The following is a 144179-nucleotide window of genomic DNA, read 5'->3' on the forward strand; positions in this document are numbered from 1 at the left end:
AACGATAAGTAGGCAATTTTAAAAATTACTTTACCATAAAGAAGTAGAATGTATTTTATAAAACAGAGAGAAAGGAAAATCGGTTATATTATGCTTGAAAGCATATAACTTCGAAAACACAACTCAACATTACAAAAACAAGAAACTGCATATATACGCTCAGCTGTCTAAAAATGATCAGCTGTTTATATATCTGTCTCGATTCTGCCAACAAACGCTCAGCTGTCCAACAATGCACAGCTTCTTATGCATCTATCTCGATTCTTTCTAGAATAAGGGATTACTGATACAAAAAAAAACACTAAGTTTGAGATGTTATCATAATAATAACGTACCTACGCTACAGTCTTAAATTAATGACAGAATGACAAGATGAAAATAAAGTAAAAAAAAAAAAAAAACTCTTTCAATGAAATAAAGTCGAATGACGGATGCACGTTAGAGAGTCCTACGGGATTATACCCATTGAGAATGAATGATATTTGCCCAATAATATAATTTAGATGATCCTGGAACCGTATAAAACACATTTGGCAGAAGTATCAAATGAACGGAAGTTGAAGTTCTGACAGGAAAGTGAGGTCGCCTAATTTGAGCAGAGCCGTATGTGCTGAGGAGCCTTCATTTAAGAATGTAAGGATTATGATTAATATACGGATGAAATGGCTCATAATTTAAACAATGATCAATAACTACTGTGCACTAGTTTTACTGTGCTAAGGGAATTGTTTGCTAATGGACAATGAGAGTTGTTTTTTCAGAGACTGGTTCCAAAATCACACGGTAGAAAAATGGCATTCTTGAGTGATTAACATAAAAAAATAAGTCATGCGACCCAACTGAGAAAGATCCGAAATTCTAGCATTACAGGTTGTGTATTCATAAATCATGTCACAACTTGAAGTTACAACTTATGTAAATGCTGTAAATAATTACATGTTTATCTTCAACTAAGGAGCGGCGTAGCTTTGAAAGTCGTTCACTAGGTTAACATATCAAATTCTTATGTCGTAGTTAGATATTAATTCCAGTCAATTTAGCTTACATTGTAATTGGGCGTTTTTGTACAACCCCTATACATGTGAGAGATCTGAAGCCCTCTTAAAAACTGACTACAGACAGTACACAGGAAAACGTTTTGTGTAACGTAGTTCTCTGTGTAATTGAGAACAGTTACTTTAAATGAGCTCGACTCAGTTCGGGGAAACCATTCTGGCGGATGTGCTGAGTGGGATATGAGTACCTGCACACCACCTGTAGATAAAACTCTCAGAGTTTGTGCTTGACGGAAAGTGTTATCTTTACAGTCTTTCTTGCTACGCTCTTTCTCTAGCTATGAATGACCTTTCTCGATAGATCCAAGTCAGATACTTCACTATCTGATCTGATAGAATAGATTCGTCACTCTTTTCTAGGATATATTTCATAATCGTCAAATCATCCTCTCGACTTTTTCGAGATGAGTCCGTCCAGAACCTTTAAACACCAAGGGTCCCAGGAGGGCCTTGACCCTCGTAGGGCAAGGCTCATACTTTTTGACGCGAGTTAGTGTAACATGCAATGTTTTCTGACAGTAGTACCATATGCCATCAGAAGACTGTTAAGAAATAGCCGGTTACGAGAAAACATACGTTAGCCAAGTAATGATCAGTAGCACATATTTATATTTGGCACACTCTACACTTAAAACCTGAAGATTGTTTAAAAACAATCCTCTTTATGTAATGTATTTCGGTTCCACTTCTGTTATTTAAAACTAATCTTGCTCCAGTTGTAGGTTAAAATACATCTTTTCTGAACCATTCTCTGTTTGTGTGCTATGTTTTTTCAAATTTTTTTTAAATAGGGGTTTGATACTTCGTAGAGTTTTCATTATTTACTTTTTAAATTTAAGAAAGTTTCAAAATGGTTCTATAACTTTCATTGTATATAAATAGAAGAATAAAAATTCCTTTCACACAAACATACAATAACGAGTTTTTTATCAATTATTTTATGAAAGCTATTAGGAAAGTATAACTATCTTTTCATTAGATAAACAATGGGTCATTTAAAAATTATTTATAGACTACAGCTTTTGCTTCCTTGTAAAAAGTTTTTTAATTATAATATTTTAAAACTAGAAGAAATTTCATGCAGATTTCATATAAAACGTTTCTCTACTCATAAGAGAGCAGTGACAGTTTTCAAAATGCACCAAATATTTTTAAGCACAGCAAGTGAACGACGTAACCAATACTTATCTTGTCCACATTACTTTGTTGATCTTGTTATTACGCACAACTATATCCATTTTTATCTTTGCTTTATCTCTTTTTTTTGCAAGATTCCACTATATATAGAGTTTTTATTCATTTTTTGATGTCTTCTAAAATTTCTTATAAGAATATATAGATCTGCTTAAATCCTGTAAAATGCAGAATTCATATGTAAATTTTTTATGGCTTGAAAGTATCGTAGGAATCTAATATTCTATTAATTGCTTCCACCATGACTCAAACCTGGTCTCTCTATAGCCGGGTGAGTATGCTGCCTCTACACCACAGAGCTCATACTTTTTTCGATAAACTATTTTGCATTTAAAATTTTCTGTCACATTTGTGTTTAAAAAACAAATTAACACAGTCACTGTACAATAGAACTGTATCACACATTCAAAGTAACAGTCGGTGTTCTATGCAATGAAATGTTGCCGACACTTCAAACGAATGTTTGACCGTAAAATCCCCCCACATGCAAGGAGTGACTAAGACACAAGATTCAATTTCACAGATTGTCTTCACAAGAACATTTCCTCCGTTACCTCACGGACCGACTTATTGAGCGTGGTACAGCGATCTTTGTACATGGAAGTGAAATGGCCATTATAAAAATTTCAATTCAAATGAAACTGGATACTTTGGTATCCTCTACAACTTGTATTTCGTTTAGAGGAACAAGAAGTAATATTATTTGCAAATAGCTATCTAAAACTGTAATTAAATAACATGTGCCTTTCACATGTATTGTTGTAGAAATTCTTGTTGAGGTTAAGTTGTTATAATAATTAAGTATATGGATCTTGAATGTAAAAATGGAGAGTATGTCCTTGGAAATAAAATAAATAAATAACTATTTGTAGAAAAAACTACAACTTTATTTTATATAAAACCAACATGCCATGTAATAGCTATTTCAGTTTATTAATTAGGTTTAGTTGACTCATGTATCAAGTGATTAGTGAGTGAGTGAGGTACACAGAAGCAAGGTGGAGGAGAGTGGCCTGTGTTCTGCGGCCCGTCACACTCAAAGGTGGCGCTGAATTTTACGCCCCGATAAATCGTACGCTGACGGTAACGGGACAAATTTTACTTTTCAGACATTTTCAGAAGCGTTACTTTGGTAACACTGTTACCTGACCATTTCACATTTTACTGAACACTCGAACTCCGATGAAACTTATGCATTCTTATATTCGTGAAGTCTTTAATAGAAATTATGAGCAACGGTGTTGAAATGATCTCATGATATTAATTAACATCAGTAAGACTTTGGTGTCCAGTTAATTTAAAAGCATAAAGTGAAATAATATAAAATATATGTGTTAGTAATAATACATTGTATATTTGTTATAATTTAAAATTTAGTATATTTTACCCATCAAAAATATTCCATTCCAATATTCGGAGAAAGATGAAAATAAATATGCTTTACTTTGACAGTAGGAATGTACTAGACATCATCATGAAAATTTGGTACTTTGGTATTATCAGGAGGGCATTGGTTTTAGAAGATATTTCTAACCAGAGGTCTAAAAAAGCTATACTATTAAAAAAGAACAGACTTTAATTTTTACTTTCAGTAAAATTTGCATGTCATAATGACAATCGGTTCTTGTTTCCTTCCTGCCTCCAAAAAGAAAGCGATGTCGGCAAGAAGTAGAACACTGTCCATATATACTATTTCTTATTAGGATACATAATTATGTAAATATATACGTAAGAATTACAAATCTAAAAAGTTAAAGAGTGCTCACGTGATCTGAGGTCGGTCGGAAAGTACCGATCGGAAATGCCCGTGGCCATCAGTGCCACCCCGTACTTCTGGGGAGAAAAGAAAAAAACACCCTCGAAATAGTACTCAAATTCAAGCTCAGATAACGTGAGTGCTCGTAGAAGTTGTAATACATTTATAAAAACCTAATCTAAATCCACGAATTATATAGCCTGTAACAAATAGTAGATAGGAACAGAGTGGCTTCCTCTCGCCGATATCGCATCCTTTTGGGAGGCAGAAAACATAACATGTCATTTTCACTGCAAGTCAAATAAAGCCTCTTCCTTTTTAATAATGTAGTATTTGTAGGCCTCTGGTAAGAAGTCTCTTCCAATAACAGTGGCTTCCGGATAATACCAAAGTACCAGGTGTTTTACTGAAAATATATTAAATAAAATTAAGTTGCTGCAATTATCAGTATTTAGTGATAGATGTGCTGATATAACATTTGAAAAACATTTATACCCATCACCTTGGTATCTCAATATCAACACTCCTAATATGAGGACATATATCAAAGCGAGGGCATACTTCGTGAAGAGCTTTCTGCCATCTGTAAAAGGCCTTTGACTGTTTGTGTGAGCTCAGCAGTGTAAAAATTAACCACTTTATGTTGAAACCTAGTTTTTAACATTCGTAGTTGTTGTGATATTGTTTCAAGTATGTATTTTGTGATTTTTAGCTGGGTAAACACTTGTTGATGTATATAGAAAACATGTATGTTCTATCGAAGAAATAAATGAAACTATGTAAAGATTTTCAAACATACCTGTTACCTATATGGGAATAACAACCTAGTTAAAAGTCTAAAAACCGACAATTTCAAAACACTTAATCTAGTAATTAGTATTATGAAAAAAATGAGAAGAAATATGTCTAAGAATAGATGACGATTATGAATTCAAAACTTAATACAAGTTTTTAAACTTCCTTTCTGTTAGACTGTATTGTGCTAGGAAAGATCCCTATTCACTCCGAATAGTGTGTATTATTTTATTTAATAGACATAACCTTACTTAAAAAAAAAAATAGTTAAAATAATCAATTATTACAAAAAATGTAGGGATATATTCTCATTTTTGAACATTGAGGTCACATATTAGAATTTTTAAAATCTATAGTGGCCTACTCAATTCTTTAACAGTTTATTACTTGCCCTTCTCGATCACCGATCTCAACTTTTAAAATTAAATTATGAAAACTGAATATTTTTGGGACCACAGGAACTTATAAACTAAAAAAACCTCAGTATATAAATAAGATAAATATAAATTTGCAAACCAAATAGTAATTAGAATTTTCAAAAATATTCCTTCATTTCACATCCCTTTGCTTAGAACATGTTTTCATTTAAAATCTCCTTCAATTGTGTTTACATAGCCAGTTTTTATTACCGATAACTATCCCGTTGGAGTTTGACTAAATTTATATCTTTACATTTTCTTTGTCCTCTGTCTTTTAATTAACCTAAAACTCAAAATCATGGAGGAAAATAAAAACTATAAAGGTAGCGTGAAATATTTAAGACATAATTTTATACCTGTAAAATGAAACTTAGAGGCTTGTTCGTTTCCAATAATTTTGTATCAAAATAACAAGTATAGAAGTGATATCTGTAGTGGGTTTTACAATCTTATCATCCATTTTTGAAAGATACAAAAAGACAGAATTCGTGAATTATCCTACAATTATAATTAATACACTGTTGTATTAGGTCTTAGATTTGATTTGTAACGCACTATTATTATTTTTTTAAATTTTCCATATAATATAGCCCTGAACTGCGGATTGCCTAATAACAATAACTACGTACCTTCGTCAAATAGTTCAAACTGTAGTCATACACTGCTGTAGTTTCGACTACTAATAAGTCATATTCTGGTGTCACTGTCAATAAATAATAAAAGCGAGAATTATCCATCTGGAGGCGTCAGTTAAAATTTGTTGAACACAATAAGATAAAACAAATAAATAAATAATAATAACGAGAAACACAGCATTTGATAGGAGTATCACACACGAATATTAAACATGATATCAAGTCACGGCCGGCAGATTACAGGACAACTGACACTCCGTGATTCAATGCGACCTTAATTTAATTCTTGAAAAATAAGAATTTGTAGAGTCCGGTATAACAACCAATGGCTTTATTTGTGCCCATCTTAGTTGCAGATATTTATTAAAATACAACCAAAGGTGGGCTGCAATGTAAATTTGTCAATACGACAAAGCCCCGTCACAAACCAATTTGCATGATAAATTTAAAATTCAGATTCGAACTGTGTGGGAAGTTTCATGCATTTCAAAAAGAAGATCAAATATTTCAACGAGTGATCTACCATTCTTAACGATCTCTTCGACTTCTGACATAATGATTATGCCTTGATATGGGTATGGCGTAGTTTTACCTTAGCGGTTTCCTTGTGAGGAGAACTTTTAAAAGTAGGAATTATGACTAGCATAAAGATTTTCCAGTTCAATCCTTGTCAAAATTGAATGTTGGTCTAACATTCGTTTACTGAAGATGGCTCATGGCACAAACCTGGGCCATGTTAACAGTTTCCCAGATGTTCAACTCCACTAATTTATAATAAGGTTATATTAATTATTCATAAAATTCTTTGAACTATTTTCCAAGAATTGTCCAACTTAGTCTTGGCAGCATTATATGGTCAGACATAGAGAAATATTTCGCTTTAATTTCTTGTGTGTACATTATTATGTCTGTTTAGTAAAGACGAAATGGACGAACTAAGATATTTAAATATGCAGTATAAAATGTGAAACATAATTGTAAAAACTTAATAAAAGGGTCCTAAAATACATAGTACTAAGGCCGGGAATTATATGCGTTCCTGCTGCAGAAGGAAAACGCACTATCGTGCGCAACGAAAGGGACCAACAATTCCCGCTGAGATGCTTGTTTCCTCCTATTAAACAATATAAGAGCTTCCATTTTAGTCTATAAACGAAAGCTAATGTAGATAACGTGGTATTTCTTAAAATCGATAAAGCATTTTCCCTTAGGAAAGTAATTGATCACCAGCCGCGTTAGTTTTGGTGGAGGTCGGAATGAAAAGTCATCGAATGGATATGAAAAGAAAAATGTCTCTTTAGCATGCTTTTCTTAGCTTAGGGCACTTAATTGAACTAATAGACACACAAATAAATGTGAAATCAGCATCAGTTAATCACATTCAAACGCTATATGTGGCGACTTAAATTCTTTGTTTATAGTTGCCTTATGAATATGACTATTATTTATCCTAATCCTAATGATATTATAAATGCGACAGTGTCTTTGTTTTGTTGTTTTGTTTTCACGTGTAAACTATTCAACCTATTGTACTGAAATTTTACACGGGCATTCTTACTGCCCCTGGTATGCATAAGGTCCTATTCTTATTTCGAAAATCCCTTCGGGCAACGCCCCACTAATCTTTAAAGTGGCTAAAAATCCCATCTTGGTCTCTAAAGTTAGACTCTAAGAAATAGTTAAAAATGCATGTCATACGTAACTAATTGTTCTGTGTCAACATTGTTTATTATTTTCAATTTGATTACATTTATAGTGAGTACATTTTCTAAGGAGTAGCCATTGTTTTTCACGCCGTTTGAAATTTCAGCGATTAGGTAAGTACACATCTACCTTAGAGAAATGTCCTGAATTTAAGATGATTAGCATTTAACTCCAAAAACCTCAGTTGAAACAGTCGGCAAGAACTATGATAGATGAAAGTTCGCTGAACTGTGATTCTGAACTAATATACCAATTCCATCTCAAAATGTTCTAAGAAACAAACGCGTAGTGTCATTTTTAATGTACTTTTAACTGTTCATTGTTATCAAATTTTAGTATTAGATATAAAAGACAAAGTTATCCAAGACTCATATAAAAACCCATCTTAGTTCTCTTTTCACAGAAGTAGGCTTCTTTTATCTGTAATATATATTTTCTTTATCGGAAAATAGGAAAATTCAGCTATGAAAAAATATTAACATCGAAGCAAATTACAATGGATATAAATATACACTTTTCAAAATGTTTTCTTCTTCCTGGAAAGAAGGTAAAGTTCTATTTCAAATTAGAAGTGCGAAACCTTCGAAATAGCGTGCAAAGCCGCGGGTAACTGCTAGTGTGTGTGTGTCCGTTTTTAAGAATATCGAACTAGCAAAACAATAATGCGTGAACAATATCGTTTCATATATTTAACCCTTTAAATACCCTCCAATTTCGACCCCTACCAAAATTAAATCAGCTGCTTTGCTTATATTGGCACATTGGACCAAATTAGCCCTCGGCTCCTACACAGATAGGACAATTTTTGAGTTGGGAACCTCCACTTATTCAGAATCTTATGTACGTGATAAGTAGGTTAAGTCAGTTATTCAAAAACTAGTTCAGGTGATTTGTTCCTTAGATCATTCTGATGCAATGGAGGTTTTTAGGGGAGTTTTAAGGATCCCCACATTTTAAAAATTGTATTTTTAGGCCAATGTTATGCAAAACCACCAAAAAGAGAAACGAATACTTCATAACCAAACGGATACTGCCTACCCAGCCTTTGTTTATTAAATATTTAAATTAATCTTAGTTCAGCCACTGACGTGACCTACATTAGGTGACATATTTGTCAGTCCATCACTCTATAAGTGTAGGTGTTTATAATTAGCTACTGTCATGTACGCCTCACAAGTGCACTTTCCGCGAATATTACGACGTAAACACCCTGTTCCTCGTAATGTGTACATATAATCGCACAAAATCTTGACGTCTCTATTTACCAATTAGCGTTAATTCTTCTCCTTATTACCTCGGGCTGCACAAGTGTGCGGTCCCATCAGTTGTCGATCGAATTAGTCCCATTGTCTGCTACAGATATATTAACACCCGCCCTACGATCTAGTCTCAGGACCTTGTCTCCAGCCACGATGCTAGCGACTCATGCCGTTCGTTCGGCGATCGCGATCCTCTTGCTGGTAAGTCGTTCGCTCAACGGATATTTCATCTTTAAAACCCGTACCTCAGTAAAAAAAGAAAATTATACTTTCACATTCTATTTATGATTACTATTTCTTATTTGAGAATAGTTAGTACTAAAAAACATTAACATTTTGTGTACCAATTGCTAATTGGCATCTGAGAATATCAAACCTTTTAAGGAAAACCAACCCTTTAAATTAGATACTACTGGATCAACTCTAACATTAAATTTGGAGTTGCTTCTTCTCCTTATATTTCTATGTCCCAGTATAGTGTAAACGGGTTCTAGACTAGTTTCTCAGAAGATTTAATCTGTAAATTTGATTTAGGTTCTGCCAAAATTATTTAAGTTTATGTTTTGCTAAACTCACACCACTTTATATTTCTTAAAAGACCGTATAAGTTGGGGAACCATATTGGTTCCGTTAATCTCTTAACGTTTTGAAGTAGAATTTCCAATTGTAGTAAATTCTAGTTCTTAAAAAACTGTAAATTAAATGTATACAGTTTTTAAAGTAAGCCTCTCTTTTTGAAAAAGCCAAGGTGTAACTCAAAAATTATATATACAATAATTTACCTTTTAACACTTTTTTATATATTTCATTTGTACAAGGTACATTTAGAATTTAGCGAATTCATCATCAAGTACTTGTAGGTTCATGATTTTTAAAAGGTTTATTATTTTATTTATTATGAAAGGTTTATACCAAACACTTTTCGAGGCTAGATTTATAATATCAAAAATTAGTTTTACCTAATGACTTTGATCAAAAGCAGTCCATCGTCACATTACTACTATTCCATTTTACAAAAAGAATATATTAATTCTTTTACAATATTACTACTAAGAATTTTACAATAATTGAACATCAGTTAATTCTAATAAACATAAAGAATAGGGTGTAATTAACGAAAATAATTAATTATTTTCTTAATACAAATTGTTAACTTAAAAAATGTTTTTTAGGTCACTACACATACGTGGGAGTGTTCTTACGCATCGTATTTTCTAAGTAAAATACTTATTTCCTTATCAAAATATTGAATTGTTCAATCATTTTTACGAAAAACCAAAATGAAATCAGGGATATTACTATTTCTCAACAGCATGTTAAGTCATTGTATTATTGTTTGTGTTTCAGGCGATCCTACCCACCCTGGGAAGTTACTCCTATCGGCAGGTCAGTATTTTGTACTTTGATGTTGTATTTATTTAATTGTGTTTTTTTAAATGCTACGGTTTTTTCTTTGTGTAGTTATGTGGGTATTTGATTGAGAAATTCCAAGCCTATATATTTTCTAGTTGTAATCAAATTGACTTTGACTAATCGACATGATGACATTGAATATAGTTTTTTATTGTACTATAAATATTTACTACTAACATTATTATTGTAACAATTATTTCGATATTACTTGAAATTCTATATTTTAAAATGTATATAATGTTATTTTAAATGGTTATAATTATACACTTATTTACTTAGTCAATTAATTACAACATAGTGGCATCTTATAACGAAGAAACTGAAGTTATACTTAATGAAGTTGCTATTAGTTTTAGCTCACACAGTATAGTAAATTCATTTATTAATATAAACGAGTTTTAAATGTTTCTGCTTATCGTTAACGCTAAATTATAAATAAATGTACTCATCTCAATTTACTTCAAGAACCCTTAAATTTAAAACTCTAATTTAATACATAGTAAGTGTGGTAAATATTTTAATTATTTGATTAATTTTTTTTTAATACCTATTTATTTAAATTTTTATACTTTTAACCCAATAAACTATTATTCTATAAATATAATATTATAGGTACTTTAAAATATTAATAATGCTTTGGTCCATATAAATATTTAATTGGAATATATATGGTTTAAAATGATTTAGATAAACATTATTTACAATGTATATGGTTATAAAAATATATGGAAACGCCATTTTACCTTTTTAACTGATTTAATAAGTGAAATAAAACTCAGCATATCTGAATAGGGTATGAGAATGTACTTAATGGTGACATTCGAAATCTCGTTTTTAAAATGGAGTATTTTTGGGGGTAAACATAAACTTTCTTGTAAAAAATCTTATTAAATGAAAGGTTAGGTGAATAATATTTTTAAAATTTTTAAATGCCACCATTTTTTAAAAATAGTGGTAAAAGAGTATGAATATTGAAATCTAGAGGTCTCTATCTCATTCCTTTGTGAAATGCGTTTCCATTGTGTATACATAACGTATTATTACACAATAGTGTGGAAACAACGCCCTTACATAGTTTTAAACTCTTATATTGTTTCATTAGTTAAAGCAGTTAAAATATGTAACGGTGTTTGCTAACGTTTGCCTAACCATGTATGTATACTTCAAGTGGCTAAATTATATGAAACTTTCAAATTTAGTTCTATGGAGAAGATCAATGAAAAACGTTTAGTTGTATTTATACTTATAAAATAAAGGGATTATTTAAAAACCAAATCTTTTTAAATATTTTAATCAATTTCATGATGTTTGTGATGAAATTTGTTGAAATGAAATGAAATTAGATGTTTCACAATGTTCAACCTGAAGCTTTTATCTTCAGTATGTATTTGGCCATGGACACTCTTCCCAGTGCCTAGCAGAAGGGGTCAACCCATTAAACTCTCGAACTCCTTTTGGCCAGCAATTCTATGTATTTGGCCATGGTCACTCTTCCCAGTGCCTAGCAGAAGGGATCAACCCATTAAACTCTCGAACTCATTTTGGCCAGCAATTCTATGTATTTGGCCATGGACATTCCTCCCAGTGCCTTAGCGGAAGGGATTAACCCATTAAACTCTCGAACGCCTTGTGGCCAGCAATTCTACATAAAATGTATTTTGCCGTAGACACTCTTCCCAGTAATAAAATATACTGAATGTCTCAAAATTACCATCCGTGCTTAAAGGCATTTCAGTATTTAATTCAGTTGACTTGGAACGCGGAACGATATCCCGCTTCCTTCTGCACTACATAAAAGTGGTTTAGCCACGAAATATTGAATGAGGAGCAATTGAATCTTATCCTCAATGGCAGAGATTGGCTGGCGCTCTGGAAATTTATGTTGGAAGCAATGTTGTACAGTGAATTTAATTAGTAGTGTACAACATTGTAAAAGTTACGATGTGTTTGTTTTGAAATTACACCTATTTTAAAGGCGGGGAAGAGGGTTAGTAGATTTATAATCGAAACATGCTACAATATACATTGTAAACTCGAACAGTTCTGTTTTGCGGTATTATTTGCAACATATTTTATTGCACTATTTATTTACAGTGTACTTCATCTTCTATTTACTACATTCTGCATTTATATTTACATTATTGAGTATACCAACCATTTCTGTTCCATTTACTTATATTATAATAAATATACGACTTACTAAATTATAATTATAGTTATTTTTACTGTTGACTATACCTGTCACTTTTACGTACTCTCTATTTAATTAAATTACACCAAACTTTATGCTAATACTTATATTATTTCCTTTATGTATGGTAACAAATGTAGTATTCATTTGTGCCAACCTACACAGACGGTCAATAAACCATGTTGTCTATAGAAGTACATGTCAAAAAGCATACTTCCTTACAACAGTAGGGTGATACAGCTAGAGTATTATTACAATATTTACTTTCGCTTTTCGATATTTTACTGTTTAAAATGAGATGTTGTTCAACAGGGAGGGTCAAGTAGCAATGGGGGTGGCGGAGAGGTGCGATATATAAAGAAATCATCTTCCTCATCGGTAAGAATACTCTTCTGGTTTCGAGTGCTCATTAGAATTCTAATACTTGTATAGAAAGTAAACTAGATATGTATTCCGAGTCGGTCATTCTTTGAACATCATTTTTCATTTTTATTTTACGCGTATTTGTGTTATTTCTTGAACAATTTATATTGTATAGTTTGTGTCGTAACACATTTTATAATTATAATATTGCTCATGTAAGAAAGAGTAAGACCGCATATTTTGCGAAATGTATAAAAGGTGGACTCTGATATTCAAATTTTTATTTCTGTATTGCTACAGTAGCCTTCATAACTGGTTAAGGAAGGTTAGTATTTGTCATAAATTTAAATTGTAAAAACTGTATGACGTTGTGATGGAATAATTCATTATTTTGTTTTCATCAGTTAAAACAAAAATAATCTACTCAATCTGTATATTTTACGATTTTAATACATTTTAAATGCTAGTACACATATGCATAGTAATTTAAATATTATATACAGCGTCTACAACTATTATAAATAAACGATCATTTATATTAAATTGTGCACTTATTTTACAGTATTATCAGTTAACTGTGGACTTGCTCTGCCTTGGTTTTGAACAGCAGTACATTTCAATCAGTTGATAGGAAGAGCCAGTTTTAACATTTCTATTATGAACTCTTAATTAACGTTTTTGCCTATTTACATATATTTACCTATTTTCATTTTTCACAGGGCTCGCAAAGTTATCCAGCAAACACTGTTTTTATGCAACAGGTAAGTAAATTATTCGTTTTATTTTATAAACAACTAAATGGTTATTTATATTTATTGGTGAAGTATAGGTACCAAAGTTTCGGTTCACTTTTTGGCTGATAATAGAACATAACTTATTTTGTAATTTTTAGGTTTAAATAAAGAATGATACAAACTAATGGATAATAAATAATCTCTATTTACAGCAGCAGAGAACAAGGCCTGGTGGTGTACAGTATATACGGCAGACTTCGTCATCCGGCGTAAGTTTATTCACTCCAGTTCCTGTTAGTATGTAAATGTACGGGGCATTGTGTATATTGAAGTACGTATGAATCATCTGTTTCTATAAAAATTCAAATTTCCAGACCGTGACAGTTCAAAGTTTCACTGAAAAATATACTGTATTTCATCTATACTTTATGATGACGTAAAAAACTTAAACACTCAGACCTTAATGTCCAGGACCTTTTTTGTTTAAGATTAAATATACGGGCATGATACGGAAATGAGACCGGTCCCGTAAATGACTCCTCGCCAGAAGTGTCGATGTTATATAATTTGGCTGGTTCAATTACGGATGAAACTCCAACTAAAATTCATCCGCCACATTAAAAATATTATAAGTTCACTCATTTCTGAGGATTGGGATTGAGGATTGATTGAACTCATTTGGATATTATGTGTTATTTTATATAATTTTACACGCACTTTTGTAAAAATGTACTGATTGCCTCAATTGATTTTCAATGTCTCGTGCCTTGGCATTTTTTACTTGTTTACGGTAATTTTGTTAATATAGGATGAATATAGTAGTACAGTTTACTCGAAATGCATTGTATGTTGTAGGGGTCTCAAAGGATCCCCGGCAAGACTTACTACATTCAGGTAAGACGCTGCAACGTTTTAGGTAGTTTTTATTAAATTAAATTCAAGTAGCAAACAGAACTTACAGATTATTACAGATATTTACATCATACTGTGGTTAAACTTTATAAATGTTATTCCGGCTTTCAAAATATCTATGGCATATGAACACATGTAAAACTAGTAATAATAAGGACAAAGATAGTAGTACAGTTAACTACAATAAAATTGTATGTTATAGGGAGGTACCCAACGACTGCCTGGCAAGACCTACTACATCCAGGTAGGTGGCCACTACTAGTAGGATAGTTTTAATTGCTTAAATGCAAGTAGCTTACAGGACTTGGACATGCTAAATAACTGAGCCAGATAGAGGCTGTCCATGTCCGGGCAATAAACGGACGACAGTGCTGTCCACGCCAATGCGGGCTGCTGCGGGTTTACTGACAGATAAGCCCCATGTAAAATATTTCAGTAAGCCCTGGTATATATATATATACATTTTTTCTTTTGATACGGTTATTTAACTAGATAATCAGTATTAAAACATTTTAATTTAAATTCTCTCTTAATAAAACACCGGGTGACCCACGACGAGTTTTAAACGTTTGATTTTATAGTACTTGCCAATTTATGCACCATTTTCAAACTCACAATTCATTAAACAGGTTTTAAAATATTCTGTGAAACTTTCAGCTCTCTAGCAACTGTCGAAACAAAATGGTGGTATTTTGAAAACTATACTTTAAAAACAGTTAAAACACAGTATTTTTGGTTTGTAAAATTATTACAGTTACATTCTATAGAAATAAAGCATTCAATCATTCATGTTCAATCAGAAAATTAGAACATAGCCTATTGAAAAACCTACAATTACAGTCCACAATTATTCGAACTGTAATTCATCCACAGTGACACACTGATAATAGCGCTTAACAAATGCCCCTTGAATAAATTACAAAGAAATTCTGTGGTATCAGGAGGAGTTCCTCTTCCATTTCTTGTTTTAATTCATCATCATTACTGAAGCTACGAGTATAAAATTATACCTTTAAGCAACCCTATACAAAGAAATCACACACAGTTAAATCTGGGGATCGCGGTGGCAAATCAAAAAAATTACTTCCACGACCAATTCAACGGCCATGAAGTTTGTCATTTAGTAATTGCTTGACAGGATTTGCGAAACAAGGAGGAGCACCATCTTGTTGGAACATGTATCCATTTCTGGAACCGTAAAATGAGGCAAGACTGTTGTTCATTTAAAACCTGTTCATACCTATTCCCAGTCACTGTACTGTCTGAAATGTCGTAAGATAGCACCTCATTACAACTGTCAGCTGCCCGAACAGTAATTCCTTTTGAGTATGCCACCATTTGGTTTAAACAATTTTTAGAGAGCTGAAATTTTTACAGAATATTTTTAAAACCCTATTTAAAGAATTGTGTAGAGTTTGAAAATTTTCGGTGCATAAATGGGCTAATAATTTAAAATCAAACGTTTATACCTCATCGTGGGACACCCGGGTATATTTATGACTACTTTGAATTAAGTAGTACGGAAAATTAATTAATAATGCGAAAAAATTATATTTATTTCTTTTTTGCGTCCAGAACAGGCAAATTTACATTATAAATTCAAGGCAGGAGTACGCCACACCACGTGCCGCATAACAGACTTCACTGAGGTTGCAAGCAGAATTTAAAAAATCTATAGCTCTTTTCCTTCTCGAAATTTCCTGTGGGGACATAGACAGACAGACATCATACAGAAAAGAAATTTTATAACATCCGAGCAAACAAAAGGGAAAAAGACTACTGAATGATGAGCTTCGATGACGCTCAGCCAAATTCCATAATTGGAATTGCACCACCATAGAACTCTTGACAATGTCGTAATGAATGTTTATGCAAATCTTATGAAACCTTTATCGACATATATTGCCACGTTATACATTCCAATTTTTGTTCATTAAGTCATCATTGGAATAGTTTCATCCCAGTGTTCGAATAAGAAACGTTTCGGTAACGTAGGGGAGTACTATAACGCAAGAGTGCGCCAAAATCAAACCTTGTCCCAAATTTTTAATACCGACTTTTCACTGTATAATGTTGTTTTCTATATATATATATATATATATATATATATATATATATATATATATATATATGTGTGTGTGTATGTGTGTGTGTGTGTGTGTGTGTGTGTGTGTGTGTGTGTGTGTGTGTGTGTGTGTGTGTGTGTGTGTGTGTGTGTGTGTGTGTGTGTGTGTGTGTGTGTGTGTGTGTGTGTGTGTAAATGAATGTTTGTATGTCCTTTATAGAATCGTAAACTATTTGACCGATCATTATGAAAATTTGTATGTATATGTATTTTTCGACGGAGAGGGTTTATATGCTATGCCTATTGATGTATCTCGCCACCAGGCGGCACTGCAAAAGTTAAAAGTTTTTAAAGCGCCTGTACACTATAAACTGCGATTACGAGACAGTTAAGTATATTAAATAGCGAAAAACTATTTGAAGGCACTAAGCTTTGATGTATATTTGTCTTCAAAATACATTTCTGCTTGAACTTAAAGCTTGAGTGTTAGACCACTTTATAATAAAGTACATGTACGTAGACAATGGCTATAAACATACACTTTTGACAGATTTTCTTGATCGTGGCAACAATACAAACTCTACATCGTCGTTGGAAATATAATTCACTTGAACCAGAAGTGCACATACGGGCAAAGCGTACGAAAAGCGTGCGAAGCCGCGGGAAACAGCTAGTACTTTATAAATAAGCTACATGTGTTAAATGTCAAATAATTTAATATTATTGACATTGTACTCAGATTGTTTATACATTTATATACGCTTTACCATTATAGTTACCAATATCCCATAGATTGATATGCACCATCATCGAACTCAGTGATGCCAACATAGAAATGAAGCTTCATACAAAGTTTCAAGTGTGTAAGTTGGTATCGTGCGGACAGATAAACAAACGGACAGAATTGCAATTTTCCAGCCACACGATTTATTGGCTTCGCTGAAGCTCAGCCAATTAAATATATTATGTGAAGAAGCATCACACAGTTTAATTAATCCCGAAATAAATATCCCCAGGACAAACATGGTCTGTTGGCTGAGAGGACGGCTCATCTGATGATGTTTACAGTGTAATCTCCAATTAATTTAATACGTATATGCCTGACTTGTTAGCCAGATTATTGAAATGTTAACGTTTTAAAGGTAAATATATGATAGGAATTAATGTACATATCGTTTATTGTAGGATGAATTATAACGTACACATTTATTGGTTTTATCGAACTGATGGAACATTGTATCAAGCACATATTACGTTTGAGGTACACTCGTATGTTATGCAGTATGCTATTCCTAACACAAGGCGCTAACATAAACTTAACGAAGGATTAAAAAAAGATTAAAAACTATTAAATTATGATTTCCATCTAATGACTCTAGTTCTCGTATGTATGTACTACGTAAAATTAGATTGCATTTGTTTTTATTCGCGAAATAATAAAAGCGTTCAAAAATTATCAAGTGCGTATTTCACACACCGTCATATGGTCACATTAAAAAATACGCAAACAAGGAAACCATAGTAGTAAGTGTGATTGCAAAATATCTTTCTGTAGATTGAACTTGTTTCATAACTACATGGTCATTTCTTTGTAGTTTTCATCTGATGATCAATCATTTGAAATGTATTCTGTGGCAGTAAGAATAAATCCCACACTTCTCTCTATGGAATTGTTCCGTAACATAAATAAATTATTTTACAGGAAAGGAGAAGATACAGCGGAGGTAGCGGAAGTGGAGGTGCTGGTGGAGCAAAAACTTTCTTCATCCAGAAATCATCTTCGTCTGCCTCATCTTTTGACGTTAGTATTTTACTCACTATTTTCAGCACAAAATCATTAATCGTTTATATATCAATAATCAATTCACAATTTAGGTAACGTAAACTAGTAAAAGTTTAATTTAAATTTTGGGAAGTAAAAAGTAGGCTGTATGTATATTTTTGAAGCGGACACTTTTAGCAAACATTTTGGAAACAATAATGCTAGGAACAATTTGTAATAATGAAATATTTTAGACTAAGAATATACAGTTTTTCATGAAGCAACATTCCAAGAGGAAAATGGGATTCCACGTTTTTAAAACTTGTTTAGATACATTTTATATACATGCAGTTTATAGAAATAATGTATACTTGATAAACATCATATGTGTTGACTTCGCTTTATTTGAATTCTAATGTTTTAAGTTTTAATTCTACTGTTTTCTGAATGTTTTATTAATTTTATATAGTATTTGAAAAAAGTAAGAAGGTCCAAAGAGTTTATTAATTAACGTAGTAACTACGTAGTAACCTAGAGTTACGTCCTTCTTGTATCTTTGAACAATTTCAAATGTCCGGAAAAGTCCTGTTTCCTCTATTAATTAAGTTGTTGCATAATTCTAAAATAATGTTCACAATCTATGTTCCTTGGGCAGTGAATAAATTTGAACTTTTTTGGGTATTAATTTAAGATATCAGTTCTAACGGTATAATCTTATAAAATAAAAAAGAAAATAACTCTTTACAAAATTGCAACTAAAAACTTTCAATAACGTAATTCATTGTTTAAAAATTGTTTATAATTTGGCAATTCCTAAAATTTGACGCTGTGACAAATGTATTATTGTTGCTCGTCTGATATGTAACTATCTATTATTGTCTTTGTCTGTTTTACCTTTTTGTTGATTGTTTCTTAACTAACTTATATTTCTTACTTATTTAATGATTTTTTTGATAATTAATTTTTAATACTGTTTGTTATTTAATTGTATAAGTAAATATTATTAGCGTTATTAATCATTTAAGCTCTATTTTAACTTATTTAATTTTACTACTGGTGTAATTCCGTTAGAAGAATACATAAAAAATAAGAAAAGATTCATCCAGAATTGACTGACAACAGGGCCTAGTATCCCACAAAATTAGTGTAATATTTTAGAAGATTTACCCTAAAATTTACCACACTCAATTACAATTTTTATTAGTGCCCCAAATTGACACCATGACTTAAGTGAAATAACTAAATAAGCCATCGTTTGTATGTGCAGTGGTCTAAGCAGGATGGAGAGACCCTGAAGGAATACTTGACGAGGCTACAGACGGCGGGTAAACGGCCTTCAGTCGCCGACTTCAACAAACTGCTCCAGCGTGGAAGTACCGAGTCCGAAGCCGACTACAGGGAGAGAATAGACTGGGTGAAACATCTATACCCCACCCTGCCTTGGTCTCAGACGTACTTCGATACTGCTCAAGGCGCCTACGTCTACAGCACTGAACAATTCCTATCCAATGTACGTCCACTTGAACCTCATATTTTAGTATTAAGCCGTTCTAACGTTAAAAATTGAATACTCACAAGGTTCATTCTTGGGTCCTGTCATATTATTGACTGACTTGTGGAAAGTCCCAGTTATGTCTCAGTGGCAATGTTCATATTTTATCTCATTAATGCGGAGTCACAGTATGGTTTTAAGAAGTTCATCTAGCATGAACCAATAATAAAAAAGTCCCACTCCTGTTCCCTCCTTTTTTGCCGCTATCTTGTTTCTGCCGTGACGATCGCCATTTACTATTGGCCCCTGGTCAGTCGTAGGTGGTTGGTCGGCGAATGCAGACCCATTGTGACCTGTATTGTGTAGTCCAGTTTTAATAATTAGTATTGTGTTTTGTTATTTATTAAGTGCGTGTTTTAGAGTTAGTGAAGTAGACACACAACATGGGGGTTGTGATTCCTGACTTACGTGTGTCACAACGCTCTGTTTTGATTTGTTTATTTTAACCTAGTTTTGTAATTATGTTAGGTCAGTTATTTATCTGAAGAAGAGGTCAGAGTGCAGATCTCGAAACGTAGTGTTATTGGTTTATTGTATCACTGAACGATGGCAAATGTCCGGAAATCCTGTTTCCTTCACAATCCTTCCATCGTCAAAAAGAAACTTCAAACAAAAGGATAATTTAATGCTTATTAAACGGCTTTGATTGAAAAGCAAAACTAATATTTTGTATTTTGACCCGAAAGGTGCTGATAAAAACATTTTAAGTTGAATAAAATGTGTAAAAGGCTGATACGTTTTGTTTATAATTTTTGAAATATCGGTACATAAGTTGAGATTTTCATACATAAGTTGTTAAAGTGCCGAAGTACTGAAACCTACCTATTACGGGGGTTTAACAGTAATCGAATTTATACATTTTAAAGTAAGAATGAAATATTAACACACATATCTCCACATTACAGGACAACCCGCTGAGAGAGAAGTACTTGAAGCGCTACTCGCGCCAGCCAGGACAGTCGACTACGGACTACTACGCGAAGCTACTGGAGTTGTACGAGGGAGAGAGCGGGGCGCAGTACGAGGAAAGGATACGAGCCTTGAAGGAGCTGTTCCCTGAAGCCGACTGGGCCAATGTCATCTATGACAATGCCAAGAAGCAGTACGTGTGGCAGCCGGTGGGTAGCGGACTCGACCAGTGGTTGGTTATGTCCAAGACCTGGCGCAAGAAGTCTGGAGCGTGGGTAAGCTGTCGACTATGATTGGTCGATGAAATCAATAATGTACTCGTCGAAAATATTAAGGGGAAAAGGGTGACGATATGTATTAGTGGTAAACATGTTTTAATCCTTTTTTAAATTTTGTAGCATATGTTGAGAAAACACTTTTTTACTTCTATTGCAGAAATAACAATTAAAAATATTATTTAAATGATTAAGCAAAGGCATTTTAAAATCGATATAACTCAAAGAATATTTAATGGATTTTTCTGCTTATTTTTTAAATGAATAAAGTCTACTACAAATTTACATAAAAATATGTCGATACATTTCAAAACTTTGCTTCTTTAAATTTGTTTGATGTGTCAGTCAATTCAAGCTAAATCTTAAATATTTTTCCACGTAGTGAATTGTGTTATTTTTGGACAAAACGGTTTTTATATAATGCTAGATCAATATAAAAAAGAGAAGTACCGGATGTCCCTTGAACAGGTTTAAATGTTTGATTTTATATTACTTGCCCATTTATGCATCGAACATTTTAAACTCTACAAAATCCATTTAAAAATATTCTTTGAAAATTTCAGCTCTCTAGCAATTGTTGAAACAAAATGGTGGAATTTTTCAAAAACTATACTTTAAAACAGTAAAAAAAACAGTATTTTTTTGGTTTTACAAAATTATTTATTGGCATATTGTAAACAAATAAAGCATTTCAATCTAAAAATTAGAACATAGCCTATTAAAAATCCTACTATTAAAGTCCACAATTATTCTAACTGTAATCTATCCACAAATACACACTGTTAACAGCGCTTAACAAATTGAATCGTAAACTCTTACAAAGGAATTCTGCGGTATCCGGAGAAGTTCTTTTTCAATTGATTGTTTTAATTCCTCATCATGGTTGAAGCTACGATTATAACCTTGTTTCTTTAAGTAACTCCATAGAAAGAAATAACCCACAGTTAAATCTGAAGATTGGGGTGGCCCATCTAAAAAATCACTTCCACGACCAATTATATGAATTTTTATGGCAAGCAAAATGGAAAATTTTTGAATATGTCACCATTTTCATTCTACAATTTTTAGGGAGCTTTAATTTTCAAAGAATATTTTTAAAACCTACTACATTAATTGTGTAGAGTTTGAAAATGTTCGGTGCATAAATGGGCACGTAATATAAAAAATAAAACGTAAAAACTCATCAAGAGACACTCTCTTTATGGAATAGTGTTATTATTGATAAACGTTAGGCATAGTTAAATAATTATTGTAATACAACAAAAGAGCAATTTTTACTGATTTCAGCTCTGTTCAGCATTTTATGAAAGTCCTTTTCAGGAATAAAGGAAACGATACATCTAGTGAATTTTTCTAGTTTACTTGAATGAAACGAGGATGAACTATCTTTTTTCAATTTTACGACCATTTGCAGTAGCAAATCCCTTAAATACAATTTATGAATGGTAGCAAAAAAGTTATTGATGATCAGCGCCCTGAGTACGTGTATGTTAACAGAGCGCTTGGGCGGGTCAAGAGAGCGAGGACTCCTATCTGCGGCAGATGTACGAGCGGCAGCCGGGCGAAGGAGAGGCGGACTATTGGAAGCGTCTGCTGGCCCGGAATCCAGACGACACGGACGCGTCCTACAACACAAGGAATATGCGGCTCAGACTCCTGTTCCCGGAGCTGGACTGGATGAACGTCAAGTGGGACCAGAAGTCCGGTACATACGTCCATACGTCGTCCACCACCACGGTAATAACAATTAGATTTGTGAACAACCAGTTCAGTATTTCATTGAAGGAGGACCTCTTCTTATTGGAAACAACTATTTTCTATTATTTTATGAAATAAAACTCACGATCGGTCAATAATTCTAATATTTTCACACGAGGCCTTTCGACATCAAAGATGCCATCGTCAAGGTGCGAATCAACAATTCGAGTTTACAATTTCAAACAATTATCAGCTGAGTCAAACTTAATACAAGATTTGTATAGTTAAAAGTAAAATAAAATAAGTATTAATATACATATAAATGTTTGTGTCAAACACAAATTAGTTATGGAATAGTGAATTTTGAATCGGTCCAAAATCATTGTATAATATTTTATTTTTATGTTTTTTATGTATAATGTTTCATACGTGTCGAGTTCTTCTTGTTTATGGACTTGTTTTAATAATTTGAAGTTTTTAAATGTGTCATTTACTTAAAATGCAGGTTTGGTAATAGCAGATTTTTCAGTTTGTCCGTATTTATAACATCTTTCCGTGTCCTTTAAATCTTTTTTAATTGCTCTTTTTGTCTGGCCAATGTAAATTTTATCACAATATTCACAGTTGATTTTGTAAACTCAAACTCCACTTTTATTTTCCTCTAAACATTTTTGGATCTCCAATTAGATTATTTATCTTATTTTTTGTGCAAAACTTTATGTTAATGTCAACATTTTTTCTAAATTCCTTTTTTTATTTCTTTATAAAATGAACCATAACTCATGGATTGCCAGATTCATTCTCGTTCACTTTCTAAAGTTGTTTTTGATGTTTTTAATAAATTCTTCTTTTGTTTTTTTTTTTAAATAAATTCTCAATTATGGCATCTGTTTAATAACATTTAAATAAACCGTTCAATAAAAAGGTGATGGCATCTTTCATGTCGAAATGCCTCGTTTGAAAATATTAAAATTATTGGATAATTGTGACTTTTCTTGCATAAAATAATAATAAATAATAGTTCAGTAGTTTTTTACGTTCTAAACAGCAATCGCAATGATGACGTCACCTGGTCGTGGTTGTGTCTACTGTAACAACGCCATGTTACAGAACTACTGGACCAAGCGGGATGACGAGACCTGGGAGGAGTACTATTGGCGACTGTACCCCGTCGTGGACGGAGAGACAGACCATCAGTATCTGCTCAAGCTGCTCAGGAGGTTCGATGGAGAGTCTGACGACTCGTACAAACAGCGCATAGAGAACCTGAAGACTGTGTTTGTGTACGCGCCTTGGGACCACATCTCGTACGATGAGACGACCAAGAGCTACGTGTTCGATGAGAAGGTTCCCATAAGTGACAATGTGAGGAGTGCAATCATCAATGGAAAAGAGGTAAAGAGTTTGTTTCTACTGTATGTTATGAAAACTTTTTAAGAATCAATTTGTATAACCAACAATAAATCAAATTTTAACATACACCTTTAAAAATACCACCCAAAAAATAATTATAAATTAATTGAATTTTATGATTTTGAAACTTTTTTATGTCCCCCAAAAATGTGGGGTTTTGGGGGCAACTCAAACATTTCAAATGCAAACTCCCTTTCAAGTTACCCCTCATTTTGAAGAGTCTAAACAAACTTGAAGAATAGTAATAACCAGATATCGCTATCTCTTCCCATCTAAAGTAATAGCCAGTGATACCAGAACAATATTTTTAATAACTCACCACGTTGCAAAGTCAAATCAAATGTTCAAACTTTTCACAGAACTTTTCACCCCTCCTACTAATTGGCAGTGAGACAAGCGTGGGGTCAGCTCCTCTCTCACGTTTTGAAAAGTCCGAACTGTTATTTTGTTGCATACCTCATCAATCCTGTTTCTTAAATTACCATAGTTTTCTACTGGTGTTTTGGAAAATACAAGTGTAAAGGCTTCATTAAAATTTTGACGACCTATTACTTTGGATGAGAAGAATATAGCGATCTTTGGTTTTCACCTATTCTTTAATTTCATTATGCTTTTCAAAATGAGGGGTCACTTAAGATAGTTTACCTTTGAAATCTCCTTTGAATTAATTGCCCCCAAAATCCCGCATTTTTGGCAAAAAAATTTCAAAATCTTCAAATGGATAATAATTTTGCTTTCTACCCAAAGGATACCTGCTTATAAAGAATTTTAAAAAATAGACTGTTTTTATTCATCCTGTATATAATTAATTAAATATAATCAATATAATTAATCAATTATGTTGAATTTAATAAAGTAATGTATCTTCGTGGAACTCTGTCTGGATTTCCTAAAGATATCACCAAATGTGATATCACATTTGCTATTCTAATTATATGACCTTGATATGATATCACAAATGGTATTCCCATTAAAAACACTGAGTCAAACTCTTTATTCTCATATACAAATATTCTCCGAACTTTCGAGTTCTTCTAATTTAAATGTAAGTCGATTCAACTGTTCTATTCAAATTCTAGAAGGGATTTTTATTTTGCTCGGTGAAAGTGACTTGGCGAAACTTTGGCAAAAACAAACTAATGTAATTTCTTGCATGGAAATTTTCTATTTCACACGCTATAAAAGTTCTTCATAGTTCTTTTAGTTTTCTTGGTTGCAAGTCTGGAATTTTGTTATATTTGCTTTACTTTTTAGAAATTTTTATATTTAATTACAAAACCACTGAAGTGTTGTGTCCGACTCGCAGTACACCGTGTCCTGGGTGCGGCGACCGGACGAGACCGATCTCGAGTACTACCGCAGAGTGTGTGCCAAGTACGACACTGAGACTTACATGGAGTACTGGCTAAGGATCCTGCGCAGACTGCCCGGAGAGACTGAGGATGGGTACAAGGCGAGAATAGAGAAGCTGAAGACGGTGCTGGACTACGCGCCTTGGGACCACGTCACCTTCGATCAGAACAAGCACGAGTTCGTGTTCGACAACAAGGTTCCTGTCGACTCCTCGGTCAGCTATGTGGAGCTTGACGGCAATGAGGTATGCTCAACAAAAGTCTAGATATATTCAAACATAATTTTATCAACCTAAATGTTCCTAAGAAATTAAAAGTGTAGGGAAAGCCATAGATCGTTGTCATGATTAACTTAAGATTTACTGTATGATTTGACCGTGAACATGTTCACTGGAATACACAATGGTAAGAATGATCATGGGATTTGATTATGATATGGTATTTTAACCGAATTCGGTATATTAGTAAACTGTAATAGATTGTGAGCTGTAATAATACATAATATATATATATTATAGTATATATTCAAACGTTCAGTGGCATTATTTTATGACTCCACTTGAGTGAAATGCTCTTGCCATTATTCCATTAATTTTGAAATCAAAACACTCCAAAAATTAAATTCTTATTTTTGTGAGGGCTCTCGCTTTCAAGCAAAGTATCATCAGATCCACATAACTGAAAACGTAAAACATAACGATAACATAAAAGATTCATTGTAATGTTGGCTAGATAGTACTTGCCATGAAAGTGAAAGTCCTCACAAAAATAAGATTCAATTAATTGGAAGTTTTATTTTGAAATTAATGGAAGAATTAGAAAGCAATAAGTGAGAAGCTTCTACAATGCCTATTACTCACTATTTCATTTCCTATTAGCAACATACCTACTTTGACCAAACACGACTATTTTATTGATAAAGGCATTATGAAATTCATGTTATGAAATATGTATATGGTTCTTACATTGGAAAACGTTGACCTCAGATTCAAAATATTTGAAAACTTAACAAATAAAAGGATTCCTTTTCCAATTTAAACTACGTAGACAAAAATATAATTTATTGCAAAATAATATAGGGAAGTACAAATTGTCCCGTTTACACGAGATTTAACCAGGAAATAGCTGTTACACAGAAACATTCCTGCCGTCCTGACAAAAACACTGCTAATTAAACATTTATACATAAAGCCAATATTCATGTTCCGATATCAGTCAAACCCTGCTTTGCTGTTGTTGCAAACTTTATCATATACAGGATTATGTAGTATTGCATGGATATGGCGTTCTACATCCAACCAGCGCTTGCCAAAAATAGTTCAATGAATTCAGTTTTAACTAAGTTTTAGAGATAGGTTATACACTACACTTTAGCAATGGTTTGAAAAAGGATAATGCATCCAATAGCACTACAGTGCAGAGTAGTGATTATTGGACACAATGGTAAATAATGTAAAAGGCCTTTTCTGCAGTTTCAAAAGTGCGTCGAACGATAATAACGTGCATCAATAATACTCGTGTAACTTTACTCAACGATGTTCCAGTACTCGTGGAACAAACGATGGGACGAGACCTGGGAAGAGTACTACTGGCGACTGTACAATGTCGTGGACGGAGAGACAGACCAACAGTACCTGCTCAAACTGCTCAGGAGGTTCGACGGAGAGTCTGATGAGTCGTACAAGCAACGCATAGAGAAACTGAAGACGGTGTATGTGTACGCGCCTTGGGACCACATCTCCTACGATGACACGACCAAGAGCTATGCGTTTGACGGAACGGTCCCGATCAGCGATAATATCAGAGATTCCGTTATCGAGGGAAAAGAGGTAAGAAATATAATTTTTGTTCATTATTATTACTATGGTTTATTAATGTAATTTAATTCATAATCAGGGACGGGTTTCGTTCCGTGAGAAAAACATCTAATAATTCAAATAACCTGACCCCAACCATGGCTTTTTATGTTTGAAATAAATAGTTAATTCGAAAAAAAATCGTCACAGAAAAATTTTTATGGAAATAATAAAAGTTAAGTTTCGTATGAACAAAGTGGCGCCGTAATGGACTGTTTACACTTAGGGGTGGAGGGGAGTTTATTGGAGGGGAAATCCTCTTTGGCCCTACACAAAGGGGAAGGATCATAAAAACTTCATACTCGATACTATAAGGGAAAACGTACTACCACGTGGCTGGACTTAAGGAGGTTAATCTCTGAAAGGAAGATGGCTCACACAAACACCGTATTCGGTCTTTATGGGGGTGTAAACGTAATTAACGTGTACAGGAAATTTGGTGTAAATTTAAGGGGAATGAATTTTAAATGTACTGACTTAAATCGTATCGTACTCATATTACTTAGTTTAATTTTAGCAAAATATCAATTTTGAAAGGTTAAAAGTGTCGAATAGAATAGAAAATTCTGTATTAAGGTTCATTTACGATATATAATACAATTTGATTCCAGTACAATAAATTATAATAATATTACAACATTTTCAAACATTAAACTTTAATTATGTACATAAAGTTAACTATATACTGCACTATACGCCTTAGTAAACTAATAAACATCACATTAAATCATAAATTATAAAGCGCAACATTCGAACAACTAAATAAAAAAAAAAATCTAACCTTTTTTATTTAAGGAAAATATATATTTAAACAAAAAACAATACGTTAGATTAAAAAAAAATAAAAACGAAAAAGTATTAACACGGCAGTTTATAGAGTACTGTCTCCTCGCTGAAGGTTCTAAGCTGTTTAATTCCTTCACTCTAGAAATGAGATAGAAATAAAAGAGGGAGGTGTTGGAGATCGAGGAAATGAGACAGTTCCGTCGACGAGAGTAAAACTCAAGCTCGTAAAAACGTAAATACACTTTTTATGTTCCCGGGAGCTGACTATTTACAATCAATATTAGATTAACATTTTCAACTTAAAGCTTTAAATTCACTGTTTATTTCTCATAAAAGGAGCCAAATTTCAGTTTGATTATCCTTGTCCAAGTACTCAAAAATATATAAAGGAGATTAATTTATACGCGTAACCCGTTACTCCAGTGTATGTAATTTGTTTTCTCCATTTAAAATTGTATCATACATTTTAAAAGGAAGGTGTTAATGATAATATGATACTATCTTGAAGACAAATAAACTGAATATTTAAAATTAGGAAATACTAAGAAAGGATGCCAACAATATAAATAATACCGCGACTCATGTATAATGTGATACTAGGATGAACTAAAGTGTATCTTCTATCATTATGTACCCGTATTAATCCATATACTTTTATTGCCACGGCTTTTTTTAGCTATATTTACTGTCATATTTTTCACTGTCAATAGGAGGGGATTACATATTTTTTTTTTGCTTACTAAAGAGGTAAAGCGGAAACAAATTACCTACAAAAGAATGAATTGATTTGGTATGAGTCCTTATAAAACTGAAAACAACAATAATATAACAACAATATTACTTGTTGAGTTCAATCATTGTGTCATTTGAATTTGTGCAATTTAAATGTAAGTCACAAGGTGTATCGTTTCAACCCATTTTTCACATATAAATTTATATTTCCGCAAAACATTAACTTGTATATTAAATCTTTTGAAGTTTAATATAGTTATTTGACATACAATTACAACTAGTAACTACACTTCTTTATACACTGACATATACAATGTTAACTAGTTAACTCTTACTGTAGTATTTGATTTAGAGCAAAATTAAAACATTTCAAATTCTAGTCTTCTAGTTAAGAATGAATCCTTATAAGACTGAAAACATCAATAATATAACAACAATATTACTTGTTGAGTTTATTCGTTGTGTCGTTGAATTTGAATTTGTTTGCGGTTAAGTTACAAGGTTTATCGTTTCCATCAATTTTTCACATATACATTTATGTTGCTGCAACACATCAATTTGTATACATAATTTTTTAAAGTTTATTTAATTATTGGACATATTAATTACAACTTGTAATTATACTTCTTTGTTATATAGCATAATAAATGTAATGTTTAAAAATTGTGTAGCTAAAAAGTGTTTTGGTGACTAGCTACACTAACATATACAATGTTAACGAGTTGAGTATTTGATTTAGAACAAACTTAAAACGTTTCAAATTCTTGTCTTCTAGCGTTGTCTTAATTATATGTCACCATCTACAACAATCATTTCAGTTGAACTTCATCACACTATGTCCGCACTAGCTAGTATTTGTGCCATTTATATGAAATGTCTTACATTTATTCAATCTTCCCGCAATTCTTCCTTCAAATCAGCTATTTTTCTTGTTAACTCTGAATTATACATTCTCTTATGGTCTCTTACCACATATTCTTCCCATTATTCAAGATCTCAGATGATTCGGGAAAAAACACAAGTAGGTTTGAGCATTAAATCAATTATTTGTATGCTCCAACACCATCACTAACGTCGTATAGAAAGCAATAACTCAGGTAACAGAATAACGATTTATTTCAATCGCTCTCGCTGATTACTGAGTACCCGTACAGCAGACGGTCTAATCTGTAATCTCTATCAGTACACAAACTTGTCGTACAATATTTTATAGCATTCGTCTTCACATAAAAAGATAAAACCATATCTAAAACTCGAAGTTGCCACATGCTATACCATAAAATCAACAAACACATCCGCACTCCACACATAGTTAAAACTATAGCCTCATATGTGTTTACTGAAGTCGATATGAAAAATATAATTTTCAAGTTTAGGAATGGTAGCCGTATCGAAATATATATTTTAAATCATTACGAAAAATTTTAATAAACAACAACCTCTAGACCAGCGAGTTACAAAACCAAAACAGGGATCTTTATGTCATATTTATAGGGATCAGATAAAACATAGGTGAAATAATTAATTTTCCGTTAGTAATAAAATTTAATAGCATTTTCCCAGTTATCTCATCCATTCATTACCAAACGAACTAAGAAATATTTTGTATATTGTATTGTGATAGTATACATTTATGTAATTATAAATAATTTTTGTGTTGAGTCGCATTACGAAACCTAATACAGCCTTTAGATAGACATAATACATCCAAGCATTTTATATATATATATATATATATATATATATATTATACTTATGAATTTCATTACAGGTACTAAAAATATTTCACAAAAATTACAAAAACCTTCTAATAAATCAATTATAAGTTGATTTAAACGATTAATATCTTGTACGTGTTTTTTTCTTGTAGTGATATGTGTATATGAACATTAAATAAACTCAATAAATAGTAAAATTGAATCAAATGTGTTATATAATCAAATATAAACCTCCCTTGCAAGTGAACAACAATATCCTTACTCTAATATTAGTTACAACAATTAGTTCTGTTATCCTTAATTAACTCATTTTTTTCTTCAGTAAGGAAGCAATCGCATCTACTATAATTTCACTGTATTGTTTTCCCAAATAATCGTCTCCACTAAAAACTTGAAAGCATTGTCAGCAGAACTTGTATTACATTTTACAACAAAAGCCGTTATCCTATTATTAGAAACAATAGGATTTCAGTTACGGTATCTGATATTAAAGAACAATGGACGTAATTGGTTTGTAGAATGAACGCAGCGCATCTCGCCAATCAGTATGTCCAGTTTGTTTGTTGAGGATGATAATGGAAAGCCAATCTCGGTGGCCTGAATTGACTCTAACTGATAGTTTGATTACATCGGAAAGAAATAGAAAACTTGTGGCATCGCTGAGATTGGATGAATCTGTCTACAGCATTTATCACACAAAATACAGAGATCAAAACAACATTTAAAAATCTTCAAATTGCTTATGTGTGATTATTAGTTCTTATAATGATTATAATATTTATATATTTAATAGCATTATTTAACTTTAACTAACGATATTAATTTTAATGTCGGTATGCAAGAAAGTCTATGGAAGCCAATAGTCAGTATTATATTGTTTGGAATACGCGTAATTGTTACGAATAGTCACAGGAGAATCAAAACTTTATAGCTGAATATCTTACCTTTTACAACTGTAATAAATATCAGCTCTCTTTTATTACTTTTCTCTGCCAATTTATCACGTACAATTTCTCTGCCTGTTAATAGGGCTATGTGGTAGATTCATACCTGAAACATTAAAAAGAAGTTTATGGGAGTTTGATGGGCAGATATTGAAAGTATTAAACTGTTTTCTTTTCTTCAGGCTATTTTTCCATTATATTTGAATGAATAAAAAGTAATATTTCTTATAATTGCGGTCATAGATATTCTTCTCTATATCTTTCTCGATTTGGTTTCGTCTCATATCCAGAGGAATTGAGATGATCCAAAGGACAGAAAAAAATTATAGACGCATACCTATAAGATAACCGCCTGCTCGACATCTCTTCGTACAAATCTCTGGACACGATTTATTCTTTAAATGGTGTAACGCATTACAGACTTAAACAGTTTATTCATATTTATTATTAAAGCACTTCAATACGTCGGTTCTATGCCTCAGAACTTCATGAACCTCGAAATTATCAAATGGCGTTTGCGTCTAATGTACAACAATGTTGTACATTTATCGGAAGAACACTAGTCTATTCATTTCCACAATGAGAAAAGGAAGCAAAATTAAAGTATTTTACTTTACACGTAGTTGGATGGAGAATTACACTTAATGGTATTCTCTTTGGCTAAATTTATTGAGGGTAAGAATGATTACTCACTGAGCTTAAAGGTATATTCTCTCGTAGACACCCATCGGGTAGGCTTGATCATTTGGAAAGTGACTGAAAAATATTCACTAAAGTGTGTCAAAATTAATAAACTACGTTAAATAAATGGATTAAAGCGTATTTACCCATGGTTTTAAACCAATAAAATAGTGGATTAAAGACAACTAGTATTTCTAGAGTTAATGGTTATTCTTAATCATCCTTGCATATGGTACGGTCTTTTTGATAACTTCTTACCGGTTCGAGACACTTAGCATGGCCAGTTCACAAATTTTGCAATTTTTATGTCACTGACCAAGGGCTTACACGAGCGCTCTCGATGTTGAAATTGTGGCTGTCGATTTACTGACACGTATCGGCGTTTCAAAATTACCTCCACATACATAACGCCATCATAACCATCAATAAATTTCTGTGAGGTCAATAAGAAGCCCATGATGTTACAGTGGACGGTGACTTGGCTGAGGCGTGAAGGGGAGACTGACAATCAGTACTATAGCCGGCTGTACAGCAAGGGCGACAGTGAGACTGAGGAACAGTACTGGCTGAGGATCCTCAGGAGACTACCCGGAGAGGATGAGGATACGTACAAGGCCAGGATCGAGTCTCTCAAGACTGTCTTCACCAACGCACCTTGGGATCACGTGACCTACGATGAGGATAAGGATCAGTTCATCTTCGACAACAAAGTCCCGATCACATCTTCGGTCAGGGATGTAACTGTCAACGGACAACAGGTAGGTAGGCTCTTCACAGGAGAATTTTTTAAATATCAAATTTTAAGAAAAAGATTCATTGCAGCTTTCACTATTAAAAACACTTTTTCCGTTGTTATTCAAAAATTACTTTTTTATTTGGAATGTGTGTCCAAAGGGACATTGCGAGAAAAAGAGCAATAAACTCTTTGTTTGAAGTTTATTTTTGACGATAGAATGATTGTAAAGGAAACAGGATTTTTCCGGACATTTGCCATCGTTTAGTGAAACAAAAAAATCAGTAACACCACATTTTGAGATCTGCAATGTGCCCTCTTCTTCAGGTAAATAACTAACCTAACACATAATTCACACACAATTGAATCACAACCACCATGTTGTGTGTCAACTTCACAAACTTGCAGATCTCGAAACGTAGAAATAAACTGATGTACAGTTGATTACAAAAATGTAGTATTATGAAAAGTGTAATTTTTTACTAATAGTAAAACTGTATCCACATATGCCGCTCACGTGTATCTTGTTCCCACTGGCAGATTACGCTTGGAAACTTCTGGACTCGTTTGCCTGGCGAGAGCGAGAAAGACTACTACAGTCGCCTGTACCCGGTGGAGACAGACGAGACAGCCACAGACTACCTGCGGGACCTGCTGTCTCGGCGCACTGAAGAGACAGAGGAGGAATACCAGAACAGGATACAACAGCTGAAACAGGTCTACAAGAATGTGCCCTGGAACTCTGTAACCTACAACCAGAAGACAGGCCAGTACCAGGTGGACAGCACTGCGACCGTCGACGACAAGATCTTCACCGTCACTGTGGACGGCCAGGAGGTCAGTTTCTCTGCATTTAATTATTTGGCTAGCCTTAACTAAAGGTTGAGGTTACGTCTAAAATTCTATATCTTCCGGTTGCTTTCTCTGCTTCTTGTCTCTTATCCGTGCACGTCACGACCCCCCCCCCATCAAGGTACATTTGGACATAAAGAATGATCCTGTTTCCATGATGTAGAGACTGGTTAACAGCTGCAAGTTTATGAAGGCTGTTCGGCACGACTTTCTAAAATTCATGTTATCAATGATTTGAATCGCTCTCTTTATAGGCTTGAATGCCCTCAAAGATTTATTGCTTGCACAAGAGCCCCACAACACTTGTCCGTGGGTAAATCATAATATGCCGTCATCAGTGCCTCACTCGGGCAGTACTTGGCTAAAGACCTCAAACTGAGCCGATGAGAACATTTGATGTCAACCCTTGATCAAAGTGTATTCTAAGGAAATTATTAGATTGTGTTTCTTTTAGAGTGAACATCACGACAGTCCCACACTCATAGTCTCCACTTCGCAAAGAGAAGTTCAAAAAATTAGACTTTGAGGCATTTGTTGTGAGATTGAGGCTTTGGAAGTTTTGGAAACAGTGGTTCTCGTCAAAAAAGCTCTGTTGTTCTAAAATTCCTTTGGTATGCGTATGAAGGCCCAACTCGAATATTTGATAGTGCCATTTGACATAACTTTCAGTTTTGCCTTACTAATATTTTTTCAAATATTAACAAAACATCAAAATTATTTGAATAATTTATTGTTCAATATTTTTCAAATTTATTTAGCCACCATATTATCGGGGTCATCTAAATTTCTCTTTTTTAATATTATTGATTTTATAATTACCATCAAAATTATATCTGACTTGAGTTATACTTACTAACCTACCCTTGGATCTAAGATAGTTCACGTGCTTTTCAGGGGACACTCTTATTGTAGAAGAGTCACTGAAACGAAACTACAAGTGTAGATCTCATGTCTTCTAACTCAAACAGTTTACAGAATTTTACAACACAAGAGTGTAATCCATGCACAGTAAAGCACGTGTTATGGCTAGTTTTACTAATAAGCTTAACTGAGAGCTGATAAGCTTTCAGAGTTTTCAAACAATGAAGTCGATTATCAGTGACCGAACAATCCACACTCTACATTGATTTGCGTCAAGTGATGAAGTGAGTTTAGTGACCATAATTAACTGTATTTCACAACTAAAATAATCACTTATGCACTTGATGGTTCAGTCTACAATGTGCAGTGGATCAATTATTGACATTTTTGCCGTACAACCTAAATTAAAAGGTCGGTACTAATGAAATACCAGTAGGTTGTCTTCAGATTTCGAATTTAATGAACTATTCGTTATCTAAGATCAATGCAGACAACAATAGGGAATTCCACGCATCTCACTGCCAAATGCCCGAAGCACCTTTCTGAAATATTCAGCGAGGATTTTAGAATATTTAATCGTGATTCCATTATATTTCTGATTAAACATTCTTGTACAACATCAAAGGTGTACTCGGTTACTATTTCATCGGCTACCGCGATTCTGTATTGCAGTATTAATTTTGTATTACGAATTCATTATAACATTATACTGTCTACGGAAAAACAGCAGATTTTTTATTGTAATATTGTATGATAGAAGTTACCGACAGACTAGGGAGAATATTAATTACTCAATTATTTATGAATGAAATTGAGAATTTAATGATTAAATCGAATATTCTTATTTTTCATCGAGCTTTATTTCCTTATTGTAAGATTAATAGACCATTTTGAAGATGTCAAAGGATAACATACGTTTCCACAGAATTTTCAACCACGACAGTTACAGGATCATTGTTGCTAACCAGTTTCTGACATGCAGCTGTTCAACGCAAACTACAAACATTTCAAAACTAGGCCAGTGGCTTGTGGTAATCACTCATGTGAAAATACATCGGGTAGTCTGTTTCACCTCTTGAGTCAGAGTTTTCTAGTTTTCTAAACCTCTTTCCTCCTTTGATCACGAGAATCATTTTTTTGTTCTGGAGCTTAGTTTCGTAAATTTGGACTACAACTAATTACACTTGTTTAACTACTTATTTAAGTATTTCATTTAACATTTTTAAGTTGTTTATACAAAATAATCTTTTATATAAAATATGCAGTTATTTGTCAACGACGTACTGTTAGCTTTACTAAGAGGTAAATAGTTACATTACAAATGTACAATTATACAGTAAAATTGTCGATTCTTGACTGTTCTCTACAAAAAACCACTATTGATAAACCGCAGGGTTTTGTCAAGACCAGGGGTTCAGTCTGCTAGGCAGTTTCCTTCTTGTTGAAAATATTGGGGAGGGGGTAACTTTTCAACTTCTAACTCAGATTCTTACAACAATTTGTTATACAATAAAATGAGATGCACAATTTCCGTATTTTCTTCTTCTAAACACAAATACCACTATGACAGTTCCTCACTTTAAAATACATTTGTGGTATTGTACATTTCCTTACACAGAAAACCACCTCATAGAGCGCTGACTTCTAGTACAAACATCACCATGAGATTTTCTCACTTTAAAATACATTTTCTCTATTGATATAGAAAACCACTTCAAAGAGAACTGACTTATAATATAAACATTTACAATGTTGTTGAAGATGAAGTTATATTGGATATTCTTTACTTTATCACTATATTGAAAAATCGCTAAAACCGACATTGATAACTATTTTTATTTATTTTTTAAGGATTATCTACAGCAAGGCTGTCTTTTTCAGTCAAATCAGGCAAATCATAAAAGTGATGATCATTTGTTAAGTGTCTGAACAATATAGCCTTGCATTCTAAAGGACTCACAAATAAAAAGTTATCAATATTGGTCATTATGAGTTTTCGATGTAGTTATAAGATATTTACCATATTGTATAAGGTTTTTTCATCAAAAGAATGGACACTCCATATTGAGACTTCAATAACTGTCAGACTCTGCAGCATCTAAAGCGTTTATGAGACCTGTTCTCAGTTAGGTAAAAACCCTATTTATTATTCTCGTAAAATACGTCCTTGAGAGATTCTAAATTGAAATCGAAGCATTAAATATTTTTAAATTAAAAAACTACGTGAATGATTCATGAATAATATATTTTACATGTTTATTAATTAGTAAATCCACAATAATAGCAATAATTCGTCTTTCGAGGTTCATCCCAAAATCCAAAAAGACTGTACAATCCAAAAAAGGTAGACCATAACGTGAAAAGGTATAACAAGTATAGTAAGTATTTGCTTTATATTGTAACATACTACGATACACTACAACATCACAATATATTACAACAATATCTTACTCTTGCAGGAAGAGTTGAAGAAACCCAGCTCTACGACCAGTGATTCGTCTACTACCAGCGAATCATCGACGTCCACTACATCTGAGCAGGTGTGTAATACTTGCAGTATCTCATACACGAGTTACATAAATTTAAAATTTACAATTTAAAACAGTATCATGTATATTTTGGAATTTTTTATCAACTCAGAGCGAAGAGAGCACAACTCAGTCAGAAGATAAGTCGTCATCAACCACCACGTCATCAAGCACGACCACAGACAAAGGAAACGATGACGGAAATGTAAGTCAATTTAAATCTTACTGTTTAATTCGACCACTAAAATGTATTATTGTTTTTAATTGCGTCGTGACTTTCGCCAATAACAATAGCTTCAGATCCTTGATAAAAAGACTTAACTGATAATATTAAAAATGGCGTAACATAAATGCTGTGTCGGGGCAGCGAAGCTGGCTGTCGGGGTGAAGCACTGCTGCTGATCACCGGATATTCGTGATCATTAAGAATGTAAGAGATATTTAATTTTCCTGGTATCCTCTTCTTACTTCCTGTTTCCAAAGCACATATTTATTTAAGCTTACACAATTTCCGGTGACCCGGATATTAGTTCAATTACACCCCAAGAACTGGCGTTTCCTATCACGCGTTTATTGAGCAGCGACAATAAATCGATCGCTGAATTTCTCTACAGAAATCTTATACATTGACCTCCTCTGGCAATGTATTAGGCTTGTAATATTAATCGCCTCCTCTGTTACATTCTGGGCAACCGTCTTCTACCTGGAACTACAATGTGTCTTCAAGCATCTTTTTGTGATGAAAGCAGCGAAATTCGGTCCAATGCAAATCGTCCTCATTATTTATTACAATTTTATCTAACCTCACCTTACCTACGGAATTGCTCAAACACAAATTCTATGATATTATTCAAATTACAAAAAAATAAATTAGAATTTCTTTGCTATCTTAGGACAAGAAACTTACAAATTTTACCTAGTCTTAAATAGACCTTTGTGCTTCTTCCGGAGTGACAGGATATTCTGGATGAGTAAGGTTGGGGGTTAAGAGCCACCTCCTGTTGAGATCCACTAGGAAAAATTCGGGGCATTAGTCACAATCATGTCCGCTGGGAAGAAGGGAAAGCCAGCACTGAACTAGCTTCTCCAGTAAAATCAGACTTTGACTCTTACAGAACCCTACCAACTCCAACAGTCATCTCTGCATAAGTATCCTTGCCCTTGCACCCCAAAATCTCGACATTTGATGTGCCGCTCCTGGACATCCATAGGGTTGCCCAGATTTAAGTAACACATCGGTTATTCCTTTGCCCAGTTTGTGAGTTCAACTTGAAGGTATAAACGAGCAAGAAAAAACCCTCCAGAGGAAATCAGTTAGAATACTAGCGAGTCTAAATTATACAGAGTCGTGCAAAACGACTTTCATCGATATGAAACTGTTAACGCTTCCGAACCTCTGCAATTTTGGAACACAATGTTATGTTTAAATGAGAGCACTTCTGGACGATTCTCCTATACGTGCTTACTATAAGAGAGGCAGAGACAACTACAATTCGGGACAACACTGCACTGTGGCTCAGGATCGTCAGCCCTCTCAAGCAGGAGCAGTATTTCGTAACAGTAACCCCAGCGAGATGAAAAGAGCTCGGCTTCAGGCGTTGAAAGACAGTTGAAAGCAACGACTATTAGCGTCAATGGCTCTTTACTCGGTGGGGAACTCTTATAAGTGGGAGAGAGCAATGACCGCATGTCTGCATGGTGAGTGAATGTTTCACGCTTTTTGTCGTTATGTGGTATTCTAACACATTGTATACAACGTTCTTTGTCTCAGACGCTACACATAGAGTAGGGCAACGCGCTGAAGGAAGTAAAGAGTGAAGAAAGGGACATTGACGAGTCTAAGAGTGCCTAGGAGATTGTAAGAATGACTTAAAACAACTGCGATGGGAAAGTGGGTCGATTCTATCACGACTTTTACAACATCAGGGATTGAATAGAATTGATGCAGATAGAAAACAACGAACAACAGAAAAGTACAAGAAGAATTAAAAAAAGAGGCTTATGTAGAAAATAATATTAAAATATTATTTTCTACATAAGCCTAACGTAGGAAGCTAATGACTGTGAAAATGCCTTACCTGAGGGGTTTTAGTGCACAGTTTGTGTGTAGTATACCTTTTTTAACCCCAACTTTAAACACGTTTCCTCAACTCTATAGAATTTTGAGTTTATATTAATTAAAAAAACTGCAAAGAACCATAGCCTCAAATTATTTTACATAAATTAATTGCCATTTGCTTGAGAGTAAATTCTTACAAATAATATTTTAAATTTTAAATGTGAAAATAAAAAATATTTTGAATTTTAAAAGTATACTCTTTGTACAAAATTATTGTTTTTTTTTATTTTCGCATTTGTATTCGCACTAATAGAATATATAGAATGATTTAATTTACAAACATATATACAATATTCATAAAAAAACAATGTATATAACTCAGATATTAGACAAAATGTGCATTTGTGACAAGATTTAAGTCCGAGGGTAACCTTGTAAACACCCTCTAAAACATTTCGAACGGTTGTCCGTGTTTCATAGAAGGTACAGATTTGTAGAGTATTGTGGCTGTTAAACCTATATTTTTGGGAGATATAGTGAATCTTATCAGTAACACTACACAAAAAGGCTCTGAGAGATGGCGGAGTGATATTGGCAAATCCAAGGATGAGATAGGTCCTGTTAAAAAGCAAGAACTAAATATTAAACTGTATTATTCATTAATGCATCGGGTTCCACTTTAAAATGGCCACTTATATTCATACCCCAACAAAGGGAAGATGAGGGATACATTTTGAAGTTAATATTTACTTATACACATAATTACAAATAATCCAAATTTGAATCCATAATATAATAATAAAAGGGGGTTTTTTAATTCTAACTAACTAAATAAACCTTCTACAAAATTAAGAACACGTAAAAATATTTTCAAAATAATAAATCTGTGTTCCATAATTTATTTAAAATAACACCTTGATTACTCCTGGCAACTTTTCTACTTCGAGGCGGTTAATTAATATGATGGCTTTTTCCAAAAGAGCGGAGCAGAGCCGACTTCAAAGCCGGGACAATCAACGACGTCGTCTTCTCATCACGGTGCGGAAACGACAACCGCTTCTCAACTGAGTCAAACGAGCGCATGTACTCCTACAATCAGAGTTGTGATACATTATCTGTGCTGCTTGTGGCACACATACCTCTACCCTATGCTCTCTTCGTTAATGTCTTATAAATATTGTTAATTAAGAAATAAAATTTAACAATTGTATAAGTTTAATGATTGCAAACCTAAGATTTTGTTATCAATTGTTCAATTTGCCAATTTCCCACCTTAACATTCCAAATCGTCTGATTAGAAGATTTGCGGGATTAAAGGTACAATCAAAGTAATAAATATACTGCTGTTTTCCGGACTAGTACACCGCTATTCACTGCATTTTACCATTCATGATTTCCTGAATTCACATACAATTTCTCGTCAAACTGAATTGTTTATTATGATGTTTTTACACATCATCTATAAACTGTTCAGTTCTTTTTCGAAACATACTAAACTACTGCTCTCACTAAATTTTTATCATATAGGTTTCTTCAAATTATATGAAAAATAAACGACGTATATCATTAAATTTTGATTCTTAAATCATTGACGTAACTATTAGCATATATTATAAATAATCTGTACTGTCTTTTTGTTGTTGTATAGGGCTCAACGTCAGAAACTACGAAAACGGTAACCACAACAACATCTGACGGTACCAACGGAGACTCCACCGTGACCGACAGTTCAAGGAGCCAAACGCAGGTAATTCACTTGTGACATGAAGTGTCACCACCAAAGTAGTATATAGAAATTATAACATGAAACTGTTTGAATAATACTGCTCATCTTGTTGTTAATTACACGGCTGTTCATAAATTCGGTTTCGATTAATTCTGAAAAGTTAAAAACGCATTCGTTGATGTTTTCAAGTTTTTTAATATAAAAGGAGAGGAAATCTTCTTTTAAACCTTATTCTCTCCGTCCTCATGGGCCAGTGGCCTGTGCGAGGATCGTAACAAACTGAATAAAGGGGAGTGTCAATACAGTACAAAGTCGATGGTACTGATAAAAAGTGTTTCGGTCACAGACAGGATTTGAACCTGCGCAATCTCTAACTCAGACCTAAAGTCCAACGTCTTAACCGCTCGGCCATCGTCACTCCCAATTATATCGATCCTCTATACAACATCATTATCGAAATGAAAATTCTGAATTTAATGAATGCAAAATTACAAAAGATATTTGCAAGATCTGCATTTTGTATCAAGCACGAGTAAGTCCGTTTCTTCCGGTAGGCATAAATTGTGTACAGGATTTTGGAAAAGTTTAATATAGAAATGTATTTTGGCTGTTCAAACATTTTACTTATGCATGACCACAGCACTATTATGGTTATGCTTTGAAGAATACATGTTTCCACACAACTTATACGTATTGTATTTATTCCTAAGCAATTATCATTTCAAATTACTGTTGTCATTACACAACATTAGATTACACTCATATTATGTTTAGGTGAAATATTATGTAAGACGTCAACATTATCATCACCTCAGTTCAAGATAAATGGCATCTAAGTTCGCTCCATACTACCCGGGCTATCTCAAACGTAAAATTAGTTCTCATTCTAAATTTAAAAAAAGAATCCTCGCTTATTGATTTGTATTCTTCAGACCAGCAGTGATGAAACGAAGAGCGCTTCTGACGGCACAACAACAACAGCTGCTCCAACCACTGGTGCTCCCTCCACAGCCGCTCCAACCACAGGTGCTCCCTCTACAGCTGCTCCAACCACAAGTGCTCCCTCCACTGCCGCTCCAACCACAGGTGCTCCCTCCACAGCTGCTCCAACTACAGCTGCTCCCACTACTGCTGCAAGCGACACTTCTACTTCTACTTCTGAGAATGAGGTAGGATTTAAACCAGCATGTGTAATTTTGACATGTGTTATTTTGACATGTGTAATTAAACATAAGAACTAGTAATAGCTTCTTGGCATAAACAATAGGTTTTCAACCAAATGTTTACTTATTGGTATCACATGCAGACGACAAGGAGTGAGGGAGAAGAGACTACTACAAGTGACAAGAGCTCCTCAACTTCTGAACAGACAACAACCACGGAGAGCGAGACCTCTGAATCGAAGGTAATCTTAACATCCCAAAATTAACGTCTAAATACATATTATTCGATTCAACACCTGTCCGAAAAGTAAGTACTGTCAGCACTCAACGCATGCGCACTTCCTTTCTCTACTTCGTACGCTATACTGTTGATCAGTTTTGAATTATGTTCTTATTAAAAATGTTGAAAAGAAAATTTATACTCCTGCCAACTAGGTATGGTAGGTGAATGTTCCAAAAGTCAAAATCCATCGTCATAATACGGAGATTAATGGTGGAAGAACAATGAGTAATGGATTAGTGAGGAAATTATTTCGGTAGTTCAGTCGGTGCAAGTCACGGAAATGAGACATGTTTACATTTTTGCCACATTGAACTCCTAACTGATGGATATAAGTATCAGACTTTCCCTTAAGTCTCTGGATGACCATAGGTACGATTGAGAGACTCGACAACACAAACCTCGTCCTTTACAATCACACGATGTCTAAATCATTATCATCTACATGTGACATTCAGGTATATGTTTGTAGGCAGTAAATCAAGTTCAAGTTTAAGTTCAAAACTCTTTATTCAAGTCAAACATTTTTAGTACATAAATGTCACAGATCCCAATGCGCCTCACAGGGCGCGTGCGGGAATTATTAGTATGGTTTACTAATAATTGTATAAAAAACCATTACCTTATAGAACAACAAGCTTCTTTTACACATCCTCAATCATCCACAACTTAACACCATAAAATCACAAAGTTCGTTACTAAAAATATGATTATTCATTTGATTTTAAACCTTTAAACTGTGCATGGATATTTAGTTTATTATTGGAAGTTAATGGGGCAGTAAAAAACGTTAATAAGTTTAACATAAACAAAAATTATATTGAAATATTTTTTCAATCAAAATTTTGTGATGAAAATATTTTTGCTTCCCTTGAACCTGTAGTATAATAAAACTGGCTAGCCCAATAAAATATAAAATAATTAAAATGGTGTTTTGTTTAAACGTGGATTAATATTGTAATTTGAGCAGTTAATATGTAGTAGTTATAAAATTAGTGTCAGCAGTCGGTGTGAACTGTAAACATCTGCAGAATTTAAAACTCTAACCTCCGAGGCAAGCCATTTTTAAATATAGTCTACTTACAAAATATAATCTTAATGTTCTTACTAATTAGATTAGTTTGTTCAGACCAGCAGCGATGGAACGGACAACGCAGGTGCCGGCACAACAACAGCCGCTCCTTCCACAGCAGCTCCCACGACAGGTGCTCCCTCCACAGCAGCTCCCACGACAGGTGCTCCCTCCACAGCCGCTCCCACTACAGCTGCTCCAACTACAGCAGCGAGCGACACAGGCTCATCCACTTCTGATAAGGAGGTAGAGTTTGAATGATAAATACTTTTGAGTATATTATAATTAAAAGGAAAAGCTAGGGAGAAAATACATTATATAAATAGAAATATTGTACGTAAGCGTTAATGATATATTTAATACAGACAACGAGGACTGTAGAGGACGAGACTACAACAACCGCAGCTCCGGACACAACCGGTGACTCAGGCTCTTCAACTTCTGGACAGACAACAACCTCAGATACTTCTGGCTCTAAGGTACACCTTGAACAACGTTAATATACCAAACATAATTGTTAAGAAATACTATGAACACTGCATAAAAATAACGTAATTTGTTAAAACAGAGTACTGTGTTTATATTTTATACAATGGTATAAAAACTTATTTTATGTAACTAACAAAGTATATGCAGCGCCACCTTTCCATGAACGTGGTTCTCTGTTACATGTCTGTACATATTTATAAGACTCCACACATAACTTACTTATTAAATTTTAATATGTGAACAGAATCCGTTCCGCTGTAATAGGGTGATAGTTTTCCAATATTCCAATATCGAAATTTAACCTGTCATTGGTTATTCTTGAATGTCAAAGAGCAGATTTCGTTCTTTCTAAAATCATCTCGACGACATAACATAATGGATAGGTTAAATTGCACTGATAATCTACTTGTCTTCAAAACAAATACAAATTGTGATAAGAATAAAGATCTTTTTTAGCTTTTTAATAATATTTAAGAACAAAATTTATTTAAAATTGAAACCTACTGATATTAATGTATAAACCGTTTTAATTTCCTCTTAGAATAACTTTACAAACATTTTTCAAATTATGTATGTTTATAGACGACTGTGGAAAAATCCACAACAACATCGGAAGATGCAAGCTCAGCAACCTCACAGCAAAATGCATCGAAGAAGACAACGACAACTACAACTACGTCTACTACTTCTAAGGTAACTACTGTAGGAACATTTCAATTAATGTATTTTCGGTATCTAAAATATGTACAGCTAAATAACTGTCCAAAGATTCCCACTAAAGAAATCATATTTACAGACTAACGGCGATGGAACGAGTAACGCTCCTGATGGTACAACTACAGCTGCACCAGCAACTACAGCTGCACCAGCAACTACAGCTGCACCCGCAACTACAGCTGCACCCACAACTACAGCTGCACCCGCAACAACGGCCTCATCTACAACTGAGGAGGAGGTAAACTTTCATTGTCACGTAATTTAGATTATATATGTTATTGATTCTAGTTTGTACATGGATTGTCCTCATAAAATATCCTTAATCTAAACGAAATCTGTAAAAAATTAGAAGGTGCGTAAAATATGGACTAAATCAAAACCTGAGGATTTAAAATTTTCTGAAAATGTCTATGTTTACACATCGCATGAAGATTTATTTTTACTGAAAGAATAACAAATTTGTTTTCAATGCTATTTACAGACCAAAAATAAAAGTCCAGTAATAATGACTATAAGGCAGTATTAATACCCTGACAGCATATCCAGTGTAGGAAGAACGTTATTCTTGCGATGATTTAAAGAGGACATAATTGATTTTACTCTGAAACTCTAATAACAATAACTACATGGAAGTATTAATACCCAAACAGCATAAGTAGTGCAGAAAGGACTTTATTATGACGACGTTTTACATAACATCTTCAGTCTAACCAAGTATCACCTTTTTATGGAAGTATGATACAAAATTGAATAAGAATTTTAAATTATAAAATAATAGGTACATTTAGATACAGCACACAATTTGTTGGTTTCGGGCTGAAACATATGTTACCTAATATATATATATACAGGAGCAGTAAAAATATCTTCAATGAAGAAAAATTAACTTGATAAAATTTGTAGTATTTTTGAAAACTTTATGAATGGGGTTGAATCCAAATGGAATATATTGGGTTATACAGGTTATGTACACATATTCAATTAAGGTGAAATTTATAAATTTAATCAGTCTCACAGGTTTTCCCAAGTACTTTTTTCAGTAGTCCAAAAGTTCCGAAATATGAGCTTAATATTGGATTTTATGGACGTGTGTAGCTGAATGTAGTAACACCCTTGTTAAACAAAATGTGGTTAGAGAAATCTAAGTGGTATTACATATCATATTTACGTCTAGAAAACGAGGACGGTAGAGGATGAGACAACAACCGCAGCTCCGGATACAACCGGTGACTCGGGCTCCTCAACCTCTCAACAGACAACAACCACCAAGACCGAGACCTCAACCTCTGACTCCAGCTCTCAGGTAGGAGAAAACAAATCAAAAATCTCTTGCATATAATAATAAATTGATAATAGATTCCCCATTAATCGAAAAAAATTGAATTTGAAAGTTTTGAGTTGTTTGTGTTGTTTAAGTTAACTGTAATGTTTTGAATATACCATTGTATAATTGCTGATAGTTATAAATATTAGAATAGTAACATTATTGAATGTCTCAGTATAAAACAAGACCACACTAAATGTTATACAGTTATTACAATATAATAAAGGAGTCCTAAAACTCACAAAATATAATGAAATATATTTCTTTGCAGTTCATCATTGAAAAACTTTTACAAATGGTTTTATTAGTATATTCATTTTAATGGGTGATTAACTTGAGTTTTTACGAATTGGTAAAATAATTAGTAATATAATATAATACATTTATTTTCCCGTTTTAAAGCTTGCAGTTTTTATTTTCTATTTAATTTTTGCTTCGTTAGCAATATTGATATATAATACAGTATCCATAGTACCACATTTTGGGTACGTCTCACCACTTTTCAAAAGTAAAATAATCAGACATTGATTAATAATTTACTTATTATATTTTTATAGTGTCATTCTCTAAATACTCGTATTTGTATATTTTTGAAACATTTAGTCTAAGAATTATATATTTTTCAAATTTTTGAAAATAAAAATAATTTAGTACCAATCCTTTCGTGTATTATTTTTGGTCTTTACAATATGTATAATTATTTTTCAAAAGAACCCGAATACTATTATATATATATATATATATATATATATTATATATATATATATATATATATATGTATATGTTATGTTATGGTCTACAGGAACTAGACCAAATGAAGAATAAATCAGCTATCTTACATTCTAGTATTTATAATATTATCACTCTTTACCAGAGACAGTCCCATTACTTTTCAAAGAAATGTTGTCTTTTTTACCATAATTATCTTCACATTTTCCTGAAACCAATACTGTATTATACATATTGGTTTAAAGAAAAATGTGTGTTTCACAAAATGTTTAAACATTGAGAACAAACACTCAAAAATGGCCTGCCATGTGTGGAAAATGATTGTGTTAATTTTTCGAGGTTTAATTCGTTGATATTGAATCTTTGAATTAAAAATATCATGATAAAAAAGCGTCTAATCTTGAACTTATATTACTTCAACTTAAATAAAAAAGATAAAGATAGCACAATATTCCCAAGAAAAGCACTCTCATCCTAAGTTACTAAAGTCTAAGAACTCTCGTGTCGCATTAAAAGTTAAATGATTGATTATGGCAAATGACTTAATTTCTCACTTATTCCACTATATTGTTCAGACCAGCAGCGATGGAACAGACAACGCGTCTGCCGGCACAACATCCGCTCCAACCACAGCTGCTCCTTCCACAGCCGCTCCAACCACAGGTGCTCCCTCCACAGTTGCTCCAACCACAGGTGCTCCCTCCACAGCCGCTCCAACTACAGCTGCGAGCGAGACGGGCTCATCCACATCGGAGACTTCTACTTCTGACAAGGAGGTAGGGTTCAGAATTGTAATAGTTCTGTTGTTGTATATGTTATAATTTAAGGAGTATGAGTTCTTAAAATAAACAGACAGTTCACACATAAACTTTAATTATTATATTTATATCCAGACAACAAGGACTGTGGAGGATGAGACTACAACAACCGCAGCTCCGGACACAACCGGTGACTCAGGCTCCTCAACCTCTCAACAGACAACAATCACAGATGGATCTGGCTCTAAGGTATGGTTCATTCCAAACTTAATACTTAAGAAATATTTACATTATATTTCATTCTCCACACATTGATGTTGTTTAATGTAACGGAATATTCTTGATTTGCTTTAAACAGCGCAGTGGTACAAAAACTGATCTTATATAATTACAATATTGTATTTAGTACTGAAAACTACATGAATTGTGTCTCTATTTCAACTCTGTGAATATTTATGAGAGTTTAACAACGCTTTCTGGTTCAATTAAAAATTTTTTAAACTTAAAAATTCCACCGCAACAGGTTTTCCCATATTACATTAATATCGAAATTACGAGATAATGTTCATTATTAATCTTTTACTTCTATCATTGATTATTCTTGAATGTCAACAAACATATTTCACTCTTGCTCACATAAAAAAATTTAAAAATTCAACTATGTAAATTGCAATGATAATCGACATGCTTTTGAAAGTAAATAAAAATTGTGTTATGAGTTTAAAAATCTGTTTTACCTTTTGTTAGGATAATTTAGCGCGAAGTGCATTTAATTTATACAATTTTACCCATTGTGTATTTTTATAGACGACTGTGGACGAATCAACTACAACATCAGAGGATACAAGCTCTAAAGCCTCACAGCAAAATGCATCGAAGAAGACAACGACAACAACAACAACAACTACATCTACTTCTTCTAAGGTAACTACTGTAGCGACATTTAAATTAATGTATTTTCGATATCTAAAATATGTACAGCTAAAGAACTGTCCAAAGATTTTCCACTAAAGAAATCATATTTACAGACTAACGGCGATGGAACGGGCAACGCTCCTGATGGTACAAATACAGCTGCACCCACAACTACAGCTGCACCCGGAACTACAGCCGCGCCCGCAACTACAGCTGCACCCGGAACTACAGCTGCACCCGGAACTACAGCTGCACCTGCAACAACGGCCTCATCTACAACTGTTACTGGCGAGGAGGTAGACTTTCATTGCAACGTATTAATGCATATAGTTACATTAATTTTCATCAAGAGATTAGTTATTTTATTATATTTTTTACTTTTACGGTACAATTATAAGAATCCTACTTATGACGTAAAATACTATTAATTACTTACGATCATAAAACGTTATAAAATTAAAGGTCAAAAATATAAAGAGGACTGTAAAATTGTAGCATAAACACTGTGAATGTGTGTACATTATGATTCCCCCAAAATCATTTAAAAAGTTTTACTTTACTGAAACAAATAATGCTTTTTTATGACTTATTAATTTAATTGACATATTATTTATACAACCAAGATTTCTAATATGCTGTCTTATATAGCCGTGACTGTGAACAATGGTTAATATATGAACTCAAAATAGAGTGAATTTATTCAACAAGCACAATTAGACACCCCTATAAAGATATTTCACGGAAAATTAAATTAACAAAACCACTTTCTGAAAATATCAATTATAATATAATATTTTCTAATTTTCGAAACGCGTAATTAACAAAATTATTATTTTTGTATTATGCTGCCTAGTATTTCAAATAAACCAACAACAAAAACACAATGTGAGTCTTAAGAGTTTGGTAGGGAATAATTTGTATCGCGTGACGTTGTTGCAAACTATATACTGCCATAAAGTACATTAATAAGCAAACTACGCTAATGAACAACCTATAATATTTGAATTTAGATAACTGCTTGATAAAATAACTAAAATTAGGTATAAGATAGCCTCTTAATCTCTCTCGGGGAATCGTTATTGTCAAACATTGTAAATATTATATTTAACGCTTAGAAAATTGTGTAAACGTTACAAAAACTATGGTTTCTTGATTTTAAATTTTGAATTTTGCAGAATACAAGTTGTTTTGTACGAAATACTGACGAGAATAAGACATTCCGTATGAAAAAATGAAAAATCTCAACTTCCACTCTAATAACATAACATCACTAACCTCCAAAATTTCTGAAAGAAATTGTATAATTCGCTTTTATTAACACTATACAGTTGATTACTGTTTTACTCTGTAGAGAAATCTAAGTAGTATTACATATCATATCTATGTATAGACAACGAGGACGGTAGAGGATGAGCCGACAACCGCAGCTCCGGACACAACCGGTGACTCGGGCTCCTCAACCTCTCAACAGACAACAACCACCAAGACCGAGACCTCCACCTCTGACTCCAGCTCTCAGGTATGAACAAGAAAAATTTAAAATCTCCTGCATTCAATATTAAATAAATTGTAAAGAGATTATTCCAGCAATGCACATTGTATTTATATTTGACTTTTCATTCATCGGTAAATAAAATCATTATGACACAGTTTGTGTGTTTATATGGACTTTTGTAGCTTAAATATTGCTTTGTTAATGTTTATTCTTCGTATTTTGTAGATTGCAATAATTTAGCTATAACTATTTTATGGAATTGTATGCAGTTTTGATAGTTATTCCTGTTTCAATCAGACCAATTTCAATTTTCCACAGTAGGACTAAACGTGTAATTTATGTAATACTTACATTATGTATGTTGTAATTAATACATCCTAAAATATAAAAATCATTAAGTTCTATAAAATGTTCGTAGTAGTTAATTTTCAAATTCTTGTTGTAAAGGATTCTTATGATATGTTTATTTAAACAAATTATTGATATTAAGAATTTTTATAATATTTGTTAATAATTATTTAAAACACCGTGAAATACTCAACTTTAGCAATTATTGTAGCTCTTACCGTGGTAGGAGTTGTACTTTGAAATGTAAAGTTAGTTATTTAGCAAAATATACAAGTCTTCGCTCATTGAGTTGTATGTTCAGACAACCGGTGCGTCTGACGGCGCTACCACCACAGCTGCTCCAACTACAGCTGCTCCTTCCACAGCCGCTCCCACTACAGGTGCTCCCTCCACAGCTGCTCCAACTACAGGTGCTCCCTCCACAGCTGCTCCAACCACAGGTGCTCCCTCCACAGCTGCACCAACTACAGCCGCGAGTAAGACGGAGACATCTACATCTGATTCGGAGGTAGGAATTGATGAGTGATGATTTAACGTATGTGAAAAAATAAAAGTATAAAATTGTACATAAACAGAAAAGCTTGCACATAATCGTTAATTATTATATTTACGTACAGACAACGAGGACGGTAGAGGACGAGACAACAACCGCAGCTCCGGGCACAACCGGAGACTCGGGCTCCTCAACCTCTCAACAGACAACAACCACTGAGACCTCAACCTCTGGCTCTAAGGTTTGTAAGATAATTGGTTACTTAAACTCGTACTTGCGCTGTTAGAAGATTGCTTCTTTAATAATAACCTACAATAGTTTTAACCTTTAAGATCTTAGCGTTGAGCCGGTTTTAGTACAGAATGGACACTTCCAACACTTCACTTACGGACCCTTTTATCTTTGAAGCACACTCCTTTTTTTCTGTATCATAAAATCTAGTATTCCAACTGAGGGAATTTCATTTAGTAATTTTATGTAAGGATAGCTACGTGAATGCCAGTAGCGGTGATGTGCTTGGCCTTGCGTGTGTAGTGCTCATGAATAACAACTCTAACGTGCAGACCTATGTTCTATCAAGTAAAGAGGATGAAGTTTGAACTATAAAGTACGATTATTACAATGCTATTACTTTTATTATTCAGATGCAGAAAGCTCATACTATAATACCTCCCTTAGTTTGATATGGCTAATTGTGTTTTTTTTTTCTCTTAGACAAGAAGCTTAGAACAAAATAAAACAGTCCTATAAGAACCTTTGCGCTGCTTCCGGAGTATTATTTCGGATGGGTAAGGTTGGGAGTAGGGGCCGCCTCTTGTCGAGATACTTTTCATGCTTTTCATACTTTTCATGAAGAGTGATGATCGAGTTATGGAATAGTAAGTGACAGCCATATATTTGAATAGTATGTTGGAATGAGAATGTTTATTTTCATTTTTTAAATTTTAATTTTGACGACTCAACACCTACCTTAACTTCCAATATTTACAGAATACAGAAAACAAACGTGATTCATAAGTATGTAAATATTAATACAGAATATGTGAATGTTGTTTGACACAATTTTAACACGTGAAGTAAATTTCAAATAAAAGAACTAACAAGGCTGATGAATTGTGCAGTTTATTGGTAGTGACGTGTGAGAATCATAATTATAATTATAAGTAATTGTTTAGTTTATTCATTGAAAATGACCGGAATAATAATTTTACTTTCACAGGTAATTTCATTGTAAACTACATTATTACAGATTCTTCGACTTTTAGTCTTGTATAAGATCCCGGTATGTATTGAATTTAAAGTCTTGTAAGTACATAATTTCTTTAAATGAATTAATTGTTTTGACTTTTATAATTAATAGTTATTGTGAATATCAAAGACCAAATCGTGATAAAACTAAGTGTTACGTTTTGTTTTCGTAATATATAATATTAGATAGTAGTAAGTAACCGTTACGTCATATCATATTCTCCTTAATTTTTTATGGGATAAAGATACATTGCTTTATTCACTAATCAAATCATAAGAGTGGAAAAGTCCTCTTCTGAAACAACTAGTTAAAACTGACTAGTAAACGCTTCACGTGGCAATATTTGTTCAAGAGACGTCGTTTGTTTAAGAAAAACATTAAAACGCCAAGAACAACTTTAGGATAAGTAGTTATCTGAGATTCATTTCTCTCTCTACGTTTCGTATCCTCCTTGTGTTGATTATAAAAGTTTGTAAGATTTGTAAGTTTATAAGTAGAGTAAGTATAGAAAATTAGTTACTGATATTGATAGAATTTTTTTAAAATATATAATAACTAGATATATAGTTACCTTATTACAAAAGTCACTACTTAAATACTTATATTTAGAATCATGTTATGTTACCGCATAAGTTCTTGTAACTGTACAGTTATGCTGACTTCGAACCTAGCCTGCACAGTAAAAGTTATCTTGTAACGGCCATAGGTTAAGTTTAATTTATTCAGGAATTCAGACATAATACATTAAGGAGTTTCAATATTCGTACCGGAATAGTGAATTCTGCCATAATAGGTTCCCAAAAACTTAAAAAAATGTATTGGAACTATACACATAAAAAACCGTGTAAACTAGTCACTGAGTGCCATTTCATTTACAACAAAAATTACCACGTATTTTATTGTTGTAAATTACCATGTACTGTAGTAGTGTAGCTTGTACTGGTACTTATTGTTTATTGTAGTGGTTTAGCACGTAACTGTACTCATTGTTTGCTGCACCGGTTTAGCATGTACCGGTACTTTTGGTTTGTTGCAGTCGTTTAACATGTACCAGTACTTATTGTTTATTGTAGCGGTTTAGCATTTACCTTTAATTATTGTTTGTTGTTGTAATTTAGTACATATCTGTACCTATTGGTTCAAGCTTTGATAAACACAATTTTACTTGTATTTGTAAATAATATCATTAGAAGTTTGAGTAATAAAAGTATTATGCAGTAGTTTTACGTTTCTAAGTAATATAGTTCAAATATTTGAACGTGGTTTATTTCTTACAAAATATTGGTTGTCTCTTCAGTTAATTTAAAGAGATAAATTTCCTGGTTGAATGGCTTATTTTTCTACTCTGGTTTCGTATTGAAACGATAATAATTTTACTATGGATAAATTCATCGCACTAAGGTATCTAAAACTTTTCCGTGTTACATAGTACAACACCATTCTAAGTGGCTTTCCTACAATTATAGTAGAGGTCATGTTAAAAATAGTACTGTTTATTGTAACCTATGATCCACGATCTTAATTTAATTAATCCATCTTAAATATTTTATACAAAAATCTAATTTCAGCCCTCAACTGATGGACCTACCAACACAGGAGCTACAGACAGTGGTAGTAAAACGAGCAAGACAACCACGACGACCACACACCAGTCTACAAGCAAAACCTCGTCTTCTGACACCAAGTCTTCAGCCTCTCAGTCCACTGAATCTTCTTCTTCTACAACATCGCACTCTAAGGTAGAGCCCTGGTGTCCACTTTTATTATATGTCCATTACTATTGAGGATGTGGTGTCACATTTTTCAAAGAAGGTATAAAAACAAACTTTGATTTTCTAGACCAACACTGCCGGAGAAAGTGATAAGACTGACGAAACAACCAAAGCTCCTAGTGACACTGGTTCTTCTACAACGACCGTCACTTCGTCTGAGGTAGGTTCCTGCATTTTGACAACATTATTACACATACACTCGTAAGTCACGATTTATATTTAAATGCAATTCTCACTACAGGATATTTTTTAAGTAATGTTAAGGAGTAAATATTTATTCAATTTGAAGAGATATATTTGTTTCAGAATAAAAAATAATTTAATAAAAACATTTTTTGCTAGCGTCCGATGCGCCGTTTATTAATCAATTTATAGTTCTACAGCAAATTAAGTTGCAGTATTATAATTATGCTTAAATATTATTAGAACTTCTTCTGAATCACGAATCTTATTATAACTCGATAAGTTTTAGACATCTCTGGTTTAACTTGTCAGCAGCTTAAATATTTTTATGGAAAATACAACGTAAACGAAAAAAACGATGTATTTTCATTGTTAAACGGGGTTGACGAAATCTGAGATAGTATATTTATACTACTCTTTATAAAATTAAGTAAATTCGTATTATGAATGAATATTTTGGTTTAACATTAAATAGTTTTTCTATTTTTATATAGTTGAGCCTTGCAATTAAAGGCACAAATTATCCTGAAACCTAAGAAAATATCATTTTCATCGTAGTATTAATGCAGATTTAACTCACAAAGAAAAAGTTTATACTAAATCACAATGTTTTACTGTTAAATTTATTTAAATAAAAACACAAGATAAGAACCATACGCATAGTAAATGAAGCGAGATCGTTACATAATATGTTTAATGGAATATTTTGTTTATTTTTATGTCCAAATTTATCTTCTAAATTATGACGTGTTACTTTTTGGATATCCTGTGAAACATTCTTGAAATAAAAAATATATTTCATAAAAAAGTTTTTCCATCCAGACATCAAGAAGTGTCGACGAGACTACAACAACAACAACAACCGCAGCTCCTGACACAACCAGCGATACGAGCTCCTCAACCTCTCAACAGACAACAACCACTGATACCTCAACCTCTGGCTCTAAGGTATATGAATTGAATTGTTATATTTTCTTCAATTATACAGTAAATAAGACTTCGTTAAGAACATTAAATTATCAAAGGTGTCGTATGGTCCTATAAGTGGGCTCAACTTAGTATTAAAACATTCCCTGCTTAAAACCGATACATAATATGAAAAAATTTGAATTGAATTCTATGTTGTATGTATTGAATAATATTCAAACACATAGAACAAAACCCCAGAAAAAAAACAATGTCTGACATTCTCTAACGGCGAGAATACAGTGGAAGGGACAACATCGACGTCCTCTAATATTTCACTAACGTGAAGAATACAGTGGAAGGAACAATATAAACATTCTCTAACACTCCACCATCTCGAAGAATGCGGTAGAAGGGACATCATCTACATTCTCTAACAATCCGCCAAAGAGAAGAATAAAGTAGAAGGAACAATATCGACATTCTATAACACTCCACCATCTCAAAGAATGCGGTAGAAGGGACATCATCAACATTCTCTATTATTTCAACAATGCGAAGAATACTGTGGAAGGAACAACATTGAAATTCTCTAACACTCCGCCAAAGCGAAGAATAAAGTAGAAGGAACAACATCGACATTCTCTAATATTTCACTAACGCGAAAAATGCAAGAATGGAAGAGACAACATCAACGTTCATTATGAAAGCAATAATATCTCTATCAAGTTACTTAGCTAAATGTATTTAACCAGAATCCAATCAATATACATGTTCACTGACAAATCGGCGCAATTAGCAGTGTCTGTCACTTTATTGTTTTTCTGTCACAATATTGACGGCCTCGTAAGGCAATTTAATAATAAATCAATCTCATGTTTAAATAACCAAATCGACTGTATAATCACTTCAACGTATTCGCGTGAGTTTCATGGTGTAAGAAGTTTAGTGCCTCATTCTGTATGGTATAACAAGTGTATAACTTCGTGAAAAGAGATTATGTATAGGCAAGGTCTAATATGTCTGTGTGACATAAAAAGTGTACAGCATTGTATAGAGGATATGGATAGATAAGTTATAGTATTTCTGTGTATAACTTCTATAACTGTATATCAAGTGTATAACTTTGTTAATAGTGCATATGGATAGGTAAGGTCTAATATTTCTGTCAACCTATTAAATATATCATATTGTAACACTTCACCAATATCAGAGCAAATAGTTAATCATGAATAGTATTTTCTTGCTTTGGGTTTCTTTTTTACCAAGCTAAAATTTTTAAAAGTAATTTTTAGAACCGAAAGCACAACCTCTCCTAGCATTGAAGCTGGCTACGAAACGACTTATGTGTGTATATTCATCGTTACGGCATCTCTGAGTTTCAAAATTGACTGATCCTTCACTTGATATATTACACCTAATCCGTCCCTCAGGATGGAGATGTGCTTATGTGGTGTAGTCTCTTCAGGCTTGGGTACACCGGCTCTACAGTTCAGAAAACCACCGTGAACTAACGTTAAATGTAAAGCAGCAGTGATGATTGAATTTAAAGGTTTTTGATTTTGCGTTAGCACTCGCTGGGTTATACGAGCATTTGGCAGCAGTTTACAATATACTTTCAACAACAAGTACTTATTTAAATTCTCATCTGTAATGTGTGGTAGACTGCTTTCTAAATTAAGATCATACTACTTGAAATAGTAACTGAGCAGTTTCTGGTTCCAGTAACCGAGCTCTAAAGCTGACAGACCTCTGTTATCTTCGGTGTTGGAGACCAAGGCACATAACCTTGTTAGATGAATGATCTCACTGTAAGAGCATGAACATCACGTTGTAAATATATGTTGTATTCAACGAAATATTCTGTTATTAACCAATATGCTTATTTTGAATGTATGTTATTTTATGTTATTTTGAATATGCTTCGCTTTATATCGCCAGACAAGCAGTGACGGTACGGGCAGCCCAACGACCACTTGCGCTCCAACAACAGCGGCGAGTGACTCTGCAACCGATACATCGACTTCTACTTCTGAGAAAGAGGTAGGATTTTGACTATAATTATTTTGTGTCAGTTGATACAGGGTACACATAGGGTACATATAACTAAAGCAAGTGTAAGGCCTTGATGATGGTTTTAATTAAATACTGTTTAAAAGATATTGAATGTCAGGAAAACTGATTAGTACCTTTAATATCAGATAATGCTAGCTTCAAGACCTTCTCCAAAATGTTTTCAGTAAGGATAGGAAAGTTCTGGCTATGACTACGCTTTGGAAGCGGTCATTTGCCTTTATTCTGTTTTTTTACTGATAAGGAGGAAGGACTTTATTGTGTCAACAAGAATGAAAATAAAAATCTCTAACGCATTTTTAAAGATAGTTATCGTTTATAAAAAAATACCATTCGTGCATTTTTATCAAAAAATTACAACCCCAGATGTAGAGTTAGTTTAGAACGAAACATTTTGCAAGTTGAAACTTTCTTCGAATAACCAAAGCAAAGCTGGATATTTTGATCGCCAGTAAAATCCGTAAGCAAACAGCCACCTTGTTAGCCCTAGGTATAAATAATTTCGCAATCAAACATACTTGAAAAACTGCGAAATTGTATGGAGCAGATCCTAGAAACATTGAACTTCCTGCATGATAGGGCCATGAATATTTCTATAAAATTGATGTGGAAGTCTTCGAATTTCAACAGTAAATATTCGTGAAAATTATTTTTCATAATGAAGAGAAGACTTCTGAAAATACTAGGTATTATTAAATTTTCTTCTTACTTGCTCTTGGCGTTATCCTTATTTACACCTTGGTAAAATGCGTGTCGTCTAGTTTTACACGTTTACAATTAGGTACTATACTCGTATGTGTATTATTAAATACGGGATATATTTTTCTTATTAGCCCGAAGCGACGAACCAGATGCTAGTATCGGGGAAAAGCTTCTTAGCCTAATTAAGGGCACAAAGATAGGCTTACCCCTCTAACATCAAATGGGCACACAATAAGCTCAGGTTGACGTGTGAGGATCTGTAAATCCACCCCAATACCCCAACGCTAAAAAAAAAAAAAAAAAAAAAAAATTGCCCGAAAAGCCAAAAACCGACTAAATATGCTATGATATGTACTGTATTCTGAGTCTGCCACTACTTTTCAGTTTAAAATTGTCCGTGTCAGTACAAAATCCAAAAGTTTTATTCTCACTGTGCTAGGATGTCTTTACTATCAACAACTAAACACACTTATCAACCACTTGGTAGTGAAAGTAAGGAAGTAAGGGGCTTAAAACATGAACGGTTGTTATTGATTAATAAAATATCAAACAAACAATGTAACCACCAGTCTTTTCTAAAGTAGTAATAATGAATATATACCTGAAAGTCTTAGTTTTCCTCTTTTTATTTAACTATATTTTTTATTTGTAAATCGATTCAGACAACAAGGACTGTGGAGGACGAGACTACAACAACAACCGCAGCTCCAGGCACAACCAGTGATCCGAACTCCTCAACCTCTCAACAGACAACAACCACAGAGACCTCAACCTCTGGCTCTAAGGTAATTTTGTTTCTAAGGGAACAAAAAAATACTTTTGTCAAAGGAATTACTATAGATCTTTCACAGTTAACATAAGAAATGTTTTCTCAATTTATGAAACAATGTTTGTGTTTGTAACTAATTAGATATATTGAAAAGGTTTCTAGATCGTGGACTTCTAACTCTTAGAGGTCTTTATTAATAAAATATGTCAACCATTAGTGTCGTCCCATATAACTTATTTGTTCGAACGCGCAAAGTACAAATGTATTGTTAATTTTAGATTTATAGAAGATAGCCGCCCTTCTGCTACAAGCTGTAAGAGATGATACACCATTTAGTTGAAGTTACAGATTGTGTCTTGAAACTTTCAAAATATCATAAATATTGTCCTTATCGGAAGAAAATAAGGAACCTGTAGTACTCGAACGCGATGGAAAGTTTAAGAAAGTATAAATATAAGTAGTATTGATCATTGATAAAGCAAACCTCTAGGTCTCAGAGTACCGTCATTCTCATAATATGATTCCTTTATCAAATCTCGAAATAATGTAATACGATATCTTCCAAATAACTAGTTTACAGCAGAGCGGTACGATTAATAGTGATATCAAATCTAAAATTATTATGTCAATTTATGGGTATCCCTTACAATTTACTTTCATACAACCGGTGATTCTGGCTCCTCAAAATCTATGAAAACAACAGCGTAAAACTTTAATCTCTAAAATCATACATTGCTTCAGATCACGAAAACAGTGTCAGTATGTCCAGTTCCGTGGTCTAAGTAAAATTAATTGATGATGCTTATATAGACCACACCTGATGGTACATCGGCTCACTAAAACAATGTCTGTATGTTCAGTCCATTGTTCAATGTATAATTAATTGATAATGCTTATGCAAACCACACCTGATGGTACATCGGCTCACTAAAACAATGTCTGTATGTTCAGTCCATTGTTCAATGTATAATTAATTGATAATGCTTATGCAGACCACACCTGATGGTACATCGGCTCACTAAAACAATGTCTGTATGTTCAGTCCATTGTTCAATGTATAATTAATTGATAATGCTTATGCAAACCACACCTGATGGTACATCGGCTCACTAAAACAATGTCTGTATGTTCAGTCCATTGTTCAATGTATAATTAATTGATAATGCTTATCCAAACCACACCTGATGGTACATCGGCTCACTAAAACAATGTCTGTATGTTCAGTCCATTGTTCAATGTATAATTAATTGATAATGCTTATGCAGACCACACCTGATGGTACATCGGCTCACTAAAACAATGTCTGTATGTTCAGTCCATTGTTCAATGTATAATTAATTGATAATGCTTATGCAGACCACACCTGATGGTACATCGGCTCACTAAAACAATGTCTGTATGTTCAGTCCATTGTTCAAAGTCCGTTGTTCAATGTATAATTAATTGATAATGCTTATGCAGACCACACCTGATGGAACATCAGCTCCCAGTGGCGATGTAACAACAACAAAGGCTCCGGACACAATTACTGTAGATGTTTCTTCTCTGGGCAATGATGGTGACGCGTCCACCATTATCACTTCTCTTGACCAATCAAAGACTCCAACTTCAGGCTCTCAGGTAAATCAAGATTTCGAAATATGTCTACCGCCGCCTCTAGTGAAGTTTGAACATCACTAGAAAATAAGTACTTCTCTTGAAAGGAAAGAATTTACATTTTTGTCTCTATTCTGTAGAAAACCGAGACGACAACAACTACGACTACTTCCGGATCCAGCAGCGGAGATAGCACTTCCGCCAGGAGTGTGGACGAGGTTAGTTTCTCATCAGGCTAAATAATTTCAGTTCTATTTAGAGAATCATTACTCAAAACTTTATTCACATATGCAATTTTAGCAAACCGGTGTAAGCCAGGTTGGTTTCTACGTAGTAATTTCAATTTTTTTAGTATGAATTTATTTAAAACTTGCTATACCATTGTGTAAATCGTGATTTTAATGTCAATTTCCTTTCAGAGCGTTCCCGTGGTAACATCACCAGCTGACTCTGTAAGTGTGTAATGTTTGTCATGTAATTATCTTTAGTAATTAAGAGTAGAAAATTCAGCTTGCCTAAATTACTCCTGCAAACTACTATCCATCTATAATCGGTCCATCCTTCTTGTGTACTTATAAGAGTAGGTCGTAGTGAAATTGATTTTAAAATTTTCCACAGTGCTTTAATTCTGAATTCCTAAAAATGAATATAAATGTTTTATCCAATTTTACCTATTATCAAGTCACATTTTATCCCATAATACTCTATTGTACAAGCCTTTACAACTTAGAAACCTGTAGCTATTCCAACAAATGTTTATCGTATCAGCTTTAAACCTGCAAAACACAATGACTTAGGCTGAGGGTTACCGCAAATTTGATCCTTTCCCTCATGGCAGTGTAATAGACTGGCCGTAACTCATTTCACTACCCTTGGCACTGATTTACAAAATGCAGTTTTTTAATCAATATTCCGAAAAATGAATAGGTGAAATAAAAATTATATTTATAAATTATGGTAGTTCTCATTTTAACCTTAACCTTATATGTTAAAAAATGAAACTTAAATTAAAGATTTAAAATTATTCTCTCTTCTATTTTTGTTTTAGGGATATTCTTCGTCAAGTTCTACAACCACAAAAACACGAAAGAAGGTCGTAAAGGCGACAACCAAGCAATCTTCGTCATCGTCATCTTCGACAAAAGCAAGTTAAATTTAATTGTTAAAAAGTATAATCTTCACAGAGCAGAGATACCTTTAGTATTATTTACTGTATATTGTTATGAATTTCAAATCTAACATTAGTTGTCAAGAATATTGTTAACATTTTCTAAACAATTTTAAGTACTACTTATGTTCTACATGTAATGTAAGGTTTTAGTTTTTTTGTTGATAAAATCTGCAACGAAGTATATATTTCAGAGTAAGAGTACCTCTTCAGAACAGTCTTCAACAGGAGATGTAACAGCGCCGACAACTCCCGCGTCAGCTCCAACATCGTCACCGACATCTGCACCTGGAACCTCTGTGAGTCAAGTAACAGTTTAACACAACAGTTCTAATGACAACGAATAACATTCATTACATCTACTGTAATGCAAAGGACTTTCACTGGGGTTTTTAATGACGGCACGATTTTAACGGCTAAAATGTACGTGGCCGATTGATGGGCCTGCTCGATTTCTCAAATTACTGACATTGTTATGAGCTTGAGACAAGCGCATAGCAATTTCAGTGTTCTCTTTTGGTTTAAGTTCACACTGCTAAGGATGTACATGGTTATAATACAAGAGTCGGAGAAATCTAAAGAGTGCTCAACACAGGCTACAGCTTCCATCTCAGATGGGTAAATTGTAAAATCTCAGATTTATAAATTGTTTGCCAGAAAAAAGAAATCCATCAAATCAATCAAAATTCAAAAAGGCGTTGAAGAATATTTAATTACAAACGCATTTTATTCCGTGGTTAAGTTCCTGGACCAAAGCAACCAACGTTGTCAGAGAGAAAAGACATGGGGAGCTGAAGGGTGTGTGACTCAGTTGATGTCAAAGATTTTAAAATATGTTTATATTTATAAGTGTGAAATTTATTGAATACAGAGAGAATTGAAATCCTCATTATTCTTTGTTTCAGTCCTCATCTTCTACGGACTCTAGCCGCTCGGTTACAACTTCGACCACATCCAAGGACAGTCAGGTAGTTAACATTTATTAATAAAGAAGGACATTTTTAATTGTGTAGAATAATAAAAATATATGAGGCCTCGACGTTTCGAGACTTTCCCGCTGTTCACTTCTTCAGCTTCAGTTATAAATCATAATAGTCTTCCGGCCTAGGCGGAAGAAGAGGGTTAAATTTTGTGACAACTGAAATATTATAAATTTATCCAAGATATTTGCATGTATTCAATATCTTTTCGTCAAACAAACCAATTTTCATAGCAAAAATTTAGAAAATTTTATAAGCATTCCAGAACACATTTTGTTTTTCTCTTGTTTTTCCATAGTTGTTTTGAATTTTTTTTAAGGTTTGAATGCCATAAAGAAACGAAATGGCCCGGTAAGCTGGTTATTGAACTTAATCATGATACGATTATTTGAAACCTGTTTTAACAATACAGCTTCAGTTCTTGGTGATAGACCATTTTTATAAAAAACTATTTAAGATACTAAAAATACTAATTAGAAAATGTTTGGAGCTATCTTATCAATTATTATGGAGTTTTTTTTTAATAAATTTGAATTGACTGCTACTTATAAAAACTGTTCTGGTTCTTATATTCTCCTTATTCTGAAATGAATCAGTAGATTGGTCTTCTAGTGACCATAATTTATCTTAAGAGTGTTTGTATTTACCTGAATAGACTTTTGCGTGCAAATATGCGGGCAACTAATCAACAATAATGTAAAGAATTAGTTTGTAAATAATTTAAAATACTGAATTACGACGTTCGTTTCTTTATAATTATTTTAAATTGCGTACAGAGTTTCAATAGCAATTGTATATTTAGAACGAGACAGTAATCCAGTACAAATTGACGCTATACAAACATTGTAAAATTACTTACCAGTTTCCTTCCATGGATGCCTTAGATAAAACCCAAAGAACTGCCTCCAACAAACACAACTGCAAAATAAAAAAAACATGGTTAGTAGTTAATTATACAACACAGACGACGTAGCTATGGTGGAAAGGGATTAATTTAATGTAAATGTTGAATTTAGTTTCATGTCACCTCTTCTAGATTACACTGGTTGGCTGCTGAGTAAACCAGAGACCATTATCGTAGTCTAGGCAGCTGTCTCTGGTGTCGAAACGATGAAAAGAGATCGTTTTGAGTGTCTTCGTCACCAACTATTTGTTTGTCTTCAGACATACGTGGACTCCAGATACCAGGAGTAAAGTCTTTGATAGTCAGACGCTGCACTAAGCGAATGGCAACATAGAGCTAAGCTCAACATTCATACACTTCCAATTTTTACTCACTTTAGAGTGTATTAAGCTTTACATATTAACAAAAATGTTTATTTTTAGACTTCTGACGGTACTAGCAGCTCTGGCTCGACTTCGTCCCAGACAACCACTACTGGGTCCCAGGTATTGAAATTTTTTATAAAAGTTTTACTTAAAGGAGATGCAGTCATATCTTTTTTATTTTTATCATACCAGCTCTCACAAAATAATTGTGCCCTATTTTGAGTTAAAACCCCCCTTTTAAGTAGCTTTTAGGTACTATTTTAGGTATCATTTATTTCATAGGTCAAGAGATACTACAATAGTGACTTTTATCGAGAAGAAAACATTCGAATACCTCACCCTAAGAAGCATAGATAAAATTATCGTAACATGAGTTACACCTTGAATTCTTTATTGAACACCATACCTTCAAACCTCTCATATTTCCCACAGTACTAAAGGTTTCATATATTGTAGATTCCTCGGGATGTTTATAATTTTAAGAAGACAAAGTTGGATTAAATATTACCAATTTAAAGCTTACATTCACTCCTATACACTTTTTACTTTCCTACCTATTACTCCACATGTATTTTTATTATTATAAACGACATATTTGGGATACATAACGGACACACATTGAATTTATTCGAGGTTCTAAGTGGTTCCTCAGTTACACAACTAACTTGTATAGCGTAAGCTAGTAATTTATCAGATAATTATATAGTACATCATTTACCCAGTTTACGCATGTTTCACGCCCTACTCTCTGTAAATTTAATGTAATTGTAATGCTTTTAAATTATCAGTTTAAAATCTTCAAAATACTAAAAATTGAAGTTTGTAAAATTTCAATTGAAGATTCATAACAAGATACCTTACGTTTAATACAAAATAACCTTTTTGCAGGTTGGGAATAAGGAAGACTTCTGTATAAAGATGTACGAAAAACAACCGTATGAAACAGAAGACGAGTATTATACTAGGATTCTAAAGAAATATGAACTTGAAGATAACGAGAATTACGCCAAGAGAATTTGCAAAGTCGAGAAATCTCTGCCAGGACTTCCAATTTGGAATAATAAAGCAGCACTCCACTTTACAAAAAGATATTACGACGTAAAGTTAAAGCCAAGACCAGGTGAAACTAAAGTCAAATATGACGCAAGAGTGTTAACGCGACCTGACGGTTTCACAGACGAACAATACCAGAAAAAAGTTAAATTTGTTCGAAACTACTTTAAAAAGAATGGAGACGATGGGGATGGATTTGAGTGTGATGAACCTAAAAATACAGAAAATAGTAAAAATGCAGGAAATAACGACCAAACAATTACAACTGAAGAAAGCACAAAGCAAATCACTAGAACTCTTGAAGAAGAGCCAGTAATCACCACTACACCAGGTCCAGCTACCACATCAGCTCCAACTACGACATCGGCTCCAACTACGACATCAGCGCCAACTACCACATCAGCTCCAACTACTACCGCAGATCCAACTGCCAAGGCAGCCCCAACGACAACCGCTGCACCAACGACCGCAGCTGCAGATTCGTACACTCAATCAGAGACTCAAAAGACTACCAGAACTTTGGTAGAACACACAACAGACTATTCAGAGAATACATCTTCGGAGAATAAACGTGGAGTAGAAGATCCAAAAACAACTCCAGCTCCAACTACTACAGCAGCACCAACAACTACAGCAGCACCAACAACTACAGCAGCTCCAACAACTACAGCAGCTCCAACAACTACTGCAGCTCCAACAACTACTGCAGCTCCAAAAACATCTGCTCCACCAACAACTGCGGCTGCTGAATCTGAAATAAAATCATATACTGAGACTAAGACGCAAAAAACTACCAGGACTTTAGAGGAGCACACAACTGATTACTCAGAGAATAAATCTTCGGAGAATAAACGTGGAGTTGAAGATCCTAAAACTACTCCGGCTCCAGCTACCACAGCAGCTCCAACAACCACTGCAGCTCCAACTACCACTCCAGCTCCAACAACTACTGCGGCTCCAAAAACCACAGCAGCTCCAACAACTACTGCAGCTCCAAAAACATCTGCTCCACCAACAACTGCGGCTGCTGAATCTGAAATAAAATCATATACTGAGACTAAGACGCAAAAAACTACCAGGACTTTAGAGGAGCACACAACCGATTACTCAGAGAATAAATCCTCGGAAAACAAGCGTGGAGTTGAAGATCCTAAAACTACTCCTGCTCCAACCACTACAGCCGCTCCAACAACTACTGCGGCCGCAACAACTACAGCAGCTCCAACAACCACAGGAGTCCCAACAACCACAGCAGCCCCAACAACTACTGCGGCTCCAACAACTACTGCCACCCCAACAACTGCAGCTGCTGAATATGAAATAGAAGCGTACACTCAGACTAAGACTCAAAAGACTACCAGGACTTTAGAGGAACACTCAACTGATTACTCGGAAAACAAATCATCGGAAAGTAAGCGAGGAGTTGAAGATCCTAAAACTACTCCGGCTCCAGCTACTACAGCAGCTCCAACAACCACTGCAGCTCCAACTACCACTCCAGCTCCAACAACTACTGCGGCTCCAAAAACCACAGCAGCCCCAACAACTACTGCCGCCCCAACAACTGCAGCTGCTGAATATGAAATAGAAGCGTACACTCAGACTAAGGTTCAAAAGACTACCAGGACTTTAGAGGAACAATCAACTGATTACTCGGAAAACAAATCCTCGGATAGTAAGCGAGGAGTTGAAGATCCTAAAACTACTCCGGCACCAGCTACCACAGCAGCTCCAACCACTACCGCGGCTGCAACAACTACAGCAGCTCCAACAACTACAGCTGCCCCTACAACCGCTGCCGCCCCAACAACTGCAGCTGCTGAATATGAAATAGAAGCGTACACTCAGACTAAGACTCAAAAGACTACCAGGACTTTAGAGGAACACTCAACTGATTACTCGGAAAACAAATCCTCGGAAAATAAGCGAGGAGTTGAAGATCCTAAAACTACTCCGGCTCCAGCTACAGCAGCTCCAACAACTACCGCGGCTCCAACAACTACTGCGGCTCCAAAAACCACAGCAGCCCCAACAACTACTGCCGCCCCAACGACCGCTGCTGCACCAACAACTGAAGCTGTTGAATACGAAATAGAAGCTTACACTCAGACTAAGACTCAAAAAACTACCAGGACTTTGGAAGAACATACTAATGAAGTCTCAGAAAATAAATCATCCTCGCACGGAGATGGATATAATGAACATATAACTTCAGGCATTGGTGCTTCTGCAACCACAACTGCAAAACCTTCGGAAAGTTCTGAAGAATCTAAAACCTCTACTCGTACGATAGAAGAAAGCACCTCTACTACCGAAGAAGAGGTGAGTCCATATTACGTTAGAGTTATTATATTATCATTTCTATGTAGTATTAAAAAAATGATATATTGATACTTTTATTAGGTAAAGATTCCATTTAATCATGTACATTTATAATTATTTGACTCAGTGATTGAAAAATATTATTTTTGTCTGTATGCCTGCCCACACGATATCTAAAAAATGAACTAACCAACAAACTGGAAATGTTGCATAAAGCTTCATTCCTATATAGGAAACACTGGTATTAATTATGGCGCTGGTTCTACATGTAATTTGGTTGAGCGTTAGTTAATACATCAAAACATGTCAACTAACTACCCCAACACACAAAATATTCTTTTGGTGACTTATTATACTTAAATACTGCTACGAAGCCCAACACATGTGAATAACAGACACATGTGAACGTACCATGTGGCAAGGATACCTGAAGCAAAATATAAACTGAGGACTTTAAATTTTGCATCAAACTTTATTTCTAAAAAGAGAATAATGTAGTCTGTGATGGTGCACATTCAATAATTGAATTTGGATAAACGTCATTCAAGGGTCTTCATTCACGTACAATCACTCAGTAGACTAAACGATTAACCGGGTACAATTTCTCTTTTGCCTGGGGGATGTAATAATGTGTTTTGTATGAATGTGTGCCGTACGACTGTACGGCATTATCAAAAATGAAACGAGCTATAGACTTGAAATGTTGCATGCAACTTCAGCGAGGCCTGTTACGCGACACGGTGTGTGGCGTAGCTGTACATTTACATATGGGGAATAAAAGATTTTAATTTCAATGAACTGAAAAGTTCTGATAAGATTAATTTTTTTGTGTATGCATTAAAACCTCATGTGACTAAACTGCAATTCTATTTGATTTTAATTAAATTGTATTATATTCGTTGCAGAAACGTCCTGGAGAAACTATAGAAGATTATTACAAAAGAGTGTATCCACAGAAGGACAACGAGACAGACGAGGAGTACAAGAAGCGAGTGTTCACCAAAAGAACGGACGAAACCGTAGAGGAATTCATAACTCGCATAACAACTTTAAAAAAGATATTTTCAAAGTCTAAGATTTGGACGGAAGGAAGTGACCTGAAGTATTCCCAACAGTACTATAAACTTCTGTACGATCCAAAGCCTGGTGAGGACGAGGAAACTTATTTCAACCGTCTCACAGCACGAGATGATGGAGAGGACGCTACGGCTTACAAACAAAAGATTATGATACTTCAAAACCTCTACCCGGAATCATCATTGTGGACTAACGATAAATATAAACAGATTATAGAAACCAACTCCATAGATGAAAATGTAAGTAAAACATGCTACCATAAACACGTATAACAATTTTCTAATAAGAAATTTCAGCTATAGAAGTATGACTGTATTAACTATTTTGTAATGATTAAAAGGTTTTTGTAAGGTTAAAAATTCTTGACATAATATTTAATGCAAATTTTTAACATAATATTCATACTTTTAGGTACAACAACCTGGAGAAACCAAAGACGACTTCTATAAACGTGTCTACGCCCAGAAACCTGGCGAGTCCAATGATGACTACAAGAAACGCGTCTACACGAAGAGGACTGACGAAACCGATGAGGAGTATGTGACTAGGATTACAACACTGAGGAAGATGTTCCCAGACTCCCCAGCCTGGATTGATGACGGAAACTATACAGACTCCGGTGACTACTACAAACTGCTGTACAAACAGCTGCCGGGAGAGACAAACGAGGACTACTACACCAGGCTGACCAAGAGAGACGTGGGGGAAGACGCCAAAACCTACAAGCAGAAGGTAGCGAATATTCTGAACGTTTTACCAGACCTTCCGATGTGGAAAGATGATAAATACTTGAAAACCATTGCAGAGAATTCTCTAGAGGAAGATGTAAGTACTTAATAAGGAAAATACCAATGTAAATTGGACTTGATTAAATGACTGTACTGTGTTTTTCAGTACAATAACTACAACTAGTTTTAAATTATTTCCAATTGAAGCCCACTGACTTTACAAATACAAATAAAATGTATGGTTATAAGATTTCATATTCAGTTTTTAAGATATTGCAAAATATGTAAGATTTTTTTCCAAAAACTATTATGATTAAGATTCAAATACTAAATAAAATAATTGAGAGTCCTTCTTTTTTATATAATGCAAAGCTAAATTGGCTCAATCTACAAATTTTTTCTCTAAACAAAAAAAATGTCTATCATTAGAAACTGTAGACTTTTTTGGCTCAACAAAAAATAATTAACTATAAATCACGATGTATTTAAAAAAAATACTGGAATATACTAGATGTTACTTTCTTTATGTAAAGAATAAACAACTTTTTCCAAAGAATAAATGAATACTAGTTCAAGGTATAAAATTTTAATCCAAATATCAGAAATGATTATATGAATTTATTTCTTCATATAAAGAAAGTAACGTCCAGTATTTAGAAAATGGAGCACTTCCATAAGATCTGACATATACTTTAAGAATATTGAAAAAAATCTGGAAACAAAATCATTCCTCACATAAACATAAAATACAACATAAGGTTTTCTTATATTTTCAATCAGTAATAGAGATGATGTTATGATCAATTTAAGGAGTTGTTTCGAAACAAGAAGAATACCTCGTATTATTTTATGTAGCACTTTATCCTAGTGTTTTAATTGAGTATAGATTGAAAATTATTACATATCGGTTAACTTATAATAATGTAAAAAATAGATTTATGAATACTCCGTTAAGCAGAACACATTGCAATTCAAAGAATCTTTACTACACTAGAATTTATGCAGCGTCTATGTCTCAATGTTTATTGCAAATATCTTGATGAGTAATTTATAAACTACAGCCAAATATAAATCTAAAACTAAATATTTTCCTAAGAAAATGTATACGATTTGTTGATGATACGATATTTAATTAAAACCAAAACCTGCACGATTGTTTCACAGCGCTACATTCTTCTATTAAATTTAAATATTGAGTTGAACCAAATAGTAGTATACCATTCTTAACGACCTTACTGATTAGAAAAGAAACAAAATTTGGATTTACATCAGTATAGAAACAACTCATACGAATCATAAATGAGCCTACCCTGTAAAAAACCAGTAACTTTACTTTTAATTCAAGTATTTACAAAAATGTAAATACACCAGTGTGAACTAAAAGTTATTACAAAGAACAAAATTGCATGATAAATATTACTATCTTCAATATTGCAGCACCAAACTTATTGATTATATACTACAAAAATCGGTTAAAAGAAAACTAGCAAAGGTAGTATAGCGTTATGGCCACTTCAAGATAAAAAACCAGAATTAATGTGTACAACATCAAGCACTTCTCGAACCAAATGCACAAGACTTAAAAAACCGGTTTCTTATAAATCAAACAACAAGATAATATCTCAAATACTATGGAATCCTAAAGATACAATTTTCGATCGAAAACAAATTTACAATTTCTGAAATTAAATGCGATGATTGTGGTAAATTTCACATTGAACAAATTAAAAATAATTAACACAGGATTTAAAAGTGCAAAATAATGAAGAATATAAAATTCTGCTTTAACCACGTAGTGTGTTGAATTATGGCGTACAATTTCAGATAACAATTTATAAAAGAGGTTACAAACCCAATACGAATCTATGCTTGGGAATAATTTTACATAAATAAAAGTATATAACACTAATTAATGATGAGGGTTTACTAAAATCCATTCCACTTCCTTCTAAATTTCATAAAAAATTATAATAGAGTCCTGTATAATATTTCATACTTCAAGAGGTGCAACTCTAAAATAACACATTTTTATATAACATTACCATTTAGGGACGTTTTAACACAACGGTCTATCGAAAGAATAATACACACACTTATATTTCTTAAGCCTTAAAGAATATCAAAGAAAATTGTTTGTTCGATAAACAAACAGTTTATTTGCTAAGAGTATCTTCAAACAAAAGTGGGCCACAAACATATATACCATTAGAGTGTTGTAAATAGGTGCAATTACAATAATAAAAGCATCGTGAATAAGAAAATAATACAAATAAGAACCTTTGTGTGAATTTAAATTCCTTATGTAGAAGGATTACCAGGAGAGTTAGAAGACTGGAGAGAAAATGTAAAGTTTTTGGCACTTTTAAGCGAAATGACGTACAAGACAATCAATAATGGCACATATGTTTAAATGAGTGTATAGAGATAGAGATTTAGAATCACAGGTGAGTCAAAGCACCATTAAATACAAGAGTTAAAGAATACAAACTTCATACAAAGGAAGTGGCAGTGATAAGGCCAAAAAGTGGAATGTTTTTGTCAGCCTAAATGCTGCGTCGATTAGCCAGATCGGCATGATGCGCTGGAATGTCTTCATCAGTACATGCAGTGCTGTGTGCATCATATACTGCAAGCATACTTCTTTGGGATTTATTTGGTATGTTGTTTGTTTGTTTCTTACAATAGTACTGGGTTATAGGTATGTTGTTTGTTCTTTTCTTACATTAGTACTGGGTTATAGGTATGTTGTTTGTTTTTTTTACAATAGTTCTGGGTTATAGGTATGTTTTTGATTTTGTAATGACTTTGGTGGGTTATCAATTTTTTGCTAAATTCCGTGTATAGTTAACTTTATTCCATGGGGTTTGCTACCTGAAAATGACTAGAACATTTTTTAATTAAGAAATCCATAACTATACACTAATAATTAGGTTTAATAATAGGGAGACAAATATAAAAAGAAGAGAACTCTAAAGCTTTTAGTAGTTTCTTAGAATAAATAAAATGTTTTCAAAATTAAAAAAAACCAATACGCACATCATGTGAACGGATATTGCCGCCTCGGCGAAGGCATACATGTATGACTGCGAGGTCTGTTTTTTCCAATATCTGAAAAAAAATAATTATTCGTTTACATGTGGCTATTAGCTAAGCGTATATATTGTAAATACAAAAATGTACTTAAAAATTGCAGGAATTAATAACAGATAATTTAAGACTGCTAAATATCGCGAAACAGACGAATTTAATGTATAAGAGTCAACACATTATTATATATATAACAATTAGAACAATCATAATCCAGACAAACATTTTTGAAATTTCTTAGATCAAATCATTTGAAAAGTCTAATTAAATACCTTCTAACAAACATTTTTAATACATAAAACATTGTCTATTATATTGACCCTAAAACTCAATTTTTTTTTTAAATTTAAAGTATGAAGTATCAGACAATTATTTCAGTTAATTATTAATTATTTTCCTAACAGGAACAAAGACCAGGAGAATCCACTGAGGACTTCTATAAACGTGTCTACGCCCAGAAACCTGGCGAGTCCAATGATGACTACAAGAAACGCGTCTACACGAAGAAGACTGACGAAACTGATGAGGAGTATGTGACTCGGATTACAACACTGAGAAAGATGTTCCCTGACTCCCCAGCCTGGACTGATGATGATAGCTTGACATACTCCAGTGACTACTACAAACTGCTGTACAAACAGCAGCTAGGAGAGACGGACGAAGAATACTACACCAGGCTGACCAAGAGAGACGCTGGCGAGGACGCCAAAACGTACAAGAAGAAAATCGAGACCATCCAGAAGGTGTACCCTGATTTGGCAATGTTTAAGGATGATAAATATGTGAAAACCATTACTGAGAATTCTTTAGAGGAAGATGTAAGTATTTTGCATTATTTTAGTTATTTTATCAGTTAGCGAAATTGTGAAGTAATATACATTTCAATGTGGTTGTTGTTCACTTAGAGAAAGAAAATGGGATAGGCCTCATGTAAATGGCCGCAAAAGGCATTTCTTCTTCTGGTGAAATAGAGTATTAAGTGTGTGTAGGTGAGAAAAAGAGATTACCTCCTGTCAAGAACCTAGAAAGAAGGATAACGGGCACAACTTAATTTATAAAATTTAAAAAGATGTGCAATTTGCAAAACGAATGAAAATTATTAAAAATAAGCTGCCCAATAGGTAAAGGAGTTAATTATATCTTTAATTCAGTATGTAGTAAAATAATGAGATAACTATAAAATTATTCATTGTTTCCCTAACAGGAACAAAGACCAGGAGAATCCACTGAGGACTTCTATAAACGCGTCTACGCCCAGAAACCTGGTGAGTCCAATGATGACTACAAGAAACGCGTCTACACGAAGAGGCCTGACGAAACTGATGAGGAGTATGTGACTAGGATTACAACACTGAGGAAGATGTTCCCAGACTCCCCAGCCTGGACTGATGACGATAGCTTGACATACTCCAGTGACTACTACAAACTGCTGTACAAACAGCAGCTAGGAGAGACGGACGAAGAATACTTCACCAGGCTGACCAAGAGAGACGCGAGTGAGGACGCAAAAACGTATAAGAAGAAAATCGAGACCATCCAGAAGGTGTACCCTGATTTGGCAATGTTTAAGGACGATAAATATTTAAAAACCATTACTGAGAATTCTCTAGAGGAAGATGTAAGTATGTTTTATTATAAGTTGGTTGAAATCATCATGTAATGTTAATTGGGATTGTGATGTTGTTCGATTATAGAAGGATGATGAGGTAACACTCATTGGACTTAATCGAATGCATGGGTATTTACTAAAATGGTAATACTAGGCAAATATAATTATTTGCATATTCAGTGTTATAGTTTATAAATTCTAGTAAGTATTTCGAATTTTTTGATAATATACCAAATGGCAAAATTGGGAAATATTATTCATTTAAATGTTCTTATTATTGTTTACCTAAAGGAAGAAAATGAGGAAAATCTAATTTTAGTTGGTCATAAAGGGCGTTTGTTCTTCTTCCAGTGGACATAATATTAAAGGTGGGTAAGTTGTAAGTAGAGACTACCTCTTGTCAAGAACCTAGAAAGAGGGTAATCGGGAACAACTTAATTTACAACATTTTAAAAGATTTTTAGTTTATAAAACAAAAGATAATTAATGAAAAAAGCATACCAATAGGTACAGGAATTATTTATAGCTTTATCTAAATACGAAGTAAAATACTGAGTTGTTTTTAAAATATTTTATAATTGTTTTTCTAACAGGAACAAAGACCATGGGAATCCACTGAGGACTTCTATAAACGCGTCTACGCCCAGAAACCTGGCGAGTCCAATGATGACTACAAGAAACGCGTATACACGAAGAAGACTGACGAAACTGATGAGGAGTATGTGACTCGGATTACAACACTGAGAAAGATGTTCCCTGACTCCCCAGCCTGGACTGATGACGATAGCTTGACATACTCCAGTGACTACTACAAACTGCTGTACAAACAGCAGCTAGGAGAGACGGACGAGGAATACTTCACCAGGCTGACCAAGAGAGACGAGGGGGAAGACGCCAAAACCTACAAGAAGAAAATTGAGACCATCCAGAAGGTGTACCCTGATTTGGCAATGTTTAAAGATGATAAATATGTGAGAACCATTGCAGAGAATTCTCTAGAGGAAGATGTAAGTATTTGGCGTTATTTTATTTATCAGTTGGCGAAATTGTCCAAGTAAAGATCATTTAAATGATGTTGTTGTTGTTGTTCACTTACAGGTAGAAAATGAGGAAACCCGTCCTTGTTGTTGGTCGTAAAAGGTATTTGTTCTTCTTCGGGTGAGACAAAGTATTGAGGGTGGGTAGGTTGCAAATAGAGACTACCTCCTGTCAAGAGCCTAGAAAGAAAGATATCGGGACACAAGTTAAATTAGAAAAAAATTAAAAAAAATTTAGTATACACATTGAAAGATATTTACGAAGAATAAGCTTAACAAAAGGTATAGGAATTATTTATATATTTATTTCAGTACGTACTAAATTACTGAAATATTTTAAATTTATTGATTGTTTTCCAATTAGGAACAAAGACCTGGTGAGTCTAATGAGGACTTCTATAAACGTGTCTACGCCCAGAAACCTGGCGAGTCCAATGATGACTACAAGAAACGCGTCTACACGAAGAAAACTGACGAAACTGACGAGGAGTATGTGACTCGGATTACAACACTGAGAAAGATGTTCCCTGACTCCCCAGCCTGGACTGATGACGATAGCTTGACATACTCCAGTGACTACTACAAACTGCTGTACAAACAGCAGCTAGGAGAGACGGACGAAGAATACTTCACCAGGCTGACCAAGAGAGACGAGGGGGAAGACGCCAAAACCTACAAGAAGAAAATTGAGACCATCCAGAAAGTTTACCCTGATTTGGCAATGTTTAAAGATGATAAATATGTGAGAACCATTGCAGAGAATTCTCTAGAGGAAGATGTAAGTATGTTTTATTACAAGCTGGGTGAAATTATCATGTAATAATAATTGGAATTGTGTTGATGTTCACTTATAGCAAGAAATTGAGGATTTACTCGTTAGACTTAACCAAAGCTATGGGTATGTACTAAGATCTTGCTATAGACACATGAAATTATTTGCGTATTAAATTCTGTACGTGGTAAACTCTAGAGATGTGTTTTCAATTTTTGAATGTTTACCTCACAGGAACAAAGACCATGGGAATCCACTGATGACTTCTATAAACGCGTCTACGCACAGAAACCTGGTGAGTCCAATGATGACTACAAGAAACGCGTCTACACGAAGAAGACTGACGAAACTGACGAGGAGTATGTGACTCGGATTACAACACTGAGAAAGATGTTCCCTGACTCCCCAGCCTGGACTGATGATGATAGCTTGACATACTCCAGTGACTACTACAAACTGCTGTACAAACAGCAGCTAGGAGAGACGGACGAAGAATACTTCACCAGGCTGACCAAGAGAGACGAGGGGGAAGACGCCAAAACCTACAAGAAGAAAATTGAGACCATCCAGAAAGTTTACCCTGATTTGGCAATGTTTAAAGATGATAAATATGTGAGAACCATTGCAGAGAATTCTCTAGAGGAAGATGTAAGTATGTTTTGTTGTAATTTGAGTGAAATTTCATGTAATATTAATTGGAATTGTGTTGTTGTTCACTTATAGCAAGAAATTGAGAAATAACTCATTGGACTTAATCTAAGCTATGGGTATGTACTAAGATCTTGCAATAGGCATATGCAATTATTTACGTGTTCAATACTGTACGTGGTAAACTCTAGAGATGTGTTCTCAATTTTTGAATGTTTACTCACAGGAAAAAAGACCATGGGAATCCACTGAGGACTTCTATAAACGTGTCTACGCCCAGAAACCCGACGAGTCCAATGATGATTACAAGAAACGCGTCTACACGAAGAGGCCTGACGAAACTGACGAGGAGTATGTGACTCGGATTACAACACTGAGAAAGATGTTCCCAGACTCCCCAGCCTGGACTGATGATGATAGCTTGACATACTCCAGTGACTACTACAAACTGCTGTACAAACAGCAGCTAGGAGAGACGGACGAAGAATACTTCACCAGGCTGACCAAGAGAGACGAGGGGGAAGACGCCAAAACCTATAAGAAGAAAATTGAGACCATCCAGAAGGTGTACCCTGATTTGGCAATGTTTAAAGACGATAAATATGTGAAAATCATAACTGAGAATTCTCTAGAAGAAGATGTAAGTATGTTTTGTTATAAGTTGAGTGAAATTTTCATGTAATATTAATTGGAATTGTGTTGTTGTTCACTTATAGCAAGAAAATGAGGATTTACTCGTTGGAATTAATCAAAGCCATGGGTATTTACTAATTCTTGCTATAGGCATATGGAGTTATTTGAGTATTCAATTCTGTTCGTGATAAACTCTAGAGACATGTTTTTAATTTTTGAAATTTTACCTCATAGGAACAAAGACCATGGGAATCCACTGAGGACTTCTATAAACGCGTCTACACCCAGAAACCTGACGAGTCCAATGATGACTACAAGAAACGCGTCTACACGAAGAGGCCTGACGAAACTGATGAGGAGTATGTGACTCGGATTAAAACACTGAGGGAGATGTTTCCAGACTCTCCAGCCTGGACTGATGACGATAGCTTGACATACTCCAGCGACTACTACAAACTGCTGTACAAACAGCAGCTAGGAGAGACGGATGAGCACTACTACACCAGGTTGACTACAAGAGACTCTAGCGAGGACGCCAAAACCTACAAGAAGAAAATCGGGATTGTCCAGAAGGTGTACCCTGATTTGGCAATGTGGAAAGATGATAAATATTTAAAAATTATTGCAGAGAATTCTCTAGAGGAGGATGTAAGTATTTTATCTTAAATGGCCTTTTGTAATTTTTTAATCTATAAACATGGTATTTTAAGTTAATGCACTCAATAGTTGTAATTAGTATCCGTTTTCACTTATGTAGAATATATTTATAGCAAAAATTCAGTTTTATTGTTGATATTTAAATTTTCGCAATCATTTCATTTTTAATTAGTAACGTTTGTGAACAAATTACTTTATGCCTATGTGGTACATTTTGTAGTTTGGCCGAATGATGGCTTCATCCTCTGTACACTGTGGGTAAACATTTCTTAATCGAAGAAGAAAATGTAGAAATAGAAAAGGAATTTTGTGTTTATTATGGGAGAATACGAACGGGTTTTTAATTATTATTTGTTAATCGATAGAACTGGCTTACCCTGAAATACTTAAACTATGTGAAAAGGTATTCAATGATAACGGTTTTGTGATATTCTTTTACTTTACCTATATATTTAAATAAACACTACAATGTTAACGCTGAACTCTTAGGAGCAAAAGCCCGGAGAGAGTACCGAGGACTTCTACAAACGAGTCTACGCGCAGAAAGCCACAGAGTCTGACGACGATTACAAGAAGCGGGTGTACACGAGAAGACCGGACGAGACAGATGAGGCGTACGTCGCACGCATCAACTCTCTGAGGAATCTGTTCCCTGAGTCGTCCATCTGGACTGAGGACAGCGCTCTCACCTACTCCGAGGACTACTACAAGCTCCTGTACAAGCGTGTGGATGGTGAGGACGACGATACCTACTACAGCCGGCTGGTAGCCAAGGGGGATGATGAAGATATCCAGAAATATAAACAAAAAATTAGAATCCTTCAACAAGTTTATCCTGACCTGTCAATGTGGAAAGACGACAAATATTTGAACATAATTAAGGTGAACTCAGAAGATGGACCTGCCGTAAGTATAGTAAACAGCGGAAATTAAATGCTTAGTTGCAAATTAAGTTAGTACATAATATATTTAGTCATGTTTTGATGGATAAAAATACAATTTGATTTATTAATTGTAAATTTAGGAGGTTAGATTATGAAGGAAACAGAATTTTCCGGACATTTTCCTGGAATTGACACTATGGTTTTAAGAAGTTCATCAGGCATTAACCAATAATAAAAAGAGTCAATACCTATTCCCCTTCCTTTTTATTGCCGCCAACTTGTTTCTGCCGTGACGATCGCCATTTGCTATTTGCCTCTGGTCAGTTGTGGCTGGTTGGTCGACGAATGCAGACGTGTTGTGACCTGTATTCTATAGATCTGTTTTAATAATTAGTGTTGTGTTTAGTTTTTTGTTAAGTGCATTTTTTAGAGTTAGTGAAGTTGACAAACAACATGGTGGTTGTGATTCCTGACTGAGACGTGTCATAACACTCTGGTATGATTTATTTATTTTAACCTAGTTTGTAATTATGTGTTGGGTTAGTTATTTACCTGAAGAAGAGATCAGATTGAAACTCTCGAAACTAAGTGTTACTGTTTTTTTGTTTCACTGAACGATGGCAAATGTCCGGAAAAACCTGTTTCCTTCACAATCGTTCCATTGTCAAAAATAAACTTCAAACAAAGGTTAGATCATATCTAGTCAATCTAGTAAGAGATTTCATAAAACAAATAAGTCAACAAATATTCTTTGGATAAAGAGCAAACATACAATCGTACAAAATCTCATTTGAATGTGATGCAACACGAATGTTATAACACGTATTTAATGATTTCAGACTCGTGACACTTCTGACGAGTACTACTTGAATACTTACGCACAAAAGCCTACAGAGAGCGACAGTGACTACAAGAAACGGGTTTACACGCGGTTGACCGGAGAGTCCGACGCGGATTACGTAACAAGGATATCGACTCTGAGGAGACTGTTCTCCACGAGTAGGATCTGGGTAGAGGACGAGGACCTGACATACTCCGAGGACTACTACAGACTCCTGTACCAGCAGATGCCCGGGGAGGACACTGACACCTACTACGCCAGACTAGTAGCTCCTCAGCCGGACGAGAGTGACGCCAGCTACGTGGCGAGGTTAAACATCATCAAACAAGTCTACCCCGACCTGCCTCTCTGGTACGAGGAGAAGTACCTGAAGTACGTCACCAAGTACTACCTACTGAAGTACGCCAAGCAACCGTCTGAAACCGACAGCGAGTATTACGTACGGCTTTTGAAGCAAGAAAAGGGAGAAAACACGGATAACTACGTCAAAAGGGTGAAGAACTTGTCAACGCTATTTCCTGATTTAGATATTTGGCAGAATATTGACCAGATAGAAATCAGTCGGACTTATTACGAGCAGCTGTTCAAACGCAAACTCGGGGAGTCTCTGGACCAGTACTACAACAGGATAATGTACCAGGGCCTCAACGAGACTCCGGACCAGTACGTGAAGAGGATTTCATTCATTCAAGCGCTGTTCTCCGACCTGGACCTGTGGACGAACCCGAGGTATCTCATGTTCACTGCCAAATACTTCCTTCTGCTTTTCAAGCAGTTGCCAGGAGAGAGAACGACTTTGACTACTATTCGAGGATTTTCAACCGTAAACCTGGCGAGTCCAACGAGGAGTACACGAAGAGAATAGACATAATATACAAGATCAAACCCAATCTCAGGTTCTTATTTAACAACGTGACCTACCTGAACTACACTCAAGACTACTACCAACAGCTGTACGGACAGAAAGAAGGAGAAAGCTACGACAAATATTTGAACAGAGTGTTTAAACAGACTCCTAAGGAGGGGAACGTAGAGTTTGTTGACAAATTAAAAGTTCTGAACGCCATGTATCCTAAGTTGCCGATCTGGAACAATCCGAAAGAAGTGAGATACACGAGACGATACTACATGGACATGTATAAACGCCTGACTGGAGAAACCGATGACGACTACTACAGAAGACTCATGTACCAAGGACCGAACGAGAGTAATGAAGACTACGTGAGGAGAATGCAGGTGATCCAAGCCGTGCTGCCCAAGCTGGATCTGTGGACGAGCAGAAAGTATCTCATGTACACCGCGAAATACTTTACATTTCTGTACCAGAAGAAGGAAGGAGAGGATAAGCAGACGTTCGACAGCAGGATATTCGCCCGTCAACCCGGTGAGTCCAAAACAGACTATGTTAGCAGGATCGATATCATGAGGATACTATTCAATACAGAACTCGAACACGTCTTCGACAATCCGGATTTCCTGAACTACACGAAGGACTACTACACCCAAAAGTACGGCCAGAAGACCGGTGAAAGTATAGACGACTATGTCACCCGCACTTTTACTGAGGACCCCGAGGAGAGTGACTACGAGTACCTGAATCGAGTCAAGGTTGTCAACGCGCTCTTCCCTGACCTCGAAGTGTGGACCGACAAAAGCAAAATAGACTCCACCAAACACTTCTACGAACTGTTGTACCAGAAACAGCCGGAGCAATCGGACGACGACTATTATAAGAACATATTTGCCCAGAAGCCAGGAGAGTCCGACGAGACCTACAAGGACCGGATTGAAATATTCCAGCTGACATACCCGGAACTGCCTGTATGGGACAACCCCGAGTATTTAGTCTACACCAAGAAATTTTACCAGCTCGAATACACTAAACCGAAGGGTCAAAGTGACGACCAATTTTACAAACCCATATTCCAGAAGAAGGTCGGAGAGACCAATGCTCACTACCTGAACAGGTTAACGAACTTCTTCCTCGTCGACCCGGAGAACCCCGCGTGGAACGATGTCGAGTACCTCAAGTACACTAAGCCGTACTTCAGTCTTCTGTTCGCCCAGAAACCTGACGAGAGCGTGGCCGCTTGGGCCAATCGCCTGCTCAAGCAGTACCCGGAGGAGAGCGACACCGAGTACAAGAACAGGATGAACATTGTTCAAGCCGTAGTGAGCAAAGATGTCTGGGACAAGATAACATCTCTGAAGGCCGCTGAGAAAGACAAACTTGTCAGCAACGCTGGAGTTACTTATATCGATGACGAGGTAAGACATTACTAGATGCTTATTTACTTAGTCCCTCTATGTCGCAAAAAAGTAAAGTAAAGAAGTCTGATTTTACCAAGGGAAATTAGGGTTAAGAAACCCTCTCTAACATACACCTGTGGACCAACGTGACTTTCGATCATCACCAACGGCCGTATATATCTTGATAACTATTTCAGACAAATAGAGGCTTAACTCAAAGAAACGGAATTAAACGTAGTGTATTTAGTACTGCACTTTATCAATTACCACTACTGTACTATGAACGTATTCGTAATTTTACATAATAATAATAAGCAACCCTAGGAACTACCCTTATTACTTTCCCCCAATCATAATTAGCATAGTTTTCAAACAAATGTAATACAAAGAGGTCGAAATTACCATTCTTTATTTTTTTAGAAGGAAGTTACATTTTAAAAAGAACTAAAACGTATTTACATTGTTTTTAAAGTTGTTGTTGTAATGTGAAAAGGATACAAATTTTCTTATTAGACGTAAAAGTTACACGTATTTTTAGGTGCTTCCTTTTTGCAATTGCAATATCAGATTTAAATTTAATTTTCCTTTATTTTAATTCACTACAAACAAAAGGGATGCCAAAATATTGTTGAAGCCTTAAAGTTCAGTAGTATTTAGTAAATTGTTCCCTAATTCTTTACAACATCTAAATTGCTATGGTTGTTTTCACCATTCACAATTGTACAGTGTGATCAATTAAAACTTTAGTTATTCTACTTAGAAGTTAGAATCCTTTATATGGATGTGAAGCTGTTACAATGAGATGTTACAACTCTCAAGCGACAAAGTCCTACAATCGGCAGACAGTTCTTTCTGGCTGCAATTTTTTCACACTGCAGATATTTATCTTTTACCATTTCAATACACCACATGTGACTCGCTTTCTCGGATTTAATTGAAACCATGCCTGTGTAGATAAAGTCTACAGAGGACAAGGACGTCAACGCGGCAAAGGTGCTGGCGAAGAGGGCGTATGAGGGGTACTACGAGTACATGGCGCGTATCCTGGAGCCGGACTCTGACGAGACAGAGGACAGTCACAAGGAGAGACTAGAGTGGATCAAAAACAACATGCCGACCGTCGCTCAGACAGACCTCTACAGGTATATTTGCTTTCGTTATAAGAACTAGATAAACTAAATGAATATCTACAAAGAGATATAAGTCTAAATAATACAGTTATTCTCTTCTTATATTTCTTATATTCTTATATTTAGGATACAAAATTGTATGTGTGGTATAATATACAAGGTGTAAAAAAAGTCCCACAAGGGCTTGGTAACGTTTAAAATTTCACAATGAGCCAAGAAAAGAATATTAAACCATCTGGAACAGGACTTACATTGTAAATGTTTCAAACTTTAAACCAGCATATACCTTTTTAAAGAGTGAACCCTTTGAGATCCGATTTGTAGGAATGTACTCTACTAATAATGACCTTTAATTTGATGTAGTACCTGACCTATGTTCTCATTTAAGATGTCCTTCTGACTCCTTGCGGACCATCCCCCTGACGAAAAAATTGTAGTTAAAGTACATGTATGTGTGTAGTATTGATTTAGCAAATTTTATTGCTTTACCTATATTTGCTCGGGAATTATTAAGCCCGTGCAGGACGTTTTACATCCAGTATAGATCTTCATGTAAAATCAATATTCACATTGAATCAATCCTTCCCACCATTGCAACGTTTGGATCCAAATCTACCTGTGGTACGGCTATGTCACGTATATAAATATAACGCCAACTAATCAATTTACTAAGAAAAATGTTCTTTTTCGTTCAGTTTTTTACATATACTAAGGTTTATATGGTAACGATTAAATTTACTTGATAAATGCATAATCATTTAACGAGACAGATTATGAATTAACTTTTTTTAAGAAGGCAACCTTCAAATTACAATTCTATAAATTATATTTTCCATGGATCTGTAATGGTGAAAATTATAATTAAAATTAAATTGAATTATGTAATACGGAGAAAATCGGTGTTGTCATTGATTTCCGTTGCAAATAAGCTGATACTGCCTCGATACGGATAGTCAGAAAGTGATATCACTATCGATATTACAGGTACTACACAGACGGTACTTACAAGACTAAGGCCGACTACCCGCTGCTATCCGCGCTCAGACACAAGGCTGTCCATCAGCTAGAGAAGGAGGGCAAGACACTGAAGGACGTACCGATCCTCAGCAAACGATCCCAGGTCGTGTTAGCATCGCAGGTAACTCAACATTACTTATTTCTTTAATGCTGCATACCTAATATGATTAACAGCAATTTTTAAATTGTTTCTTCGACTATTAAGGAGAAATACAGACAATCTTACAAAAATGTTCTTTATTTTGTATCTGAACTGAGTTCTCTCTCTGACTAATGTCCGCCTTGTCCTCACCGATGTTCCCTTTATTCTGAGGATGGACAGAGGATTACTATGCCAGGATCCTGAGGTGTAAACGATATACTTCCACGATTGTATAAGAGTGCTTATACAAACTGTAGAACGATTACACTATGATCCAGCAACCTTGGGAGAAGCGTGTGCAGTACTACTAGAAACTATACAAACAGAATGACGGGGAGACCCCGGGAGACTACTACGCCAGGATACTGAGATGTAAACGATATACTTCCACGATTGTATAAGGGTGTTCATACAAACTGTAGAACGATTACTCTTTGTTGCAGCAACCTTGGGAGACGCGGCGGCAGTATTACGAGAAACTGTACAAACAGAATGACGAGGAGAGCCTGGAGGACTACTACGCCAGGATCCTGAGCCAGAAACCACATGAGAGTACAAACCACTTCATCAAGCGGCTTGCCACGCTTAAGAAGGTGTTCCCAACCCTAGCTGTTTGGAAGAATAACGAGTATCTGAAGTACGTGGGCGGTGTCCGGGCTGACCAGGTCGACAACTACAAGAAGGCTTCGGCAGAGAAAAATGACGATGTAAGTGATAGAAATACAACGGAGCATCAAAGAGCAGAAAAGTAAATAGGATTTTAGTATAGTTCATCGTAAGTTTTTATAGAACTGATGAATTAATATATAGTAGATAACTTATATATCGGTCGATAGCCCACATTTTTCCATTGCTCTTGCTTATTTTGACATTTGCTAATATATCATGTGAAGATTCAACTATATTGAACTTTACCCTTGAAATTACTGTCCTATTTGAATCTGTATTGGAAATACCGTATATTCAAAATAAAACTTAATACCAAGTTTCAAGCCTTTAGGGCATTTAGGTACTTATGTTTTGCTGCCCTTTTAACTTTATAAAATTAATTGGTTCTAAGAGAAATCCATGAACCAAGTCTCAACGACCTTTCTATGAAGAGCTGCGGCATAAGATGGACAGGCATAAGGAGTAACTGATCTGTATCAAATCAAATATGTAATCATATATATTTACTGTTTTAATTTAGGGGTAGTTTTAAGGGTAGAAAAGCTTAAGAATATGATAATCATTTTCGAGAGTGTGGAATAATATTTAAATCCTTTTCATTTTATAAAAAAAAATGTTTTAATTTTTTTATCAAGGGGTAGTTTTCAAGGGTTGAAAGGGGGTTAAAAATTTGATAATTATTATAGAAAATATAAAATATTACTAACTCTATACTTACATCTTTTTATATCATACCAAAGTATTTTTTTGTGATTTTTTTCAATTTAGGGGTTGTAAGATGTTCAAGGGGTTGAAAATGATTTTAATATGAGGTAATTGTGTTATAAAACACTTTAAAATTTCACCACTTACTATTAAACATGTTTTCTAGCGATAAAATGGCTCAATGTCGATTTTTCCATTAAGGGGTTGTTTACACCCCTTAAAAATAATAGGCGGAGTTCAGATCATTTTCACTTTTGAAGTTAAGGGTAAGATGAGCCTAATTCCAAAATTTCATGCTAATCGGTTCACAGTAAAAAAATTCGGAGGTAAGACCGTATTTTTCGCTTCAATGACTGCAATATCTGTGCGGAATACTGGCACATTAAAATACATTTATTATCATACCATAACCTTTCCCTTCTACATTTTTCTGATGACAGTTTATATTTTTAAATGCATACATCACATTAATTTAAATAGCATAGCACTTTTAAATAAATCAAGTATTTACTTTTTGGAATACGTTTCTGCTTACATCACCATTGATTCTTCAGGAAAAAACGTTTTGTTTGTAATATGTAATTTAAAATTTTAGATTTTAGTTTTGTACTTTGTTATGTCTTATAGATCTTTCATCATGTTAATATGTTCATTTAAATTATGAAATTAATTAATTTTTTTTTTTTCAGGAATCACTGGAATCAGACTCAATCGGCGATGACAACTGATATAATTTCCACACAGCAGAAATCAAATAAATCCTTACTTAATTAAAATTATTTGTTATAGGTGATGGATTACTAATTACACGTAATTTTATAAGATAAATAGTTTTATTTCGAATTTTCCTGTCTCTTTACTTTCACCATGATTTTTCCGTGTGATATAACACAAGATTAGACTTTAGTAATGGAATTGATAAAAACATGTGACAATCCAAATTTTGTTAAACAGCCATAAGGCATTTACGTTTTTTCCTATGCATTCCTATAGCAAACCAACAGATATGAACTTAGTTTTAAAGGAAACAAACAAAAATATTACTTTGTTTCACATTGTTTTTGTGCCAATACTACTATTTAACTAATTACAGAAAATCAGTAGATAATAATCAAATTTATATCGAATTTATTAAATTTATATTGTTAATTTCTCTGCTTTACTAATAATTTTATTATTTTATAGATTATTATGGTAAACACCTTGCATGACTATTAATACACAGTTAATTTCAATCGTTAACGTACCTTTTGATCAATGAAAAGGAAACTAATCTGTATAGGAATTTTAAATATTTCATCATCGTATTCTTATTGGTCCTTAATTAACAGTTGGTGTTGTGTTACATGTACATTTTCTAAAGGCCTTTTTTATATCGCATAATGTTTTCATTGCAAGCTTGATAAACGAAATTTGTAAAACAACTAGTAGAATAACTTACTTTTAAATTTTTTTTAAATTTTGATCTAAAAGTAGTATTGTGGATTATGCGTATATTTGGCTCCTTTGAAAAATATAAACATATGCAACTACACTGATTGTGTAACACAGTAAATTGATTAACAATACAGCATATAACAACTTCCTATACAATCCAACTGAACGATAAAACCGTTTATTAAATAAGGTAACACACAAAGATTACAAAACCACGTCAAAGTAACTTCTAACTACATTCATCCATTGCGCTCAAAATTGCTGGCTGTACATTTTAAAACTGAATTTGCAGCTTATAATTTTTAAGGAACTTTGTGAATTCAAAATAAAAAAGTTTTGTTCTTTTAAAAGTATTTGAGTATGTTTTGTAACAAATAGGTCATACAACCTTACACAATCAACATGAATTTCCTGCAGATAAACTCCGTATATGTAACTTTACTGAACTGTAAATGGAAATTGTATTGCGGGGCAGCGCTTTTGTTTTCAGCTCCAACACCCTAATTGGGTTTTGGGGAAACAATCCCCTCACTACAGCCTCTCCTGCCCTATTGTACGACTGCAAGTGGTTGTATTATCTACCTGAACTTGCTTTATACTCTCAAGCTCTCTGGAATATACTGTCATCGAATATATCCAATGAAATGTTACCGGTTTCAGAATAGTTTCATAAACTTTCATGAAGTCCTAAAGAGAAGCTATATCAGCTATCGTGTAAATCGTCTGAGACTACAAAGAAGAAAATGTTTTTAAAATTTCTAGAGCTAAACTACAAATAGCAGTCATATTTTATTTCCTAATTGCGTTATAACTCGGTCTAATAAACCTTGTATTTTCTGGTAAAAATTAGGTGTAACTTAATATTTATAAACGAATTCTAAAACATTTCTCCTTGTTCTCATTTCCAACGACGGGATCTCTCATGCTGCTTTATGAGATAAGCATCTAGAGCTTTCTAAGAATATTTTATTCTTTATCTTAAACAATAGTTGGACTTCTGGACAGTATACTTCAGTTTCCCTTTATATTAAGAAGGCCTATAAGAATTTTCGGACAAGTGAATATTTTAATTTTTCATAAGTTCTCAACCTTTGCCCTCAAAATATTGAATGATTTTTTTTTAAGCCTGGTACCTATCATGCATTTCCTCGCAGATCTCATTATTCATAGTTTCCACAACCATGAATTTACCTAATAAATAGAAATACTTATATCATTGTAATCTATACCTTTTTCAGACTAGATCATAATGCTAAACTGTATTTGATTTGTGAAAAAAATCTGAAAGTAATCCCAAGAAGTTTGACTAAAGCTCAGTTCAATAAACAGTTTTTACGTTTAATTAATTCTGGGGAATCCGTCTTACTACAATCTGCATTGCTAATCGAGTAAGCCGGCTAGCTTGTAATCTAACAGACTCGATCAATCTAACTTGTTGTGTCTATATGTAAAACAGCACGTTCTACTATTAATAGAGATATTTGTCAGTTGGTTTTATAATTCATTGTTTTAAAACAATGAAACCACATGAACAATAAATGATTTTTTAGCAGTTTCATCCTATTCCCCATTAGCTAGATACTTTTTAAATTTATGAATTCTAATATTTTGTATTTTTTTAAATATTGGATAGAACATAAAAATAAGTCAAATAGACATTTTTTAGAACACAAAACTAAGCTAATTTGATTCCCCTCACCCCTCACTATCCCCATCCACGTAGTGCTAATAACTACAATGATTATGAAGTGCAATTGAAACTGGTTTATCTAAACACTTTCCATATTTCCACTCCACCAGTTTAATAAGTCATGGATCAACATGACAGTTCACCGAACTCTCGTGTCATCTAATTAATACTATTCTTTCCCAATTAGCCTCTCGCATTCAAATTATTTAATTTTTGTAATGGTTTGTGTTGTTACATTTTAACTGGAAATTAATATATAAGCTTAATACTTATTAACTCTATTCATTTTGTCACATTTTTAACAAGGATGGTTTTACGAATTGAGGTCGAAATGTACAAAGTTTATATTAAGCCAGGAACGAGGTGATGCAATTTGAAGATAGGACATATGGATACTCAGCTAGGACAGATGGATACTCAGATAGGACAGATGGATACTCAGATAGTACGAGGTAAAATTATTCAACAAGCATTCACAATGAGTAATGTTACTCCTGTTCACCTTCCTTTTAATGCAGCGTCTGAGATTTGAAGCTGTCACAGATTTGACTTCAGGAATCTGAAGTATGTTCGGCTGAAGATATCAACAGAGTCAGCGGCGAAGAAGCTGAAAACGAACTCTTTGTATAGTTTTGTACCGATTGTATTAAATAATAATTCTGGGGTAACTGGATTACCGGTGGAAGGAGTAGCCCAGATGAATGATAAGGGCTGGACTGTACAAAAGAGACTGCTATCGGCGAGGCGCGCATCGCAGATGGCAGTGTTTGATATCGAAATTGAGAGGTGGGGTGAGGTAGACGTACCGTACCTCCATCTCAGTTCATCGGAAGTGATTGTAACGAGTAGATTAAATAGTGCTTAGAGTAAATCTTTTTTGCAAATCGTCATCGAACCTGTGGGTAAGTGAACCTTTTAACTAGAGTCCAGTCAATATACATTCTTAGTTATTTTGGAATAATTTTGGGGAAAGAAATATTGTAAACATTAAATTTAATGGGAATTTAGGAACTTGTCCTTTTGATCTGTGCAATATAAAACTTGTTGGTGCAGTGAGCACATTTATATAAAATGTTATGTAAAAATACTAAAAGAGTTTTGTGGTTGTTACAGATGCTTTCAGCAATTTTTTTTATTTATTAAATCTCTAACACTGAAGAATTTATTTGATTATTAAATCTCTAACACTGAAGAATATTTTTAAAGTTAAGTAAAGAAAATCAGTAACAAATATAATTGAATTTTGAAGATAAATTAAAGTGAAGAATTTCCAGATCAGACTAGAGTGTGAATGTTTGAATTTTGGAAATTGAATAAATGACAAGCTGTAAGAACTTTGTACATTTTGGAAGTGAAGAATATATTACAAGTTTGAATTTAAAAGTCATCAAGAAGTTTTTATTTGAATTTTAATTCCAGTTATTATTTTTAAGAAGAAGTTTTATTTTATTTTAAACTTTATTTATTTCAGAAGATTTACTTTTACTCCTTCACAAAAGTTTATTTTAAATTTCAAAGCTAACCCCTCATGTGCCAGTAAAACGGTACAGTTTAAACACCAGAGACTTCTAGACTACAAAATTTAGTGTAATCTAAGTGAAGGTATTCTCTTGCTTTATCAGGTTCACAAATGATGACAACAATTTTAAATCACATAAATATATACAATTTTAATTAACCAATAACATAATTCGTGTCACAATGTAGATGTCAATACAGTTATGTTTTTTATAAATCAATGTCGTGTAGGAATAAAGTTTAAAATCTCTACTTTTTTAAACAATATTTTACAAGAAATTAAAATAAGCTTCAAAATCTTTTGTAAATAATATTATTATGCAAGTCGTTAGAGAGTCGCCATAGCATAACCTGGTACACATATTTCTGGTTGTGAGCCAGACATGAACCTTACTTTACTCCCAATTGTGACTCAGTGGTATCACGTATCAAACGTACAGTATTAATGATAATATGGGCCGGGAAAATTACTAGACTGAAGGTTAATGCGAGTAATTTATTATAGCGTATTGCACTGTAACATATATTAACATACCTAATTAAATCTCGTAGTGCACTGTAACATATGTTAACATAATTAAATATCTCCAATTGTAATGTAACATATATTAACATACCTAATTAAATCTCGTAGTGCACTGTAACATATGTTAACATAATTAAATATCTCCAATTGTAATGTAACATATATTAACATACCTAATTAAATCTCGTATTGCACTGTCATATATGTTAACATAATTAAATATCTCCAATTGTAATGTAACATATATTAACATACCTAATTAAATCTCGTATTGCACTGTAACATATGTTAACATAATTAAATATCTCCAATTGTAATGTAACATATATTAACATACCTAATTAAATCTCGTAGTGCACTGTAACATATGTTAACATAATTAAATATCTCCAATTGTAATGTAACATATATTAACATACCTAATTAAATCTCGTAGTGCACTGTAACATATGTTAACATAATTAAATATCTCCAATTGTAATGTAACATATATTAACATACCTAATTAAATCTCGTAGTGCACTGTAACATATGTTAACATAATTAAATATCTCCAATTGTAATGTAACATATATTAACATACCTAATTAAATCTCGTAGTGCACTGTAACATATGTTAACATAATTAAATATCTCCAATTGTAATGTAACATATATTAACATACCTAATTAAATCTCGTAGTGCACTGTAACATATGTTAACATCATTAACTATCTCCAATTGTAATGTAACATATATTAACATACCTAATTAAATCTCGTAGTGCACTGTAACATATGTTAACATCATTAAATATCTCCAATTGTAATGTAACATATATTAACATACCTAATTAAATCTCGTAGTGCACTGTAACATATGTTAACATCATTAACTATCTCCAATTGTAATGTAACATATATTAACATACCTAATTAAATCTCGTATTGCACTGTAACATATGTTAACATCATTAACTATCTCCAATTGTAATGTAACATATATTAACATACCTAATTAAATCTCGTAGTGCACTGTAACATATGTTAACATCATTAACTATCTCGTATTGTACTGTAATATATCTTAAAATCATTAATTACCTCGTATATACTGTAACATATGTTAACATAATTAATTATCTCGTAGTGCATCGTAACATATGTTAACATTATTAATTATTTCTTAGTGCACTGTAGCATATCTTAACATTATTAACTATCTCGTATTTCACTGTAAATATTTTAACATAATTAAATATCTCCTATTGCACTGTAATACGCATTAACATTATTAAATATCTCTTATTGCACCGTAATATATGGTACGATCGTTAATTATCTTATGTTGTACTGTACTATATCTCAACATCATTAATTATCTCGTATTGCAGTAACATATGTAAATATAACTAAATATCTCCGTACTGAAACGTATATTAACATAATTAATTATCTCGTATTGCAGTATAACATATGTTAATATAACTAAATATCTCCGTACTGAAACGTATATTAACATAATTAATTATCTCTTATTGCACTGTAACACATGATAAGATCATTAATTATCTCGTATTGTACTGTAACATATATTAACATCATGACATTTTAACCATATCGGAAACTGCACAAATTTACTCATGTAAATGCGATTTACCTTGAGTCATACTCGTCTGAAATTGTGTTCAGCATTACTTGGTGACAAACTGTAATTCTCGCGGTGCTCCTGCCACTGCGCTAGCGAGGCGAGACAGATGAGTCTGTGCCTTATCGCGCTCTCTTCACTCCTCTCTACAGTAATTCGCTTCAACTCCCCAGCTTTATATATTATAGAATTAATTTTGTGTCACATTTGCTATATTTTATACTAACTAAAATCTGTGTCAAAAATATTTATTATATATTCAAATGTTATCAGTCGATAAAACTTGTTAATGTATTGAAATAATTGATCTAAAAATAATCAATGTGACGGTCCAATATTGTAATTTATTTTAACAGGATATTCTATTTTGCACTTTTAAAATAGTCTCTCCTAGACGTTCGAATTCGCTTTATAACATTTACTGTATGTGATATAACATATCAAAGTTTTGTTTATTCATCTCATAGAAAATATTAATTAATGGTGCTGTCGAGTAAAAGATTCCTGTAGTGCAAGAAGCAAGAACCTTTACCACAACACGCCTTTTATAAAACTACATAGGTGAAATGTTGAAGATGAAACTTATACTGGCTGTTCTTAATTTAACCACTACATTTAAAACACACCAAATACACTAATAACTTTTTTTAATTATCGAGGCCCTTCGATAGCAAGGCTGTCTTTGTCTCAAAAATATAGCCTTGCTATCGAAAGGCCTCCCAAAAAAAATTAGTATTTGTTGGTCTATTTTCAATTTAGTGATTAAATTATATATGCAATATTTATGATAGTAAAAACGTTGTATGCGATGGTAATGAAAAGTTTTCATTAATATATCTTGGATAAGATAGTTACACATTGTTTCAGTACACAAGATAATACTCTATGAACTATAAAACAACTCTTGTAATTTATACTGAAAGTCAGACTGTTATTCGCTTATAAGTACCTAATATTTAACGTGGTTATTTTTCTAATAACGAGTAAAAAAATTGTTATGATTTATTTTTAACGAGTCTCTAAAAAGTAGAAGTTAAACTATACTTCATCCATAAAATATTGGAAGAGCGAGGCCAATTGTTTTGGCTTCCAACAATAGTATACAATAATGGTAATTTCTAAAATAATATTTTAGATTGTCGAAATTTTATATCAACAAAAAAGGGAATATCCAAATTAGCCCACTTATTCTCATTGACATGTAAACAACTACAACTTTTATAGTATGAAATAAGAGGAGAATCTAATAATGTATTAGATGAACCTCTTATTAAGAAGGTCTTTCCAAGAACACATTTTAAGTACATTATGGGAGCTGGACACAGAGAATATACTGATAAACCCCAAGCTTTCATTCAGACCGTATCTGGATTCTTCAAAGAATAAAATATCACGTTTCTGTCCCTCATTATTAATAATATTATGACACATATTATTTGTTGTTTGTATTAATATTTCATTGGTATTGAAACCTCTTTGTAATGTTAAATGCACTTTCCTTTGTTTAAAGTTTGTTATTGACGAAGAAAAGTTTGACAAGATAACATAATTTCGGACATTTGCCATTGTTATATGTTACAAAAGGTTTAACACAACGTTTCGAGAATTGGAATCTACCCCCTTCGTCAGGTGGGGGAGGTGACGTAATCCGGGGTTTGTGATATGTGACTGGGTTTCCTATACTCCTGACTTGTGCTCGGGACTTGCATTATCTACATTGACAACGCCTGGACTGGACTGCAAGTAGCCTTTGGGTATATTTCAACACTTTTCTTTTCTTCCTTTAGTTTTTTTATTTTGCATGTACTAATACCTGGCCCACCCGACGAGGAGGATAGATGCCAATCCTCGAAACGTTGTGCTATACCTTTTGTAACATATAACGATGACAAATATCCGGAACCCTGTTATCCTGTCAAATGTAATTTATTCTTAAATATTCTTAAAACTAATATTTTAGTTTATTTACTGCATTGAATGTATTATTGTTAAATCTCTGGTTATACTGCAGAGGCGTATTTGTTCCTAAAGCAAGGCACTCTCTATTTAGTTCCTAAAACCATGTGTTCGCACAAACGCAAAGAGAGCATTTTGAAACACTGTACTAATCATGTAATCAATGTTTAATGTTCCACACATCTTTGTTCGCAACTCTACTTTGTTTTATCACACTGATAAACTGCTCACAAACAAAACTTATAAGCCCTATTAAGATGAAATGTTATGTGTGTGATTACGTGTTTGATTAGCTTACTTTGAAATGTAAACTTGCTTATAGCTTTGTTGTATTTTGCTGCCACTACCTGGTTTACATCTATCAATTTAGATTTCATAAGAGAAACAAGCTCAGTTGCGAAACAGCGGAATACATCTGTGATTTTATCACCAGAGCTGTGATACATGTTGTGTTTTTAATAATTTGTGTGCGGGCAAAAACGTCGCGTTACGGTCCGAAAATTGTCGAGCTGTCAGTGTGAAATGTACCAGTACGTGAATGATGAATTCACTTCAACACTTACTACTTCATATACTACTGCTGTTTTACGAGGGTAAATGAAATATAAACTTTAATTTTGCTATTTTTCTTATAATGCAGCTACTAACTAGATAATGCTTTGTGAAGTACATGTTAGTTTTCTGTTCGGCATTGACCGAGCAAGAAGTCCCTTCGTCTGTTGCGCAATGGATTATCATAAAGTGTTTAACCGATGAAGGCGTTAAACCGTCTGAAATTTTAACTCGTTTGCGGTCACAGTTTGGGGACATTACTCTGTGTCAAAATAGTGTACGTGAGCAAGAGAATTTAAGGGTGAACGAGAACGGGTTAAACACGTAAATTATGTTCGACGCTCAATGACAAACCTTACAGATGACAACACTCGTGAGATTCAAATTCTGCTGGACGATTTTTTGGGACTATAGAAGAATTTTATTTGCCGATTCTCTGCCTGATCAACGTTCAGTGAATGCGGCTTACTACTGCTAGTTGATACGGTCGGCAAAAGCAGCCTATGGAATAAAAAGAAGAGACACGCCAATCAGAAATGTCATTCTTCTACATGACAACGTCAGGCCTCACACCATGGCTTTGAGAAGGGAAACACTGGAAGGAATGGGCTGGAAAACCCTTGAGCACCCTCCTTATAGCCCTCACTTATCCCCCTGTAACTATTTTTTTTCGCGCCTATGATGAAATCACTGTGAAGAAAACTATTTGAGAGTAATGAATAAGTCGAAGCACACATGTACAATTGGCTTACAACTCGCCCCTCAAACTTTATATCACCAGGGAAAACTAAAACTTCCAAATCAACGGTAAAAGTGTGTGGATCACTGAGGAGAGTATATTGAAAAATCTTAAAAGAGTAATAAGTGTATAAGGTTCTCAAATAAAGGTAAAAATTAAAATAACCATTTATATAAGTTATACTTATAACTTATGATGTTACAATTTTAAATCCTAGTTAGATCATATATTATTTAAAGTTACGTTTTATTTCTTGGGCGACATCCATTTGACTTAAAACGTTTAAAAAGTACTCATCTTTATAAGAAAGGAACTATTAAAGAGCTACCTACTGAAAAAACCGTCCCGACAGTTAAATAGTTCGTAGAATCGCCGAAGAAAACATTAACTTTACTTCGAATCCATTTTCTCGAATTAAAGTAATTTTATAGCTGAATGGTGAGTCGGTGTTCTGTTGCCCACTTAATGTCATCTCTAACATTTCTATTATTGTTCCTTGGACGCAAACAAGTGTTAGGAAACTTGTATAGAACTCTTACAATTTGTTGTGTCTTTATTTTTTACCTAAAGAGTCATAATTCATGTCTGATAAAGTTATAAGAATACAGCTATGACACTTTTTAATGAGGTATAATTTTCACACAACTAAACAATATTCACACTAGTTTCATAATGGAGGAAAATTTTTAACAATTTAACTCTTTTCGTAACGTATTAATGTTTTGTACAGTTTACATTTTTTTTCTCCCACCTTGAACATATTTTTATTATGGTTTTTGCTTATTTTAAGAAAATTCCCGACGCGAGAAGTAATGTCTCAAACATTTGCCTCATTTTAAAAGACAATTGTTGATTTGTATTTATATATTAAAATGATGTATCAAACATTTTTCTCTTTTAAAAGGCTGTTATGTTACTTTTCTTGCGAGACATAATGTACCAAGGATTTTTCTCATTTTAAAATACAATTGTTGATTTGTATTTATACGTTTTACTTTTGTTGTCTAGATTTCTGTTCAGTTCGATTAAAAGTTTAAAATCGCCTCCGTTTCGAAATTCGAGAAACATACTTTTGTTACTTTATAAAGTTCTAATCAAAAGAAAAAGTATGGTAAGCTCTAAATGTACTAATTGAATCTTCTTTGAGAATAAAATGAAGAGAAACGTATACATGAACACTATACAAATTTAGTTCGCATGTTAAAAAAACAAACGGGACGTCCATCCTTGATTTTTGTTTGGAATAGAAATACGAGTATATCAGCCAATATGCATGGAGGGGGGGAGTCGTTATAAGACTTTAGTCGAGAATACAAAATTACTAAATTCATGATTTAAAAACGATATTGTTGATAGGCTAAGTTACAATTTTTATTTGGAAACCCTCATTTTGAAGGCTTTTTATTAAAGAAGAACAATACCCCAAAGCAAAGGTCTCTGGAAAAGTTTAATGAAGGAGGTAAAAATTAATATTTTCGTTATCAAACAACCTGTTATAAATTTAATAATTAAATTGTAATTAAGTTGATGTTAAACATGAGTATACATTAAAAAAATAATGTAAAAGCTACCTACCGGAAGCGCGAAAAGATGCGCCCTTGATTATATTTGTACTAATAGTAAAAAAGTATAAAATATCTAATTTTGCAAGTGGAGTTAGGTCTAAGAATAATTCTATAAACTAACCTGGACGACCAACTGTCTAAGAGCCAGATGCCATAACATGACTTTTATGAGTTTTTCTCTATGACAACGCTATGACCTAATTTAGTATATTTTATTGTAGCCCTACGTAAAATCTCTCATTTTAAAGATATAATTACTTAACACAAAACGTTTTTCTTATTCTTATTTTGTGTAAAGTATATCATTTTTTTAAACTAAGAGATAAATATACCAAAGGTTAAGATTTTCACTGAATAACCAATAAAAAAATTAAAAGCAATCCATTAGTTATAAGTTTGAAATCTCCCACCACTCTACGACTAAAACTAAGATCATAAAATTGCATGAAGTTTAACATTGTTCTTATAAGTAGTCCACAAACAAGATGACTCAAATGTAACTTCGAAACTATCGCTAATGGCCCAAGGCAGGCAGGTTGCATGCAAAGACAGGTTGTACCTAACCTAATATACACTAACCTAACCTAACATAACATAACATAACTAACTTAATTAACCGAAACTAACCTAACCTAACCAAACCAAAACTAACCTAACCGTACCAAACCAAACCCAACCTAACCTAACCTAATCTGTCAGCAGCAGTCAAGCTCGGAGTTGCTTAACTCAGATATTATGTGATAACCGCCAAACCCACTGTACGTAATTAGTAGTGAGGCTGCTTTTATACAATTCGCCTTATTTCTAATTTCACCTTAGCAAATACTTCATACTACTTAGTGACTTCGAATGTCAATTGTTGTTACTATTGAAACCTCGTTTCATTTCCTACCCGGATGTGTTTTCAGACGGAGTGTGAGTGAAATCATTCTTCCTGTGCCTGAATGAGTGGTTTTGGTACCGCTCCAGTCCTGTGGTACTCGTATGGCTTAAATTCCGTTTAAACGTCAATGAGGTAGTGATGCACATAATTTCTGGCGGCATGATAATGAGATGTTAGAAAACTGGATGTACATATCGACATTTCACAGGTCTAAAACCCATACAAGCGTAATCGTAAAGAACTATGCTTGGTCAAAGTAAGCCTTTGGAAAACTGCACATTACTTGATATCTCGAAACAAAACTTAGTTTTTCTTGAAACTTATGTCTGTTAATTATACTTAAGTAAGTATAATTTTACCTTCCTGCATGTCAGATATGGAAAACTTGATTTAGTTGTTATTTTTGGCGCATAAAATTTAGACACTCAAAATACTTACTTTCCCGATATGGAAAAGTACTTTCCACTCATCCAAACTTTCATAATTTTAACTAGATGTTACTCGTTGTACACTTTGCTATAGGAGATGAACTGAACGTAACTTGTAGAACTTTCCACTCATCCAACTTTCATAACTTTAAGTAGCTGTTTTGTAACACGTACTCTTGACTGATTAAATGAGATGGCTTAGAGTGTAGAGTTGGTATGGATTGTTTGGATTCTGGTGGAGACAGGATAGGGTGTGGGAGTAAATCTCCCCCAAACTTTTGAAGTCATGGTTGGTATACCAGATAAGAAGTTATATGATTTTCAAAGATATGCAAGATAAAAATAAATCTAAAAGCATGTTCATCCAAAGTTAGAATTGTTGTTGGCAGATGCGCTTGAATATCAGGTATCCGGGTGGAACTACTTATCAAGTAGAATCTGAAGTATCAGTACCAGACAGTGGTCAGGCTGCAGTGTATAACTGTGTCTGCTCATTGAGATCTATTGTTCATTAGAGAGCTCTCCACACTTTTACACCAGGTTATTGGCTATATAAGGAAAAACCAATACAGTTAAAACAGTGTAAAATGCGTCGTGGAAAAGGTAACTTAACAAGACAATCGTAATTTACGTTTTCATTTCCGTTACATGACTATGTGACTTTGAGTTACAAAACAGATATTCTAGCAGATATTAAAATATAATAGGGCTAATTGCTTGGTGATAAAAGGGTAAAAAACAGTTGAAAAGTTTGTATTTTATTATAAATTTACATTTTTTAAAAGGTTGACATTGACTTTATTTTTAGTTTTTTTTTATTTGAAAACAAAAACCTTCAAAGATATTTTTTTTATCTGATTTGGCCCAATAAGGAACCATTTATGTTGTATTACAAGTTGTTAAAATTATTACGATATAGTTGGAATAATCTTTAAAATTTGAAATTAAGATTAGAATTATTACATTTAAAAAACAAAATTATACATACAATATACGAAATAAAAGTATTAAGTTATTTTAGCGTAATTTTAAAAGCAATCAGTTATTAATTTTAAATAATCACTATACATGCCCTGAGATGAATCGTAAACATGTTTTAAAAAGCTCAGGAACATAAGACAAACAATTCTTACAAAGTTTGCTTTAAGGGATGTTTACTAAGTAACTATACAGCTAAAGGAAATATATCCGATATTGTGGTTTTATAATTGCCATTTATTATTTAGGAAAGCAAAAACCATCATTACCCAAGAAGTAAGTTTTAATTTCAAACTCATCCTCGCCCTTAAAGTACTAACATTTACATATCTACACCGTAATTGCTGCTCTTACGGAACTACTTACGATCCGGAAAAGAGGGCCAAAAATACTTTGCATAGTAAAGAGGAGTCGAATACATGCCAAGACACTGTCAACTTACAGCCTGCAGTAAACACCGCTCTACAGACCGCGGAGACGGTATAAATGGTGTGAGTGTAAAATATTCAGTAGCAGTCTTTTGTCTCTATAATCCCATCGCCATCGGTGACGCATATAACAACATATCTGGTCAACTATACCAGCCAAGACACGGTCAATTTACAGCCTGCAGTAAACACCGCTCTACAGACCGCGGAGACGGTATAAATGGTGTGAGTGTAAAATATCCAGTAGCAGTCTTTAGTCTCTATAATCCCATCGCCATCGGTGACGCATATAACAACATATCTGGTCAACTATACCAGCCAAGACACGGTCAACTTACAGCCTGCAGTAAACACCGCTCTACAGACCGCGGAGACGGTATAAATGGTGTGAGTGTAAAATATCCAGTAGCAGTCTTTTGTCTCTATAATCCCATCGCCATCGGTGACGCATATAACAACATATCTGGTCAACTATACCTGCCAAGACACGGTCAACTTACAGCCTGCAGTAAACACCGCTCTACAGACAGCGGAGACGGTATAAAGAGCGCGGGTGTAAAATATTCAGTAGCGGTCTTTCGTATTTATAAACCCATCGCCATCTTTGACACATCTTTCATCGTGCGAGGTTAACTATACTAGCCAAGATACGGTCCACTTACAGCCTGCAGTAAACACCGCTCTACAGACAGCGGAGACGGTATAAAGAGCGCGGGTGTAAAATATTCAGTAGCGGTCTTTCGTATTTATAAACCCATCGCCATCTTTGACACATCTTTCATCGTGCGAGGTTAACTATACTAGCCAAGATACGGTCCACTTACAGCCTGCAGTAAACAACGCTCTACAGACAGCGGAGACGGTATAAAGAGCGCGGGTGTAAAATATTCAGTAGCGGTATTTCGTATTTGTAAACCCATCGCCATCTTTGACACATCTTTCATTGTGCGAGGTTAACTATACCAGCCAAGATACGGTCCACTTACAGCCTGCAGTAAACAACGCTCTACAGACAGCGGAGACGGTATAAAGAGCGCGGGTGTAAAATATTCAGTAGCGGTCTTTCGTATTTGTAAACCCATCGCCATCTTTGACACATCTTTCATTGTGCGAGGTTAACTATACCAGCCAAGATACGGTCCACTTACAGCCGTAGAGTAATCGTTTTTGTTTTTAAATATACACGATGGAAATACGCCACACTAAGTGTCGCGGAACAGGTGTCTAATGCAAAGTTTTAAGTCCTACCATTTACGAGGGCTATTCAGAAAGTAAGGAACGTTTGCACCTCACGCCGCCAGGTACTCGTCAATCGCGTATATATTGGTGTGCTCATGATGGGTATCTCAATGGACATCCAGCTGTGTTATCGATCGGAAACTTCTCCAACCTTCACGTTTTATTATATTTAAATTTTAAATGTGCGCTGCAATTGAAAATCCTGCCAGCTGGAGGAGTAACTGTAAAGTGCGGTATATGATTCGTGTTGTTTTTACAAGAACCTTAAATCCAATCTAGGTTTTTCAAACTTTAAAACCATCTTGAACCGTTTGCAATGTACGGGAACAACGTAATCACTGCAGTTTCTATCAGAAAGTGGTGCATTCAATTTTAAAATGGCAGATTAAATGTTCTCTCCTGCATTCCTGATCTTGCTTCCCATGATTTTTCACTTGTTTCAGAAAATGAAGACTTGGCTAGCAAGACAGCGTTTTGACAATGATGAGGAGTTCCAGGTACGCGTCACTGAGTGGATTAGTTTACAGGCGACACAGAAATTTAAAACTTGTCCAACGCTATTATAAGTGCCTGAATTTGTACAGTGATTATGCAGAAAAGTAGTGTTTTTCATGTTATTCACATGTGTATAATAAGATGTTTTTCTTTCACGTTCCTTCCTTTCTGAATAGCCCTCGTAATTATTGACAGATAAAATTACAGACAATCTTAAAGAAATTTGTATATCCACTGGCAAATGAGAGATAAAGTATGGCAGTCTACTGAGTGATAGGCTTCAACGACGGTCACCCGAATTTCATGGTTGGGCATGCAAACATCATAAAACTAATTTGTATCTATGTAGAAATTAAATTTAATGAATACTTTCTTATTTATAGTTGAAAACTTTCTCGAGATATCTTATAATGTTACTTTATCATGATTTTCATTAATTTGGCTTTCAAATCAGCGTTTAAATAGTAATATAAATACACAGAGTCACAATAAAATTGTGTATCTCTTGCAATAGTTAAGCTGCATATGCTAACATTTTACGTGTTAAAATCTCGTGTTATTTTCTCGTTGCCACCATACTTACCTATGAGACTAATGTTAAATTATTCCCTAAAGCTCAGGAAAACCTGACATGCACCATCATTAAACTCAGTGCTTTTCATAAAGAAATTAAACTTTATGCAAGTATATCGGTCAGCCGTTTACGACGTATTGTGCAGACATATAGACAGCCAGGCAGAAATTAAATTGCTCAGCCCCTTCGCCAATGGTCACCCAATTAAGGTTAAATGTATCAATCTAAATTATATAAGATGTTTTTATTGAATTTACGAAAAATGCAAAAATGTAACAGCAAAAGAGTCAAACTATTGACAGTTGATGCTTCACACGGTTTCCACCGATCTTTAGTAAATGAGTAGTAAATTCACAGTGTAAGAGTCAAACTTTTGACAGTTGATGCTTCACACGGTTTCCGCTGATCGATAGCATAATGAGTTATTCACAGTGTAAGAGTCAAACTGTTGACAGTTGATACTTCACACGGTTTCCGCCGATCGTTAGTAAATGGGTTATTCACAGTGTAAGAGTCAAACTTTTGACAGTTAATACTTCACAAGGTATCCGCCGATAGTTAGTAAATGAGTTATTCACAGTGTAAGGGTCAAACTTTTGACAGTTGATTCTTCCCACGGTTTCCGCTGATCGATAGTATAATGAGTTATTCACAGTGTCAGAGTGAAACTTTTGACAGTTGATGCTTCACACGGTTTCAACTGATCGATAGTAAAACGAGTTATTCACAGTGTCAGAGTCAAACTATTGACAGTTGATGCTTCACACGGTTTCCGCTGATCGATAGTATATTGAGTTATTCACAGTGTAAAAGTCAAACTTTTGACAGTTGATGCTTCACACGGTTTCCACTGATCGATAGTAAAACGAGTTATTCACAGTGTCAGAGTCAAACTATTGACAGTTGATGCTTCACACGGTTTCCGCTGATCGATAGTATATTGAGCTATTCACAATGTAAGAGTCAAACTGTTGACAGTTGATGCTTCACACGGTTTCCGCTGATCGATAGTATATTGAGCTATTCACAATGTAAGAGTCAAACTATTGACAGTTGATGCTTCACACGGTTTCCGCTGATCGATAGTATATTGAGCTATTCACAATGTAAGAGTCAAACTGTTGACAGTTGATGCTTCACACGGTTTCCGCTGATCGATAGTATATTGAGCTATTCACAATGTAAGAGTCAAACTGTTGACAGTTGATGCTTCACACGGTTTCCGCCGATCGTTAGTAAATGATTTATTCACAGTGTAAGAGTCAAACTTTTGACAGTTGATTCTTCACACGGTTTCCGCTGATCGATCGTATAGAATAATGAGTTATTCACAGTGTAAGAGTCAAACTTTTGACAGTTGATTCTTCACACGGTTTCCGCTGATCGATAGTATAATGAGTTATTCACAGTGTAAGAGTCAAACTTTTGACAGTTGATGCTTCACACGGTTTCCGCTGATCGATAGTATAATGAGTTATTCACAGTGTAAGAGTCAAACTTTTGACAGTTGATGCTTCACACGGTTTCCGCTGATCGATAGTATAATGAGTTATTCACAGTGTCAGAGTCAAACTTTTGACAGTTGATGCTTCACACGGTTTCCGCTGATCGATAGTATAATGAGTTATTCACAGTGTAAGAGTCAAACTTTTGACAGTTGATGCTTCACACGGTTTCCGCTGATCGATAGTATAATGAGTTATTCACAGTGTAAGAGTCAAACTTTTGACAGTTGATGCTTCACACGGTTTCCGCTGATCGATAGTATAATGAGTTATTCACAGTGTCAGAGTCAAACTTTTGACAGTTGATGCTTCACACGGTTTCCGCTGATCGATAGTATAATGAGTTATTCACAGTGTAAGAGTCAAACTTTTGACAGTTGATGCTTCACACGGTTTCCACTGATCGATAGTAAAACGAGTTATTCACAGTGTAAGAGTCATACTGTTGACAGTTGATACTTCACACGGTTTCCGCCGATCGATAGTAAAATGGGTTATTCACAGTGTAAGAGTCAAACTGTTAACAGTTGATTCTTCACACGGTTTCAGCGGTTGGTCAGCTGTAATATTGATTCTGGTGGTATATTACTTCTTTTAATTAACTCATCCGAGCCAGCAATCAGTGGTCGAATCCTGTGATTAATGTATGATAAACAGTCCATCCTTCCATGATTAAACTCTGAGTAGTTAACCGTAACACCCTCCCCCCCACACCTGCCCACATCTACACCATTACAACACAGACAGTGAGGATTTTTAAATCGGTGTTTCAATATAATTTATCCGATATTTACTAGCTCGTTAAGTCAATCTGTTCTCGGTAAAATATGATTAAGTACATACATGTCCATTATTGTTAGTGCTAAACCAGGATTAAACTGATTTATTTAATCCTACAGTTAAAAGTTTTCCAGATACTTTAACAAAAATATAATTGATCTAATTGTGAAATATGTTCTTGCATACGCAGTTTATATATAGAAGGAAATATGAAATGAAAGATTTAATTACTAACTAAAACTAACATGTGTCATGCCACGAATCGTCTGATATAAATATCTGATAAAGTTGTTTTAAAATTATCCAATCAATTGAGCTCTGTAGAATTTATAAAACTGTTTGGAAGTAACCGTCGCACAAGGTAAATGGAAAGCTCAGCATGCATTAGCAGACAAGCAGGGGTTTGCACGCTACTTTTAAGTAATGAATCTTAACTTTTATTGAGACAATTTCTTAACTTGTTGCTTAATTATGGAGTAAGCACGTCAACCTCAACTTTCCATGTAAAATAATGGTTAATAACATTTTCATAAAATCACGTGTTAACAACTCAAAGGGAAGTGTTCTTTCCAAAAACCATAGATTTAAGGACATCTCTACCTCTTAATACACACACACACACACACACACACACACACACACACACACACACACACACACACACACACACACACACACACACACACATCCAAAAAGGAAGTTTGTATTTGCATTGCACTTCCATTGTGAGGCGAATGGAAGGAGAAATAATAATAATAATAATTAACTTCATTGTGTACAGACAATGCACACATTGTATCGCAATCGTTCTGCCTAACCTAACCATTCATTCTGACAATGGAACATTCAGATATACGAGTACATTATATCATTCACGCCTTTTTCACACAATTTACAGACCCAGAAAATTTATTTGTTTTGCTGTTCTTTGAGAATTTTTATTTTTAATCATCCTAGCGATCCGCCATAAAGTCGCTAACTGAGTAAAATGCCCTCGAAATCAGAAGGGTTTTCAACTGAGTTTTGAATGGTTTTCCATTTTGTGTTTGATGTGTTTAGGGAGACTATTAAACAATCTGACACTAACTTGGAATGGTACGTTTCTGAACGCATTTATCCTGTGCTGTTGGACGCGAAAGTTGTCCCTGCCTCTCGTCCTGTGTTGGTAAACATCCCCTCCCCGAACCAAAGCGCATTTCGACACGGAGTAGAGGATCACCTCGAGAATGTACAGACAGGGCAGAATCAGATATCCCAGCTACCTAAACGCGTTTCTACATGACTCTCTATTAATAAAATTCAGAATTACTCAGAAATACTATTGACATTATTATTGAGAACCGCATTTATTTTAGTGCTTCCATGAAGATAAACAATAAAGTATTATCGACATATCTTCAACAAATCCTTGGGTTTAATTGAGCTCAATAAAAGGCTTTTTGTTCAGATTCCTCCTTAAATATATTGGCAAAAATATGAGTTAGTGGAGAACCCTTTGCATGCCTGCCTCTTGGCGGGTAATTTTAGCCTCTAACTTAAACAAATTGCACTAAGTGCGTAGTTCTAACAGTTCCATAATTTCTGGCACGGGAAGTTTAGTACTTTCACTTAATTTTTGGTCTTCTCTGAGATTTTATTCAATAATACCAAGAATTTCTGGAACTGGTACATTTGTGAATAGGCATTTAACTTCAAAACTTATTAGTTTGTATAGTTTGTTAGTTTCAGTCACGTAAGAGATTTTTGACTTCTGTACGGCCTAAATGGCCGATAAGTTTTGTTACACCCTACATACTGTAAAACATTGTATGCGTGTTTTACATAAGTATGCAGCTGCATACATAATTAAATATTGCACTGTGTTATTATCAACATATCACATGCAATCATATCAAAAACGTAAAATTCTACTCTCTATAGAATCCGAATGTATTACGGGGTGACGTTGGTAACAATAAGGGTAAAGGTTTGGCAAGTTCCTATCTATAAGTCGTTTGCACTCACCGCGGGAAAGCGACAACAACCAAATTAGGTTTGCATCGGCTTGTCACCTTGTCTGCGCGCTGATGCCGTTTCTAACATCGCTTTGTTACCTTCCTTCGCGGTGATGCCATCCCTAACATCAGCCTGTCACCTTCTCTGCGCGCTGATGCCGTTCCTAATATCACCTTGTCAACTTCTCTGCGCGCTGATGCCGTTCCTAACATCACCTTGTCAACTTCTTTGCACGCTGATGCCGTTTCTAACATCGCTTTGTTACCTTCCTTCGCGGTGATGCCATCCCTAACATCAGCCTGTCACCTTCTCTGCGCGCTGATGCCGTTCCTAAAATCACCTTGTCAACTTCTCTGCGCGCTGAAGCCGTTCCTAACATCGCCTTGTTACCTTTCTCCGCGTTGATGCCGTCCCTAACATCGGCATATCACCTTCTCTGCGCGCTGATGCCGTTCCTAACATCAGTTCGAAAAATCTGCATCACAATATTACTTATAACATAATTAATTGGAACTTTATTACATTTTCATCAAAATAAAAAAAATGTAAAAATCCAAATTCTTTATTGTGTAGTATGACAATTTTTACAGTAATTGTATTACACTCGTCAGAAGAATATGGTTTAAGTTGCATATCTAAATAAAACAATATTTCTCAAACTTTTCACAATTTCTGTAGCCACTTTTAAATTACTAATCGGAAAAAAACTCACCAACCGAGTAAAAAGCTTTCTGTATGAGATAGTTATATAATAATGTTTTGAATTTTGAAGGATTATTTACCATTGTAATATTTTCCGGTAGCCTGTTATATAATTTTGGCCCCATATTCTGGGGAAGTGAAACACTAAGCTGAAGTCGGTGGGGAACTTGCCTATGTTGAGCGCTGGATCTTGTATTGTAATTGTGGACGTCCGAACCAATTTGGATGGAACCGTATTTGAATTTGCAGTGCACAAGCATTTCGATAGTATAGAGAGGGGAGGGTCAAAATTCTATACGACTGAAAAAATGTTTTACATGGCGCTCTCCTACGTACGCCGGCTATTTTATGTTAAATCTTGTTCTAATGGTATACGAAATGATAAGTTTATATTTCAGCAAAGAGGCGACGTTTACCGTTTGGAGACAAAGTAACAACCACATTAGTCCTTTCTTAGAAGAACAAAAGTTGAAAGTGTCAACTAAAATTGGCCTCCTATCTCTCTAGAGTAGCTGTTGACAAACTCCAATTATCACAGCCGGCTTAATTTTGGTAACAAATACTACTTTTTAAAAACAGTTTTAGTGTCAAAATGCTCTGTATGTGTCTCACGTAAAAGTAAAAGCTATAAAATAATAATTTAGTAGCGCACAAACACCGACGATATTAAAGGCAATTGAATAAATTTAGACGTAATAAATTTCCAATTTTCAAGGTTAAATTATTTTCTAATTTGAAATGTAGATTGTAACATTATTTAGTAAATGAAAACTAATGCATAAAATGTATAAAACTATATATTTGTTTTTTATATGAAAAGTACCTTATTTAAAATTGCTGTGCGTAAAATGTCATAATGAAAACACGAACATCCTTTATGGTGATTGAAGCTAAAAAAACAATATTTCGTTTATATATGTACAGTATTCATTATTTATTTCTTCAATTCTGTCATGTGGTTAAATAGGTAAACAAGCATATCATCGGAATGTCGAATGTCTATCAGACATTTAGTATTAACAAAATTATGTTATTATGAGTGATTTAAAAAGATAACATGATTTTGTATACAGGTCTGAGAAGTCTATTTTCACCATAATATGTATACCTATACCCATTCTAGTTTATTCCGGGTTCAAGGCATTTCTGGTGCAATAGGTAAGTTCGTGTAAAAGGCCTACTCCAGTCAACTAAGATGCAGCTATAGTCGGAAGAGTTGATTCAATGTGAATGTTGAGTTCAGATCCAGTTTACCCTCTTAATGCATCGTCTGGAACTTGACGCTGTTACAAACTTGACTCCTGGAATCTGGAGTTATGTTCGTCATTAGAGAGTATAGAATAATTTGCAATCACGTGCATTTTTTCACATTGAATCAACTCGTGCGTACCATAATTCGTGAACATCTCCAGTATTTTACGTAATTGTCATGTACACACAGACATACAGCATTAGATTTGTAAATAATAGTATAAATTATTTCCTACCCATCAGTAATTTCATGTACACTTTACTCACTAGACTTCCTGATAATATACGGTAAACGGGTAATAACTTTCACTGTATGCACAACAGAGGAGTACACTCGTTGAGGACTTTATTAAGTAACTGCGATATACACACACTCACGCGCCGCTTGGAAGTGAAACTTTGCACTGATTAAGAACTCTACATACGATGTCCTACTTAGTACAAACTTTGCTAAATTGGGGTATAAACTCCGGGCGTTTAACTTCTCCATTTGCACCTTGATGTTTGTTCACAGTTGCTTAGTTGATTTTAAGTTTCAGGACGACTCTAATATCCCTCTTAATTTCCCATAGTACTTCCTTTAAGAATTACATTCTTATTTCTAGTGAAAAAGATTCGGAGGTACGAAGTCTTATCTAAATTTTTAAATTAAAATACTAATTTTTCCACATTTTTCTAGAACAAGTAATTAAGTGTTACACCATACAACCGGAAATAGGCATAACCATGCCATCCTGAAAACTCCTGAAGAGACACTGTCGTAACTGCATTGGTAAAATCAAGGTCGTTTTCCTTGGAAGAGGGTAAAATACTGACCTAAGGTGCTATACTCTACAGCCACGTGGAAGCATAAATTGATCTCCTACTACAATTACTATTAATACTACTACTATTACTACTACTACTACTACTACTACTACCACTATCACCACCAGCAGCAGCAGCACCACAACCACTGACTACTAATACTACTAAGAAATATTGGCATAGTTACAGTGATAATTCTTGTAAATGTGGAAGGTCTAATAGTACAATATGATTAAGTTACTCTCATAAACTGACGTTTCTCGTAGCCAGTAGCATAAAATAATTATGAGAACTTTTAGAGGATGGCTTTTAAAAGATCTTACCTAGTTCATTGTACATGCAGAAAACGTTTAGATTGTGGGAAGAAGATATGTCTTCTATATCTCCACAGAGACCTCCACAGGGCTACCTGAAATTTCTTTTAGACCGGAAGTTCCAAGAGCACAGAAACATCCTAACTCCGGAACTTCCCAGGGTTCAATAAATCGTAGTCGCTCGCAACCAACTAATAGGAGCTTTAAGATAAGGCCTTCCATCATCCAGGAGTTCACATGAATAAAGAAACTCCCCAAGTCTGAAAAAAATACAGAGAAGCTTTCAGGGGGTTTGAAGTCTCACAGGTTGCCGATTGTTAAGACTAGGAAGTAAGAAACCAACAACGCGTCATACCACGGGAGATACAACTGACCTGGTACTCCTAGAGGTCAGAAGCAAGATAAATAAAAGTTGAAAGAGGTCAGGAGGAACCAGGCAAAAAATTATATTTATATTTTGTTGGAGTTAAACCTCGTTTAGACAAAGGTTTATCTTGTTTCAGACAGAAATTTTTTGTTGTAACTAAAGTTTCAATGATGAGCCTTAATTATTCTCTAAATCGAGTAGCTCAGAAGTGTTCATTTGACTTAAGCGATTAAGCCATCAGACCCTCATCAATGAATTCTATCATTCTTTGTCACTAGACAAAAAATTATTTATCTTCTTGAATAAATTCATCATCCAAAAAGTTTTCTTCTTTGGAAATATTTCACATTTTTTCACATTACTAAACTCTAAGTTCTGGCTATTTGAAATCGCCATATTATGTACACATATATAACGTATTGGACACATATATTAGACGTTATCATGTCAAAATATTAAAATTATTCTGGTTAGTGAAACATCTTATGCTCAAAACTCTGGATATTATTACCGTGTATTATTTAACACTACTTAAAGTAAATATTGGTTTAACGCATTATAACATAACCATCAACACTTATCAGCACATTTATTTATATTTCTATAAAACAACCTAATATCCAGTAGGACTTATTTAATCAATATTGACTGAGTAATTATAACAGTAGGAACGCTACAATTTACAAATGCTCATAAACGGTAAGTGAACACTCGCAGCTCAGTGAGCCGCGCACTGGCAGCCGGAGATAATTACAACGATTATCGTTCTGCAATATTTTTACAGCAATTATATTTTACAAACAATTCCAACCTGAACATTTATATCTGTAATAATCTTACTGCACAAAATTAGGTTTTTCTGCCCGTCAGACAAAACTGATTAGAAAATTATGAATAATTACATTTACTAAATACGTATTAAACTTTGTTTTCTATCAAAGGATTATATTGTTAATACACTTTCACTTTCATCAAAATAATGAATAATTAATAGCTTTTTATAAACGGTAAACACAAGAGTGTTACGCCCTTTGCATATTAATTGCAATATCATAGTATGTTGGATACGAAATTGGTGGTAAAAGTTAAGACTTAAACTTAAACATCTGATAGAATTACTGAACACACTGTATACGTAATGGTTTACAATTATAGAGCTTAAAAATTTTAAAATTAAGTTAGTATCACATTTATTTGCTAAACAGAACAAAAAGCTAATGAACGTTTGTTCTTGTGCACAGCACCATTATGACTATACTTTGTAGTAAACATGTTCTTGCAGGTTTAAACTTTCAAATAGATACTTTGTATAAGTTTAGCCAGGTGTCAAGTAGAGCTAGGCTCTCCAGCATTTGTGCGTTAAGCTTTAACAAAAATGGGTATTACTCGTTAAAAAACTTGCAATTAATTCGTTGCTTACTTAGTTCACCTACTCCTTCATGTCAAATTTGTTCTAAAAAAGCACTTCTTACACCACCGAGACAATTACTATATGAAATATTGATAGGGGTATCAAGCACGTCTGAAAAGATATTGATGGGGGTAGCATGCAAATCTGATGAGATATTGATAGGGGGAGGATTTCATGTACATCTGATGAGATATTGATAGAGGTATCATCCAAATCTGATGAGATATTTATAGGGGGTATCATGCACGTCTGATTAGATATTGATAGGGAAACCATGCACGTCTGATGAGATATTGATAGGGATACCATGCACGTCTGATGAGATATTGATAGGGATACCATGCACGTCTGATGAGATATTGATAGGGATACAATGCACGTCTGATGAGATATTGATAGGGATATCATGCACGTATGATGAGATATTGATAGGGATATCATGCACGTCTGATGAGATATTGATAGAGGTATCATGCACGTCTGATGAGATATTGATGGGGATATCATGCACGTCTGATGAGATATTGATAGGTGATAGTGCACGTCTGAAACCTTAAAGAATGGTTGCATAACGCTTCCCAACGGATGCCAATCAGAATTTCTATGAAAAAGAAGATTTCTTCTAAACTCGTCAAAATATTACTTATAATATAATTAATTGCAACTTAATTATAATAATAACTATTTCGTGCTATACTACCAGTATAAATTTTAATTTCGTGCTAAATCTGTTTCTAATAGTATACCGAATTATAAGTTTATATATCAGCGAAGAGGCGACGTTTTCTGTTTGGAGACAGAATAACAACCACATGTGTCCCTTCTTAGAAGAACAAAAGCTGAATATCGTCACCTAAAATTGGCCTCATATCTCCCCAGAGCAGCTGCTGACAAAGTCCAACTCAAGCACCTTTAATGACATGTGTTAAGGATTCTGTCACTCAGAACCATCGCCTTTAATAATTACGGGTAGTATTCTTCCTTTTATTATTCAGGTTAGTATTATTAAACTTCCCTCGTATTATTCTGTTACGCCCTTTAAAATCATTCGTAATTATCATTATGACAAAATCAAATAACTGAATATTGAACTAGTCCGAAATGAGATATGAAAGCATAAGAAAGTCATATGAAATTGTTCCGAAAATAAATAAACTGTGTCATAGTGGTTTTAGAAATCTCAAAGTATACAATGTATCTGAATACAAACCAATTACTGTATTCATTGAGAGAAAATCCCATCTCTATGAAGTATCTGGGTTCTCCAGGAACAGTTGGGTACAGCACGATGCGATAATCTGAACCTGTAAAATGCGTACAGAACTTTACTCTAAAACCATGGTAACATACAAACTTCAATGTTCAAGATGTATTCTATTTCACTATTCAAGACGAATGTATGTGTTGGTCTTTATCAGGGCCTATAACATGAGTAAGAAATGTTACTAATGCCCATGAGGTAACAAATGGTTATTGGGAAACAACTCCATCTTGTTGCTCCCAGTCAACTTCAGGGGGTTTCCAGAGGAACATCATGATGGAAATCTGTCATAACAAAAAAACTCCCACTTTATTTGTGATTTACAGATGTCTGAAGATATCCTAATTTTTGCACAAATCCATGCTGCTTCACATGAAATCGACCTAGAGTGTCATTAGGAAGGCAAAAACTAAATGGGTCCCTTGCTTTACTATGGTATGTTGACGTAATCTTATGAAAACCTCTGAGCTCTCCATGCTTACTTTTTAGTGTTCATTATCATGACTTTAATCTGTAGTGGTAATAAGAATCAGCAAAATTTCTAGATTCCTCGTCCAGTGAGTACGTTGCACGATGACTTGTTAGACGTTATATCACCGCCAGCCAACGAAGTAAAGATACAAAGTTATCACATTCAAACAAATATTCGGTCCTGATGTCGTTGGCTGAAACTTACAGACATGTAAAAAGAACCATCAACCGAAGAGGTAAAGAGTCAAAGTTATCACATTCAGCCCAATATTCTGTCTTGATATCGTTAGGTGAAACTATGAGACATGTACATAGAAGTTCCCTCATAGCCAGCCAACGAGGTAAAAAGAACAAATAGCACAATAGGCTGTCTTGATATTGTTAGCTGAAACTGACAGACACGAGACAAAGATACAAAGTTATCACATTCAGCCAAATATTCGGTCTTGAAATTGTTAGCTAAAACTGACCGACATGTACAAAGAACTTATATCACCGCTAGCCAACGAGGTAAAGGGACAAAGTTATCATTTTCTGCGAAATAGTCTGTCATGAAACTGAAATAGTTAGTTAGCTAAAACTAAACTTTTATTTACGTGTTTGACGGGTGACTGTGTACCTTATTAACACTATTGTGGCTGCCGATCGATTTGTTTTCTGGGAAAAATTATTCGACCGCTTTCACGAAAATCTAGGTGCGTCCTCTAACTATCGAATTGGTTCTCGGCTCATAGGCTTTTATATAAAATGTAACAGACCAATTAATAAAATTCAATAGCCAAGATATTCTATATACTTATATTATGCAGATAATGTATACGTTTAAATATGCGTACGATAATGTATACGACATAAATATAACGTTGTTGCACAGTACCACATTTAATTTAGAATATATTGATTTTTAATCAATTGTAACAATAATAACAAAATATTATGCAACCATTTAAATTTTATAGACAAACTAATAAAAGTCTAAAATTACTTATTTTATTCTGAGAAAATAAATACTCTAAAAAACTAGGCGAAAATCTTACAGACGTTCGTAATTGTATGTACTACATACCTGTATTACTTATTGAGAAGATTATAAATACAATTCTGTGTAACAGCAAATTTTCTTTGTTCAACTCTGGACGTCAAGATGAAGAGAAAGAGATAGAGGTAAGAGATAGAAAGCCTTTGTAAGTGTGCACATGAAAGGTATTATATAGTGGCACAAAGTGTTGTCAAATCCAGAAGGAACTCGTTAAACTGACAACAAATTCGGTCAGTTTCTATAAGGGAAAATCTCTTAACATAAATAATTTCTTTACAAATTAATTATGGCCCTACTTCATGCTATAATGTCATAGCACTTTCGTCAATAAACATTATCAAACACTATTAACTACCTTAGGGTGCAGTATGTTGATATAATTACTCTTTTTATTCAATTACACGTAGTTAGAACACAAAATATGTATGATGCAGAAAATGATGGTTTTATTTATACTATCCAATACGCGTCAATTAGACAAGCAGGTGGTTACGCCCATCAGTACTTAAAACTATTATCGAACTACTGGACAATTTCCTACAATGAAAGATGAACACCAAATAATGAATAAAATGGCCTAAAACTATTAATCATGTTCACCGTTGAAATCAATTGCTTTGGAAATCTGATAGAACAAATACGGCACAATACCAGTTTATGCCATATAAGCAGAGAAGGAATTTCTGGGGCCATGTTCGTCTGAAGAGATCCAAAGAGAGTCGACGACGAAGAAGCTGAAAACGGAAAATTTACATCATTTGACATCACATTATCTATAAATAGGTGAAGTTTTAGTCTCGTTGTCTCATCAGGTAAACAATTAAGTGCAGTACGATCTGATAGATACGATCTCTAAGCACAATGGAGCAACCGAGTTTTGTACACGTAACGTAGCTATGGTAGGAAGGGTTGATTAAATTGAATTTTTAGACTAGCTCCAGTAGGAAGGTGACCTTTTACTGTAGTGTCTGGTATCTGATATCGGAACGATGTAAATATTTCGTTTTGAGCTTCGTCTTCGACTTGTTTCGATTACTTCAGACGAACATGAATCAAGATTCCAGGAGTTGAATCTGACACAGCGTCAGGCTACCTTCTCGATAAGAATATTATTAACCTATTCTTTGTAAAATATAAATTATTCCTCGCCATGACGTAATTTTGAATAAACTAATTATTTGTAAAACACCTTTGAAGAGTGTATCTAGGGATAGAATTTTTAGGTGTTTCAGTTTTTGGAACTAATGTTTCCAGCCATTGACTGATATTTTGTGTAAATACTTCTTAAATTAGTAAATTTTAATCAATACTTATGAGATCCTTTATTAATCATAAAATGGTTTTCTATAACAGTGTTCGTAATGATTAAATCTATTTATTTGTAATACTAAAATAATGCTTAAAAAGATGTAAGCTTATTCGGATGAAGTTTCCTGTGTTTAAGTAACTTAAAAATTTTTAAATATTGTAATAAATAAATATAATTTTTTAAATAAGAGTTTGGCTGTTAAAATTCCACAATGCAGTCATGTCAATTATAGCAAACAATAATTTGTAATTCTTTAATTTCAAAACAGTGTATTCACAGTGGCAGTCACGTGGTTATTGCACGACGACAAAAATTGGATATAGTGGCTCACGTAAAGGAAATGTTACAAGACATATCTGACCGGTTATTTATCAATATGGCATTCCCCGGATGTGCCCCAAGCATTCCCTGGCTGTGCCCCAGGCATTCCCGCGCGAGAGGCACGTCAGGTATGTCTATTACTGTGGCATTCGTTATTTTCAGGTATCCAATAAAGAGTGGAAATGTATACGAATCTGCAACATACATTCCAAAAGAACAATTACTTTCTCGTTTCAGTGATTGGTGCAACATGTGTTACAGATGGATAAAGTGGGCTTTATTGAGGTTTTGCTACAAATATTCTTCTCTTATTGAAGACTTGTTTTGAAATGAGATATATTATTTTCACGTGATTAGATGTCGATCTCATTCTGAAGGTGTTATGAGACTAATATTTCTAACTATGTAAAATATCTTTGGTAAAATATAAAAGACATTAAAATATTCTAAATATCCTTCTGTACAAATTTAAATGAATATTGATACTTTATATGGCTGGATTTATAAATAACAACATTACTTACACATTACCCGCATCATAAATGAAAATTATATTACTCTCGGTGAATCACGAGAATAAACGAAGGCTATCGCCCAGCTTTAGTTTATGCCCTATGGACGGTGATCTATAAGACCTGTTCATGAACTAAAATAATTGTAATAAAATAAAATCATTTACAGGTTTTGTTGAAAGTATGGATACGATATGTCTAGTTTTGATAGATAAAGAAGGAGAGATGGAACTCCTTTCTAGGAATTAGAAGTCACTATTAAAACTTAGCTCATTTTCTCAAATTGGGATTTTGAAGGGACAAATATAATGTTTTAAATGTAAAAACCAATTAAGTGACACCTTATTTGAAGGTCTCGATTGAAGAAAAACATCTTGATTATTATTAATCCTAAATTAATTTAAATGAGTTGCAATGTTGTAATGGGTTGAGATAGCAATCTCTAGTTTCCGCTGTTCTTCTTCTTCTCCGTTTTTCCTTAATCCACTGTAAAAATTTATGAATGATTGGATCTAGGACAGTAGCCTCGGAGAGCATGGTACGCCGTCCCTTGTTAGTGCGGTTTTACGTGACACATCGTCTCTGTTTTTCCTTAAATCAATGAAAACATGCATGGATTATTGGATCTAGGACAGTAGCCTCGGAGAGCATGGTACGCTGTCCCTTGTTAGTGCGGTTTTACGTGACACATCGTCTTTGCTTTTCCTTAAATCAATGGAAACATGTATGGATTTATTGGATCTAGGACAGTAGCCTCTGAGACGATGGCACGCCGTCCCTTGTTAGTGCGGTTTTACGTGACAGATCGTCTCAGTGTTTCCTTCCACTATTGTAAACATGGTGCATCACAAAGTCAGTAATGGCAAATCCGTTTTTTTTGTTCAGATATACACATAATTTTAGTTGGGTTTTATAACAATGGTCAGACAATACCCTATAATAATTAATACACTGAACTTAAAATTAGAAACATATATATAAAAATTATCATTTGCATTTGTGGTATACTTATGAGTACAAACGTAATAATGCTCTAAAAATTGTATTTAAATTTAAATATAAACTAAAGTTTCTAATTATCTTATTCGAATATCTGTGCACAACAATGATAAATGAATGCAAGGAAATAAGAAATAATATATTTATAGACCACTATGTGTCTTGGTGCAATGAGTGATATACTGGTTTTTTTGTTAATGGATGATTTAAACTAAGCTAATTCAAAATTACAACTCAACAGGAGCAAAAGACAATTATATGTTAACCATTGACATTAAGAATAGTTACAAAAATTAGGTAAAATACAATTTGCCCAGTTAAACAGAAAACACTAGATTTTTATACTATATTATTGATAGACATAGGAAAATAAAAATATTATTGAGCTAAATAAAATATATTCACAATTGACACGCAATAGATGGCTGTTTAAATGTCAATAAAGTTCTGAGAATGGCGTCAAAATGCATTAGCCCATTCAGGACACAACCTGTCACGCCAAACTGTCTCAACTCCTTGTCGCCATACCAATCGAGTTTGGCTAACTGCCCGAACTTTGTAATCATATCAGCAGAGAGTCATTTTCTCATTTATTAAGTCCATTATACCTTTAAGTACATGACCTGTCACCCCAAACTGTCTCAACTCCTTGATGGCAAACCAATCGAGTTTGGCTAACTGCCCGAATTTTGTAATCATATCAGCAGAGAATCATTCTCTCAGTTATCAAGTCCATTATACCTTTAAGTACATGACCTGTCACACCAAACTGTCTCAACTCCTTGATGGCAAACCAATCGAGTTTGGCTAACTGCCCGAATTTTGTAATCATATCAGCAGAGAATCATTCTCTCATGTATCAAGTCCATTATACCTTTAAGTACATGACCTGTCACTCCAAACAGTCTCAACTCCTTGTTGGCATACCAATCGAGTTTGGCTAACTGCCGATTTTTGTAATCATATCAGCAGGGAGTCATTCTTCCATTTATTAAGTCCATTATAACTTTAAGTACATGACCTGTCACACCAAACTCCTTGATGACAAACCAATCGAGTTTGGCTAACTGCCCGAATTTTGCAATCATATCAGCAGAGAGTAATTCTCTCAGTTATCAAGTCCATTATACCTTTAAGTACATGACCTGTCACGCCAAACTGTCTCAAGTCCTTGTCGGCATATCAATCGAGTAAGACATCTCGGAATTGAAACGCGTTATCGGTCTGAAATTCAGCATGCAAACCAGCGAAGCTGTTACGTGACTGTAGATGTGGCTTACTCCTACTTTAGTAATTAGAAAAAAATAAAATTATCTCTGAAAATAAACTTTAACAATTCGTACGTGACAATCTTCATCAAGACCGAATGTAACGTAATATTTATTAAGGTCAGAACTTATCTTTACTTAAAAATGAAAAATCTGTTATACATTTTGATAAATTTCTTAAAAATAAGCTGTTTAATATAGAAAATTAATTATGGAATTCGTTTTTTATAACATTATTGTTTTTTGATCCATCAGTCAAAAAATAGTCGTTGGAAAATTACGAAGGCTTTGTATGTGTACAGCATTAGCTGTGCATGAACTAAGGGACCGAAATTCACTAGATTTCATTTGGAATACAAGTAATTTTTAAACATACATTTATAAATAAAGTTTGGCAAATATTCATTTACTGAAAGAATAATATGCACTAATACATGCATTGGGAAAATGTAAAAAAGAAAATAATTATTCAAATAAATGCATTAATGTATATCGGAAAGTAAGGAGATGAAGTTGTACGTTTCAACTTGTGCAGCAGCGGCTGAGGGCACTTTCTAAACCGCGACTAATGACCAAATGTAAGGGTCAGTTGCAAGGGTAGGATTAATCAGCGTCCATGCAGCCACAGATCGCCGCCCCTGTGGTCGTTTGACCTGGGCATCGTACTTTGCTCGTTTTGGCTTCTCATAACTTAGTCTAATCATCAACTAATGGCCAAATGTAAGGGTCAGTTGCAAGGGTGGGATTAATTAGCGTCCATCCGGCCACAGATCACCGCCCCTGTGGTCGTTTGACCTGGGCATCGTACTTAGCCCGCTTTGGCTTGTCATAACTTTCTCTGATCCGCCACTAATGACCAAATGTAAGGGTCGGTTGCAAGGGTAGGATTAATCAGCAGCTATCCGGCCACAGATTACCGCCCCGTGGGCATTTGACCTGGGCATCGTACTTAGCCCGCCTTGGCTTGTCATAACTTTCTCTGATCCGCCACTAATGACCAAATGTAAGGGTCGGTTGTAAGGGTAGGATTAATCAGCAGCTATCCGGCCACAGATCACCGCCCCTGTGGGCGTTTGACCTGGGCATCGTACTTAGCCCGCTTTGGCTTGTCATAACTTTCTCTGATCCGCCACTAATGACCAAATGTAAGGGTCGGTTGCAAGGGTAGGATTAATCAGCGTCCATGCGGCCACAGATCACCGCCCCTGTGGTTGTTTGACTTGGGTATCGTACTTAGCTCGCTTTGGCTTGTCATAATTTAGTCTAAACCTCCACTAATGACCAAATGTAAGGGTCGGTTGCAAGGGTGGGATTACTCAGCGGATATCCGGCCACAGATCACCGCCCCTGTGGTCGTTTGAATAATAACTAACGGTATGTCTCTATTTTTTCCCGTACTGAGAAAAACATCGAAAAATTGTTTTAAAAAAACTCCTAAATACTGAAGAAAAACAACCTTCAGAAGACCAATTTGGTTTTAGAAAGAGAAAATCGACAGTTAACGCAATACTGAATCTTGTCGACATGTTTCTAGAGGAGATTTAAGGTCAAAATCACATATTAAGTGGGTTTTTTTCCATAGTACAGTATTTGCTTGTGTTGACCACAAAACATTGGTTGAAAAATTAGAACCCTACGGAATTATAGGTGTGTCGCTGTTATGGAATAGTTCATTACTAAACCATATAACACAGGTCGTCCAAATTTCAAAACTTAGTGCACTGAGCTATGGAGTCCCTCAAGGATCAACACTCATTCAATTTCTTTGCCTGATATATGTCAATGACATTGAATCATCACTAATGCTTGTGCAATACGCAGATGACACGACTATGTTTTAGAGGAAACTCGAAACAAATTTTGGATTTACATGCTTTTGTTGGCTTGAAACACTGTATTCAACATTTTAATGGCCTCGATCTACAAATACATACTTTAAAATCGAATGTTCTGAATTTTTCAATGCAATGAAAGTGGTCCTACTATTATGATGGCAGATACATTTTTGGAGGAAGTTTATTCTACAAAGATACTTGGAATTCACCTTGATTGAGGGTAGGCATGGAATGATCACGTTGATCGTATTTGTGCAAAATTATTCTCAGGAGTTTATGTTTTCAGATTCTTGGCAACATATTAACCTAGGCAGGTAGTGATTACGGCTTAATATAATATATTTTGGTGAAGATCTGCAAACAACCATTTTAAGAGAGTTTTGAATTTCCAAAAACAAGAAGAAATTTCTATTATTGCTAATTTGAAATTTTAAGAATAGTGTTCAAAAATTAGCAAAGGTCTTTGGCATGTCTCTAAATCTTAGAAACGCATTTATTTTGTTTTATTACATGTGCCTTAAATAGAGTACGAGACATACATAAATATGAGACAAGAGGCAGAGATAAATAGCGTTTGTGCATGCAGAACGGTGGTTTATGAACATTTTCCTTCGCAGCCAGGTGCCAACATGCCAGGAAAAGTGCTAACATAATCAAAAAACGAAATTTCTTCACTTCACTACACAATTTGGCAATGTAATTAGATAAAAATTATGGAACAATAACGGTAATAAAGAGATAGTGCTTCAACACGATCAAGCAATAGAATTTCTTCACTTCACTCCACAATAATTTAATAATAGAATTAGAAAAAATTGATGGAAAAATAACGGTAATGAAGGGAAAATACTTCAACATGATCAAGCGATGAAATTTCTTCACTTCAATGCACAGTTTGACAATGGAATTAGACAAAAAAATTATGGTACAATAACGGTAATAAAGAAAGAATTATTAAACAAGATTAAGCAACGGAATTTCGTAACTTCAATGCACGGTTTGACAATTGAAGTAGACAAAAATTATGAAACAATAACGGTAATGAAGAAAGAATGCTTCGACATGATAAAGCAAAAGAATTTCTTCACTTCACTCCACACTTTAACAAATGAATTAGAACAATATTATAGAAGAATAACAGTAATGAAGGAAAAATGCTTCAACATAATGAAGCAACGAAAGTTCTTTACTTCACTGCACAATTTGACAATGGAATCAGGCAAAAATGATTTAACAATAACCGTAATAAAGCAAACAATACTTCAACATGATCAAGCAACGGAATTTATCCACTTCACTGCACAATATAACAATGGAATTAGACATATATTACGGAAAATAACGGTGATGAAGAAAAAACCAAAAATATGATCAAAATTTGTCTACTTAACTGCACAATTCAACAATGGAATGAAACAATTACGGTAATGAAGGAAAAATGCTTCAACATAATGAAGCAACATAATTTCTTAAGTTCTATACACAATTATTTAACTAAGGAATAAGAAAAACATTATGGAACAATAACGGTAATGAAGGAAAACTGCTTCTACATTAACAAGCAAATTATAACTGCTCAATGTGGTGATGGAATTATGCAAAAACTATGGAACAATAATGGTTGTCAAATTATTCTTTTAAAACTTGACACTACTATTTCATAAAATGTTTATACAGAGAATTATGGAAATATTGGTATTGTGGTGAACGACATAAACAAATTCCAGCTATTCCTGAGGCCACGTGTGATCTGAAAGCCTGTGTGAGCTGCGACCGAAACAAGCGTATGTGTGATTTGATAATACGTGAGTCCGATACATGGACACGACCGCAAGCTGTTCTCACATGCAAATATTTATTGGGTGGCTTTGTATACACAAACAGAACATGTGGCTGAATATGTAACCATCACTGCAGGTACACATTTGTTGTATTCAACGTGTGATAGTAAATAGTATTGATATTTATTAGTATGATGGTATTATTCAAGAGCTAAAGTTAGATTACGTAGATTTATATAATTTGCAAACCCCGTATGACGGAATCTCAAGACAATTTATCAAGATATTTATTACTCACCAGCTATTTTTTATGAACAAAAAAATTGTAATTCTCAAATTCTTGATTACAAGTATCTTTACGATAAATTTTAGCTCGTTAAAATTAAGAAGTAATATAAAGAATCTCCCTAAATCCAAGCAAAATTCCAGCAATAGGGCACCCTGAGAGATACCCACTAGACAATCTAAAAAGCTGAATTACCTAAAACATGTAAGGCGATTATGTATTGTGCTTGAATTATTGCACCTATTCATATTTTTTATCTTTTAACTACTATTTTGAGCAGAATCTGATAAAGTATACGGTTGAAATAGGGATAATTGTAAGAAAATGTACTTGTTAGTAAAATTATGTCTCATAAAAGAGTTCCGTGGATTTAATTTTATTTTCATATATACTTGAATTTTGGAATTATTCAGGATTCCAATACTTTAGATATAAATATCTAGATTAGATACAAATATTCAGATAAGTTCTTTAACCCTAATAACGTTATAAGACCCTAAATATTTTACCTTCTTGTGTGAGCACGTGTATTGTAAAGGATTGTACATGCTTTCCGGGTTTCTTTCATTTTGGTGTTTCTCATTGAGACATTTTAAATATTCATCATAACTATTTAACTGTTTATACTTAACATAAATTAAAATAAATTTCAAGACTTTTAATACGTATGTTCATACTTATTTTAAATTCTCGATTATATACTTGTAAATTGTAAATTAAATTATAAGTATTCTGACTGTCATCCCTAAAATGGTACTTCGTAGTTAGTAGTAAAAGCTTAAGAGAGCAAAAGTAAGATTCTTGATTGTACTTTAAATGTATATCTCACGAGATTTGGTCGTGAAATTGTTTTAAGCTCCACTTAACTTCGAGCAAAGCCGTCTCAGGTGATAAAACATTTTTAGTGACAAACTTAATTGTAAGCTATTAAAACATGAAATACATCATGACGTGAAATTATTATTCTAATTTCAATCGCTGCCCTCTGAAACAAAACACAACGTGAGAAAATTTAATAGTTTCAGTTTTCAATAAGGTACTAATATTTAAATCATAGAGTAGTTCTTAGTAGAAGGGAGACGAGGAAAGAAGGAGGAATTCTTAATAGACTTATCCAATTTAGGTGGAAAATTATTTTAATCAACGTTAAAAAAGATTTATTGTCATGCCCTGTCATCTAACCTAGAGTGATTGCTGCAGTGTTAATTTCTCATCTACTGAATCATATTAAAAAAGGTTTACTTTCATACCCTGTCATCTTACCTGGAGTGGTGATTTGTGTGGTGTTAATGTCTCATCTACTGAATCATATTAAAAAGAATTCATTGTCATGCCCCGTCATCTTACCTGGAGTGATTACTGCGGTGTTACGCTCTGATCTACTCAATCATATTAAAAAGAATTTATTGTCATGCCCTGCCATCTTGCCTGGAGTGATTGGTGTGGTTTTAATTTCTCATCTACTGAATCATATTAAAAAGTTTTATTGCCATGCCCTGTCATCTAACCCAGAGTGATTGCTGCAGTGTTACGTTCTCATCTACTGAATCATATTAAAAAGGTTTAGTTTCATGCCCTGTCATCTTACCTGGAGTGATTTGTGTGGTTTTAATGTCTCATCTACTGAATCATATTAAAAAGAATTCATTGTCCTACCCCGTAATCTTGCCTGGAGTGATTGCTGCGGTGTTAATTTCTCATCTACTGAATCATATTAAAAAAGGTTTACTTTCATACCCTGTCATCTTACCTGGAGTGATTTGTGTGGTGTTAATGTCTCATCTACTGAATCATATTAAAAAGAATTCATTGTCATGCCCCGTCATCTTACCTGGAGTGATTACTGCGGTGTTACGCTCTGATCTACTCAATCATATTAAAAAGGATTTATTGTCATGCCCTGCCATCTTGCCTGGAGTGATTGCTGCGATGTTACGTTCTCATCTACTGAATCATATTAAAAAGGATTTATTGTCGTGCCCTGTCATTTTGCCTGGAGTGATTGCTGCGATGTTACGTTCTCATCTACTGAATCATATTAAAAAGGATTTATTGTCGTGCCCTGTCATTTTGCCTGGAGTGATTGCTGCGATGTTACGTTCTCATCTACTGAATCATATTAAAAAGGATTTATTGTCGTGCCCTGTCATTTTGCCTGGAGTGATTGCTGCGATGTTACGTTCTCATCTACTGAATCATATTAAAAAGGATTTATTGTCGTGCCCTGTCATTTTTCCTGGAGTGATTGCTGCGATGTTACGTTCTCATCTACTCAATCATATTAAAAAGGATTTATTGTCATGCCCTGCCATCTTGCCTGGAGTGATTGCTGCGATGTTACGTTTTCATCTACTGAATCATATTAAAAAGGATTTATTGTCGTGCTCCGTCATCTTGCCTGGAGTGATTGCTGCGGTGTTACGTTCTCATCTATTGAATCATATTAAAAAGAATTTACTGTCGTGCTCTATCATCTTGCCTAGAGTGATTGCTGCGATGTTACGTTCTAATCTACTGAATCATATTAAGAGGGATTTATTGTCGTGCCCTGTCATCTTGCCTAGTGTCATTGCTGCACTGTTTCGTTCTAATCTACCCCTTTATATAAACAGGGATTTATTGTCGTACCCTGTCATTTTGCCTGGAGTGATTATGACGGAGTTACGTTGTCACCTAACAAATCATAGTAACATTCTGATTAATCATGTCTTGATATACGGTTTAATTTACAGTTTTACAGTTCGCAGCTAGCTCTCCACATTGGTATTTTCTTTATATTAATTTTTAAACGTTATGAATAATTTACTGTAAAAGAGTATTCTTACTTCTGTTATATTGTAATTTATATTTATATAACACTACCTCTTTTGAATAGAGAAAAAATCCATATTTAACAGCTTTTTTTAAGAGCATAGATTGATATATCATACAAGGATTTATGTATCTGATCTGTGAATTTTGACATATAAAACTTCAGTTAATGGTTTCAAATTTGTGACACCTAGGTTTAAGATCTTTTTTGGAAGTCTTGAAATGGTAAAAATCAATCGATATGTTTAATTACAAATTAATTTCTACGAATGATAAAATAATTCTTCTCTTATCTGTGTACTTTGAAGATTGTTCCATAAAAGAGAATTATACCCCACTGCTGTTCTTGCATTTCCGGAAAATGCCTTCTGACAAACCTAAGGACAAGAAGTTATTCTTTTATTCCATGGTCTCACCCTGTCGAAAGATAATATGTGGAGGTTATCAAAGTCCTAAAGGCGTTCTCACCGCACTCCTTTCATCATACTTACCTCACTTACAAAAGGAGTCACTTATAAAAGTAGACTATTTGATTGCAATTTTTTCGTATGGGCTAAAATAAAAAAAAATCAAATAAAAATATTGAATTTAATAAACCCTCTACATGCAGCAAGACCGTGAGCGGTTTGTGGTACTTCCATACCAACCTGTTACAACAAATAAATTGAACTAATGTTTATATGAGTAATTTCTTTCTTTCATGCTGTGATAGAGCAATTACATATAAAATGATTTATATTACACAAAGGTTAAAATCAACTAACTTACTTTTACTTAAATTACTTAATCGCCCGTGAGAGCTAGTTGCTCTCTACCAACCCTGGAACAATAATGTCTGCTAATTACTGTTATCCATTACTGCAAATGCGTTACGTCAAGTTTGGGCAAAACTGTCAAGTTCAGACATGCGGCCAGCTGGCGGGGCAAACCCTGTTATTGGCACATCAATACCCTGCACAATGTAACTAAGCTTATCACTGTATATGTAATATGGTTTGTTAAAACCTGGAGTTATAATTTAGTTTTAGGTTTGTGTGGTCAATGTTTCTCTACGTATAATAATGTATTCGTAATTATATACAGAGTGGGATGTTTTTAACTGTAAAGATTATCGTCTAAGTGATATTTTATTATTGTGTTTTATTCACCAGAACGCCTGCCCAGCAAAGGAAACTTATGTTATAATAAAGGATCCAGGATCTCTCTGGCATATGTGACGGTCGTTAAAAGTGCGATTTCAAGAGTATGGAGATCGTGTCCTTTTAATTAGTACAATAATATCAATTTAAGCCCACACCAATCTTGTAATTTTCAACATACTATGCAGCACAGTGTACATACATTTCACAAATATAGTAATATAGTAGAGGTTAAGGCCTTCTAACTTACCATAGTTTTATGAGGCCTGAGGTACACGGCCAACTTCTTAATACTGTCGATATAATTCTTATGAGTGTTTGAATTACTAGAGCAGTCTTATCCCAAGTGAAACAATAAGGATTGAGTTTCCATCAAGAAGTTGGTTGGTAAAAAATCATGGCGTCCTAATTTGAAATTTAAGAAGCTATAACAGTAGTTCTTCAATATAAATTGCATGAATAAGTGAAACTTGCTTGATGGGGTACACGATGCTGTGCATTTCCTTATTGAGTTTTTATTGCTTGCCTGCCTTAGCGGTTTGTTAAATATGATCTCGCTCTTAAAGAAATACCTAAGGCTCTCGTGTACCCCGTCGGACGCACGATTGCTTAATTTTTTTAAGTAAATTAATTTTTATGCACCATTGTGTTACATAGATAAGCAATGAAGAAACATTTATAAGTAATGTTTTTGCGCTGAGTTGCGAAGCCTACATATTTTTCTCGTTATAATTAGACATTTAACGTTAAAAGCGTTTACGGTTTTTACCAGTATTATTAAGAAATCGACGGTAAATAAAAAAGTCAGGAAATTAGCCGTCGTCTTGAACGTGTAAAATCGTTGGATCTGGTCCATAAATTACATGGAATGTTGCATAGAAATTGTATTGTTCTAATATAATACTAATGTACTAATATAATCTGTCTCACACTCCAACTTACAGGTAATTAAACTTTTCATTTTATTGTAAAACAAATCGGGAGATTAGATCTCCCGAGTATTTAGTATGTTATTTAAAACACTCTTTTCACTTTTATTAAAACTGTATTAAAACACTATTTAAATCACTATAAAAAGTTATTCAAAAGGAAAACACTTGCGAAGCCACTGGTAACTTCTAGAAAAATAATAATAGTTTTAACTTACTGAAACACTTTATTTTTTAGTACCAAACTTTATACGATATTTTCCACTTATACATTTCTGCTGTAGAAGCATTTTCTTTCATTTATAAACGGGGAAACAATGTTATGCCGCCAAAGAACACAATCATATGTTTAGTACTGCGTTAGATTTACAGATTATTTCAAATCGAAATGGGTCAATAAACCATCGTTATTTACTTCTATTACAATATCGAATTACAAAACCAAGGGATCACCAAAGACTCAACAAAGTTACCCGCCTGGTTTAGTTGGGGAAAATCAGGAAAGTTCTAAAAACGAGACTTTTCCATCTCACCCCAACAAATCAGATTACAAAAGTTCGGCTCAACTCATATTTATGCAAAACGTTTATAATGGAACTCTACTTTGAAACGTTTTAAGTGAAGTATTTTGCCAGGAAATATTGTAATAATTTACAATTGTTTCTGATTTGAAAAAACAAATTTACAGAGCATACTTAGTAAACATGTCCAGTGGTAATAAGGTTCAGTAAATTAAATGCTATGGGTGAAGATACTAAGTTAAAAAATTAAAAACAAACACTACATAATTATGTGTATATTTATATTATGAATTTATGAGTATAACTTTTTTATACTATACATTTATGAGTATACGTTTGTTTACTATGTATTATATGAGTATACATTTGTTTTAGCTCAGAATCATACACGGACAGGAAGATTTTTTGTATTTTTCACACGAGATCACGAATCTCTCTCGCTCTCTCTCTCTCACACACGCCCGCGCACGCAGCAGCTGATGCCTATCAAAACACAATAAGTTTGCTGTTCCTGGCTTGTGCACGCGAACAATTTTAAGTGGTCGTGGTCGTTATGCATCGACTGCAATTTCGTTGAATTGAGTACTGCTGGAATTGTTGCTTGTTTAAATTGTAGTTGTCGAGTAAGTTTAAAAAAATCTTATTGTTTTTTGTTATTTGACTTTAAAATCTTCTATTTACGCCATTTTGTTGATATAAACATATTTAAATATTTTACTCTTATCTATTCAAACCTATGTGGTTCCTTCTTATTCAAACCTAAATTTGGTTTCTTTAGCTCAACTAGTTTTAGAGATGATAATTTTTTTCTTCAAAATACAAAATGGCGGTTAGTAGCTAAACAAGACGTTTCTCGACCTAAATTTCTATGACATTTTTTGTTTGAAATTACGACTACTGACAGTGACAGAATTTCGTGACACCCTTTGTATATAAAAACTATTGAAACATAATATGTAAGTGTATATCTCACTCTTTATCTAAAATGAGTGTACATCTTTTTATTCGTGGTAGTGTGTTTGCTGAGTGACAGCAGTGTGTTTTAATGATTAATACGAGTAGGCCAACTCAATAGCTACCCTATAATTTGAACATAAATCCCAAAATTTCTAAATAATACATATTTGAGAATCATAAGACTGTACTTTAATTATAACATAATATAGAAACTTAAAGAACTACCAAGCTGTTATATAAAAGCATAGTTTACTTTGTGTTTTCTTTCGTTGCATTATTATATTTGTGCTATTCTTACGTAGTTAATTGTTTTTGGTTTCTTAACTATGTTAATTTATATTTAATTGTAGTGCTTATTTATTCATTACCAATCACTCATAATATTTAGCTCTTGTTATTTAACTTAAATTACTTATATATTTATTAACATAATTTTATCACAATAAGACAGGGCATAAAACTTAAAAACTTCAATGTTTACGATATATTCTATTTCACTATTCAAAGTTGAATCTATGTTGGTCTTTATCAGGACGTATAACACGAGCAAAAAGTGTTACTACTATCTCTGAGGTAACAAATAGTTATTGGGAAACTATTCCATCTTGTTGCTCACTCTCAAGTTCTGAGGATTTCCTCAGGAACATCATGATGGAAATCTGACATAAACTAGAAAGCTCCCACATTATTTGTGATTGAAGATATCTCGATTTCGATACAAATCCTTGCTGCTCCTGAACCTATTTTCCACATGAATTCGATCTAGAGTGTCATTAGGAAAGCAAAGAAACTAGATTGTTCCTTTGCCTTACTATGGTATGTCGATGTAATATTAAGAAAACCTCTGAGCTCTGCATACTTACTCTGAAGTGGTTCCTATCATTCCTTTAGTCTGTAGTGATAGTAAGAATCATCAAAATCTCTAGATTCCTGGTCCTGCGAGTAGGTTGCTTGGTAACTTGTTAGAAGTTTTATCACCGACAGTCAACGAAGTAAAGATACAAAGTTATCACATTCAAACAAATATTCTGTCTTGATATCGTTGGGTGAAACTTACAGACTTGTAAAAAGAAACCACCAGCCAACGAGGTAAAGAGTCAAAGTTATCACATTCAGCCCAATATTCTGTCTTGATGTTGTTGGCTGAAACTATGAGAAATGTACTTAGAAGTTCCGTCATCGCCAGTCAACGAAGGAAAAGATACAAAAATTATCACATTCAGCCCAATATTCTGTCTTGATGTTGTCAGCTGAAACTATGAGACATGTACATAGAAATTCCGTCATCGCCAGCCAACGAAGTAAAGAGTCAAAAGTTATCACATTCAGCCCAATATTCTGTCTTGATGTTGTTGGCTGAACTATGAGAAATGTACTTAGAAGTTCCGTCATCGCCAGTCAACGAAGGAAAAGATACAAAATTATCACATTCAGCCCAATATTCTGTCTTGATGTTGTCAGCTGAAACTATGAGACATGTACATAGAAATTCCGTCATCGCCAGCCAACGAAGTAAAGAGTCAAAGTTATCACATTCAGAGCCCAATATTCTGTCTTGATGTTGTTGGCTGAACTATGAGAAATGTACTTAGAAGTTCCGTCATCGCCAGTCAACGAAGGAAAAGATACAAAATTATCACATTCAGCCCAATATTCTGTCTTGATGTTGTCAGCTGAAACTATGAGACAATGTACATAGAAATTCCGTCACCGCCAGCCAACGAAGTAAAGAGTCAAAGTTATCACATTCAGCCCAATATTCTGTCTTGATGTTGTTGGCTGAACTATGAGAAATGTACTTAGAAGTTCCGTCATCCGCCAGTCAACGAAGGAAAAGATACAAAATTATCACATTCAGCCCAATATTCTGTCTTGATGTTGTCAGCTGAAACTATGAGACATGTACATAGAAATTCCGTCACCGCTAGCCAACGAGGTAAATATACAAAATTATCACATTCAGCCAATTAATAGGTCTTGATATCGTTAGCTAAAACTTACAGACATGTACAAAGAACTTATATCACCGCCAGCAAACGAGGTAAAGGGACAAAGTTATCATTTTCTACGAAATAGTCTGTCATGAAACTGGAATAGTTAGCAGAAACTAAACTTTTATTTACCTGTTTGACGGGTGACTGTGAACCTTATTAACACTATTGTGGCTGCCGATCTATTTACTTTCTGGGAAAAATTATTCGACCGCTTTCACGAAAATCTAGGTGCGTGCTCTAACAGTCGAATAGGCTCTCAGCTCATAGGCTGTTATATACAATGTAACAGACCAATTAATAAAATACAATGGTTATAAATATCTAATAAAATATAGATACTATAACAATACAGGTAATTTATACTATTAAATATGGACATAAACACTACGTTGATGCACAATAGCACATTTAATTTAAGAATATATTGATTTTTTAAATCAATTGTAAAAATAGTAACAAAATGCTATACAAAACATTTAAAATTTATTAAAAATGTTATAAAAGTCTAAAATCACTTACTTTATTCTAATAAAATTAAATACTCTTAAAGGACCAGTTAATAATCTGATAGATATTCATAGTTTTATTTACTACATACGTGTATTAATTATTGAGAAGATTATAAATACAATTCAGTGTAACAGGAAATATTCTTTGTTCAACTCTGGACGTCAAGATGAAGAGAAAGAGATAGAGGTAAGAGATAGAAAGCCTTTGTAAGTGTGCACATGAAAGCTATTTTATAGTGGCACAAAGTGTTGTCAAATCCAGAAGGAACTCGTTAAACTGACAACGAATTCGGTCAATTTCTATAAGGGAAAATCTCTTAAAACAAATCATTTCTTTCCAAATTAATTATGGCCCTACTTCATGCTATAATGTCATAGCACTTTCGTCAATAAACATTATCAAAACACTATTAACTACCTTAGGGTGCAGTATGTTGATATAATTACTCTTTTTATTTCTATTACACTTACTTAGAACACAAAATATGTATGATGCAGAAAATGATGGTTTTTATTTATACTATCCAATTCGTGTCAATTAGACAATTAGGTGGTTACGGCCCATCAGTACTTAAAACTATTATCGAACTATGGGACAATTTCCTACAATGAAAGATGAACACCAAATAATGAATAAAATGGCCTAAAACTATTAATCCTGTTCACCCTTGGAATCAACTGTTTTGGAAATCTAATAGAAAAAATACGGCACAATACCAGTTTATGGCAAATAAGCAGAGAAGGAAGTTCTGGAGCCATGTTCGTCTGAAGAGATCCAAAGAGAGTCGACTACAAAGAAGCTGAAAACGGAAAATTTACAACATTTGACATCACATTATCTATAAATAGGTAAAGTTTTAGTGTCATACACGATCTCTAAGCAAGGTGGCTTAACCGAGCTTTTGTACACGTAACGTAGCTATGGTAGGAAGGGTTGATTCAATTGAATTTTGGGTTTTAGCTCCAGTTCACCTTCCTTTTACTGTAGTGTCTGGTATCTGATGTCGGAACGATGCAAATATTTCATTTTGAGCTTCGTCTTCGACTTTCTTTCGATTACTTTAGACGAACATGAATCAAGATTCCAGGAGTTGAATCTGACACAGCGGCAGGCTACCTTCTCGTAAAGAATATTATTAACCTATTCTTTGTAAAATATAAATTATTCCTCGCAATGACTTAATTTTGACTAAACTAATTATTTGTAAAACACCTTTGAAGAGTTTATCTAGGGATAGAATTTTTAGGTGTTTCAGTTTTTGGAACTAATGTTTCCAGCCATTAACTGATATTTGGTGTAAATACTTCTTAAATTAGTACTTATACTTATATATAATTAGTAATACTTATGAGATCCTTTATTTATCATAAAATGGTTTTCCTATAAACAGTGTTTCATAATCATTAAATCTACTTATTTGTAATACTTAAATAATGCTTAAAAAGATATAAGCTTATTCGAATGAAGTTTCCTGTGTTTAAGTAACTTAAAAATTTTTTTAAATATTGCAATAAATAAATGTAATTCTTTAAAGAAGAGTTTGGGCTGTAAAAATTCCACAATGTAGTTTTATAAATTTTGCAAACAATAATTTGTAATTCTTGAATTCCAAAACAGTGTATTAACAGTGGCAGTCACGTGGTTATTGCACGACGACAAAAATTGGATATATTGTGGCTCAAGTAAAGGAAATGTTACAAGACATATCTGACCGGTTATTTATCAATATGACATTCCCCGGATGTGCCCCAAGCATTCCCTGGCTGTGCCCCAGGAATTCCCGCGCAAGAGGCACGTCAGGTATGTCTATTACTGTGGCATTTGTTATTTTCAGGTATCCAATAAAGAGTGGAAATGTATACGAATCTGCAACGTACATTCCACAAGATCAATTACTTTCTCGTTTCAGTGATTGGTGCAACATGTGTTACAGATGGATAAAGTAAGCTTTATTGAGGTTTTGCTACAAATGGTCTAGTTGAAGACTGGTTTTGAAATGAGATATATTATTTTTCACGTGATTAGATGTCTCCATAGTTCATTCTGAAAGTGTTATGAGACTAATATTTCTAACTAGATGTTGGTAAAATATACAAAACATTAAAATATTCTAAATATCCTTCTGCACAAATTTAAATGAATATTGATACTTTATATGGCTGGATTTATAAATAACAACATTACTTACACATTACCCGCATCATAAATGAAAATTATATTACTCTCGGTGAATCACGAGAATAGACGAAGGCTATCGCCCAGCTTTAGTTTTATGCCCTATGGACGGTGATCTATAAAATCCTGTTCATGAGCTAAAATAATTGTAATAAAATAAAATCATATATGGCTTTTCATTACTAGTTACCACATGTATATATAATTGTAACTCACCAATAAAACAAATAATAATAAATGCATGGAAATTATTATACAGGTTGTATGGATACAATTCGTCTAGTTTTTTGCTATGGATAAAGATTGAGGGATAGAACTCGGGACACCTTTCTAGGAATTAGAAGTTACTATTAAAACATAGCTCATTTTCTCAAATTAAAATTTTGGAGGGACAAATCTAATTTTTAAGTGGTAAAAACCACTTAAGTGACACCTTATTTGAAGGTCTCGATTAAAGAAAAACATCTTGATTATTATTAATCCTCAATTAATTTAATTGAGTTTGCAATGTTGTAACGGTTGAGATAGCAAGCTCTAGTTTCCGCTGTTCTTCTTCTCCGTTTTTCCTTAAACCACTGTAAAAGTTTATGAATTATTGGATCTAGGACAGTAGCCTCGGAGAGCATGGTACGCTGTCCCTTGTTAGTGCGGTTTTACGTGACACATCGTCTTTGCTTTTCCTTAAATCAATGGAAACATGTATGGATTATTGGATCTAGGACAGAAGCCTAGGAGAGATTACTACGCCGTCCCTTGTTAGTGCGGTTTTACGTGACAGATCGTCTCTGTTTTTCCTTAAATCAATGGAAACATGTATGGATGATTGGATCTAGGACAGTAGCCTCTGAGACGATGGCACGCCGTCCCTTGTTAGTGCAGGTTTACGTGACACATCGTCTCAGTGTTTCCTTCCACTATTGTAAACATGGTGCATCACAAAGTCAGTAATGGCAATTACGTTTTTTTTTGTTTTTTGTTTTTTTTGTTTTTGTTTTGTTTTTTTTTTTGTTCAGATATACACATAATTTTAGTTGGGTTTTATAACAATGGTCAGACAATTTCCTATAATAATTAATACACTGAACTTAAAACTAGAAACATATAACTGTATAAAAATTATCATTTGCATTTGTGGTATACTTATGAGTACAAACGTAATAATGCTCTAAAAATTGTATTCAAATTTAAATGTAAACTAAAGTTTCTAATTATCTTATTCGATTATCTGTGCACAACAATGATAAATGAATGCATGGAAATAAGAAAATAATATATTTATAGACCTCTATGTGTCTTGGTGGAATGAGTGATATACTGGTTTTTTTTGTTAATGGATGATTTAAACTAAGCTAATTCAAAATTACAACTCAACAGGAGCAAAAGACAATTATATGTTAACCATTGACATTAAGAATAGTTACAAAAATAAAGTAAAATGCAATTTGCCCAGTCAAACAGAAAACACTAGATTTTTATAATATATTATTGATAGCCGTAGGATAATTAAAATATTATTGAGCTAAATAAAAATATATTCACAATTGACACGCAATAGACAGCTGTTTAAATGTCAATAAAGTTCTGAGAGTGGCGTCAAAATGCATTAACCCATTCAGGACACAACCTGTCACGCCAAAACTGTCTCAACTCCTTGTCGGCATACCAATCGAGTTTGGCTAACTGCCCGAACTTTGTAATCATATCAGCAGAGAGTCATTCTCTCAGTTATCAAGTCCATTATACTTTAAGTACATGACCTGTCACGCCAAACTGTCTCAACTCCTTGTCGGCATACCAATCGAGTTTGGCTAACTGCCCGAACTTTGTAATCATATCAGCAGAGAGTCATTCTCTCAGTTATCAAGTCCATTATACCTTTAAGTACATGACCTGTCACGCCAAACTCTCTCAAGTCCTTGTCGGCATATCAATCGAGTAAGACATATCGGAATTGAAACGCGTTATCGGTCTGAAATTCAGCATGCAAACCAGCGAAGTTGTTACGTGACTGTACATGTGGCTTACTCCTACTTTAGTAATTAGAAAAAAAATAAAATTATCTCTGAAAATAAACGTTAACGATTCGTACGTGACAAACTTCATCAAGACCGAATGTAACGTAATCTTTATTAAGGTCAGGGACTTATCTATACTTAAAAATGAAAAGTCTGTAACACATTTTGATAAATTTCTTTAAAATAAGCTGTTTAATATAGAAAATTAATTATGGAATTCGTTTTTTTTATAATATTATTGTTTTTGAATCCATCAGTCAAAAAGAGACGTTGGAAAATTCCGAAGACTTTGCATGTGTACAGCATTAGCTGTGCACGAACTAAGGGACCGAAAATTCACTATATTAGGAATACAGAGTAATTTGTAAACATACCTAAATTTATAAATAAATGGTAAATATTCTTTTACTGAAAGAATAATATGCACTAATACATGCATCAGGAACATGTAAAAAAGAAAATAATTATTCAAATAAATGCAGTAATGTATATCGGAAAGTAAGGTCATGAAGTTGTACGTTGCAACTTGTGCAGCAGCGGCTGAGGGCAATTTCTAAACCGCCACTAATGATCAAATGTAAGGGTTGGTTGCAAGGGTAGGATTAATCAGCGTCCATGCGGCCACAGATCGCCGCCCCTGTGGTCGTTTGACCTGGGCATCGTACTTACCTCGCTTTGGCTTGTCATAATTTTCTCTGATCCGCCACTAATGACCAAATGTAAGGGGTCAGTTGTAAGGGTAGGATTAATCAGCAGCTATCCGGCCACAGATCACCGCCCCTGTGGGCGTTTGACCTGGGCATCGTACTTAGCCCGCTTTGGTTTGTCATAACTTTCTCTGATCCGCCACTAATGACCAAATGTAAGAGTCGGTTGCAAGGGTAGGATTAATCAGCGTCCATGCGGCCACAGATCGCCGCCCCTGTGGTCGTTTGACCTGGGCATCGTACTTACCTCGCTTTGGCTTGTCATAACTTAGTCTAACCATCAACTAATGGCCAAATGTAAGGGTCGGTTGCAAGGGTGGGATTAATTAGCGTCCATCCGGCCACAGATCATCGCCCCTGTGGTCGTTTGACTAAATAACTGTCGGTTTGTCTCTATTTTTCCGGTACTGAGAAAAATATTGAAAAATTGTTTAAAAAAACTCCTAAATACTTATTATAAGACAAGCAATATTCAGAAGACCAATTTGGTTTTTGAAAGAGAATATCGACAATTGACGCAATACTGAATCTTGTCGATATGTTTCTAGAGGGGATTTAAGGTCAAAATCACATATTAAGTGGGTTTTTTTCCATAGTACAGTATTTGCTTGTGTTGACCACATAACATTGGTTGAAAAATTAGAACCCTACGGAATTAGAGGTGTGCCGCTGTTATGGAATAGTTCATTTCTAAACCATATAACACAGGCCGTCCAAATTTCAAAACTTAGTGCACTGAGCTATGGAGTCCCTCAAGGATCAACACTCATTTAATTTCTTTTCCTGATATATGTCAATGACATTGAATCATCACTACTGCTTGTGCAGTACGCAGATGACACGACTATGGTTTAGAGGAACCTCGAAACAAATTTGGAGTTACATGCTTTTGTTGGCTTTAAAAACTGTTTTCAACATTTCAGTGGCCTCGATCTACAAATACATTCATTAAAATCGAATGTCCTGAATTTTTCAATGCAATGAAAGTGGTCCTACTATTATGATGGCAGATACATTTTTGGAGGAAGTCTATTCTACAAAGATACTTGGAATTCACCTTGATTGAGGGTAGGCATGGAATAATCACGTTGATCGTGTTTGTGCCAAATTATTCTCAGGAGTTTATGTTTTCAGATCTTTGCCAACATATTAACCTAGGCAGGTAGTGATCACGGCTTAATATAATATATTTTGGTGAAGATCTGGAAACAACCATTTTAAGAGAGTTTTGAATTTCCAAAAACAAGAAGAAATTTCTATTATTGCTAATTTGAAATTTTAAGAATAGTGTTCAAAAATTAGCAAAGGTCTTTTGCATGTCTCTAAATCTTAGAAACGCATTTATTTTGTTTTATTACATGTGCCTTAAATAGAGTACGAGACATACATAAATATGAGGCAAGAGGCAGAGATAAATAGCGTTTGTGCATGCAGTACGGTGGTTTATGAACGTTTTCCTTCGCAGCCAGGTGCCAACATGCCAGGAAAAATGCTAACATGATCAAAAAACGAAATTTCTTCACTTCACTACACAATTTGACAATGGAATTATACTACAATTATGGAACAATAACGGTAATAAAGATATAATGCTTCAACATGATCAAGCATAGGAATTTCTTCACTTCACTCCACAATAATTTAATAATAGAATTAGAAAAAATTGATGGAAAAATAACGGTAATGAAGGGAAAATACTTCAACATGATCAAGCGATGAAATTTCTTCACTTCAATGCACAGTTTGACTATGGAATTAAACAAAAATTATGGAACAATAACGTAATGAAGAAAGAACGATTAAACAAGATTAAGCAACGGAATTTCTTAACTTCAATGCGCGGTTTGACAATTGAAGTAGACAAAAAATTATGTCACAATTACGGTAATGAAGAAAGAATGCTTCGCCATTATAAAGCAACAGAATTTCTTCACTTCACTACACAATTTGACAATGGAATTATACTACAATTATGGAACAATAACGGTAATAAAGATATAATGCTTCAACACGATCAAGCATAGGAATTTCTTCACTTCACTCCACAATAATTTAATAGTAGAATTAGAACAAATTGATGGAAAAATAACGGTAATGAAGGGAAAATACTTCAACATGATCAAGCGATGAAATTTCTTCACTTCAATGCACAGTTTGACAATGGAATTAAACAAAAATTATGGAACAATAACGTAATGAAGAAAGAACGATTAAACAAGATTAAGCAACGGAATTTCTTAACTTCAATGCACGGTTTGACAATTGAAGTAGACAAAATATTATGTCACAATTACGGTAATGAAGAAAGAATGCTTCGACATGATAAAGCAACAGAATTTCTTCACTTCACTACACAATTTGACAATGGAATTATACTACAATTATGGAACAATAACGGTAATAAAGATATAATGCTTCAACACGATCAAGCATAGGAATTTCTTCACTTCACTACACAATTTGACAATGGAATTATACTACAATTATGGAACAATAACGGTAATAAAGATATAATGCTTCAACACGATCAAGCATAGGAATTTCTTCACTTCACTCCACAATAATTTAATAATAGAATTAGAAAAAATTGATGGAAAAATAACGGTAATGAAGGGAAAATGCTTCAACACATGATCAAGCGATAGAAATTTCTTCACTTCAATGCACAGTTTGACTATGGAATTAAACAAAAATTATGGAACAATAACGTAATGAAGGGAAAGAACGATTCAACATGATTAAGCGATGAAATTTCTTAACTTCAATGCACAGTTTGACAATTGAAGTAAACAAAAATTATGTCACAATTACGGTAATGAAGAAAGAATGCTTCGACATGATTAAGCAACAGAATTTCTTCACTTCAACTACACAATTTGACAATGGAATTATACTACAATTATGGAACAATAACGGTAATAAGAAAGATATAATGCTTCAACACGATCAAGCATAGGAATTTCTTCACTTCACTACACAATTTGACAATGGAATTATACTACAATTATGGAACAATAACGGTAATAAAGATATAATGCTTCAACACGATCAAGCATAGGAATTTCTTCACTTCACTCCACAATAATTTAATAATAGAATTAGAAAAAATTGATGGAAAAATAACGGTAATGAAGGGAAAATACTTCAACATGATCAAGCGATGAAATTTCTTCACTTCAATGCACAGTTTGACAATGGAATTAAACAAAAATTATGGAACAATAACGTAATGAAGAAAGAACGATTAAACAAGATTAAGCAACGGAATTTCTTAACTTCAATGCACGGTTTGACAATTGAAGTAGACAAATATTATGTCACAATTACGGTAATGAAGAAAGAATGCTTCGACATGATAAAGCAACAGAATTTCTTCACTTCACTACACAATTTGACAATGGAATTATACTACAATTATGGAACAATAACGGTAATAAAGATATAATGCTTCAACACGATCAAGCATAGGAATTTCTTCACTTCACTCCACAATTTGACAATGGAATTATACTACAATTATGGAACAATAACGGTAATAAAGATATAATGCTTCAACACGATCAAGCATAGGAATTTCTTCACTTCACTACACAATTTGACAATGGAATTATACTACAATTATGGAACAATAACGGTAATAAAGATATAATGCTTCAACACGATCAAGCATAGGAATTTCTTCACTTCACTCCACAATAATTTAATAATAGAATTAGAAAAAATTGATGGAAAAATAACGGTAATGAAGGGAAAATACTTCAACATGATCAAGCGATGAAATTTCTTCACTTCAATGCACAGTTTGACAATGGAATTAAACAAAAATTATGGAACAATAACGTAATGAAGAAAGAACGATTAAACAAGATTAAGCAACGGAATTTCTTAACTTCAATGCACGGTTTGACAATTGAAGTAGACAAATATTATGTCACAATTACGGTAATGAAGAAAGAATGCTTCGACATGATAAAGCAACAGAATTTCTTCACTTCACTACACAATTTGACAATGGAATTATACTACAATTATGGAACAATAACGGTAATAAAGATATAATGCTTCAACACGATCAAGCATAGGAATTTCTTCACTTCACTACACAATTTGACAATGGAATTATACTACAATTATGGAACAATAACGGTAATAAAGATATAATGCTTCAACACGATCAAGCATAGGAATTTCTTCACTTCACTCCACAATAATTTAATAATAGAATTAGAAAAAAATTGATGGAAAAAATAACGGTAATGAAGGGAAAATACTTCAACATGATCAAGCGATGAAATTTCTTCACTTCAATGCACAGTTTGACTATGGAATTAAACAAAAATTATGGAACAATAACGTAATGAAGAAAGAACGATTAAACAAGATTAAGCAACGGAATTTCTTAACTTCAATGCGCGGTTTGACAATTGAAGTAGACAAAATATTATGTCACAATTACGGTAATGAAGAAAGAATGCTTCGACATGATAAAGCAACAGAATTTCTTCACTTCACTACACAATTTGACAATGGAATTATACTACAATTATGGAACAATAACGGTAATAAAGATATAATGCTTCAACACGATCAAGCATAGGAATTTCTTCACTTCACTACACAATTTGACAATGGAATTATACTACAATTATGGAACAATAACGGTAATAAAGATATAATGCTTCAACACGATCAAGCATAGGAATTTCTTCACTTCACTACACAATTTGACAATGGAATTATACTACAATTATGGAACAATAACGGTAATAAAGATATAATGCTTCAACACGATCAAGCATAGGAATTTCTTCACTTCACTCCACAATAATTTAATAATAGAATTAGAAAAAATTGATGGAAAAATAACGGTAATGAAGGGAAAATGGTTCAACATGATCAAGCGATGAAATTTCTTCACTTCAATGCACAGTTTGACAATGGAATTAAACAAAAATTATGGAACAATAACGTAATGAAGAAAGAACGATTAAACAAGATTAAGCAACGGAATTTCTTAACTTCAATGCACGGTTTGACAATTGAAGTAGACAAATATTATGTCACAATTACGGTAATGAAGAAAGAATGCTTCGACATGATAAAGCAACAGAATTTCTTCACTTCACTACACAATTTGACAATGGAATTATACTACAATTATGGAACAATAACGGTAATAAAGATATAATGCTTCAACACGATCAAGCATAGGAATTTCTTCACTTCACTCCACAATTTGACAATGGAATTATACTACAATTATGGAACAATAACGGTAATAAAGATATAATGCTTCAACACGATCAAGCATAGGAATTTCTTCACTTCACTACACAATTTGACAATGGAATTATACTACAATTATGGAACAATAACGGTAATAAAGATATAATGCTTCAACACGATCAAGCATAGGAATTTCTTCACTTCACTCCACAATAATTTAATAATAGAATTAGAAAAAAATTGATGGAAAAATAACGGTAATGAAGGGAAAATACTTCAACATGATCAAGCGATGAAATTTCTTCACTTCAATGCACAGTTTGACTATGGAATTAAACAAAAATTATGGAACAATAACGTAATGAAGAAAGAACGATTAAACAAGATTAAGCAACGGAATTTCTTAACTTCAATGCACGGTTTGACAATTGAAGTAGACAAATATTATGTCACAATTACGGTAATGAAGAAAGAATGCTTCGACATGATAAAGCAACAGAATTTCTTCACTTCACTACACAATTTGACAATGGAATTATACTACAATTATGGAACAATAACGGTAATAAAGATATAATGCTTCAACACGATCAAGCATAGGAATTTCTTCACTTCACTCCACAATTTGACAATGGAATTATACTACAATTATGGAACAATAACGGTAATAAAGATATAATGCTTCAACACGATCAAGCATAGGAATTTCTCTTCACTTCACTACACAATTTGACAATGGAATTATACTACAATTATGGAACAATAACGGTAATAAAGATATAATGCTTCAACACGATCAAGCATAGGAATTTCTTCACTTCACTCCACAATAATTTAATAATAGAATTAGAAAAAATTGATGGAAAAATAACGGTAATGAAGGGAAAATGGTTCAACATGATCAAGCGATGAAATTTCTTCACTTCAATGCACAGTCTGACAATGGAATTAAACAAAAATTATGGAACAATAACGTAATGAAGAAAGAACGATTAAACAAGATTAAGCAACGGAAATTTCTTAACTTCAATGCACGGTTTGACAATTGAAGTAGACAAATATTATGTCACAATTACGGTAATGAAGAAAGAATGCTTCGACATGATAAAGCAACAGAATTTCTTCACTTCACTACACAATTTGACAATGGAATTATACTACAATTATGGAACAATAACGGTAATAAAGATATAATGCTTCAACACGATCAAGCATAGGAATTTCTTCACTTCACTACACAATTTGACAATGGAATTATACTACAATTATGGAACAATAACGGTAATAAAGATATAATGCTTCAACACGATCAAGCATAGGAATTTCTTCACTTCACTACACAATTTGACAATGGAATTATACTACTACAATTATGGAAACAATACGGTAATAAAGATATAATGCTTCAACACGATCAAGCATAGGAATTTCTTCACTTCACCTCCACAATAATTTAATAATAGAATTAGAAAAAATTTGATGGAAAAATAAAACGGTAATGAAGGGAAGAAATGGTTCAACATGATCAACGATGAAAATTTCTATCACTTCAATGCACAGTCTGACAATGGAATTAAACAAAAAATTATGGAACAATACGTAATGAAGAAAGAAACGATTAAACAAGATTCAGCAACGGAATTTCTTAACTTCAATGATGGGTTTGACAATTGAAGTAGACAAATATTATGTCACAATTTACGGTAATGGAACGAAAGAATGCTTCGACATGATAAAGCAACAGAATTCTTTACTTCACTACACAATTATTGACAATGGAATTATACTACAATTATGGAACAATAACGGTAATAAAGATATAATGCTTCAACACGATCAAGCATAGGAATTTCTTCACTTCACTCCACAATAATTTAATAATAGAATTAGAAAAAATTGATGGAAAAATAACGGTAATGAAGGGAAAATACTTCAACATGATCAAGCGATGAAATTTCTTCACTTCAATGCACAGTTTGACAATGGAATTAAACAAAAATTATGGAACAATAACGTAATGAAGAAAGAACGATTAAACAAGATTAAGCAACGGAATTTCTTAACTTCAATGCACGGTTTGACAATTGAAGTAGACAAATATTATGTCACAATTACGGTAATGAAGAAAGAATGCTTCGACATGATAAAGCAACAGAATTTCTTCACTTCACTACACAATTTGACAATGGAATTATACTACAATTATGGAACAATAACGGTAATAAAGATATAATGCTTCAACACGATCAAGCATAGGAATTTCTTCACTTCACTACACAATTTGACAATGGAATTATACTACAATTATGGAACAATAACGGTAATAAAGATATAATGCTTCAACACGATCAAGCATAGGAATTTCTTCACTTCACTACACAATTTGACAATGGAATTATACTACAATTATGGAACAATAACGGTAATAAAGATATAATGCTTCAACACGATCAAGGATAGGAATTTTCTTCACTTCACTACACAATTTGACAATGGAATTATACTACAATTATGGAACAATAACGGTAATAAAGATATAATGCTTCAACACGATCAAGCATAGGAATTTTCTTCACTTCACTCCACAATAATTTAATAATAGAATTAGAAAAAATTGATGGAAAAATAACGGTAATGAAGGGAAAATGGTTCAAACATGATCAAGCGATGAAATTTCTTCACTTCAATGCACAGTCTGACAATGGAATTAAACAAAAATTATGGAACAATAACGTAATGAAGAAAGAACGATTAAACAAGATTAAGCAACGGAATTTCTTAACTTCAATGCACGGTTTGACAATTGAAGTAGACAAATATTATGTCACAATTACGGTAATGAAGAAAGAATGCTTCGACATGATAAAGCAACAGAATTTCTTCACTTCACTACACAATTTGACAATGGAATTATACTACAATTATGGAACAATAACGGTAATAAAGATATAATGCTTCAACACGATCAAGCATAGGAATTTCTTCACTTCACTCCACAATATGACAATGGAATTATACTACAATTATGGAACAATAACGGTAATAAAGATATAATGCTTCAACACGATCAAGCATAGGAATTTCTTCACTTCACTCCACAATAATTTAATAATAGAATTAGAAAAAATTGATGGAAAAATAACGGTAATGAAGGGAAAATACTTCAACATGATCAAGCGATGAAATTTCTTCACTTCAATGCACAGTTTGACTATGGAATTAAACAAAAATTATGGAACAATAACGTAATGAAGAAAGAACGATTAAACAAGATTAAGCAACGGAATTTTCTTAACTTCAATGCGCGGTTTGACAATTGAAGTAGACAAAAAATTATGTCACAATTACGGTAATGAAGAAAGAATGCTTCGCCATTATAAAGCAACAGAATTTCTTCACTTCACTACACAATTTGACAATGGAATTATACTACAATTATGGAAAAAAAATAACGGTAATAAAGATATAATGCTTCAACACGATCAAGCATAAGGAATTTCTTCACTTCACTACACAATTTGACAATGGAATTATACTACAATTATGGAACAATAACGGTAATAAAGATATAATGCTTCAACACGATCAAGCATAGGAATTTCTTCACTTCACTACACAATTTGACAATGGAATTATACTACAATTATGGAACAATAACGGTAATAAAGATATAATGCTTCAACACGATCAAGCATAGGAATTT

The 144179-nt window shown here is 33.9% G+C and overlaps 2 protein-coding genes across 27 annotated transcripts; both read left to right on the plus strand.

Moving 5' to 3' along the window:
• Window positions 1–8945: 8945 nt before the first annotated feature.
• LOC124358018 (serine-rich adhesin for platelets-like) lies at window positions 8946–79717 on the plus strand. Of its 25 annotated transcripts, none has more exons than XM_046810251.1 (58): window positions 8961–9018; window positions 10165–10203; window positions 12734–12799; window positions 13504–13545; window positions 13731–13787; window positions 14374–14412; window positions 14633–14674; window positions 18198–18296; window positions 19525–19767; window positions 20715–20993; window positions 22491–22730; window positions 23802–24086; window positions 25411–25701; window positions 27001–27285; window positions 32641–32931; window positions 33447–33743; window positions 37079–37159; window positions 37260–37352; window positions 40855–40953; window positions 41865–42101; window positions 42236–42337; window positions 43505–43693; window positions 43813–43926; window positions 44519–44629; window positions 44733–44891; window positions 45828–45956; window positions 47282–47482; window positions 47600–47713; window positions 48272–48388; window positions 48493–48675; window positions 49770–49898; window positions 50524–50730; window positions 50840–50956; window positions 53533–53703; window positions 53804–53896; window positions 54742–54867; window positions 56767–56868; window positions 58263–58385; window positions 59831–59989; window positions 60106–60183; window positions 60385–60417; window positions 61014–61109; window positions 61328–61432; window positions 62039–62101; window positions 63440–63502; window positions 64271–66202; window positions 66239–66757; window positions 67663–68073; window positions 68246–68659; window positions 72054–72467; window positions 72854–73267; window positions 73852–74265; window positions 74660–75073; window positions 75302–75715; window positions 75942–76355; window positions 76583–76996; window positions 77495–77911; window positions 78729–79717. In XM_046810251.1, the coding sequence occupies exons 1-58, from the start codon at window positions 8971–8973 to the stop codon at window positions 79593–79595; spliced, it is 13695 nt and encodes a 4564-aa protein (XP_046666207.1). In that variant the 5' UTR covers window positions 8961–8970; the 3' UTR covers window positions 79596–79717. The 25 variants fall into 25 exon arrangements, with proteins under 25 accessions (XP_046666201.1, XP_046666207.1, XP_046666208.1 ...); XM_046810252.1 differs by having other exon boundaries at window positions 64271–64786; window positions 64823–66757; XM_046810255.1 differs by having other exon boundaries at window positions 48493–48588; window positions 48625–48675; window positions 64271–66757.
• A 78-nt stretch (window positions 79718–79795) lies between these two features.
• LOC124358022 lies at window positions 79796–85467 on the plus strand. Of its 2 annotated transcripts, XM_046810271.1 has the most exons (5): window positions 79796–80998; window positions 81935–82122; window positions 83095–83248; window positions 83713–83976; window positions 85333–85467. In XM_046810271.1, exons 1-5 carry the CDS (start codon window positions 79796–79798, stop codon window positions 85369–85371), a joined length of 1848 nt encoding a protein of 615 aa, XP_046666227.1. In that variant the 3' UTR covers window positions 85372–85467. The 2 variants fall into 2 exon arrangements, with proteins under 2 accessions (XP_046666227.1, XP_046666229.1); XM_046810273.1 differs by lacking the exon at window positions 85333–85467 and having other exon boundaries at window positions 83548–83753.
• Window positions 85468–144179: the final 58712 nt, after the last annotated feature.

Source organism: Homalodisca vitripennis, chromosome 3 (assembly GCF_021130785.1).
Source record: "Homalodisca vitripennis isolate AUS2020 chromosome 3, UT_GWSS_2.1, whole genome shotgun sequence".
NCBI lineage: Eukaryota > Metazoa > Arthropoda > Insecta > Hemiptera > Cicadellidae > Homalodisca > Homalodisca vitripennis.

Coding starts and splice junctions, on each gene's coding strand:
- LOC124358018 (XM_046810245.1), top strand. CDS start 8,971: ATGCTAGCGACTCATGCCGTTCGTTCGGCGATCGCGATCCTCTTGCTG. Junction 48,389..48,492: donor CTACATCTACTTCTTCTAAG/GTAACTACTGTA, acceptor TCATATTTACAG/ACTAACGGCGATGGAACGGG. Junction 61,433..62,038: donor CATCTGCACCTGGAACCTCT/GTGAGTCAAGTA, acceptor TCTTTGTTTCAG/TCCTCATCTTCTACGGACTC.
- LOC124358022 (XM_046810271.1), top strand. CDS start 79,796: ATGTATCCTAAGTTGCCGATCTGGAACAATCCGAAAGAAGTGAGATAC. Junction 83,249..83,712: donor AGGTCGTGTTAGCATCGCAG/GTAACTCAACAT, acceptor TCTTTGTTGCAG/CAACCTTGGGAGACGCGGCG. Junction 83,977..85,332: donor CGGCAGAGAAAAATGACGAT/GTAAGTGATAGA, acceptor TTTTTTTTTCAG/GAATCACTGGAATCAGACTC.